The sequence below is a fragment of the Larimichthys crocea genome, chromosome XII (genome assembly GCF_000972845.2).
Source record: "Larimichthys crocea isolate SSNF chromosome XII, L_crocea_2.0, whole genome shotgun sequence".
Classification (NCBI taxonomy): domain Eukaryota; kingdom Metazoa; phylum Chordata; class Actinopteri; family Sciaenidae; genus Larimichthys; species Larimichthys crocea.
Window position 1 is genome coordinate 19,511,904 of NC_040022.1, and position 116,454 is coordinate 19,628,357.

The window sequence follows — 116,454 nt, forward strand, 5'->3', positions numbered from 1 at the left end:
GTGGATGTTAGTAGGTCCACTGGATGACTTGGCAGCCTGTCTACATTATCTGCCTGTCTGGAAATAAAAATGGGCAAAGAGAACAAGCAAAAGAACAAGCAATAAACTGACAGTATTGATCATGTTGTTTGCAGAGGGGAGGGCGGGGGAGAGGGTGGCGTCTGCGGGTGACGGCAAGATTTTCAGCCATGCTGATGGGCTCATGTTTTTCTGCCTGTGATAATGGATGAAGATTCATGGTGGCCATGGCTGCTCCATGTCTGCTGAGAATCCAGGAAGGATATTTATGTTGACAGCTCTCCTTCTTCCACCAAGCCCGGAAGGCGGATCACACAACCTGTCAGTCAGATTGATGCCTCCCCTGACGGCACAAGTTAAAAGGAAAGGAGGAGAAGGTAATGAAGAAAGGATAGAGGATGGAGACTGCACCCGGGGTTAGAGACGTATGAAGATGATCTGCTGCGTCATCTGCATTCAATTCATTACATTGACATTCACATACATACACGAGCCGCACTGTATGTACTGGGAGTTGCACCCAGAGCAGTGTTGTGTAGAGAAAAGCTGCTCTATTTCACAGTGGATTGTTGAAAATGTCTTTGATGAGTAGCCCATTCATGAGAAGGGCGGAAAAAACATGTATAGAATAGTTGGGTCATACAATATAGATCAAATGAAAAGGAAATAAAAAGATGCAATGGCAAAACGTGACTTCATTGTTGCAGTATTTATTATTTGAGATACAGTGAGATGGGCAGCAACATGGAGTGGCGGAACTGTTATCCAGCCCCATCATCTTCAAAATGGGATGTCGTTTGCTACTGCAGGTACGTTATTCAACCACAGCCAAGAATGAATTTTCTATCTCTGCGTGCTTTGATATCAGAAATGATTCGTTTTCATATTGTGGCCCCTGCATTGTGCAACAAGCAATTTTTGTGCATGGCGAGTGCCTCTACATAATGATGAGAGGAAACATAATCTAATTTCTATTTTCATTTACAGGACAGATTGGTCAAATGGAGTAATAACTATCTCCCCCTGCCCCTCACTGCCTCTCTCCTCGTCTCCTTCTCATCCTCGCCCTTCTTCTCTCACTCTCGCTGCCTATTTCGGCCCTATTCATTCCTTGAAGAATGCATTTGAAACCATGCAAATGAGAACAAGTGAACAAATGAATGTTTCATGAATGCTTTTATGATGAGAAAATGCAAATGAGGATGAGTGAATGAATGAATGTTTAATGAACGCTTGTTTAATGAAAAGGACTTATTAACTAGAGCGCTGACTTAGCACTGCGCCACAGCCCAGACCTACCACGCATGAAAGGATCACATTATATTTTGGCAAGGAGGTGACACAACACATTTAGATGAACAAGCACTGCTAATCAGTCGGACCTGATTGACAGGACAGAGACATATTGAATTAGAATTTAACTGTCACTTTTGTCCTTGCCTGCCTCTGTTTGTCTGGGATAATACCACACAAAAATACAATCTGACGGAGTAAAATTGGATGGGCTGTGCCAGCCGAGCCACAGTTTTGGCTTCTGTGGATGTAGCTGGGGATAGAGGCCCACACATGAGGGAGATATATCATTTTGCCTCATTAGCTGTTGTTGTCATACGCCCCCCCATCTCACACAGAGAGGTAGAGAAAAATAATATTTAATTTCACCTTGATGTCCTCTGGCATGAGTGAAGGTGAAGTTGTGTGTGTTCAAGTAGTGCTGCCGTGTCTGTGTCTTTGTGCAAAGGCTACCGACTTATGCGCGCATGCTTGTGCTTGATGAATGTGTGTGCACGCCTTAAAATGAGCACAACCCTGTGTTTGTATTTGAGTCACCTTGAAGGTACCCTTAATTGTAATGTTTAACACCAATGTGGTGCCACTTCTCTCTCTTTATGGGATCTTCCTACTGCCTCCATCACTCTCTTTAGACAGGTGGAATGATAGGCTGTTACACTGAAGATGAAGAGTCTAGTTACTTTTTCCCTCTTAAATCTTTCTCAGTATTTTTTTTTTCCCAAAATATGCCAGAGCTTCTGCAGTTAAAGCTGCATTAATGCATTTTTGTTTTGGCAACTCAAGGACACCAAAAAAAAAGCAGTACACACAACATTTACATTTTATCACCTTTTTAAGTTGTTATGGTGAAAAATGTCTATTTATACACTAAACACACATTGAGAATATTTCGTATTTTGTCTCCACCCAACCCCCACCATACTGAGATTGGTGAGAGCGAAGCAGAACGGTAAAGTTGTAAGCATGAAAATCAAAACAAATGACTGAAAGACGCTAAAAGAGAATTAGGGCTGAGTGCAACTGCAGAGTTGGGTGATAATATATATGCTATTCTTTTAAGGAGATAATAGTTAGTTTGATTGATTGGCAGGTGTCTAAGCCTACCACAGTTGAGCCCCATCAGAGACGGTTTAATAGGGAGCACTGAAGAGTCCATTCCTGTACATGTTACGAGGGTTTAGTCACTTGCACTCACCTATATAGTGACTTTTACCAATAGTAAAAGTTAACATAAGTACAGATTACGAACAGTTCTTTTGCTCAACAGTTACTAAAGTGAATATTGGACCAATTTTTCACATGCCACATACTTTTAAACATTCTCATTGAAAAATGACATTTTTCAGACAAATCAGGAGAATTTAGCTTTATTCGAGACGTGTCTCTGCGTCCGGAGCACAGATATCTCCTCTCTCTGTTAGTGCTGAATCTTTGTTGATCTACAACAACTTAACTAAAGGTTAAATAACTTTTTGAACCGTCTCTGGCATAACACAATCTGTTTCCATCTACTACAAAATGTTCATAACACTTCCAATCAAAGTAGGGCCATGTCGACTTAGGAGACAGGAAGTGTATACCATTTTATATCATAGGCACAGCTTGTAATGCGTCTTCAGTGCCATTGCTCATTAGAATTCATCTCCAGCGAGTGTTGCTCCCAAATTTTAGAAGTTATTCGTGGATATGGATAGATTTATGATAGCACAGTACTGTATGTCAGCAGTTTTTATGGTTCAACAGTACATTGTGTCCTTCGGGTCAGCCTGTGAATGAAAAAGTAAAGGATCATCTAGTGTGGCAGGGTGGCACTGTTTCATAATCCATGAATGAATTTAAACCCTTCAGCTCTAATCGGAACCGTATTATTCCAATAACTGTCATTATCCCAGATATTAGCTTAGCGGAGAGAACACGCCAAATGGCAAGGGCCACTCTGTCTCCTATTTGACCTTCCACACCCACACACTCACTGCATATGCTCTCTCTCTCCCCCTCTTTCCCCAGCCCTCCCTTCTATCTCCCCCCGTCTCTGTCTCTCTCTCTCTCCCCTGTTGCTACAGTTGCGTTAGGAGGAAATGGGGCTTAACAAAAATATTGTCAAACTGCCTGGAAAGCCGAGGGGAGGAAGCTGGGCGAGCATATCCAAATAGCCTCCATTTGAATTGCTAATTTGAGTTCCAAAAAAAAAAAAAAAAAAGTGTTGACAGAGCTGAGAGGAGAGCAGGTCCTTAATAAAGCAACAGTGTTAACTCTTGGGTGAGTGACTTCAGAGCGAGATCAAAGCATTTTAAAACAGGGCAGACTTAAGCTTCTTCGGGGGGACCCTCCTCACCTCTCTCCCTCTCTCTCTCTCGGTTTCCTACTAATTCTGTCCCTTCAGTCGCTAGCCTCCACAATCCCCTTTTCTCGCAGCTTGGGCTTTTGGATCAGAGCCGCTACTTCCTCAAAGAGCATGCAAATGTGTGAATGTATGTGCGACAGAGACAGAGAGGGAGGCAGAGAGGAGATGGAGGAAAAAGGCAAGCTTTGTTAGAGATGTCTAAATTGGGTTGCCTTTGTGCAAACCCACTGATCTCTTCCAAATGAAAGGGGATACATGTGCTTTTGTCCCACTAATAGGCTGTCCACACAGGAGCGTCACACACCCCATAGTTACTCATGTATAGGATAGTCAGGTGAAACTATGCATTGCCCTTTAAATAAAGAAGCCATAAGGTAAGATACCTGTACTATGGTCTCTAGAAAAATGAGCATTTTCTATGGCCATGATATAGAAACTTTTACTTAACAGCTCTGGTACTTTGGCATCTTGGGTATCAGCTTGTTTGTTGACTTGGGGAGGGCTAATATCAATTTGATCTGTGTGTGTTCTGTGCATGACTTAGCTACCAGTGATACACCTACAGTCATAAAACACCTGATTCAGATAGAGGGTGCGTGAACCTGCACCTCCACTAAGAGGATGACTGGAGAGCTACATGTAGTCACCAGGTTGAGCTGGCTGTTGTTGTTCAGTAAATACATCTTCACCATAGATGTAATGCCAGAGCGCGGTGAAACAGTTACCATGGCTGTAAGATGAGCTTGACCTCTGCATGCATTGCAACTTTTCCTCTGATTAAATGTTTTGAACGTGTGGACGTGGCACAAGAGTTCAAAATGATTTTATGTAATAATAAAGCTATACATTACAGTATATATTTCAGGATGAGAGCATTTGCACTCCCTTCCCTATTCAAAAAGTTTGGCTGTTGCCTCACAAATATCTTATCACCAGTAACATAAAGGAGGTGTCATTTAAGCGTATACATAAAGTCATCATGTAAAAGGTTTTCTTTAAAGATTTAAGAATATTAATATTTCATGTACATTTTGCTCTGCACATCCTGAAAACTTTGCCCCACGTATTTTGCCATTGTTATGACACTAAGTCTGTGAAAAGAGGTTTCTACATTTATTGATGTTATGTTTATGGATGATTTTACTTTACTGTATAAACTTTGTGTTTGTTATACAACAGAGGAATGAGATACAAGCCAACAAAAAACATTTTCATAAAGATGTGAATTTTACTTATTAAATTCAGAAGTCTAAAAACTGTCAATGACTGTAATTTTTAATATCTTTATTGAACTTTAGTCATTGATGTGCTCAATATGTATTTATTTATTTCTTATAATTTTGTGCACTAAATTAACTAAATGAAATAATTCAAAACACAAACTATGTATGTTCATTCACCTTTTGCTTTAAGGATCAGTGTGTAGGATTTAGTGGCATCTAGCAGTGTATGCAGTTGCTGACTGCAACTCTGTCGTCGTCTTGTCCTCTCTTTCGTAGCATAAAGGAGAAACTACAGTGGCAGAGAAACATGCAAAATCTAAAGCCAATGTTTATTTTGTCCATTCTGAGCTACTGTAGTAACATGGTGGTTCAACATGGCGGACTCCATGGAAGAGGACCTGCAGCATGTGTAGCTATAAAAAGCTCTTTCTGAGGTAACAAAAGCACAACAGTTCTTATTTTCGAGTGATTATACACTCACAGAAACATAGTTATGCATATTTAGACATATTCTATAACTATAGCCTCTGAAAAGCCTGTTCTTATTTTATGTGCACTGAAGGCTGGCTTCAAAACTCTTCTTTCTTCTAGGTGCACGTCTTTAAACTCTGATTTGAAGTAAGCAGAGAAACCTTCCCTCCAGCAGATGATGTAAAAACAGCATATTAGTATCAAACTCACTGCACATATCTCATTCTGCTCAGTGAAGGTCAAATATATGCAGGAGAAGTAACAATAAGCAAAACATGTCTTTGATTAGGTTTTTCTTTATTGTATAACGCTGTAACAGACAGTAAAAATGATACACATGCACCACATCTGCAAAGTAACCCCTACCAAAATGTAAGGTTAAATATTATAAGGATTAAAATATTACTGGCTTCCACTACAGCCACACATACACTCATCCTTCTCCAATCTAACATATCCCACTCTTCCCCTATGGGACTTGATATATTACAACCAAAGTAAATCTGTCTGCTATGTGATCAAACCGAATATTGTGTTCAACCACAGCATGACTTGAAACTACACTGAACTTTCCTCAGTGAATAAATAAATCTGCTCACATGTCATTCTGTGGTACTGCCACATTGATTCAATTTTGGTTCACAGTCCTGATGAGGACAAGAATGTTATATATTTAAAGAAGAAGTGGTGGAGGAAGGAAAAAAACAACTTTATCAATAAAATCAATTAGTTTTAACTTTAAACATTTAATACAATTATAATACAATTTGTTTTTTTTATCTATGTTGTTACTAGTATATATTTGTAAAATGTCATATATGAAACTGTGCAGTAAAGTAAATGAGACATAGAAATAATATTAAAATCAATTATTTTAAAGAGAGAGGAATGACTGCAAGGCACCAAACAAACGAAACAAGAAGCTTAAATAACATTTTCACCTAAGTAAAACACGAAACATAAGGAATATTATAAGTATTTCAATCTGTATAGAAGAAAAATGCATGAGGGAGTCGAGTAAACCTCACACACATCAGCGACTCTCTCAGTACTTCAGCTTATGTGCTGGTTTACAAACTGTCCAGAGACTACTGCACACTGGAGTGCAGCTCATCCAGGCTAAGGGAAGTGTAATGTAGGTCAGGTGTTTGTGCTGCAGCACCGGTTCAGAGCGCCGACCCAGTAACGAGCCCTGTCAGCCCACCTTACCTGGCACACAAAGTTAGGTTAGTCCCTTTGACTGTGTCATACAGCGGCCCCAGGAGCGACGAGGCATGAACGTCCAGCTGTCTGATCAGCTGCAGGATCAGCAGATCAAAACATCCAACATGTCAGCGTGTCGACAGCTGGTTCTCAGTGTATGGTCCAGGAATGACACAGTGGTCATTTAGGGATATAATTTAATATGTAATATCTAATGATAGACAAGATGTCAGGTTTTTGAGGGCTGTGTGTGTGGGGATGAGCTGAAAAACTTAATATAAATATATGCTTTTGTAAAGAAAATGTGATCACTGGTTATTTATTATTAAAATAAAACATCTAATCTTTGTCAGGAAAAGTAAAATATGCCAAGACAGTAACATGAAAAAAGAAAGCTTGGAGCAGGGTTCGAGTCCTGACAGCAAAGCCACGGTCACCTTCGTGACCTTGGAACACCCACGAAGAAAGCTTTTCATGTTGTTACCCCTAATCTTTAATCAATCAAAGAAAATACACAATCGATCGCATGAATTCTGCAAAGGTAAGTGACTGCACCTGTTATGATGAGGCTGTCTGCCTCTTAGTTCCCTGTGTTTTCCCTTTCCTTGTGTATTTTGCCGTCTTGTTTGTCTCACTGTTGCGTGTGTCGCTGGGCATGGCCTCCGGTTTCCCTACTGATCACCTCATCAACTGTTCTTCATCTTCTACTCGACCTCTGCAGTACAAAAGGCCGGGTCTACCTCCCAGATTGTTCAGTAACCATTGTGGTAACACAGTTGGGCCAAACTTAGATTTTTTTGGCTGCTTGTTACTATTTTTTCACTGCCTGTTCTCCAGGATATCCAACTGTCTTTCGCCTTTCACCACCTTTTCTTCACCAGCCACTGGTTTCTCTCCACCTGGATGTCCATCCACCCTTGCACATTCCACCTTTGTTCAAATAAACTCTTAAAATATCACTGGTCCGAGACCACGTTTGCCTTTTGGGTCTGCTAATTGTTGATATGAGCTTGTGTTTTCTTTCAGTGCAGGTACAAAGTTACAACTCTATCTGTTATCTGTCATGTTAGAGGAATCCATCTAGTAATTGTTGAAACATTTCACTAAACACAAAATCAATGATGGTGCTAGAGGAAAACCCTTGGACACCATAAATATATGTGCACAAATTCCATGCAGTAGTTGTGATGGGTTGACTGACAGACTGACATCTATAGAGTAAAAATATACTTTTGTATATTTGTATTTCCTCTCACTTCCATCTAATCTTGTTTTAATCTTAGAAAGACCATTTTCACTTTTCCTTTTTCTTCAGTTTATGCTGAGTTTCAGGGGGGGTGATGCAAACTTCCTCTCATCTTGTCAGTTTTGCTGCTCATTTTTGCTTCCATAAGAAAACTGAGCATCATCGCTTTCTATGAACCACACAGGGCAGACGAAAGTCGTCATGGAAACAAGTGGTTAAGTTACTAAATCTAAAGAAATAGTTTGACATTCTGTGAAATACACTTAATTGATCTCTTGCTGAGAATTAGATGAGATGATCAAGGCCACTCTCTATGTCTGCGCAGTATGCGGCTTGCAAAGCTTAGCTTAGCATAAGGACTGGAAACAAAGGGAAATAGCTAGCCTGGCTCTGTTCAAAGTTGAGCAACTATCACAGTGGAACTCTTGATCAAAGTATGTGATCAAATACTTTGATACTGGGTCTAGATCAAAGAACTGGAAGATCTAACACAAATATACGTCGCTTTCAGTTTAATCGCATGTCTCTTAAAGGGTATAAAATGTATACGTATGTATGCTATAGTTTCCTGGATATTATTCATATCTCACGAAGCTGGTGCCATAAAAGTTTTATTACAAAACTCTCTCTGTGTCGTGATATCAACTGCAAACATGGTCTGTACATGTTACACGGGGGACAAAAATACACTGCAGCAATAAAACCCAATGTCTAGTAAAAGGTCAACCTCACCGAACATCAACATCAAAAAGGTAAACGTGTGGGTTCATGTGTTTCACCATACCTGTTTTTTCTCCTGTGAAAAATTGAATTAGCAAGTGGTACATTAAGCAGCTTATGTTTAGTTTATGATGATCCCCCTCCCCCCTCGTTTTACCTCTGTTCCCTCGCTCCCACTTTTCTGACGGATGTCGTGTCGCTCCGCGAGCTGCTCCACCTTACTCCTGTACCTGCCTCGAAGCCTCCACGACGGCTCTGTGTGTTTGTCGACTTAAAGCTGGAGCACGGCTCTAATCTGCCATTAAGACAGGGGGGAGAGAGAGGCTTACTGGTGTTTCTCTTACAAATCCACTTCCAGAAAAACCCCGGCAGAGATGCTGCACTGCATCCCAACGGATTAGTGATGGGGTTACCACCGACGGGAAGGGTGTAGAGGAGAGGAGAGGAGAGGAGAGGAGAAAAAAAAGAGGTCAAAAAGAAATGGTGTGAAGAAGGAAAGGTGACAATAAAAGAGGATGAATACATGGAGGGCTGCAAGCGTGTGTGTGTGTGTGTTTAAACATTGCTTGTGTGTGAGCTTACGTGGGAATACAAAGAAAGAGAAGTGAAAAGGAAAATGACACAGAAAGGCAGGGGTGTAAGAGCAAGAAAACGAGGACAAAAGGGAGAACGGCGAGAGATGGTGGCGCTGTGTGGGTGTGCTGGTTGTAGAATAAGGGGTTGTGGGTTGTAACATTTTAATATCTGGTATCCACACAGTGTTTACTTAATGTTGTGTGCAAATATCAGTTACTGACAGATCCCCGCTCTGCGTCTCAACCCCTTTCAACCTGTTCAAATATACAAAAGATTCACGCCTGCGTTCCTCCTCTGTCGTCTTCTTTGCTCACATTTTGCTTTAATGATAGCCAGACTGTGCGGCCCTCTAAGTGTCGCTGTGATGCAGCCCAGGCATGACTAACACCTTTCTGAAGGCTGTCCATCTGTGGTGGGAACACCGGAGAGCCAGAGCAAGGGTCTGAAATGGAGCAATCCTGACAGGCAGATGGCTCAGCTCCTCCGTGCCAGGATTGTGCCCAGTTCCCTCCACCCCCGCATCTCATCCCCTCTTGGCTCAGCCCATCTGTGGAGTGGCCTTAAGGGGAATGAATGTGGCCCACCTGGGCTGACTTTGGGGGCCCCGGCTACAGTGTCCATTTTGTTCAGAGTCAGAGGTCCATCAGTGCCTAAAACACAGCCATAGCAAACGAGAAAACACCCACGCTCCAAGGAGCTGCCCTTCTAAAGGTAAGTGAAGGGTTTCTTTTTTTCCCTTCTTCTTCTCCATCAAACACTCTTGGTTTTCCGTGGGCAGTTGCCATGGCTACGGCAAAATAAGCGACCACCTGTGGGCTCGCTTCTGATGTAAAAGGGAAAAAGGCAAAAAAAGAGACAAATCAACAGACTGCAAACTGATTGACCGAGAGTACCCTGGATTAAATCCAACATTTCAGAGCCTCTGATGTTTCAGGATATTTACGCAGGCAGATAAAAAAAAAAGAAATCTTGATTCAGCAGACAGGGAAGTCTCTGGATCAGTCAGATGGAGACTCAGTCACAGTGGGTGTGGGCAGCAGATTTTAGTCCAGGTCAGGGCAGCCCGAACCAGCAAAAAAAAAAAAAAGCCTCACTCCACAGACTCATCTCCTGCTGGACATCAATCTTCAGAGCTGCTGCCTAGGCAAAGAGCAGATTTGATTTCTCCACTGAACAGAACTCACCCCTTGACCTCCGTCCCCTCGAAGCCCCGGTTGCCCCAAGTAGTTGCTATGGTTACTGTAAAGCGGATGGTAGTAGTGGTTGCAGCCCTGCAGGATGCAGAGCCGCTGTGAACATTATAAGAATAGATATAAATTTGTACAAGCTCCTTTACAAAGTGTAATTGAATGTTGTCAGGAAACCCACCCCTGTCAATAAATTACCTATTTATTTCTGGCCTTGAACAAGGTGACTGTGCGTAAAACAGTGTGATGCTCTGAGCTGTGCATCCTCTTAAGAAACGCAGTCATGTCTGAGCAGTGTGTGTGTGTGTGTGTGCGCACACTAGCGTGTACTCTGTGTGTACATACATGTGTCCAAGCGTGTGAGTATGTGTTGACTTGGTGCCAGTGGGTTTCCTCGTGCCAGCACCGCAGTCTGGTGAGGCAGAGCGGCATGTCGGCCGCACAGCTGCGCGCGGGCAGCTCCCATTGGTCGAGGTTAACGAGGGAGAGTGCACATCTGCATCGGAGCAGGATACGGATGAGTGAGGCCACAACCGAAGCTGTCATGCTCTCTCTCTTGCTCTGACTTTCATGACTGTAGGTTTATTTTTTCATGTCAGTGTGTCATTGAAAAGGGAATATCATTTTTTTTTTTCTAGTACAGAATTATTTGCAGCAGTCTTCCAACACATTTATGGCATGTGTGCATATGAATGCAACATGCAAGTAAGTCAATTTGGAGTTGCTACATCTGACAATAAATGCACATAACACACAACAGTTAACCTAAATAACATCTAAACCATCAATCAGTCACATGGTCTTCATCAGAGAATGGAGTGTGCTCAGTTGATTTGTTTATGTGAGCTAAGTAGCCCATCCTGAGTAGCTCATGCCAGCAAGTACTTTTAGGACTTGCTGGCATATTTAAGTTAAGCGTGCCATTTCATTCTTGACCATTGATAGTTTGACAAAGCAATGCCATCTCAAGGTCCAGAGCTTTGATCTATCTCACACGGTCTGCTGCAGCACAGCTCAGGAGCTGTTATGTTATTTCATCCTTTTAGGATGGCGAGACGTCTTTTGACCTGCAATACACCAAATCAATGCTAACGAGATGTGTCTCTGTGGTCATGGAGAGGGTGGCCAAAATTAACATAACACCCCATGAAAGAAATCTCAGGACTGTTAATCTGATTTAATTTAAAGCAACATTAGGTTTGAATTTGTACATGCGGTTCCACTGTCATAAATATGGACAGTTTTGTTATGATCATATTACTTTTGCAAATCAACTGCTATCAGCCAGACATCAAGCAAGGTCAACAACACAAGACATAGCAGCGAGCTAAGGTTACTTACTAGTCCAAGAGCAAGAAGCCCAGCTCGGCGTCTGTCTTTCAGACTTTTATTTCACCAAGTTCTCGCCAAAGACTAAAAGCCAGTCCCATCGGATTCTTGCTAGACCACTCTCTCTTTTTCTCTTCTTCGCTCTTCTTCAGTCTTTTCATCTCTGTCATTATGTCCATAGAGACTGTTGAGTCTGGTTTGTTTCTGAACCAGGCTTTGGTTCTGGCACGACATTGGCTCTGATCCATGTCAGCATTCCCCTGTGCTCTCTCTGTGCTCTAAGCTCACAGTCTGGGCAGCCTGGCTAACAAACTGCGCTAACTTTAGCTAACAGCAGCTATAGTTGACAGCAGTTTACTTTAGGAAACTCTGTAAATCACAGAGAGTTGATATGGAGCAGTCAGAGAACATCTCAGGGAAAACCAGAAATTTTTTTTTTCATAAAATATGATCTAGTTTGACTAAAATCAGTGAAACAGAAAAATAGAAATAGTTGCTGGTGTGTGACTTACTGGAAAGCAAAGCTATGTACTTTAAGGAGAAAGTCACATAGAACAGGTTTATGGGTTGCAGAGTGGGAATGACAGAGAGACACCATCCACCTGATCAGATTAGCATCAAAGTGATTTCAAATGTATTTATTTATTAAAGTTATTTTATGGTTACTCAATGGGGCTTATGTCCATGGTTACAAATAGAGCTGTATGGTCATGGTATAAAGAATTTTAATGTATACTAGTTATGATCTGGTTTTGAATAATCCATTAATTCACAGAAGACATTTTGACATGTGACAGTAGTAAAAAGCACAAGTGTAAATATTCAAATTAATGACTGTCGCAAATTCTGTCTCCAGGAGAAATCCAGCATTAATCTTGGATGGGAATCCTTCTGCTAACCTTGTAGTCACATTATTTAAAGAGCCTCAACTAGCTACTTTCTCTGTGTTACAATTTTATAAAAAATTTTTTTACAAGTGACCCCAGATACAAACATTGTATAGCTTCTTTCAGAGAAACCGTTTTGCGCTTGTGGTTGTGTCCTACAGGTTTGTTGACGCTTCTGTACGTCCTTTCATCCAGTGTGAGATATCACCGCTGCCAGAAATTCCTGATATTCTATCTCTGACTCTGAGCTGCAACTTGGATGTTGTTTTTTTCCCCACATAATTACAGCTTTAAAGATATGATGAATGTGGAATATGACAAGTCTGCTGTGAAAAAAGGTTGATATAGTAGCTGGAGTACTCCAAAGGAATCCTGGGGGATCTCTGGCATACATTCTCCAACATGTGTGCAGGTGTGTCCTCGGCTAAAGTTATGTGCGTCTGATGCAATGTTGGTCTACAGACTGAAACACACCTGAACTGATACAGATGATCAGAAAACCTGTTTAATATCAGAGTCATTTATGAATAACAAGGTTTCTCTGTGTTCAGCGTAAACGCCATGTTTTGATCAAAAACAGGATAAGGTTTAAAATAAGGACACTAGTGTGCATATGAATGCATCCTGTGTCATGTGTAAAGGAGAAAATCTCTTCTATTATGCATGGATTGTCAATGTAACATGAGCTGGCACACAAGGAGTCACCCCTGGAATTTACAGGTGCATCAAGTCTGAAAAACAAAAATCAGCAAACTTCTCACGGCAAGGGATGCAGTCATGCAACGGCAGTAAATTCTGGGAATAAACAAACTAACTGCCTTGGCAAAGAGGAGGAGGAAGTGATGATATGTTTCCATTCACTGCTCATCGGGTTTATATGGTTTCATAAATACCAGGATGTATTTACACACCTTCGGTGAACAATTTGGGGTTTTTGAGTCCTACATCCTCTTAGGCTTTTATTGTGAAAATTGTCCACTGTAAACGGTTCAGGACATGTCTCGCAGCATCAAAAGAGGACTGAATGACATACACAGCACAGGGGTCGTCCTCCTCATTGTGGATTTCACCTAAATGAGAGCTCATTCTTGTTTATGCATGTGCTGTCCTTGGCCTCACTACGGTCTACTGCTAAGCATGAATGTGAGTGTACTCAGTGATGCATAAATATGTCTTTGTGCTTAATTGTGTTGCAGTGCACAGTAGTATCTATCTAGGACAGTAGCATGTAGTGATTGTTGTTTACACCGCCTATTTACATTAGAAAGCCCTGCAACAATAGACAGTCTCACCATGTAGATCCGATAGCCCGGGGTTTTAACGTTGAAGCCCATCGTCCTTATTGTCTGTCTCACCCAGGGAATGTAGAATTAACAGATTAGCCAACTGGAGGGAATAGATGAAGAAAACGCCTGCATCTGCTGTTTGATTTAAAAAAGGAAAGACAGTGGTGATTGTTTGAGCAAGCATGCATGAATTCATATGTCTATTTGGGGATAATAACTGAAATCGTATGTACACAGGACCTGATGAATGCATGCAGGCCTTGATAATGCGCTGAAGTGTCTCCCTTTCCGTCTTTCCTCTTTTTTTCCTCTACGTTTGTGTGTATGTGTGTGTGTGTGTGTGTGTGTGTGTGGGGATGAGTCTACGAACCGAAGCGTGTATGGAGAGCGAGACGGAGAGAGATGTGAGGAGAAAGAGAGAGGGCAAACATATTCCTCTTTACCTTGGATTCACTGGCTGAGTCACTGCAGATGGAGGGCATTTTTCATGCTGCATTGCTACACAGTCCTCTTTACTGCGTTATTTTTTATGACACTCCTCCCCAAGGATGTTGGCGTCTTAAGAAGGCCCCTGACTGTGATTAATACAACAGGCTGCCCATTACCGACTGACATTTGAGTTCTTCTCCTATGCCATTACGCATCTGCCTCATTCTTCATCGGGCAGGTTACGGCGACAGCCGCGCGTCACGCTACAGTACATGTGGAGGGATAGCAGTTAGCGGAATATTCAAACCTCCATCTGGCTCTTTCTCTATCTATTTTTCATTTTACTCTCATTGTCTTCTACCTTTGCCTCTCCTTCTGTCACTCAATCATGTTTCCCTCAGATCCTATTTCTCTCCTCCTCCTTCAGAGACACTCACACGTGTAGGATCATGCTCAATCTGGCTGATTCCTCATATACCTTCAATTGTTTCCATTCCATGTAGGTTGCAAATGTCATACTTGGCTGGCCGGCTTAAATTAAATTCAGCTTTCCACCATCAAACCTCACTTGTTTGTGCTGGGGGAAGTTGCTGGTGTAATTATAGAGCAGATTCGCTGTTTATTAGGGTTTAGAGTTGTGTTCTGAATTGATATATCGCAGTAACGCCCACCGTGGAACAAATCAAAACTGGGTCAGAGCCTCAAAATATCAGAAGGGGATCCTTATTATCATTCCTGTGTATTGTCAAGATTCATATTCTGCCAGATAAAAACACTCCAAACAAAAGGTTGGCACATTTAGGATAAAAATGAGGATACGGTGGGAGGAGAGGGAAACCCAGAATCCAGATGTCAGAGAAGCAGTATCTGTAGCTGTGTGTGTTTGTCCAAATCAGCCTCCATCCTCTAAATAACTCATAGTCAACATCTTGGTGAACTGACTCCTGCAAGACGATCAAAGCCTCAAATTTGGGCCCTGCGCAAGTTAAACTCCCAAATCTCTGGTGGGTGTATGAGGACAGCCCTGCACAGGTGGAACAGTGAGTGGAAAGTCTATCTGTGTGTCAGTGTGCCTCAATTTGCATCTTCACGTGCGTGTGTGTGTCATGTAAAGTATGTGTGGGTGGTTAAATATATATGTCAGTTACACAGAGAGGTGTGCAGCAGCTGCACCCATCTGGCTGCATGTGCACAGGGGTGTGCTGATGCGAAGATGTGTATGTAGGTATGCCTGTCAGGGCTGTGAAGGGGAGGTCTGAAGGCATTTGAATGCGCTTGATGGAAAATCAAATGCTCCCTCAGCTCCCTCTTCCCTCGCCTCAACTCCCTGTGCGGAGCTCCACTTTTTCTGCCGTGTTCCTAAAAGACCGGTGTGGCATCTGGGTGCAAATTATACCCATCTCAGCATGTCATTTATCTAGGATTGAGTCCTAACATCTTATTTTCCATTCAAAGAAAATAAAAAATTAAGTGAACGGCTGGCTATAAATGAGAAAATATTTTACAAATGTTGTTCACCTGTTTCAAAAATGTCTAAAAATATGGCAGACTGCTGAATTAATATCAAGAAAATATTCCTAAACCATGGTGCATTGGAGGCAGGTGAACTGATCTCGACCCCGCTGGCTGTTTTTCTCACTTGCTTTAACAACAGTTAATATACTAGACTTATCTGGAAGCCTGAAAGTGTTGCATCAGATAAGTCATAAATGTAACAAATACATAAATAAATTGCCTGTTAGCTAAAGAATTCAAATGGAGTGTAAGAAACGCAACATTTATACTTTTCTGTTTACCGCCAGTCAGTTGATAGAATTCATTTAAACTTTTAAACTTTATTTGAAATGAATGCATGCATCTATATCCTGCATGCATTTAGTTTACTCTCCTATTTATCTTTCAATATCTACTTTTATTTACTTATTTTATGCGTGTGTGACATCAATGGAGTCAGTTAAGAGGACGCTAGCCTACCCAGAAACAGAAAACACACCCAACATCACACTTTCATCACAAGCAGCCAAGTGGGGAAAAAAATCTCCCCTCAGCCTCCGAGTTGTTAATTCCCAGTCAGTGATACCCGTAATTTCTGACAGCTGCAAAGCCACTATTTTACTATTTTCATGTGATAATACACTAAAGAAATCACGGTTTTGCATATTCTGTTCCATTTCTGCCATATTCTATAAATAGATCCTCTTTGATCTCACACACTGAACCTTTAACTAACACAGTGTGTCTAGAGTCCATCAGGGTGGTTTTTCTATACAAATTATGGAAACACCAACCCTTCAACTATCTTTACAACATTATCTTCATTTTTAAGTGCATGCCTGATAGCCTTTTTGTCAGTGCCGAGGCTCCATAGACTGAAGTCTTGTCAAGGACATTTCTGCTGTACAGCAGTGACAGACAAGACGTGCAATTTATGAGGCTTGTAGAGCTGTGGTTTCCTCCTGTACTGCACTTACTGTCTTCAGTTTGTCCCACTCTGATGCATTGCTTTAAGGAGCATCAGGGAAACCTATTTCTCTCTCTTTCTCTGGATCCATTTGACACTTGTGTATGTGTCTTGGGATTTTATGCATTGACATGTGCGACATACACCCACACTGGCACATACACACACACACACACAGGGTGAATTGACACAAACATACCCCTCTATACAGTAAATACAATGATTGTATTTTGGCTCTATTTTCTTCAGGGTGGTGACTAGTCTTTTTTTTCCCCACTCACATGGTTGAAATGAAATCCAATTATATCTGTAATGGCTCTCCAACTCTTCTTTTGCTTTGAAGGAGTCAGCTTGCTTGAGTCACCACTGTTGGACCCAAATGGGCTCAGTAAATCAGTGATGCGTTATGGCGCAAATGTGCATTGGAGACAGATGTAGTGTGCGAGTGTGTGTGTGTGTGTGTGTGTGTGTGTGTGTGTGCCTGTGTGTGGCTCTAGCCAAACCCTGTCAAACTTTCTTACTCTGTAAGTGTGTCGCATGTTACAACGATGGCTGACTATTTGCATATTTTAATTAAATAGCTGGAATTTAGAATTAATCACTTCCTAAATTTATGGGGTAATTATATGGTGTTTGTCCTTGACTTGGCAGCGTCACCCACCCATGAATAAATTCATCATAGTCTTGTGATGGCAGACAAAGTTACGCTGACACCTGCAAACTTAGTTTCCTCTACTTACCCCCCAATTACCCTCTTTTACTTTCTTTTCTGACACAATAAATCACATACTGTCACATTGTCTTTGTCATCGGGCCCCTGTGACAATTTGATCACAGCGATGTGTGGGTGGAAAGAGAGCGTACAATACGTACTCGTATATGTGTGTGTGTGTGTGTGTGTGTGTGTGTGTGTGATGGGATTTCTAAATACTTAGTGCACTCGCTGAAATAAAGGGCCTCTTTGACAAACCGGACATGACCGAAGTGTTGCGTGTTTCCATGGCAACCCGGAGAAGCTGATATGTGCTCAGAGTTACTGATGGGTCAGAGACAGTGCCGCCTCACTGTGTTAACCTCGTCACACCTGTAGTGGAGTGTTCAGAGGTGTGTGATTGGCCTACAGGCCAGATTACCAGATATGTGATATCTTTGGGTGAGATTATTTATCACAAAGAATTATTGTAACATAATACATATGTTGACATGATGACATCTACACTGTTTTTGGAAATGTGCATGCCTGCTCATATAATGACATAAAACATGAAGAACATGATGTGAATGATGAAGCAAAAGAGATTCAAATGGCCCATTGAGTTAAGATTTCTACAACAGACAATAATCAATATGTTCACAACCCAAATAACTGGCAGAAGATACACTATCCTGTATCCAAATGTACAGATGCAATGTCGCCACATTGTGTTAGCGCTTTTAATTAAGAATGCAAGTTCAGCAGATGGATATAAATCCATTGCCTTTTCCCCCCCAAAATGAAAACTGGCACCTGTCGGTGTCCATCTGCTTCACTTCCTGTTCCTGTGATTTAATATCAGCAGCTAATAAACCGTCACACCCTGAGCTCCATCTTCAACCATATGTATCCTTCATGTTGTGGTTAGGCTGAGTGCCTCCGTGCTGCACTTTGGAACAAAGTGTTCAAAGTTGGTTTTGTGTGTACATGTGGCTTTATAGGTATGATACATAAGGCATTGAGGCACATTCAAGAAATCCGCAATTAGCTCGAAGACACAGATAGTTATACTTTACTTCAATAAAAGTACAGTTCAAGCCCATTTTCACAAGTGTGTGTTTTTAAAGCCAGTCCAGTGGCTGTGTCTATATTTTCATGGTCTGATTATCTCAAGTTTTACGAGCAAGATTTTCTCCAGACCTTCGTGACCTTGCCAAGGCAGCTGGTCCGGCTACATGAGAATAATGAGCTTGTGTTGTGCCTTTCAGACGCAGACAAGACACAACAATGGCAGAGAGCACCAAGACAAAAAAGCACAACAAAGCTAAATGTGTGCCCAAAACACAAAATACTAGAGAGCATTGCCATTGACCTTTACAGCAGTTTGGCAGCATTAATTCCTCTACTATTCCTCACATCATGTCTGCTGTTTCATGGTGAACGTTTGATCAGGTGACAACTGAGTGGGGAAAAGAAGGGGCTACCAGTACACCTAGACAATCAACGGGGAGTGTTGTTTAAAGCCAAATTAATTGTTTGGTTTTTGGGTCATTTGAAAGCAGTGGAACAAGCAACACATCAGCGTTCAGCGTTCATTTGGAGTCATGTTTGCTGAAGAATCGAAGTCCAGTATTTAGTCTTCTACTACCTAGAGAAATATCTGGTTTGTTAGCTGTGAAATGGTCCACCATATTTATCAGCTAGTCGCACTACCTGCTCAACTGTTTGGTGTTGAGCAGGTAGTGTATTGGGTTTACATTTATGTAAAGAATATCTGCCCTGTGTAAAACAATGTGAAACCATCCAGAAATAACTTTTTATTTTGCTTATTGACCAGTTTTCGCAATACTGGCGCTCCCTCACTGTCATTCACTGTCTGTGTCTCTCAACCAATGCTTACTTTCTCCCCCTTCCTCTCTCTCACTCTCTCTCAAACTAGCAGACACAAACCAAAGGAAACTTCTTTGTGTCACTACTTGTTAGCAGCGTAAAATGCGAGCCAGACTCAGATTTGGAAGCTGGGTTAATGAAATAAACAAAGCCAGAACACAACAGGTAGAGTATCAGAGTTTAGTCCATGAATCCACCTGGATAGTCTCTGCTTCAAAGACATTTCAGGCTGACTGTGGAGGGATTGCCTGATATGAGTATCTGATTGTGTGACGTTGGGCTGCGTTTCTCCAAAAGTTGAATCTGGCTCAACTTCTCTACCACAGGTTGTTGCGTTTGCAGCCAAAATGATTCTGTCAGTCTAAATGTGTCTGAAGTTGGGTACTAATTCTTTGTGTTTGTCACCTTGAGCAACTCTTCTCATTGAACACAGCCATTTTACATACAGTCAGTATAAAACATTACTAATATTGCTTAGTGCAGCTTTAAAAGTGTTGTGCAGTATTAAGCTGCCGTGCTTATTATTCATGAAAGCTAAACATTAGCATGGCAATGATCCACACATGTCGGGAAGCTTCGACTTGCTTATCTCCCTCAATAAAAACGGGTGTATTACTTTACCACAGGTGCTCTGCTTTTTGTCCACTGTGGCCTTCAGGTCTGCTGGTGTCTCAGTACGTTATGATTAGCCACTCTGCAGGAAATGAAGAGGCCTGGGGTGAGACTGATAAAACGAGAGAAACTCTGCAGCCGCCGTAGCAGTCAGGGTCAAGGGTCACATGTCATTTATCGACGTCAGGCTTCTCCCCGCTCTTCCTTTCTTATCACTCACACACTGCTACAACAATACAATTAGACTAGATTAAAACATGCCATTAGCATAGGACTCAGTGGAGGCTGAGAAGACATCCTCCTCTCCTCGATGACATGCTTTTTCTGTTTCTGTACCTATTTTCATGTGTCAAGAAGCTGAATGACCTAGTCAGTGGTCAGGAAACACTGGAGCAAATCTGCATCGCCTGTGTGTCCAATAAGCATGTTTTCTGCCGTTGAAGTACAAGTTGTGTCGTGATCCCAAAGCTGCTACTCTGTCATTGTAACCAGGAACTAGTTATTGATCAGTTTTCACTCCAGGGTTTTGTGATGTGGAAGGGGGGGCGTAGCATCTCTCAAAACCATCTCTCCTCTGGGAGATGACTAATCATTTGCAAGGGAGCAGCAATGAGAATTTTTGACTGCGGTAATCTCTGGATTGAATGGAGATTAACCGCCATGTGGGGTGATGACTCTACTCTTTGTCTTTTTTTGTCTGTATTGGGATCTGCTCGCCTTATCTTATCGCTCTGCCTCGTTTCTCCAGGGCAGTTTCCCGCCGTTATCAACCCGGCTCCATCTACATGGAAATCAAAGCCTTTGCAGAAGTGGAATACGATTAGGGAAGGGGGCAGAAAAAAAGTCTAATCTCCCCCTTCTTGATTCACGCTAATAATGCGACGCAGCAACCTACGAAGAGCTGAGAGACTGAACGACAACACGCTCCCTGTTGTTGTGAAGGTGGATGGATGGATGGACCAGGTGGCACAGGAGCGATGTGTTCATGTGTAACTCATGAAACATTTCATCTGCATCTTCTTTATGTCTGTAGGCCTTGAGAATGAGGATTAACTCTCGCTTCGCAGAACCCAGCTGCCTGATACTGACCTCCTTTGTTTTTTTAATGACCAAAGAGTAGATGCCTGTGTGTGTGTGTGTGTGTGTGTGTGTGTGTGTGTGTGTGTGTGTGTGTGTGTGTGTTTGTGTGTGTGTGTGTGAGTGTGTGTGTGTGTGTGTGTGTGTGCACAGTAGCAGGGGTGGCCGCTAAAAGGAGGGCGGGTTACAGAGGGGGATTAGAACCCAGGCAGCCCCCTCCCTCCAGTATAAACAAAAGTACATGGTGCTGTACAGTGTGTTTGTGTGTGTACGTGTGTACGTGTGTGTGTGTGTGTGTGTGTGTGTGTGTGTGTGTGTTTAAATGTACAACATGCCACTGCCATTGCTGGTGACACCAGACAAAAAGAGGAAGACTGAGTCCATCTGTGAAAACAGCAGGATTAAGCTGTGCTCAAGCCAAGAGCTACACGTCAATCAACCGCTAAGTGTATGTGTGAGTGTACCCGTGTGTGTGTGTGTAATAAACACAACTGTACACCCATGTACACACAAACAGCCCTCGTCGTCCGGCAGTGGGGGATGGAGGACCCCAACACTGTTGTTTTCATTTGTAATCTGTGGGATGGAGTGAAGCCAGCGATACATCAATCACACTCCGTGGCTGCAACACATCGAAAAAATGAAAAGAAAAAGTTTTTCTGTTTTTTTTTTGTTTTTATCACGTGTGAACAATTTTCACACCTAAAGCATGAATCAGATATGACTGACACGTTAAAAGGAAAACATGTTGACATTGAAGATGAAACAGAAAAAATATCTCGTGTAGACTTTTATCTGCTGGAATGTCCCAGACAGTCTCGACCACACCTCCACAACCACCCACCCACCCTCCTCCTCCTCCTTCTTCTTCTGGGTGCTGTCTCTTTGAGAAGCTTGTTGTTGAGCTGTCAGGACCCCCCACTGTTCCCCCTATAATGCACCAGCACTTCTGTATGGCATCCTGTAGGGACCAGTCTGAAGCCACCAGTGTGTAGGCTGCAGCCATTCACAAAGGTCAAGGCATTCATACAGTAGGTGTGTATATGTGTGTGTGTGGAAGGGGGCTTGACCTGGATGTAGTAGCCCCCTCAGTAGCAGAGTATAAAGGTGGGGGGTCATTATGCTCCCACGTGTCGTGTAGCAGTGATTGAAGCTGGCTCGCTCCCCTACACCTTTCACCTTGGCTGGAGGGGGAAATTGAAATCAATACAGCCTATGATGAGGCGACTGGAGTGGGACAGGGGTGAGGGAGGAAGGATGCGGAGGGGGGGCTTCGCCTTGACGGATGGATGGTTAAAGGGGGGGCGATCAATTACCCTGATGGATTGCTTTTTGGGGATTTCAGAAATGAGACGGATCTCTGCTCCTTAAAGACCGATTGTCCACTGAAGGAGGAGGGTGGAGGGAGGCTGCTCCTCTGCAGTTTGCATGACATCCTGCAAAGGCTGGAATATCATTCACTTACATCTTTGTTGTTGTGAGAAGTGGCAACTGGTCCCTCCTCCTCTCCCCAATCCTTTATTTTTCGAAAATGTTTAATCCCCTTCGTCCCCTCCCCCTCCCTCTCTCCCTCTCTCTCTCTCTCCACCCCTCCACACATCCTCCCTCTAACGGATCCCCTCTCTCTCTCTCTCTCTCTCCCTCTCTCTCCCTCTAACTCTCCACATTATTCTCTGTGCATTTTAATTTTTTTCTTTCTGTCACCGGGGGCCAAGTTTCCCCGCCCACTCTCCTCATTTTCGCCTGAGTCTAGAATAGTAGAGCCAAGAAATAGTTAATCTCTCCGGCTGCTGCTATGATTGGCCGCTGTATGCAGCCTTCAGCCTCCTTGAATGAGAAACAGGGGTAACCAGGCAACTTCAGAGCTGGAGAGAAGGGGGGAGAAAGAAGAAGATATAGGGGCTTTACGGGATCATAGAATTGTAGAAGAAATTTTGAACATGTAAAAAGCGAGGCAATGTGATTTCACCTTGTGTCTCCGGCAAATGGAATTAACAAATGGATTTTCTTAAACACGCTCCCTCTCTCTTCCTTCCTCTCTCTCCCTCTCTCTCTCTCTCTCAATGGGGGAAAAAATAGAGCGCTCAAATGAAGGGGACACAGATGTGGATTAAAACGCATAAATGGGACACTCCGGAGAAGCATCCGCTGAGAAAAAGGTGAGTCTCACTCCTGAGCTTCTCTATCAACGAGAGTCTTTAAAAACTGTGAAACTGTAGAGCTGTTTAAGGATGCAAGGCGACATGTCAAGATTTATGGATAGGATGCGTTGGCCGCTGAATGAAAATGGGTTTGCGGGAAGAGTCCGCTATGGATGACTGAGAAATAGTCACACTGGGTGATTTGAAATGAGACAAATAAGATGAGAAATGAGCTCGGGGGTCACATCATCGATGGTTGCTTGGTGGATTTGAATGTGGAGTCCTTTAAAGCGCAAACGCCGGTCGCCTGTCAAATAACCTGCTGTCCCATATTGAATTGCGCACGAATTGGAAACGGACATTTCGTTTTGAAATGATCTCGATGTATGACTTACATGTAGGCTTTAGGTCATACATGTTCCCTAAAAGATACAAGTGTCGGCTTAAAGCTTTTTCCATCACGTCTGAACCCCCCCTCCCCTCCCCAAATATTCAAATGAAGAGATGTCCTGCTGCACCAGCACTAAGTCATCTTCAAACGACTGCGCGTTAACCCGCTCCGATGCCAAGTGAACGAGTGAATGATGGCGCATATGTTGACCAATGTATTGATTTGTGTGTGGAAACGGTTATAAAATGCTCAGCGGGCTGCATTGAAGGAGGGGGATGAGTACCTGTGGATGGACGGGAGCGCGCAGCGCAGCGCAACGGCACCGGTCTGACCGGCAGCGCTGAGCCAAAGGAGCCTCAAAGCAGTGCATAGGCCTGTAGAAGAGTGGGTCCTCTGGACTTCATTAACGTTCGAGGGTCATTGTGGGGATACAAACAATCCTGTCAATTGTGGAGGGTGTGTGGGGGGGAGGCCTCTGAACTGCGTCAGGGTGTGCAGTTTCGCCTGTATTTGAAAGAAGGAAGGATATCAGGGACAGTAATTCTCTTTTTTTGCATAGAAGGCTATACACTTGGATTCAACTTTTTATAGTCTATGTAACCATATTGATCCTATTATAGTATGGGAGCCAATCAGCACTGGCATAATATTCATATTAACTCACACTTTCTCTCATTTGAGTCTTGTTTTCTCAAAGTGACTTTGTTATATGACTAATCTTGAAATTTAATAATAATCTTCCTAATGGAGTGTTTAACCCCTTCCTAACATGATTTTAACCTCTCAAAACTTAAACCCCCTCCCTTGTTTGAAACTGAATAAGAGCCAACAAAGACCGGTTCAAATGCACAATGCAGTGCTGGACCATATGTCTATCATGATGCCCTGTGTTTTCTGCTTGAGTGCTAATGTAAGGGCAGGCCAAGATGGGGAATGGCCTTGACTATTGCAGTGGAAAAGCAGTAAGAAAACAGCTAGCAGCTTTGAAAAAGGCCACTGGCTAACCTACATCGTGTTGGCACAAATGACCACAAGGCATGTTTATGTTGCGGCTTGACAGGATATAAGCAAAGGTCGCCGTTAGCTTTTTGACATTGGTGCCAAAGTTCATTGGCGACTTCTGCCAATCGGCCAAACTGCCTTTAGTAATCTCCTTACAGGGGATGTTCTGCAACAGATCCTAAGCTTCACCCACTGGCTCAATTGTAGGACACATGTGTTAGTGCGCGCACACACACACACACACACATACACACATGCATACAGTACAATTTCCAGTTGTCATCCCAAGACAGTTCTTCGCAGCCCAGTGTGAGTTGTGGGGCTTAAGATGGAGCTGAACAAAACACTAGAGAGCATTAACTTCTCCAGCAAGGGCTTCTTTGTTGGGTCTCCCAGTGGAATCAAGATACTTAATTTAGCTCCTGACAGCAAAAGCAGCGAGTGGATATGGGAGCTATATCTTATCCGATTAAGAGCATAATGCCTTTTCCCCTTTTGCAATTATTGTAAAATGGTGAAAGTGGTTCAGTTATTTCCTTTTCATGTTATCTCAGCACAATTACAGCGACGCAGGGACAACATTTTTCGACTGATTGTTGTTTTGCACTCCTGAAATCCTTGGGGTTGTCTCACCCTTTTGCCGTAGTGTTGCGTCTTGCCTTTTGTCTCGCTGAAAGCCTGGTGTATTATCACATTTGTTGTTTCTCCTCATACTGCAGTAGCATTACCTCAATTTGAACCCCCTTAAGATTTTTTCAAAGTGCTCTGAGATAATGCATCTAACGAACAGGGGTTACACTGACATTAATGTAGTGTTTCAGCATTAGACACACGATTGCCGAGGTGACCTAAATCTTTTATAAAAGTAGTTTTAATGAGCTTGCAAGATTGTGTCTGAGTTCTGATTTTGCTGGTGGCCTTATCACATCTACTCTGTTCATTAATGAAGACGTGGCCCCTGGCAGAGGCAGGTCAGAGGTGAGCTCAGTTGCCTCAGTTGAAAAGGGGGAGATTGCTCAGACAGTGGTGCGATGTAGGATGCTGAATGGTGCACATGCTCCTTTGGGAGCGTAATCACCATGACAGGTGCATCTGAAGTTGGGGGTGCAATGGGAGGGGTGCGACGTCCAAATGTGTCAGAAGTAAACACTCATACTACAAGCTGCAAAAGTAGCTAAGTGAAAGGAACTCAGATCTCCCCTCCTTTATTGCGTTCTTGCAGAGAGTAAGATAAGAAGATTTTCACAAAAACCTCAGTGCAAAAACATAAGTTTGCTGTTTATATGGTGTTATATGCCGGATTACTTCTTGGCCAGAACCAGTGGCAAGGTGGAGACTCCAGGAAGTTACAGGTCCTGGCCAAGAAATAACTCTTTTTGTATGGAACCAAAATGGACACATTTTCAAATTTGGCTAGGTGGCTTAATAACACTTTCTTCTTTGGTCTGACAAACTCAACACAAATTTATTCTTACTTTAGACAGACTTTAAGCGGTACTGATAGGCAGATTTGTTACTTTTGGAGCAAGCCAGGCAACTGCTTCCCCCATTTTCCAGTCTTTATGCTAAGCTAATAGGCTGTTGGCTCCAGCCTCATATTTGGTGAAACATTGTAACAGAGTTATCAATCTTCTCCTATAATTCCCAGCAAGAAAGCAAAAAAAGAGTACTACTACTTAAACATCCTGCAGAGAATGAAATATTTAGCCTGGATACATCTCAGACCAGCCGTTATAATGGTCTCTCGCTGACACCAACATGTGTGTTATACAAAATATAAAAGCAAAATGTTTAAATGAACATTTCCTTTCACATAATGTTGGACCCGTTTCAGCAATGAAATTGGAAATAGGCCCACACTTAGAAAAACTGGATCCAGCCCCCACAGAACTAAAGATATTGTCTCGCGCATTAAACTAAGTTGTTTTTTTGTTTTTTTCACATTTTAATGAGGCTGTAAATCGCTCCATTTCCATTTATATCTTGTTACATATGAATTCATTCAATTCGTTCCAATATCCATTTAGACATTATGTGAGTAAAATGGAGCCATGCTGTTTACAGAAGCGTCAAACCATATTAAAGTGCACTTCAGTTATTGTTCTTGAATCACGTGTTGAAATGAGAAAAACAATGAGAAAAGTGTAAGTTATCTGAACAGCAGTCAAGGCTTATGTAATGTTTCCATTGATTTATATGTAATTTAGTCAGTTATTGATATGTGTGTGCATTCTGTGAAAACAGAAGCATTCAAGCACCATTGACTTGTCACAGTTATGTCCCTTATCGCACTGACCCTGTTGAGTTGACAGTGAGGCGGTGACCCCGCTATTATAGAAAGTGTTACTGGAATCAAATGGGGCAGTGAATTGCCAGCCCATCACACAATTATTTCCATTGTGTGGAGCTGGGTGGCTAGTAATCCTTGTGTCTTGGCCTGTAACATCTGGTGAGTGAGTGGAGTGTTCAGTGTGAAGGCGGCAGTGTCAACCCGCCTCCCATGTTCAGTCAGAACGGCCGTCACTGCCCGCTTCCCTTCCAGAGGACTGGGCATCTTCAATGCATCAATGACACCAGCCATCACAAGGGACATGTAGCATGCCAAACCAGTGATTCATTAGGACTCAATTAGCTGGGAGGCATGGGGCGTCCTGCCATATGCCTCGAGGTTCTACAGCAATCTGTACCCACTCCCTACTACTGTACTCTCAACGGTCTTTGGCAATGTACAGTCTGTGCATGTGTGTTGCATCAGTGCTGTACGGTACTAGCACAGGGCTACAGTCTGTTCCTTTTCACACAGCCGTCTTGTTGGTACTATTAAAACAAGTCAGTAGTAGAGATTTAGCGTCTCTGTCTCCAGCCGGCCAGGTTCTGTGATAGGAATAAGTCACAATGACCTTCAGCTCAACTCATGTTGCGCCAGTTGGCTCAGTATGAAATACACATCCATCTACTGAAGTATGAGGCTGTGGAGCTCCAGATACTGTAAATCTTAGGAGGTAAGAAAGGCCCCGCTCAATATCGACTTTGCCTCGCCTGCCAAGAGGCGGCGTGTGCTGCCGACAAGATCTATCCACCCTCAAATCTAGTTTGTCTTCTTATCTGTGCCAAGGTAAAGGACCCCCTTACCCCATTCCTCTGTGCCCCCACCATCCAATCCTGCTCCTCCAAAACCCCAAATGAATGGAATTACATTGAAGGAGAAAGACGCTTTAAAGAGAACAAGAGCAATGAACACACCAAGCTCCACATATGTGAAAATGTTGTGATGTGATGTGACGTGGCACATGAACATGCTGTCCATACATATAAGCTGGCATGTGATATGGACTAATGATACTTCCAAGATTTAATGGTCAATATGGCTCAACCGCCACTGCCATTTGTTACACAGATGTTCAGATATTAGGAATTATGTATATATTGAAGGAACAGTCAAAAATCAGTCTCAGCACCAGTTTTTTGTTTGTTTTTGGGTGAAATGGAACATGCTCCATGATCATGAGTCTCAGTGGAGGCTTTTGGCCCTTCACCTGCATTGTTAGAACATAAGGTCAGTTCAATTCAGGTTAACTGTCACATATAATCATACAGAGACAATTATAGGGAAATGTATTTCTCTAAGCTCCGACATTAAAATTAGTTTTAATAAGGATACAGAATAGAAAACATAATAAATAATAATGTTTATTAAGCAATGTGAGTAAATAAGTAAATAGTTGAAGGTAATTAAACTAAATAAGCTGTAATAATGATAATAGTAAAGTCAATTAAACCTCAACCACATACCTCACCCATGATATCACAAGCTTTTTTACAGTACATACTGAGAAGGCTGAGCTCATCATCCCAAATCCCATTTGATTTATTTATCTGCCACAGAGTCCAGGATGAGTCATCAAAAGCTCTGAACCGTTAAACAGGAAGCTAAAAGAGAGAAATTCTAACATGAAACGCTCAAACTTCTTCCTTAGTTATTTGGCATTCATAAAAATAATGTTCAGACAGGATAAAACCGTTCTCCTTTTAATAAATACTTTATATGTTTTTTATATGTATCTGTAACACAGGAGCAAACTATCTAACAAGCAATACAGATAAGAAGGCAAGGCAAGTTTATTTGTATAGCACAATTTGTACACAAGGCAATTCATAGTGCTTTACAGAGGCAAGGAAAAACATTTGACATTAAGACAAGCAATAGCAATAGAAATAAAAAATTAAAAAGAGAAGAAAATTTAATTAAATTTAAAGAATTTAAAGAAGTATTATAAAATTTCAGAAACATACTAATTGAATGAAATAGGAAATATTTTTATTATAGTAAAAAAAGAGGACAAAAGTCATAAAGCAAACAAACAATAAAGGCTGTTTTAATTGGGTCCATTTGGAATTTTATGCAACTTGCTTTGAGTGAAAAACGGCAAAAGCAAAGCATCTTTATGCAAATTAAAAGCGTAACTTTTCAATAGCGCCAGCAGCGTGAGAGGCGCCACAGAAAGGAAATCCAGTCAAGTTGGAGCAGCTCTGCCCCAGTTGTAGGCACGTGCAGCCACCCAACTGCACTCCTCCAGCGCTTTCACCGCATTACCCAGAAACGTTACGTACGTGTGACCCAATTTATCAGCCTCTCCTCCCCATTCATCTGCTCTCACAGATGCACTACAGGAGGCTCCATAAGCAGCAGAGCATTCATCACCTCTGAGTAGTGAGGTCCTCCGGTTTCATCCCGTTGGCCCTTTCTACAACCCTATTCCCCACAGGCGGGACAGCAACTCCATATGTGGTTGATGATTATAATAGTATAGCGGGCTGGCAGCAGCAGGCGCTACTGTAGCTCAGATGCATTTGTGCGTGCATTTGTGTTTGTGTTCTATAAAATATGTAATCAAATATAAGCTTAGCCCGGTTTTTCTTCCACTGACAGTCAATTTAAATATTGTATCTGCCACATCTCCTTACTGTAGTGCTTTTTCAACCCCCTGGAGGTAATTGCGATGTTTAGTTCAGCCGAGAGGAGCTATCAAACTCAATTCTCATGTGACTTCATATCTCCTGATTCATGTTTTTTTCTCATTGAGCACAGTGCGTTCCTTTTGTTTAGATCATTTACACTTTTGATTAATCAAACATTAAATGACAGCAAAAGTTTAGTCACTGGCAGACAAAGGGTGAAACTGTTTGAAGAATGTGTTGATGTAACTTTATGGTCATTTCGGAGGCTGTTTGTGGCTGTTCTGATATCTAATCTCCCAAAAGCAGCAGCCTTAAATCAACATGTCTCTAAAACGACAAAAACAGAACATTATAGCCTTCATGAAGGTTGGATTTATTGCAGAAGAGTTGTATTAGAGTGCATCACATTTGAGCTCTGTGCACCAAATAAACTTGCGTATAATGAAGCAGTAGGTTGTTGTTGTTTTTTATGTGGCCAACATGGAAAACAACAGAAAGGAAGCAGATATTTGATCATTTAAACACTGTTCAGTTACTACACTGTAAAGATAAAACATAAAACATGAATAGTATCAAAAATACTGTTTCCGATTGAATCCAAAAACATACTAACTAACTAACTAACTAACTAACTAACTAACTAACTAACTAACTAACTAACTTCATGCCACCCTGTTTCTTGAAAAAAATAAAGATATATTTTAAATAGTGAACACACCAAATCACAGAATGTTCATACAATGCAAAATATTACCTAACAACATGTTTTAGTATCTGCCTGAGCACCTAAAGCATGATGAGATACCAGCACTAGCACTAAATACTAACACTTCCTTTGAAAAAATGTTGCCACTAGACATAATGCGGGCATCCCTCATAACGTATTTGACAAAAACAAAAAAATAGCAGCACACGACGGTATTTTCTCGTATATAACGTCGCTTGCTCACTTATTTACTGACTCAGGCAGAGAGGAGACGAAGTGCTGAAGTGAAACAACTTTTGTATTTTTGTTAATTAGGCGTGCAGCTTCATCTGTTAAATTTAACGAAAGTAGGAAGTGACTCAAACAGAAGAAAAAATTAATCCCTGAGCAGGAATGGATTAACGTGCAAGGGAGGCCCAGGGCAAAAATGAGTAATATTCACCAAGTAAGCCTAAAATGAGCTGAAATAACGAAGTCCATTAAACTACATTTCCATCTCTCTACAAAATGGAGCCTTGGGATTAGCTAATAGTACAGGTGTCACCTTAACGCCCTTATTATTTCAGTGTACTGTTTATTGCCACACAGTGAACCTGGATCCTGGAGGTCCCATAAAGGTCTGGGGCCCCACTGCAGTTGGTCACTTTGACAGATTGATAATCCAGCCTCCAACTCTACAGGTAGTTCATGCTCTTATTGACCTTCATGGAGGAAATCATATATTTCTGGATTTGGTAATGCATCATTTTTTTTTTTTTTTATGTAGAATGGGTGTAACAGCTGATGACATATGATTTCCCTAAACGTCTGCCCAGGCTGAGTAATTGCAGATGCTCTAATTTGGAACTTTGTACCTTTTTAATTAATAGAAATCTCTCTTGTAGAGGCGCCCGCAGGGAACAGATTCTGTATTTGCAATGCGGAGTTGCACTGAGCAGCAAGCATCTGGCACAGCAACAGCGGTCAGCATGACGTCTTCTGACGAGACCCTTTAGATCACTTCTCATCAGAGCATCACAGTTGGAGACTACCCCGATGTTTCGCTCTAATCAGCCATCAAGTGTCATTTTCAGAAGCTTTCAGTCAGGCTTGTATCCGGCTTCTGCTTTGGGTTTATACAAAACAAGCACAAACGAGTGAAGAAGCAGCTCCTCGGCGAGACAACGGTAGCACTGCTTGTTTGCATTCGCGATCCGTTTGAGATCTTGACCTTGGTATGCCATTGTAACAAGAGACGGTTGAATATTTCACTTATCATTAGCGGCATGATTAGCTGCCAATGGGCTGTGCCTGGCGTGGTTTAATCCTCCCAGTCTCCAGAGTGCGATAACATATGAGATGACAACAGTTTCACACCCAGTTTCACACCTCCCGTGGTTCCATACGTCGCAGCAGCCTAATCACTCATGAGAGATTAATGAGAGACGTTGAGGTGTGGTGGGAGATTCACTAATTATACCCACACATACTATATTGTAGTCAGGGGAGTAGACGGGTTGTGTCTGAGTGTGTGGGGGGGCTTCTTTTAAAGTACAGTTTTACGAGACACCTGTTACTTCGCAGTGGGAGATATTGTGCTACAACAAAGGCGCCCCCAAGAGAAAAGAAGAAATGCTTGTGGAAATGATGATATAGTACAGCTGCAAAACCAAAATCACATCACTGCAAAATATCACTAATTGAGATGTTAACAAGAGATTGAGAAAATATTTTTTTTTCTGTGATTTGATTTGATTTTACAGCTACCTGCATAAAACTAGTAAACTCAAGAAAACAAACCAAATAAACATCCGTGTTATCGCAGCAAATAACATAGACATGCTAACTTTCCTTTGTATAAGACGTCAGTCATCCCTATATTTTCTCTCAGGCATATTTCTGCTAGATACAGCAGTCTGAAAGAAAATTCAGACTAACTGTGGAGTTTTCATTTCATAGTGGAAGAAAAGATGTTTTGTAGAATGAATTTCACCTAGATTATTACAACCGTGACAAATAAATTACCAAAGAAGATGATAATCACCCCTTTTCCTTCTATACACGAATGAGTTTGGCCCTGAGCGACCGTATGAAAGTTATTATGGTGGGGTGGTTCGCTGAAACGAAACCTCCCTATGACTCAGGAAAAAAATGCAACCCCTTATTCCATAAAATCATGTATGACTATTAAATTTGTTTAATCACAGTGGTTATAATCTATGTTTTTATAATACAATGTATCAAATGTGTGAAAACAATGTGAAAGGGGTCACTCATAGTGCAACTATCACCTGAATCTGCAGCTCCCCTCAGCTTTACAGAGTGAGTTTCAACTCAGTGTGTAGCTGTGCGGCCCGCAACTTTACTGTTTTTAATCCCTCTCAGCGCTCTCATAGCATCATTTTTGGCCATAGCAAGCAGCTGTTTTCAATGAAAAAGCTCTACAAACCCATTACTCACTACCTGCTCAGCACCACCAGACAGACAAAGTGATTAGATGGTGAACATAGTGGAGCATTTAGGATCCAGATAGTCCCATCAGGAGTCGGTATCAACCAAAAACAAAGCTATAGATCAGTGGCATGCAGCATTATGATGGGCCAAGAGATGATACAAGAGATGATGCAGAGCATTTTACACTAGCTGCCGTATCTGTCATCACGTGATCAAACAGAGACTTTACACTGAACATCAACATATTACCCAGCAATTATCACTGTATATCTGTATATGATAATAAAAAATACCAAAGAAAATGAGAATTTATTTATTCTGAATAGTTTTTTTTTATAGTTTATTTGTAGTTTAGTGGACCAAGAATATAATTTTGTTACAGATTAAAACCATGGTAAATGGCTCCATTTTTGCATATTTGCAATGGCCATTTCCCCATCCAACACATTGTCCCTACTACACTGCCTGCACTATCTACACCTCTGTAAAAGGGAGTGAATATAGGAGCGTGGACAGAAACATGACTTCAAATGAATGATACACTGAAGTGACCAAACTTACTAACAGAACAGTTATTACTGTCAGTGATTAAATGGCCGGGTACTATATTTTATTTCAGCTGCTTGGAGTGGCTGGGTACTGGTGGCAGCTCCAAGCAGCTGAAATAAAATATAGATAAAATATAAATCTGGGCAAAAAAAAAAAAACTCACACTGCTTTTTCATTTACATTAAATAAAACTCCTCAAAAACACTGTGTGCGCGTGGTGTGTCACATCATGACAACATCGATGAGACAGCGTGACAGTAAGGAGAAAAACAAAACGCTTCCTGTTTGAAAATGACTGTTCGGAGCTTCCCCTCGGCTTCATTAATCCTGTCTCGCAGACTGCAGGTAATATTTCTGTTTCAGGTAATGTTATTTGATCTTTTATCTCAGCTCACCACCACACTGGATTTCTGTTGTGTTTGATAGCCATATTGTCAGTGTACAATGCTGCTGAATGAAATGTGCATCTTTTAAAACATGAATAGAGTCAGAACAACAAACAGTGAAACAGTTATTCACAGTCGAGTTTCATAGAGAGGCTGCTTGCATATCTTAATTATATCCATGACCCATGTGCAATTAAAGAGGACACCTTTTGGCTATTTATTTAGTTCAAAGAGAACACAGAAGGAGAAAAAAAAAACCTAATTGTCTCATTAATTACTCGCTGCATGAAATAATGACCAAACCAAGGTATTCACAGTTCTTTTGTAACTCACAAAAGAAGGCAGGGGTGGGGGTGGCAGCAAAATAAAACATGTTTCAACCTCCTTTCACAAACAGACAATATGTTGGAAGAGAGGAAGACAGAAAAGGAGGGCAGAGGAGAACAGGGTTGGGATGGAAGGGAGGGAGGGAGGGGAAAAATGGGTAAAGATGGGATTGAAAGAGTGAAAGAAAAAGGCCGAAGAGATTAAAAAAGATAAATACGGAGCAAATCAAACAGAGAGTGAAGAGAGACAGAAGGAGAAAAGATTGGCTGTGAGGTAACATGGTGTTTGTCCAGGCCTTCTGGAACCTGCCCAGTTCTCTCTCCCACCGAATGTGGTAAATAGCCTGTTTTAACACACTGTTCAGATGCTGAGACGCAGCACAACAACAAACCAAATCAACAGTGAATTAAAGACTCCTCAGGGAGCCCGCAGAGTAACATTAGAAGAGGTGTTTTGGAGAGACAAATCCACCAATTAACTGTTCTGAGGGGTCCAGGAGTCTGACACCGGATATGCTTCCAGACTTTCTGTATGCAGTGGGTGGAATTAGATGAATAAGAGAGGAAATGTAGCCTATCTCGTTTCCATGCTATTGTTTACTGTCACCATAGGGAGCTAGTGACACTTTATTAGCCTGAATATGTCTGTTACAGAGACAGAAGCAGCCTGAGAAATGCATACTTTCAAAATAAAACCCCATTAATATTTGCATCTCGAGACATCATCAGCGCAAGCGTGAGTGTATTTGTTCATTTATGTCATGTCTCAGACTTGAAGAGACCACCCTCATCACACACACACACGCACACACACACACACACACACACACACACATCCTTTCCTTGCTCTTTTTCCATCTAATGGGCCCAGTTATCCTGCAGCTGAGCTAGTAAAAAAGGATAATGCAGGAGTACTTCAGAGGGCAGCTTCTCAGTGCCCTCTGTGTAGCTGTGCCCGGCCGTGCTGGAGCCACGCCTAAGCGAGTTCACAGCTCCAAGGCTTTTACTGACATAAATCCGCACAGCAAAGCAACTGTGTGGCAATGCTTATTTAGTTTACCAGCTGTAGCCGCTGAACCCGAAGCAATGAGGCCTCTCTTTCCCTCAGAAAGTAAATGAGAGCGCTTCAGACGCCTAAACTGAATTTTTTGTATGTATTTTCATCCCCTCCTCCTTCGTCCTTCCCTGCTCGCACACTTGGCTGTTCCATCGTCAGAGGCCCTCCATCTTGTCAGAATGAGGTGAACTAATGGGCCGTGGCTGAACAGCCTGAGCTCAGAGGCTATCAGTTCCCCCTGGAAGGCCAGGGAGGCAGAGGAGGAACAGAAGAAAGGAGAAGTCCTTCTCTTTCTTTGGCTACAATATTTCAGTTTTGTCACAGATAAATCCATGCACACATCACAAGGAACGCTTCAGTTTGTGGAGGATGTTAATGTAGAGCATTTGCCCCCATTTCCCCTCCTTACATTTGATATAAATGTTATTTGTGCCAAAGCTTAGCAGTTTCATCACTGACATTAGGCTGTCCTCGCTAGCTCTGATGCTCCTAACATCCTTTGGTTTTTATTCCAGTGTGACAATGTGAGTCTATTAGCCGGTTTATGGGTCCATCCCTTTAGTCCAGATTAAAAATCTCAGCAACTATTGGATGAATTGCCATAAAATCTTGTACAGACCTCCATAACAATGAATCCTCCTGATTCTTTGATCCCTGCCTTTTCCATAGCGCCACCATGAGGTTGATATTTATGGTTTTAGTACACATTTCATGTCCAACTCGGGGTGAGCCTCACAGAGACGCTAGAATAGTACCCTCATAGGCTTGTTACTGTACATTTGCATATTTTATTCAGGTTTCTGTGGTCTTTGGGCGTGCTATGACTGTGTAACGCGATTAACCCTCTGAATCTTGTGGTCAGAAGTGTTAATAGATTGCAGCGTTACCCCAAAGACCCATATGCCGTCAGTCAACCACTCGCTAGTCAGGAATCTAATTAGTCCAAAAAAGGCTAATTAACCTTATCTTACATTCCAGGGCTATCAGCTTATCTTGTAAGGCCACATGAGACGAGGCTGATCGCGAGGCTGCGATAAGAGCTGATGTAGAATCGAATAAGATGTCCAGCCCTGGAAAAAATAAAACATTTCACAACAGCACAGCTTAAAGTCTTTAGGTATATGGAGGAGTGGCTGGACGGCCTTTGTTGCCATAGGTGGCACAAGGTAACACAGCAAGGCTATTCAGAGGAGCTTTGCTAGGCCAGGTTGTGACAGTTGTGTCCCACTACATAAGCTGGGAGGCATTTTGTAACAAAGATGACCAGCGCGAGGTGCCAAAGCCGGTCTGTCGAGCAAACGTAGCACCAGCCCAAGGCCATGCCAGCCTTGGCCAAGAAGAGACAGAGAGGGTCCTGGGGACCGGGCCTCTCTGCTCCTCTGTAGTCACGTGCAAGCCGGAGAACACAGACTGCGCCTTCCATTGGGACCACACTGAATGGAGGTGTAATTGGCCATATCCAGTGATAGATGGCTGTTCAACCTTTGTTACTCATTGGTGGCAGGATGCACGGAGGCTTGTCTCACAATATGAGGTTGATTGTGCAGTCTATTAAACACCAGTCTCAGGAGGAAATGTTACTTACTGGAATGCTGCAGCTTGAGAAAAAAAAATCTCAAGAATGAGCTGGTTTAAAAATCACCTCATGTTCATTGATTGCCCATTATATTTCTGAGACAGTAAACATGACTGAAAACCTGATCGCACTGAATAAATCATTTTCATTCACTGAGGCGACTGGAAAGACAGAACTCAGTATAATTGCTTGAAATTACAACCTTTTGTCTCTAACATAAATCAAAAATCTAAATTATAGTCCAACAAATTATCATGTCAAGAAAATCCCCCATTGATTCACTTGTTCTTCAACTCACTAAAGGTTATAGTCATCTTTCTGACAAACACACTAACAAAGAAATAATTGTCTCTCTTCATGAAAAAGATTCTGATCACATCTCCTCCCAATACACAAGATATATGTTCCTGCATGTTGCCATCGGGGTCTAGTTTGCTGTGTGAAGGTATACACTCAGACTCTTCTCCTGAAAAAAAAAAAATCAATAGCTCGTATGACTGATGGGCTTAATGTTAAAGAAGAGAAAGTTGCCATACATCATGCTTTCACACAGCATGCCTGTTTTTGTTCAATAATCCCGTCATGGGGTAAAGATTCTGATGCAAGCAGGAAACAAACATCTCAAGAGATGATTTGTGAAATACAGACTGACAGAGACAAAGGCAGCGGTGGGTTGGTGGAAGGAAATAAAGAAATGCAAGCAGAGATGAAATTGACTTTCCTCAAGGAAGTTTTCCTTTGTATTTGAGAGAGGTAGTACTAAAATGAACAAATGAATAAATAAAAGGTGGCTTTTGTCAAGAGCTTTTGACATTCCCTAATACTTGAAAGTAGCTGGAGAAACGAGTGATGCTCGTTAACTGTGACCCAAATCATAGGAGACACTGGGAGCTGTTAAAACACAGAGCAGATTGGGGAGCCTGGGTGACCTAGATAGCATTGCTTTTGACAAGTAGCCGTACATCACATTAAATCGCTCTTCCATCTAATACAATGAGGCATAACTTCTTCGTTGATAATGAAAATTATACCCTGATAAGGTTCTTTGTGACATGGAAAATACCTCTTCCATCGCTGACACTCCAAGGCTCTTTCCGAGACATACTTATGTGGAGATTGCCCCTTTTCGCCCGGACCTGGGTGACATTATCTGCCTCATAAGCACACATGAGAGGTGACACATGGTCTAGACAGCCACGCACAAGGAGAACGGGTGGCGATGAAGCAATTCCAATGACCTGTTGTTCAAGGAGATGAAATGTGTCTTAACATCACAGTTCATTTTTGGAGTAATGTGAGGGTTGAAGGACTTGTCTGCAGGAGGAGAAAGAGGCACTGTAGAGAGACTATTTCAGAGATTCTTTTGTTTTATACAAATAGAAATGCACAAAATTGAGAAACCGTATGCTGTAAATGCTTCTGCTTAATTCAAACTGTAGAAAAAAAAAACATTTTCTCATTTACCTCCAGTGAATTAGTCATGTATCCCTATTTATGACCTTGGCCCTCCACATTACTCTGTGTCCAGTGCAGTATGTAAGTACATTATCCTGCTTATTATACAGCTACTTACCAGAGACATCAATAATTTGACATAAAATATAGATTTAAAATGTTTTTATCTGCTGTGTCTGACCACAACTAACAACAATGGTCTGTATCGTCTGCAGAATGCTGCAGCTGACCAATCACACTTTAACAAAACCATGTAATGACTGAAAATATAGTATTTAAATGTTTAAACGCTCAAACATGTTATCACTCTGGGCAGACAGTAGACACCTGTGGGATCACAATAAAGACACAGCCCAATTTTCATCTAACTAATGCACTGTGACCGAGCCACAGGAAATTTTGTAATGAGGTCGCAAATGTGGCTACTAGCCTTAGCAGGATTATTTCAGTTTTATGTTCCCAAGTTTTGAAATATCTGTCTCTGACATGATTTTGCCACCATCACAATACAGTGGAGGTGAAAGGAATGCCATTTGGGGCAACATCTTTATCCAGAGACAGTGCCCCATTCTCAGTTAGACACTTTCTGGAAAGATATCTGGTACAGTAAATGCCATATTTAAACAGTCTATGTTTTTCCTTCTGTCATGCAATGCCGGATGTTAGTATTAAACAAGGTCAAAGTGTCAAATAACAAGGTGAACATATGTAAAAGTAACCTTCTCTCACTTGTGGTCATAAGCCACGATTAATCAAATTCAGTTCTCCACATCGCTATTGTCCAGGCTAGTTTGCTGCCATGCTGTCGAGCACAATGGTAAGATTTTGAAGTGGCATTCAGGGTCAGTATATGATAGAGTAGTGGGAGTTTTTGAAGAGTGAATCATGCAAAGCTATTAATAAGAACATAGGGCTGGCATAATAGGTCCACTTTAAATTATATGAGCAGCACAAAATACAAAGTAATATAATTTAGCCCTATTGTGTTACTGGAGTGAACAAGGACACTGGAAGAAATGAACAGAAAGAACTTGAGCTTTGGTGAGATAAGTCATTGGTAATAGGTAATTGTGTAAGTTGTTACTTGATAGTTATAGCTAATCTGGGCAAAGAAAGAAGTGAAGATATGCGTTTTGTAATTTGAGTGTCTTTACATCTTATAACAATAAGTAAATATCAAAAGGAAGGAATTTTTATATTCATTTTTTTTAGTGACATTCAGATCACACTCATATTCTTACCCACTCGTACCACACACACTCACAATGTCACACAATGTCACACAGGATAATGTGTACCCGGGGCTCGATGTGCAGCAGCTCTTTTCAGGCCAGGGTAAGCTGAAGGCCTATTTCTCCAACAATGGCGTATCACCATGCCAACAGAAGCGGTGCCAGCCTTGGTGCCAGTTTGGCACAGCCCCCGTGTTAGCAGTGGATGATTCAAGGGCATTAAAGCACAATGTGGGGGTTCCAGTTTATAGACGGCTGTGCCAGGATTTCCACCAGAGTTTGCTTTGAAACAGCCTGTCATTCACGGCTCTCTGCTACTTCCCCTCCTCTCGTGCTGTTGGCCTGAGCTGGGAGCATTAACAATCCATCTTCTGAAAATTTGCTTTGCATGCACAGAAGCATCGGTCATGCTTTAATGTTCTATATTTACTCACAAGCAGTACATAAAACAAGAGCGTCAAATATTTCGCCACAGGTCTCCTTCAAGGGTGGGCACTGAACAGCACGCACTTGCTGCACTCTCATTAAGGATTGATGATCCAGAAGAGATAATAACATCTTTGTTGATTTGTTAAATTGGTGCCTGCCATTTTGTGCGTTAAATTAATGCTGTAATGAGTGATCAAGGGGCATGTGTTTGTCATTTTAATTTTTAACCACCTCTGGTTTAACATTAACTGTCATCTCTGTCTCCTTGCCTTGCAGTGCTAAGAGCAAGTGACTGTGATGGGCTGTTGGACTGCATCTGAAGTGCTCTGCCAAAGAATAATATCCACTCTTGACCTACTCTGAAGAACAATATTTCATTCAATCAATGTTGCAGTCTCCCTTGGGGGGAATTACTCCCGAGTAATAGGTGGACCCTCAGAAAAGAGCAACGGTGGACCATGTGATACTTGACCTTCACGGAGAGAACTCAGGTACACTCCAGAAAATGTCAAATCTGATCTGAAGCTGCTCTCGAGAGGATCACCCAGCCCATAATTCAATCATCTTTTTACGTGTTGTTTAACAATACTCAAACACCATGGGCCAACACTGACGTAGCATAGTTATCAATGCTGGATCTTCATTTACTGAGGAATGCCGGACATCTCATCATGGATTTGAACGAGATTTTCTCCGCCAAAGACCTACTGTGAGAAAGACTGGAGTGGATAGACTTGGACACTGGGAGTTGGGAGGATTAGCTAGTGTGCTGCTAACCCATGGTGGATCTGCTGTGAGCAGGACAAGGGACTCAGCAGTGGAGGATGTCAGCGGAGGCCGAGCTCCAGCCGGGTGTCAAAACCAGCCAGCGAAAGGAGTCCAGGAGGATCAAAGGTATGGTGAAATTATACTTCGCATATTATCATCTATGCCACAGTAATGCACTAGTACAGCAATTGTGTAATATAGATGCATGTAAAATACTGGGTACATATGGTGTGTATAATTTTTTGGATTGAGATAAAAGCCGGATGTATAATGTTGAGGGGAAAGCACTCAAAAGACAACCAGAAGCATGTACAAAGGGAAGTCATGACAATATGGAAAACTGGCAGCTTTCTCATGTTTGGCAGGCAGTGAACGTAACCTTAAGTCATGTTTGGATGGAGCTGGACTACATGGAGAGAAGCTTCACTCAGTCAAGCTTGCCGTGAGGCTCCCTCATCCCAGGGATCCAGATGTAGTAACAGCTATTCCATGTAGCCCCAGGGTTTGGTGGTGCCATGATTTAGGTGTCATGGACAGGGTAATTCACACCCTGTCGCTTTGATGAACAGCATAAGTGATGTAATAGGACGAGGCATTCTCCGAACGTTCACTGTGAGATTGAAATAGGATTGAATTGGCCCGAGAGGAGGAAAGAAGAGCCAGATAGAGAGGTAGAAAGAGTGAGATTCACAGGGAAGGGGAAGGAAGAGGAAGCTTTCTCATTTTTTCTCCTTCCTCACTTCTTCCTTTTTTCCCCCCCCCTCATTTTCTCCATCCATGAATAAAGCCAAGTAAATCTGGGTTCTGCAGGGCCGGCTGTAACGAGGCCGTGGGGCCAGGTCCTCTGTGGCTGTTTCACTGGCCCTGTCGGCTTGCTCAGATAAATGGCCAGGCTGGAGGAGGGCCCATTGATTTGAGTTAAGTGGAGGGGGGAGAACAGAGCGAGGGAGCTATTACACACGTGGCCATGCGGCTCATCAGAGGGGGCTATCAGCACAGGCTATCAGCCTCTGACTTTACTATGTTAATCACATGTGCTGCAGGGACCGTTGTCACAATCAGCAAAGATGCTATTTAGATCCATATAAATGGAAATAGGGCAACACTAATACATGCAGACTGTCGGGCAGGATAGCTCGTGGTGGCTGAGAGCAGTCTGGGCCAGGTGAAGGACACTGCTTAGGATCAGGTTGATGACATACATTGAGACAAAGCCCTGTTTATATTCATATGGTTGGAAGCATAAGAAGAAAATGGTGTGATTTAAAGGATAAGGATGTCATCATTTTATATTTTTCATCTTGTCAACAACCCCCATGGGAAGACAAAAACCGAGCATTGTAATTCTGTTTTTTGATACTTCCCCTGTTTCTTACACACAAGCCTCAGTCTTCATGAAGAAAAAGGGTTACCCAGATATAGTTGAATTTTTTTTCAAAGGTAGATAAGATAAATAATTTCTTGGCATTACTCAAACAGGAGTAAATAGTGCAGTGCAATTGCTGCAGTAGGATAGTTGTGTGTGGGACTGACTACTGTAATTTATTTAACAGTCTTGTGCAAGGAACTTGAAAAGCAGAGTGGAGTGAGCTGACGTTTTCTAACCATGAAGAGACACTGTGCTAGCCAAGAAATTCTTCCAGTATGTAACATCCAATTGTTGTTTTTACATTTTAGGTTTGTACACAAATAATAAAGATACAACATTTTAATGCATCATCTTTGGTGTTGAGCACGGCTCTGTGACGTTTTAGCTGTGATACTGTTTTAGTCCGTTCTTCACGCAGCTTCATATCCCACCGGGAGCATTCCAGAAGTTTTTTTTAGCGATTATGCCCACCAGACTTTGTTAATCTGCTCAGACTTGGTAGTTTATATGCTTCGTGTGGTTTATCCACAATCAACTCTGCGGCACAACCAGAAATCATCGAAGCAGTGTCTGGAGGGACTGAGCACTAAAACCAAATCTAAGATAACTTACTTCAGACTTTAGCTTCTCACTAACACTAGCAGAAAAAGAAAATAAACACATTTTCCAAAATGTCAAAGTATTTAACGTGTAAACATAGCTCAAGACATTGTCGTTTAACATGCAAACTTTACAGTTTTGGGGCCATCGATTGAATCATAATCATTTATCCAGGGTGAAGCCCTGGAATCCAGGTTGCACAATTCTCCAGCTAAGACAGAAGATACAACATGTAGAATAAATAAGACAACTCTAAAGTTACTGGAAACCATGATACTCTTCTTTTGGCAAAAGCTAGCCACATCGCCTGAGCCAAGCGAACACATACAAGACCTGTCTCTGCACATAAAATGTTAAAATAAAAATAAAATTACAAAAATAAACATTATTTATTATTTATTTATTTGTTATAGAAAAGAGAAACATGTTGTATGTTACTCAACATGTTACAATTCTGAGTCTTATTAGCAGGACAAATTCATTGTTGATCAGTGTTGTCTTTTTATGGGGTTTGTTGATAATAAGAAAAATCTAGAATATGAGAGGAAACTGAACTTTTAGGGTTGCACTGGAGACACTTTGTTGTGTTTAGTTTAGGGTCAGTTTAAGTTGTCCTCACACTCAAAAACCTTTTGGAAAAAATCAAACCTCACTGCAGCAAACTCTGACTGCCAAAGCTCCCTCTATCCATCAACAGAATTGCTTTACATGCGTGACTTTACTGTATCTCCATAGCAACTGTTGCTCTCCCACTGTAATCTGTGCACAAAATGATTCATTTGAAAAAGAGAGTCAAGGAATGGAGGACAGAGAGAGACACTAAGAGAGAGAGAGAGGGAGAGAGAGAGAAGGAGAGAGGGAGGAAGAGAACGGAGATGCAGCAAACAGACATCAAAAGAGGCAGAAAGGCAAACAGCAGATTAAATCACCAGTCACCTCTCATACTGAATGCCATTGGAAAGATTATAAGAGGCAGTACAAATACTCACTATTTCACCCTATTCAAACACTGTTTCCCACATTTGACCAAATCATTTGCCGCTATGCTTATCCAGCCTTTCATCACACTGCTTCACCATGATAACAGCATTGCAGAGCCCCTACCTAACGAATGATCTCACCCATCACCAGCCAGCACACGTCAATACCTGCATGTAACTCTGCAGTGATTCAATAGTCTATCCCCTGCATTGACGATGTGCACAATACCCCTCATTAACTCTGTAACTGCTTTAACGATCAGTCATTAAAACGAAACCTCCATCTTCTGTTTAATGGCAAAGTTGGTCGTAGAGGAATTTTGACATCAGCGTGAGCTGGGCGAGCGAACACGTGCTGCGGTAAATGTTTGTAAATGTGTATCTGCGTGTTTGCTGAGGCTTATGAAAGTTATTTTGTGCAAATGGGGGAGGCAGATGGCGGGGACAGATTTGCCTTCCTCAGATATCCATTCTCTTTACTGCTGCTTAAAGTCATCAGCCCCCTGCGCTGATAGACCATACCTAGGGTTTTCATTTCAAATTTCAAACATTGCACACACATTGCATGTAGGTGCAGATGACATGAGTACGCATCGCCTCTTATTATAGCTCAATGGAAGATGTGTGTGGCCTACTAGCAGACACTGACAGGAAGAGACACGCAGACACAGATACACACTCAGAAAGGTTCAAAGGTTAAGTTGCCTCGATGCCCAGATCCCCAACAAAAAGTTTCCTAGTGCCAAGTCCTTATATCTGGAGGGGCTCTTCTGACTCTCCATCTGTTGCCATCTGTCCCTTCACTGTCCCCATTCTAGTGTGGCAAGGAGGAGGCTGCATCACTGTGATCAGAGACAAGCCCTGAAACAGTATGGAGCAGGGCGAACTGTAATTGTTCTCTCCATGGTCTTGGTGCAGGGCCTGCGTGTCAGGTGGATGATAGTAGCATTTTGATTTGAAGCCCTCTGATGTCCAGGCTGTTAAATCTCAGCTCCATTTTTGGAAGATTTGGCAATTTTATGGCATTTAGGTTTTTATTAGATCTTTGGAAAATGAGGCCAACGGGAAATATTGAGGGCAGAGAGATGTGACGAACAGTCCCAGACTGAAGTCTAGTCCTGGATGAATGTATCTCAGACCACTAGGACTCCCAAATGACAGACATGTTGTCCCATGTGTTGGATACACTTAGACACAGTAAGCAATGCTTTAAGGAGCCCTCTGTCAGGCAAATTATGAGCATTGGACTTCTGGGCCAGAAATATTGTGAGGACCATTCAACCTTGGGTAATTGTAAATCCGGAAAGTCAGAGGAATATGTGTCAACCCCCCCCCCACACACACACACACACACACCTTCTCCTGCTCTCTTCTCCTTTTATACAATGTGTAACAACATGAAACAGCATGCCCCACAGCTCTTTAGTTTTCAAATACAGCACACTCCCTCGTGTGGATCTGAACCCAGAACACGTATCGTACGAGTTATGCCACTGTGTCAAGACTCTCATTCGGTATGCAAGGCCTACTTTTTTTTTTTTTTTTGAGGATCTGTGCATAAACCTCTAAATCTCTCCTGAAGTGTTATTAGGGGAAATGGCACACGGTATGTAAAGAAACAAATGGCACAGAACATCTGGTTAAATCTCATCTGAGAGCGCTGCACTGAATTGGACCGATCGTGTTTAAAATGCAAGTGGAGCAGCATGCATTTTACATTACATTACTGAGTGTATGAGTCAGTAAAATCAGGGTGGAATACATAATAATGTATGTAAAGGCTGCAGTCAGTATGTATGAGGGGTGGCTTGAATCAGGCACAACAATAATTATCGTAGGAGTCTCTGCATCTGTCCTGCAGGGTTTAACGAACAGCACGTACACAGCAACGTCTACAGTTTGTCTCTTCAGTGAGTTTGTCATCAAAGTGGGAATGTTAATTTCTCTACATGGTTGCTGTGCGCACGCCACGCTGCGTCTGCTTGATGTTCAGAGGTACACGGTGGCTGTATATAAGACTCATTATCCTCTGGCAGAGAAACAAGTCTGAATTAGACCCAGATTTGACATTCACTTGCTTAGAGACTTTAATGACTTTAGCTTCGTCAAGCCCTCCCCCCCTTTAGAGAATTGTGCCCTCATGAATTAGTGAAAAGGTGTGCATAGCCAAGACAAGAGCTCGCATTTGAACTTAGAATTTTTTTCTCCATTCGCACAAGCCATTTCCTCTTTTTCAACAGTTTGTAGCATTTCTTTTAGGTGTTTTGCAGGTATGGAAGAAGAAATTCCATTTGTATTATGGTAGATGTATTATTGACAGAAATTATATGTGTTTCTAGGAGGAATAAGGTCATTTTGGTGTAAGTGCAGACTGGTAGTCTTTGTTAAGGATGTTCAACCTTGTTCTCCTCTCCCACAGCTTAGCCAGACACTTAAATGTGCCATTAACTAATGTACTGTATGCTCGTGACCTAGAATTGAGTGAGCAAGGGGCCTGAAATCTGTTAAATTCTCCAAGGTGCCGGTGACCCTGATTGTGAAATCCTGCTATCTCTTTGTGTAAATGTGGTGGGAGTCGGTGTTTTGCGGCTGACGGGATGGTTTATAGACACTGTAGACAGCGCTCGAGGCTCGCGTCCTCGTAATCAAAACAGTACGAGGTGCAGACAGCGCGGTGACGAAATGAGAAAGGTGTCAGTGTCAAGGTGGTGTCAGGGCAGCTGCAGAGATTGACAGACAGAATAATCAGCAACAGGAAGGGGAGGGAGAAGGGAGGTAAAGCCCGAGGCCATCCAGACACACATTTAGAAATGCCCCCCTGTCTCACACACCACCATCCCACCACCCAACATCCATCACCCATGGAGGGCCTGGTGGATTGTGGGTGAGCACTGGACCGAGATGATTCCCCTCAATAGCAGCCATTCAAGCTGGTTTGTCACCACCAATAGCACCCATGGGAACTATGGGCGTGGGTGAGGCTTAGGAGTAAGCACCCCCACTCAGCCTCGCCGTAACCTTCCACCCGAGCTGTCTGTGTGGGTGACCTACAATGCCCTGCAGTAGGTGATGACAGAGTGTTCTCAATGTTCCGGTTGTTTTCTCATTTGGTCCGCTGGTTTAATCCAACTTCATTTCCAATTTGAAGTTCAGTGTTCTTTCAGTCTCTCTCGCTGCTGCTAATTTGCTATTCATTCTGCATTTCCTATTCTATAAATATTTATACGGGAGCCAACTCTCTCTCACACACACACACACACACACACACACACACACACACACACACACACACACACACACAGTAGCCTCTATACCTCCAGCAGGGCATGATACCAAAGTTGCAGGATTCAGTTGAGCTCACACATCCTTGTTTCCTGTAATCACTCTTTCATTTTCTTCTCTTTATGTCCTGTCTTCTCTATTTCTTTTCTCTCTCTCCGTCTCTCCCGCCGCAGGTCAGGACCGCAGTGAGGCGGGGCTTATTAAGCGTTTCCGTGGAGATGGCGTGCGCTACAAGGCCAAACTGATCGGGATTGATGAGGTGACAGCGGCGCGTGGGGACAAGCTGTGCCAGGACTCCATGATGAAGCTGAAGGTGCAGACTTCTGGGCATTTGCAAATGTGTGTGTGTGTGTGTGTCTGTGGGGACATCATTGAGCCTCTTCACTCATCTCATTCATATTTGGAAAAGACATGCTCGGCTATGTCTGTATTGTCTGTTGAATGAGTCATGGGAGCTGTGTTGTCCTCTATATGACTCACTGAAGCTCTGTAAAGAACTGACCAGACGGAACAAATGAAAGTCCGACCTTATTATTCTGCAGCTCTTTGTCATGTAGAAATGTACTACTGTAAGGTTGGTTTTATATCTTGTGCAGAATGATAGCAGCTTTCTACTTTATTTTCCCTCTGCTGTATTTTTAGCGTTGCTCAAAGCTCTGCATTTATTCATACAGCTTTTTTGACCTTGGAGGCAAACCGTCTTCCTATTTGCAGAAGCTTAAAGCAGAATGTCACTTAAGTAGGAAGTTTTTACTTTTTAGTGGCAAGAGCAATTCATCTGCCACTTGTACGTCTTCTGGTGTCAGTCAAAGCCTCCTGTTTTTACAACAAAGTCTACGTTGGCATACTTGTAGCACATGTGCAAACTGTGATAATGTGACCCAGATAATATTTTAGCCAGTGTTCTTGAACAGTATGCTGTAAAAGTAAATTAGGTCAAATTCAGCCCTACAGAAAGTAACAGCCAGCAAACAGTCTGAATACTGGTGATTGTGGATGAAAGGGTTGAGCGTTCTTGAACTTATTGTGAAGTACTAAAATGGTCTGTGAATTCACTGCTCCCTAAACCTCTCTCACTTTATTAATGTTGGTATGCCGAGCACAATGATTGATGGTAGTTTTGCGTCTTCACCTGAAATCTTTGGTCCTTGACATCAGACAGAGGTAGACAAAAACTTCTCATCATTTATGTCCACCGCAATAATGACTAGCAGACTTTAATTAAGCTAACATTAGACCCATGAATTGGTTGAAAAAGTCATTTTTTAATGCCTCATTTTAAAATGAGAATCTTATAAAGGGAGACTTAAATGTGCTCTTGATGACTACACATATTATATCAAATCAGAATAAAGCAAAAGCTGCATGTCCCAGGTTAGCAAGGTTATCTTAAGGTTAGCATCCTCACCAGGTGATGATCAATGTCAAGACATAGAAAAAGCACGAGGTTATAGACATGCAAATGTGGAAAGATGGTGGAGTAATGGACAGCCATGTATGGGCACCCTGGGAGCAGTTAGGGAAGGGGTGCATTGCTCAAGGGCCCTCTGGTTCCCAAAGCCAAGTCATTATGGACTGAGTTACCGTTACCCTACATGCATGCAAGATTTATGCTTGATTGTTCGTATTTTTCACATAAGCTTGGGCTATGAACAAATGTGTTTGGCATACATACATCTATTTCAGACAATAAGTTTGGGTTGTTTGAGTGTAAAAACTGAGACTAGGACAGAGACATTAGACTGTGTAAATGTAGTACCATTTTTAATCTTGAGTTTTCAGAATCATTCAATCAATTCTCCATTTTAAAGCCGCCTGCTAGCCACTGGTTCTGCTAGCCACTGGTTCTGCTAGCCACTGGTTCTGCTTTGGCTTCACTGCACAGACTTAGAACGGGTAAATATTAAACAGCTCATATGCTATTCATAAATGGGACTTTTCTCAATGGAATTTGTAATCCCACAAAATAATGTAATAATAATGTGTGTATTAAGGTTGATAGGCAAACATGCTAAAGTCTGCAGCTTACATTCACACACAAATAAACACACTGTAAGTAATTCCTTATACCTTTGGGTAAAAAAACATAAACCATCCTAAACATAAAATAAATATGTTTTAAATCCTGTTAACAGAGCCTCATGCTTTGTTTCAGAGAAAGCCAAGGTCATGTGACATGATGTCAGGGAGCTACTACGCTACTAAAGCTGTTTTAACACATACATATCTTTCTTTCACAGTCACAATGTTTGCATGCCGTGCACAACTCAGAGAAAACAGTGAAACACCTTTCATCATGCCGATGTTGGAGCATATTTCAGCACCATGGACAGAGAGTGTTCAAAACAGCAAATCCAAATGCAAATTTGGTTCAAAAATAGGCAAATTGATTTCAGGCAGGCAGATTTCAGAAACATGTTTGTTACCAAACAAAAAAACATTTACTATCACAAAAATCATTTGTACAGGCTTGTTGGGCCCTTAACTAAAGCAGCTGGGAAAAATGTTTCCATATCACACCGACACTTCACTCACTGACACTCATATTCACTGACCCGCATATTATGGACCTGTCGGAGGTCTATTTTCTTCTCTGCCTGAATGAGGGCATATTGTGCATAGTTGCTGTAATAATACATGCATACTATGACCACACGGTGCGATACTTTCAGTTTCAATAAGCGCTGCCTCTCTTCTTTTTTATAGTGTGCTGCACCCGCACGGGCCTCAGGTCTAACAGCACACACATAATGAAACAGGCAGTGCTAAGCCTCAGATAATGTAACAAATTAAATCACAGCTGATCATTTGCTTGCTTCTAATGTAACGTCAATACGCTTTGACAAAGCCAACAATGACTATAGTCATCAAATAGGATAAGGCCGCTGTAGGCGATTATTTGCTCTTTGCACAGCACAAATGTTAGTCAGCAGATTAGAGGAGGAAGACAATTCTGTCTTTTTACCTTCTGCTGCTGTAGGCTGCCTTTGAGTTTTTCTTCCTGTCCTGAATATTGTTAAGCATAGCTACATAATACATAATGTGGTCACAGATAGATAGGCTTCAACCTGTGGAGGAATCCAAAGCTGGACAGACCTGCTAAGCCTGGTTACAAATGAAGTTATGATTAAACAATTGCTATTCAGGGGAGAGGTTTAGCAAATGGTCATTTGTCAGAATAAATTGAATATTACTTGCGTGCTTCGTCTTCTCAAAAATGTATTTTCTATCTTCTTAAATGGTGTCTGTGTTTACTGGCTCCAAAGTAAAAGGCTGAAATACTTATTGCTCTCTTTGTTGGGGAAGAAAGCAGCACATAAGCATCTTTGCAGTACTGTAGGTGGCTATGGGATAAATCCTTCTCCAAAAATGGGGACGTATATTCATGGCTTTTTAAGTATCTTTGCACAGACTTTGCTAGAGCTTAAATGTGTGGGAAGCCCCACAAGAAGAGCAGTATACCCAGAAGGCAAAGCCTCTCATCACCCATATCCAATCCAAGAGATATGTCCAATAAAACAACTTTTTCCCCTGCCTCGATCAAACATTTCAGAAGTGCCCTCCATATGACTCCGGTAGTTACCAGCCACCAGCCAGTTACAGTCAATGGAGCAGTCAATACAGACCTGCTATTATCTGGACAGGGGATAGAGGAGGGGACGGGGTCTCTATTGAACTGCCTCTTGCTGCCTTGAGGACTAATCCACCAAATGGAGAAGCCGATGGCTGATTGACAACATCAATCGACTCACCCGCTCGTCCGCCTCTCTCCCACTTACTTCATCTCTTCTTTATCCCTGTTGCTTGTTCCGTTCTTTATCCTTCCCTCTTTATACTCCTTTGATCCCTCCCGCTCCTCCTTTTCTCATATGAATATGCATTTATGTATGTGAAGCAGAATTTTTTTTTTTCTTGAACACCTCCCTGCAGAAGCAGAGTTTGATGGTGATTAATGCAAGAGCAGTAATTGGGTTTTAAAAGAAAAGAATCTGAGGTGCAGGGTAGCTGATGTACAGAAGAGGTCGACCACTCGTCAACGTTACTCGGCCTGCAGTTTTGTCAGACGTGTTCAGCACAGCAGGCAGGTCTTTCTTCTCCTTATCTCCTCTCCCCTTTTTACCTTGTTCTTTTTTTTCCTTCCCTCGCAGGCTTTGTTCTCTGAAAGACATGTCAAGCACACAGGTCGCGTCAAATGGAACACGGTGGAAATGTTAATTGTTTTCTTTATTAGAGCTGAGAATATTTTAAAAAAAAAGGAGCTGCTGAGATCCATGGGAAAAAACGCACTTCAAAGGCTGGATTGGTTGTTCAGTCAGCACTATGCGAAGTTGTCGGAGCGAGCTGGTCGGTCAGCAGCGCGATCCATTCTGTCAGCAAATCTCACCTTATTGTTGTTGGCTAGCACTTGTGTATGTCACGTTGAAGTGCAGCAGACCTACTTTAAGAAAAGGGAGAGGGAAAAAAAGGTGGTTGGAAAAAAAAAAGGCAGCAATAATAATAAGACGTGCTGCACAAAGCGATGTGTGAATTCCTCTGAGAGTGAAGCTTCAAGAAAAGGCACATGAAAGTACATTCTGTCCTATCACACCTTATGTAACTCCTGTCACCCTACTCCACAATCACACCCGCCCAATCTCCCCCTCAATCTTTCAACCCATCTTCCACTGTCACACTCACCTGAGTCGGGAGAGAAGAACGCTCGCTGTCCTTCATGCCGAGCTCATATCCTTTCATCTCCTCATGTCGCTTTTCTTTAATCTCCTGCAGGGAATGGCTTCCTCGGCACGTTCCAAAGGGGAGCACAAGCAGAGAGTCTTCTTGACGGTCTCTTTCGGCGGGATCAAGATTTACTGTGAAAGATCAGGGGTGAGTAGCATGTCAGCGAGCGAGCCCGTGGCAGAGCTGCAGCGCGAGGCCTCTGCCAGCTGCTGTACTGTGAACCTAAAGTATAGGACATCCAGAGGGCAGACGCTCGCACGGTTCAGTTCACAACGGCTGCCAGGGCCGCCATCTTGTAAGCCTGGCTGGCACGGTTGACATTATTAGTACAACTGCAACACCTGCACAGAGGGAAGATGATTCACAAGGTTATGCTGGAATAAAATGTCGTTTTCATCAGTGAAATTGCAAAAGTCTTAAAATACTTCTCAATATAGGAGGCAAAAAAAAAAAAGTAATAATAAGCTCTCCGCCAAACAGTTTGCCCCTTAGCTGATAAAAATTGAACTTGACAACATTAAATTACAGGTCTTGCATTTGATATTTGACCCTGAGTAAACTGGTTTAACACATACCCTGTTTAGAGTAGGGGTATGCTGCAGGACCTACTTAAGATCACTCAGGCCCTGTCTGCCTGCTAATGATAGAGCAGTGAGCAATGCTATGGTTATTAGGAGACGGGCTGTTTCCACCTCCATCCTGGCTTCCATCCCCCTGGCGGACTCAAAGGCCTGCTGTTCCATTACAGGATGATCGAGGGGTTCGGCTCTTCCCCGTCCTGGGGCGTAGTCTTGGCTAGATAGGCCCACTCTGCTCATCAGCGCTAACCGATAATTAGCACTCAGTTCCACCCCTTAATGATCATTGCCACTAATGCTAATTACACCATGGCTCCACCTCAGCTGTCATTAGCGCTAAACTGATAATTACGCAATAGCGTTTGTCCCGTGGCTGCCGACCCCCACCCCACCACCAACCGTCTATTCCCAAAAAAACACCCATCTTTGATAATACCCCTCTCTAATATGACTGGTGGTGATAGTGGCATGTCTGTAATGAAAAAGACCATTAAGCCTCCCGCCACCAACCAGCACACCAGCTTTTGACAAGCTCATTTGTTGTTTTGGAAATCATGCCCCTAATGCTCTTCATTTTATTTAATGATTACCAGAAGTAAATAACCCTCCACGCTTAATATCCCTCTTGAGTTATTATGGTAGAAATGGGGATCACTCTAGCGCAGGCAGCATCAGCAAGCTGACATGATTCTCTGCTGAACTGAGTAGACTAGTCATATTAGTTTTGTATTTTACATTAATCTGAGACGTTACCAGCGACGCTCCCCTCCGCATATCGGCTAATATTCTAATGAAAGCTCCTCCCCGGTGCCTGAGCTTATCTCTGCTAATAGCGGAGCGGCAGGTGGGTGTGCCTGAGTGACAGCTGAAATGCTCTCAGTGTGTAGATGTGGGTGTGCATCTATGTTTTGTGAGCTTTTTTTTTTTGGGGGGGGGGGGGGTGTTTATTGTCTACTTAATGTTTCAGAGCTGCCCATTAGAAATATTGTGAATACATGATACAGTAGACTTTGAAAATGGCACTGTCTTCTGATTTTGGCGCTTCTTAACCACCAAATCCAGCTCATATCAAAGCTGAACATGTCTAAAACAACAGCACAAATCAAACTTGATTACAAATTCTATAGTTACCATAGCATCTATAAAGTACTGTGTAATAAAGATTTGAATGGCCTTGAATCTCTCCTCCCTAGAGACGTTGAGGCTCACTGTGGTTGGTTGCATTTGGCTCAACAATATGCAGAGATGTTTGAAGTAGGTTTGCCCTACTTCTCCTGCCAACACATTGTACAGTAATTGAACTTGTACATTATCATAAAAAAAGGCTTTTTTGCATATTTCTAGAGGAGCAAAACATACAGAAGACTCAAGATTTGACCTTACATGTCTGCCTTGTATTGTAGGTGCTCCTGCATCATCACTCAGTCCATGAGATCAGCTACATCGCCAAGGACACCAGGGACCATCGGGCCTTTGGCTATGTCTGCGGGAAAGAGGGCCACCACAGGTTTGTGGCCATCAAGACTGCACAGTCAGTAAGTGTTTTTCCTCTCTGCTAGAGCTGTTTTTAAGTCCAATTCAAGTCTCAAGTCCTTGAATGCAGTTTCAAACCGAATCAGAAGACTGTATAAGAAAAGTGATGGTCAGGATGCTACATACATTTTTAAAGGCTGGTCGTTAACATCTTCCTTTTGAAGGTGGGGTACCTTCACTCCAACAAACCACCAGTTTAACTTAACCAGGTTAATGTATTGTTCTCATCAACCATTTGTATTGTAATAGATTAATTCTAGTATTGATATATTTTTGGGCTTTAAAACATGCCTTTTCCCAATTTGTATGTCTTCCTGAATATCCAGTCTCCATTCATCTAGCCTGCCGGACTCCTTATCATATGGCCATGTTGGTCCATTGCTCGATAGCGCCCTAAAGTTGTATTTTTATGTAGACTACAATACATAGGCCTGACAATTCTATAGTCAAGCTGTGTGACTATGCAAGGTTGCCCTGGCACTGTAAAAAAAAACAAAAAAACACTTAGTTTGATTCAAATTTGAGACTTCAGTTGATGGAGAGTCATGTCCTCACTTTTGTCTTAAGTTTGATTCAAGGACAAATCTCAAGTGTCAAGTCTACAGATGTGCATCAATCTTCAGCTACAGCTCCAGCTCTCCAGTGGAGGAGTTGGAGTTTTTGATGATGCTTAAAATATTATCATCACTCTACCACCATGATCTGCTGTGCTGATCCTCATGGGGTCGGAGCCAGACACCAAACATGTGCATGTTCTGCATTCACATAATATATTCTATGTAAACTAAAAAAACTATGTATATGCTCTATATACATACATTCAAGTAATTACAAAAATCAAATAAAAATACATGAATAAAATACATAAATTACCCACACATAGACTGTTATAAAAATTAGGATTGTACTGGGCTGCAGATGTTTTAACTCCTAGAGGGAGTGTGTGTGTTTTGTCTTTTTGCATATCTTGTGTACTTCCCTTATCTAGCATGTGTTTGTTGAAGCTGCCAGGGAAAAAAATGTTCAAGGACAAGAGAGACAGATTAAGGGAAGTGTCATTTTGGACAAGAAACATAATGTTCATTACTAAGGGGAAAACCAAAAAAGGGAATTGTTAGTGGGAAGATGTCCGAGACAGCCCATTCTGAGAATGAATTGTATAAGAACCACCTGATAATGCTCCTCAGTGAGCCTTTTTCTCTGTAACCCTCTTGTGTGTTGCACTGTTAAATGCTCCTTCTTGTACAAGAATATTAAATTCAACTTCTTAAAGAATTCTCATAACATAGACCACTTAAGTCTTAAATTAAGCCTTAATCATGCCAGAATTCGATATAGGATCAAATTAAATCTTATATTGAATTCTGGCGTGATTAAGGTTAATGTTTAAGAGTTTAAGATCATTTATCAAAATATTAACATAATCTTCCTGCCATGTTTTTCTTCTCTTTTTGTTTGCCATGCCTCTGTTTTGGCGGGCTTGCATACATGTGTTCATCTCCCCAAACTCTACTCTTCATTTCTATTTCCACCTCTTCCCCCTCCTTCACACCATTCCCTTAATTTCCATCCAGGCGGAGCCTCTCATCATTGACCTGCGTGACCTCTTTACGCTCATCTACGACATTAAACAGCGGGAGGAAATGGAGAAGAAGGCCCAGAAGGACAAGCAGTGTGAGCAGGCGGTCTACCAGGTAGGAACTTTTTTTTTCATTAATTTCCATTTCCCACTCGGGGGTGAGATCGCACACTATAACTCAGCCAGTAATTCATTCACACAAAAGAAATCTGAACACTTTTAAGCTTCTTCTGAAGTGCGTCATTGACACTGTTTGTCTGCACCAGTGATTTCTATGTTCAATACCTAAATATAATGGAAATGCAACAGGTTTAATGCGTTTCTCTTACTGGAGTCAGGTTGGTATGACTGGAAATGTATGCGTTGGCATGTCTGTGATATACCAAACCACTGTTTCATTGTTTCAACACATTGTCAGTCTGTGATTATACACACTGAGTTGTTTTCCATGCATCCTTCTTTTATTTTCTAATGAAACTGTAAATTGGGCTGCACTCTCATCTGCCTTCTGTCCCACCACTGCACAGACCATCCTGGAGGATGAAGTGGACGATCCAGTTTACCAGGTAGGTCTGTAGGCACACAGAGCAGGAAACTTGATGCTTTTCTAGCTTCACTGGTGCTGTTTTCACTCCTAAAGCTTGGAATTAAAAAAACAAAACAAAAAAAAACAATTAATCTTTAATTGAAATATCTCCTCCAGTCACTGATCTGCTTGAATTAATGATTCATGATATTCCACCATTCCAGTAATACACAGTAGACCATCTTAGTGGACAGTTTTGTTCAACCATTCAACTCCCATTTGCCAGTGCAGTGTTGTAAAATCATATTTTTTAAGTTGATCTGTGTCAATGTTCTGATTTCTTCCAAAGACATGCCCCCACCTCCCACCCCTGACTGGTTGTTACCCCCACCCTTTTTGCCCTGTGCATTTATTTGGCTGAACATGATTTTTTTTTTTCTCTGTGTTTGCTCACACTGAATACAGACAACACTAACTCTTACCCTGAATGCTATGTTCAGTGGTACGTCCAAACCACCTCCCAGATCACTTCTGTTCTTTGCCTCTCTTGAAGTGTGTTTTGCATAAAGTCATTCCATTTGCAGCTTTCGATTATGTTGATGTTGGTTGACAAAACTCCAAACTGTGGCCAGAGAGTACTTTGACATATTGGGAAATACACTTAGTCTTCACACCTTCATGCTGAGAAGATCAATGCCACTCTCATGTCTGTGCAGCAACTATGCGGCTGGAGCTAGCAGCCAGTTAACATAAAGACTGTAAACTGGCAGAAACAGCTCTGTCCACCCACTAGAACTCACTGACGGATATGTTATATTGTTTGTTTAATTAGATTTACTTTTATTTTTAGTCTTTTGACAAAAGTGTAATTTAGTTTTAGTCAAATTAGTGTCATTTGAATCCTGTCGATGTGGCTCTGCTATGCAGTAATACATCTGACTGACTCTGCTAAGGCACACCATTTTCAAATTCTGCTCACCTACAGCAGCATTACTGCAGCCATGCACCTGTGTTCTCCACTGCAGAGCTAAAATACTGCTTGTTGTCTGGGAGTAGCTTGAGAGCAGAGGCTAAAATGTTGGATAACATGGTGATATTTCTTTAGCGAACATCTGCAGGAATATTTAGATGGTTGATCATTTACCTTAATCCTCCAATTTACTCATTCCTTTCAACATTTAACTTTAACCTTACATCCACAGCACTCGATAATGTTACATTAACTTATCTTTTTATGAACATGGTGTGCTGCTTGCATGTTTTTGTTATTTTTGAAGGTTCACTGGCACTCTGTCTCTTAATTCTCAGTGGATAGTAGAGGAATTTAGTCCATAATGCAAGATGCTTCTTATTAGTGGTAGTGCAACAAGTTTTGTGTTGTGGAGGTTACCGTTTTTTTAATCAGGAGATTGGCTACATTGTGTCCCTCCATAGATGATTGCATGTTGTTGAATAAGATTTTGCATTAAGGCAGTAACTAATTTATTTTTCCATTTGTACATCTTTGGCATTACCATTTAGTTTTTATCAACTGACAAAAAATGTAGTTAATTTGTTCTCATTTTGTCTCATTCAAATGGTTCATTTTGTTTAGTTTTTGTCATGGAAAATAGGTCATCCAAGAATATTTTTCATTATTGTTTTGAACTCATTGCCAAGTAGGTAGACAAACTTTGTTACAATTGAGTCATGCTTGCTCCCATTTTTGGGCTTAATGCTAAGCTAAGCTAACCAGCTGCTGGCTCCAGCTACATATTTACCAAACACATATGAGAAAGGTATCAATCTTCTCGTCTTACTCTCATCAAGAAAGTAACATTTACCAATATGTGAAACTATTCCTTTAATTTGAGATCCACAAAGGCATTTTTTTAAAGTCAACCTTAAGAGAACATACAGACCGATTTAAGGACTTCACTCATGGATCTCAAGCGAATATTCTGACCTCCAGGTCTATCTTCTCTCAAAGAGATGGAGCATCATCAAGACCTACACATTGCCTTGAACTACTGCCTGACCTATTATACTTGTGCTCTTTCCTCTTCCCACCTCACTCTTTTTTCTTTCTCTCTTCATCTCCCCACTCCTCTTTCCCATGCTCCATTTTTTACACCCCTCATATTCTTGATTCCATTTCACTCCCAACTTGACGCCATCCTTGTTCCCCCATGCTTTCATTTATTCTCATCATGTATCGCTCCCTCATATCTCTCTATTTTATATGCCAACCTTTCTCTTTGTCTTCCCATTTCATTATTCTCTGCACCTCTACGCCTTGCCCACTACTTCTGTTCTATAGTACATAGTGTTTGAGGCTGGACACGAACCCCTCCGTGGCCCACAGTCAGAGGAGAGCGTTTATCAGGTACAAAGACAAGCATTGCCCCCTTTTTTTTCTCCCTCTTCATATCCTGTGATAGATGATAATAGTAACAGTACTAACAACATGACTTTGTAGCAGCTTGTAAAAGTCACAAAGTGCAGATTGTTTTTGTAAAAAAGGATTTTCTGGGGATTCAGAAGTAGATCAAGCTATGGTTTCTGTTTCTTTAATGTAGCTGAAGATGAAAAGCCAACGAAGAAAGAACCAACTGAAGCTGTTCATGTTAAAGTTATAATCCGTAAGATTTTAGATCTGGTTGATTCGGCAAAACCTGTGGTTAGGATAGAGTTTGTTTTTACACCGGAACACCTGAAAAATGCAAGCGAAACTGGTGTATCTGTTTACAGTACAACCAAACAAACACCTTTTGACATGTCACCTTTTGTGGATGCATTTTTGATTAACCAACAACCATAGTCAGTACAACTGTGGTGACAAAAATTGACTCCCATGTCCTTTCACAATAAAAGTCACGTTTTGCCAGTTGAATGTTTCAGTGTGAAGCAGCAGCAGTAGGATGTTCCGTATCCTATTACCTCTGATATCATTTAAAGAGAGAGAACACTAAACAGTGAGGCTGATATAAATATATCATTATATCGAATTACACTGGATTACATTCATGCATCGTTTCCTGTGGCTCCCTCGTGCATGCAATTTTAATCCAGCATGGGAATGGCAGACTCTGCCACCACCGATGAAAACCAATATTTAGTGAGGTAATTGCATTAATACACTGAATGGCTATTGTGGGAAAATGAAGACCATTTGATTTCATGAAATCTTAAGGATTATAACTTTAAAGATGCTAAAAATTAAAAACATTTATGTTTAAAATGATGCCTCATAGAGCGTCTAAAACAACTACAGAACAGTCAAGGTCAGTTGTTTAGGAGTATCAGACTCTTTTATATATCGAACACTTTGACCTTTTGGCTTTAGACCATTTGAAGGACCAACTATGACTCCGGGGACCTGTAGTATGGTTTAATCCTATCCCCCTCCCTCCCTTCCTCTCCCTGTCCTCCTCCTCTTTTTGCCTCTCTGTATCTTGCGTTCCTCTGAAGATGAAAGATTCAGAGAGAGATTAATCACTTGCCATGCCATTTGATCTCAGAATGAAACAAGATCAATAGACTTGGGGAAAACGTAACGGAAAGTTAACCAGTCGAGGGAGCAAGAGGAGAGAAACGTAGCAAGGTTAAGAGCAACATATAGTTTGAATAAATGTAAGGGAAGTATACAAAAGAGGCCAAAGCTGAGGCATTTTTGTATTGTCACATAAACCAGTTGAGACATACTGTTACAGAATAATAATAGGCTTTCTTAATACTTACATAACGAACAAGCACTGTCCTCAATCATTGTTTGGAATCAATAGTGATTTAAGTAGAATTGATTCAACAAAATAGCTATAGAATTTACATAATCCTAATGCTCTAAAATATAGAAATGACAATCAAATCGAATTGATGTAGAGAAAGGTTTTCTTTTTCCGTAGACATGTTTCAGTTCTTGTTTCTTAATAACCCAGCCTAAACATAAAAAGGTGTTGCTCTGTTACTTACATTTGAATCGACCTCCAATCCAATGCAGGTCCCAACCAGTCAGCAGAAGGAAGGGATCTATGATGTCCCAAAACGCCATTTCATGACTGTAGGTGTTTTTATTTTTTATTATTTGTTTCTTTATTCTTCTACTTGCAAACCTCTCTTTAAGATCCTCTTGAAGGAAGTGCCTTAAGCCCCCTTTGACAGTGTCTGTTTGTAATATGCTGCACTGTATACAGCCGACTGGCTCTAAAAATGTATTTCCCCAGCCAACAACGAGTCACACAGGAGTCTGTGTGCATCCGCTTTCTGTGAGGATGACAAAACTAAGCTACATTGGTCATGCCTAGCCTGCTTGAAGTGATAAGACTAATTGATTGGTCAACTAAAGTCAAACATGTCAGCAATTTCACAGGACATTAGAGAGGCAGGCTTCGTATCCAAAATCTAATCCTGAGCAAAATCTGACGCATGTCGGGGCCAGATGGGCGAGACAAAATCAGTTTGATCAGAGTCTGTTTGCCGGTCCCGTCTGACTGGTACATTGGACTGACTAGATAAATAAAGGGGTTGCTGTTCTGTCTTCCTCAAAGGATGACAACGAGAGGTTTGTAGGTGGGGTGGGTGTTGGGTTGAGCTGCATGCAGTGTAGTCACGGCTACATACGATCAAGGCCACCAAACACTCATAAAAAGCTGTACATTTATGAATAGCAATATATATTTTCTGCAGTGAATTGATTTGATTGGAAAACAGCACAAAAAAAAGCATTTGTTTATTCCCCTCCCCACCCCTCTTTCATCAAACTGAAAATTTCATCTCATCCTGGTAGGTTTTATGAGTTCTTCACCACCATGCAGTGACCACACTATTACATCTCTCAAATCGCTTATAAAAACATTCATTCAAGCCTATTTCGTCCAACATTCGCCCAGAGAGAATTTCCACGCAACTTTTGAAAACAGCCCTAGCAAAGTGCTTCTCTGCTCTTCACTGTTTGTGTGCTTGTTGCTCAGCATATCAAACAGATAAACTGTCCCGGTCCCCTCGCTATCTCACCCAAACAGCCCATGCCAGTATAAGTAGCAGCGCTTCCATATCTCTAAGTGTTACTGCTTGTCTGTTCATTCAGTTGGAGCTTTTTGAGAGCCTCGAGCTCCCCTGATGTGTGTCAGTGCCTGCAGGGAGAGACCTTTGTGTACAAATGTTTACCTTTTTTCCAAATTCTGACTCATTCTGTGCCCCCTCAATGGTCCCCAAAGTGCCGTGCACACTGTGCAATCCGCTATGTCCCGGCTTATTCAAGGAGGACATAAACACCCTCTCAGCAGCAACACTAATTGCTGTGATTCCTCCCTTTTCTTTCTTTTCTTTAAATGTTTGTGTGTGTTTGTTCGTGTAGTATCTGTTTATTTCTAGCATGAAAATCCTGTGTGCTCTGTGTGTTTTTGTGCTTTTTACGGTGACTCATTGTCTGCTTGTGCATGGCCCCAAAGACATTTCATGCAACTTAGCCATTCCATAGTCTCTTCCATAGGCGCGTCCCCTCTCCTTTAAGTACTCGAGTGGAAGATAGAGGGGACTAGTGCAGGGGTCACGTCTGCCTATAGGTTGAGGTGGCCTCATTGTCTCGGTTGGGTGGTTTCAGGAGCTTCTCCTTTCATTCATTTGATGAAATAAACACACTCTGTGTATGTGTCTGCTCACAGAGTAGAATCAGCATGATAAAGCGGCCCAGGCTCTCACAGGGGCCCCTCTTGATTGGCAGACATAAGAATATCTAATCAGAGTCTGTTTTATAGGACTGAATAGCCTTTTACCCACTCAATTATAGCAAGCCATGAAAGATTCATTTTAGATCCATTTTCTGATAATGAAACGAGGGGATAGTTGTTTCTTGCCATCCACAGCACAAACTGCCTTTGTGAATAGATTTCACTCCCCACACCTAACCCACCCATGCAACCACCATACCCTATCTGGAGATGAATTCAAGGTTTCATGACTGTGCAAATCTCATTGTCGTGATGTATCACTGGACTTTGTCTCTCTCTCTCTCTCATCTGTTGGTTCGACTTGCAGAATATCAACCACTTTGATCTTTTCGGCGACATGTCCACTCCTCCCTCGGTGAGTGCTACTGCCACACCAATCCAAACCCTGATTAACTTTGTCTAATTATAATAAGTATATAGAAATGCGGAGAAATTATGATATATTTTATCTGTCATGTTGGGTCAATTCATTTGGACAGTCTGCGTTTCTAGACTATCAGTAGTAACAGTAGTGGAGATAAATGTGGAGTGCAGTGACTTTTAGGTGACTTTGATAGTGGTGACATCTGTGTGTGTGTGTGTGTGTGCATGTGTGCTTTGCCTCCCAGATGCCCCCATCACCTGCCAACACACTGGACCCTAGCAGGAGCAGTCGCCAGCAGCAACACAATCCTGCTGAGATGTACGCCCCCTTCAGCCCCACCTCAGTGCCGTCAGGTAGCTAGATCTATTCCACAATACAAAACATAAAAGATAGTGCTGGTGAGGATGTGTTTCTTTGATGTGTTTTGTGAAAAAGCCATGTCAATATTTGGCAGGATATATCTCAGTTTTTATAAAGACCACATATTGAGCAGCAGTGTATGCTGCAACGCCATGGAGATAGTGTAAAGTGATGTTTTTTTAAAGAACCCTACTAGTGGTTTTGCATATTTTAGCAAAACTACTGACATCATGGGTTTTTTTTTCCAAGAGCATTCAAAAAGATTCAAACATCAGTCAGGCTACTTAAGAGCAATCTTTTTACTGCAAGGAGCAACTTAGTTCACATTATTCTTTTGACAATGTTCCTCTCAAATCTCGGATGTGAAGCACATATAAGTCAGTAATATAAACTGACAAAGAGAGTACAGTTACAACATTTTGGGGGGCAAGTAAAGCATTTTTGCACCCTTTTGATTGAGCTTTGTTTTATGGTTATCAAATCTGATGTGCACATCTTCATGTAATAGATGGGCTTGACCTGGGTGCCATATCTGGATTAAATCAGGTGAAATCCATACATGGACCTTCTTACTGCATGTTTGGAAGACAGGCAATCAATAAAAACTCGTGTGTTGTGCTTTGTAAACTGCAATATTAACAAAGGAACATGCTGTAATTTTAAAAATTGATGCGCTGAATTTATCATCACAGGCGACAAAATGTATTCTGTGCTCATAATAATAATACTCTCCTTAATATCTTTTAAATGTTTCTTTTTTTCTCCCTCCTCCTCCTGTTTCTACTTCAGGTTATATGACCATGGGTCCGGTGCAGGCAGCCCAGTGGGCACAGCAGCCATTTCCTGCCCAGGCTCAGACTCTGGCCTTCCCCGTGCAGGGGCCGCTCCAGGTGGCTCAGGTCCTCCCCAGTGGTCAGCCGGTCATCTGGAGCCAGGCCAACATTTTCCCTGCGACTCAACAGCAGTGGGCGGCCATGGCAGCCTACATGCCGGCCCAGACAGTGGGCGTTGGGGGGCACGCCATACCAGCTGCCATGCTCCAAGGCCTGGTGCCCATTACTACCATGTGCCCCCAAGCTTGTGACCTATCAGCACCCTCTTCCGCCATCACCAGCCCCCAGCACACGGCCGACCCCACCTTGTTGCAGAGGCAGCTGAGCCTGGGGAAAGAAGGCCTTGGCATGGACTCAGATGCAGGCGAGGGCCCCTCTACATCAGGAGTCGGAGCAGCAGGTGTTGGACCTGGTGTTGTGTCAGCAACAGTGAGCAGGTGTGGGACCCCAGGCCTCATGAGTGTACCAGACACATTGGCCTGCAGTCAGCTGCTGCCACCTTCAGCTGGGGTGACCCAGGAAGAGGAAGGGAGCTGTAGTGACCTTGATCTCTCTAGGATGACCTTAAGCCCAGGTACATCCACATCACCGTCTACTGAATCTCGTAAGTGTTTTTTATTATCTTCCTACATCATGCATGCATCTTAAGAAACCGTTATCTGAATCAGTTTTTTTTTGTTTGTTTTTAATATCATACCTCAGTTGAACTATTTTTTATTAATATCGTCCACCACTTTGGTCCAAATTATTTTAACATCTATTAGATTAAATGCCATAAAATGTTGTATAGCCATTCATGGTCCCAGAGGATAATCATAACAATGTTGGTTCATCCTCTGATGTTTCATTCAGTTCTGTATGTCATGAAACACATTTGTGGTTTTGAATCAAACATCTCCACAACTATTGGGTGGAATGCTGCAAAATGAAATTCAAACATTCGTGTTCCCCTCAGGATGAACTATAAAAACTTTCACTGTTGTATGCCGCTAGCATGGCTTTAGACTGTAATTCTGCAGCACTGTGTCTCAAAAAAGAAAAAAGAGAAACAGTTTGTGTGTGACCAAAAACTCAATTGACCTTTGCCAAGACAAAGCGTCAACTCAATTTTTTTATATACTGTAACCCAATATCACAAATCGCCTCAAGGCTTTACAGTCTGTAGAGCCTCTATCCTTGGACCCTCGATTCAGATAAGGAAAAAGCTCTTTAACACGAGAAAATAGATGGAACCTCCTGAAGAGCAACAGAGCAGGGATCCCTCTCTGAAGATGGACAGACATGCAATAGATGGGGTGTGTACATAATAGAGCAGAATGGACAATCATGATAACAAAATTATAGACATATTGCAGACATGAATGTATAATATGGATCCAAACAGATAGGACCGGAGCCACACAACATCCTTTTCCACCCTGGATAACTGGATATATGGATAATCTTATAGGAGAAAAGAAACAAACAGCATTCACACTAAGGAGGTAGAGAGACAGCAGGAGAGGCTGAATCTCTTGGTGAATGAAGCTCCACAGAGAGAACGGTCCACTGTATAGGCAAGAGTGAGAGTGAAATAAGAGGACAAGGAGGAAACTAAAGAGAAACTAGAGAGAGATTGAGAGGCTCATAGTAGTGGTTTTCTTTTGGGAAAAAAAACAAACAGAAGGATAGAGAAATGCAGTAATTTTTGGAGAATTCACAGAAACACAGCTGTGGGTACTAGGTTTAATAGATTTGTTGAGACCAACCCTGGACGGATAGCAGTAACAGCTACAAGCCTGAAGTATTCAAAGAATAGGCAACTTAACTGAAAGTTAAGGAGAAAAGGAGAGTTCTAAGTTTGGATATAAAGGCTTCAACGGTATTATACTGTCAGCAGAGAGGTTATTGCAGAGGAAGGCTGCATGATAGGAGAAGACCTGCAGTCTGCTGGCTTCTTTTTAACTCTGAGAACAGACAGGAGCCCTGTATTCTCAGAGCAGAGAGCAGGGGGTGGAATATAAAGTCTGAGGAGATTAGACAGGTATGGGAGGGCGTTAGAACATTGTGCTTTATTTGATAGTATTCGGAAGACAGAATGTCGGATATAATTGAAAAGAAAGTTGAGGAGATGACATGCTATAAAGGTCATGCTCTAGATTTGAATCCAATACTCCTCAGTATAGATTATGCAATGTTATGAGGCTTGTTGCTAAAATATATTTGTAGAGTACATTACATAAAACAGTGAACACTTCACATTTTGAAGGGTGCAAAATAAAGTTTTAAATGTCCTTTTACTGTTTTTTCATTCATGGATTTACTGAATGTTTCTTAATCCCTCTTTTCGTAGCATCCACTCCAGCTCCACAGCAGAGCTCGTCCTCAGATTGCCCCCCTTCCCAGGCCAGTGACCCCCCCACAGATCACTCCCCTGTAGACCCTGAGGGCATCTCCAGCAACACGAGGGAGGAGGAACAATCGGTGAGCTCTGTCCCCCCCTGGGTCACATCCCAATCAATAAGATACATGGATTTGATTTAACAACTGACTGGCATGATGCTTTAATCTATTATCGTCATATGGATGATCTGTTCTCATGTAAATCACATGTAATCACACACGGTGTCATTAGTACTGCCAAGTGAGATAGATTTTTACTGATTTTTATAGAAAAATGTCAAGTCAATTAAAAGCAAAAGGTCATAGATGATTTAAGAGTCTTGATTAGATCATATATAATAAGGTAAAATTATGTTTCATGGTAATCACAGTTGTCGTCATCCTAAATGTTTGCCTGATGTTTTTCTGGGTAATGTCAAGAAAAAGATGCACTTTTTGCAGCTCCTCACATACTGGAGAATAGTTGATTTTGCCTGCAAGATATAAATTTTACAGCGTCCTCTCTCTCTCTCTCTCTCTCTCTCTCTCTCTCTCTCTCTCAGGGCTCTGTTGTTGCAAGGTCGATCTCTCCTGTGCCCAGTGAAGCTCCTGATCCTCCGCAGGATCAGACTTGTCCACAGGAAGACAGCTAGAGAACAACAGACACTGAGTGGGTATCTTATGGTCCCCTCCTTTTTCATTTGCCCTTGTTACCTATCACCCTTCTTCACATTGTGGCATTTCATGTATTTTCTCTTCTGTTCTTTTCATCTCCAATACCTTCTACGACGACTCCCCCTCTGTCATTTTTCCATAACCCTGCTCTGTGTTTCTTTATTGGCTTCATATTTTCATTTGTGCGTCTCCCTTTCCCTTGCGGATGAGTGGTTTGTCTGCCAATTGGAGAAAAGCCTTGGTTTACTTCAATGTTTCTGTTCATTATGCTCCTCTGCATCGCCCAAACGCAAGAAGAAAAGCACAATGTTGTCACCTAGTGGTCAGAGTTGCAACCGCACAATTACAGCTTTATGATATGCTCTATTGCTTGTCTTTTAGGGGATGGAAGCTCTCAAGGCCAAAACTGAAGCTCATGAAATAGACAAACAGAGAGATGATTGACTGTGATCAGCAGCATCTCTCACAGCTGGATTACACAAACTGTTTTTTCAACCTTGAAAGGATATTTTGGCAGTTCTGTAAAAAGCTGGCTGTCCTAGGATCTGCTTTCCTCCAGATGCCACATACTGTACTGTACTCCTCAGCATGACAACCAGACTTTGGCTCTATCATCCAATCAAATAACCTTTCAACCAGGAAGTGACCTTTAATCCTGACAGTACCCTCCTGTAACGGATTCATGAGTTTATATCTGTGAGGATGCGTTACACGGCCGTGGTGACACTGATGATGCAAATTTATTTTTTGGAACCTTTCATGAGGAGCAGCATCCTACTGTACGTGGTTGACCTTGAAGTTTGTCAACTGCCACCAGCAAAGACTGTACACAGCAGATGGATTTGCCAAATGTTCTCATAGTGTTGCACCACCGATTTGCATGAACAGACTCAATGTGGATTCAGCGGACTCAGCTGTGAGCAAAACTGTTGTCTGCAGCTTCCTTTAAGATCTGAAACAAATCGAAAACATATGATTTCTTTTTCTCATTTTATAAGCTGTGAATTCTGTGTTGATGACACCGAGTCATTAGAGATATCGAAATGACTTAGAGGCATCAATGACGAAATCAAAATTTGCCAAACATCTATTTTGTAAATAAGAATCTTCCCAATCCCCCACACCTGAGCCTCTGTGCCATAAGATAGCTCTCTGCCTCTTTGGATGCCAACTACCTGTGTTTCTCTCTAACAATGCCCTACCAGCACCTCCATTTTTTTGACGTCTGGATGTTTGTTTCGCTTTTGCTGCCATTTATCTTTGATTTCAGGAAATGTCTTTGTTTCTGTTTGGTTGGTGAGATATGAACTGTGAATTTGTGTTACATGGTCACTCAAAGTAAAGCCTGCTGTACCTGTCTCACTCATCTTGAGCTCGACAGAAGAAAGAATTGAACGGGTCTACAAACAGGAAAAATAGCGACAAAAATCAGACAACTTAAAGATTACAGACTTCTTTTTTTTTTTTCAATAAATAGGAGGCAGATTTTCCTGCATCTCGTTGTTTTTAGATATTCTACATTTCCAGCTGAGGTCGCATAGTTTACAACGTAGAATCATATCTCTGTTTGGTCTCTTGAATAAATAAGCAGAACAAACCTGTACTGATGAGACCCAGCTTAACAACCACAAGCTCAGAGACAGTAGAGTGCATTTCTATGCCTTATCAGGTTTATTTTTGTTGTCCAGTCACTGTTCTTCTTGTCAGGTCATTTGTATACAGTCAACAGGTCATTGTTGTAAGAAAGCACTTGGGCATATTGTAGGTCTGCTCCACTGAATCGAAATGGTCAAAAAGAAAGGCAACGTTATATAATATGAACAATAGAGATATCACTATTAACTGCTAGACTTACAATAACAAATGGTAACTGTACCCCTGCTCGTGTAAGAAAAATGAGAAATAGTCCAAAATATTTTGTAAATTTTATTTATGGAATTAAGAATTGTCATGAAAAAGAGATAAAAAAAGGACTTTTGTACGTCTATGACTTCCCCATACACTGTACCCATGCCACTGTTCAGTCACAAATAAAATATCATGTGATTCCCACGTTTCTGCTGCTGCTTTTCTTCTCTTTCTTTAACCTCGTCTTTCTAATGATCTCCTGTAAAGAGCACTAACTAAAGAGCAGCCAACAGAGGTTGCTCTCCTCACACAAATACATGAGAAATCCTCTATGCAGTCTGTTCTTGTCATGTGGCTACATATGTGACATGATAGTTCAATCATCACTTGTTCATGTTGAATAGATTACTTAATCACACGAGAAGTAGAACAGATACAGAAAAAAACATCCCTGTTATTAATTTAAAACTATATTTTACATCAGTATTTAAGCAGTGTTTTTTAGGTGTCTTATTTCAGTGTTTCCCAACCTATGTTTTTCACCCTCCTCCAAAGGCTAACAAAGTAAATCTGGGGGTCATGAGATGATTAATGATTAGTGCAGTTCTGTTACATGTACTCACTTTTTTTCTCTAATCTTTGTTTATCTTGTGAAATCTTGGGAAATTTGACCTCTTCGAGCCTCAACAGTTATTTGGATGAAATCATCTGAGAGGTTTAGAGGGGAAATCACTTAAAGTGGAAATGCTAACAACTCCTAAACATCTGCTTTTTATAAAAGTTCCCAAGCTCAAACTGAGCTGAGAACTACTGGTTTAGCAATGATTTGTGTTTTATAAGTTTATTAAGTAACTCCAGCTGTCGGCTAAAAGCAGATGAGTAAAAATTTTCCTCTCAATTGTAGTAGGAATACAAACATGATATCAAGTGAAAATATTAATGTCTGAAGCAAGTCATGGGGTTGTGTCATTCTGTAAAATCCAAACTCAGTGAAGGTAAACAAGGTATAAAGGTCATAAGCAGACAGACATGACTCAAATGATTTGAACACAGGCGTTTGTAACAGGAATTTACCACCGTTGTGTATTATCTAAAGCATGTTTTCAGGTTATATATAATAAAGTTTATGGTAACTGAAAAGACATCCACATCTCCTGGTTGCCTCTTTAAATTCCCTGCAGATTTTATTATCAACCTGAGGTCTGTTTCATGCCTGTGTTAAATACACACTGACACAACACCTTTGTGGCTCTGAGGCTGAGGCAGTATTGAGCATTCAGTTACATGCTTGACTCTACTGGCAGGGTGAGTTTTTACCCAGGCCAGTATTGATCAGTGAGTGTTTACATAGAAAGCTGAACAGTGTCGCCTGCTCGATCACAGTCAGTCATAACACACAACCATGGTCTCTGTGGAGTTACGGATGCGTGCATGGAGTTTGCAGTGCTGTCTACTCCATGTTACTTTGAGCTTGGTGCTGCTAAGGTAGAAGTTTTGTTTAATAATAGATTGTTGTTTTTAATTTTCTGGTTACGTTTAATTTCCATTGAGGTTAACCAATGTAACTGGCTTGCTCTCAAAGACCTGCTTAATCCTAATAATGCTCTGTTTTCAAAATGTTTCTAATGTGAGAATAAATGTAATTAATTTCACTTTAAACTCTGCTAAATCAGCTGTCTTTAAGGTGCAGTAGTAGTCTGTAGTTCTGTAGTTCCAATGATATAAATTTCTGTTAATGTCCATTCACTTTGCTTTGCTCATGTTCATTTACATGTCACAGTGAAAGTGGCATCACGACAGCAAGCAATGAAGAGCCCAGTGTTCGTGAAGCTCGGTCAGTGGGCAATCAGGTGGTAGTTCAACCAGTGGACTGTGCTTTATCAGACTGGACTGCGTGGTCACGCTGTGATATATGTCAGAAAAAAAAGGTAAGTATGATGATAGTGGGCCAGTACGGTGAGCATTACAGCCACAATACATGGCATCTTACATTTGCTGTCTGATACCTGTCAGTCTTTTTGAAGAAATAAAATCACCCATAGCTGGTATTGTTGTGCTTCTGTTTAACATGTTTAAATTGTGCAGTGCAGTCAGAGGCACATAAGGCACACACTGTCTATTCATAGCAAACTGTGTTACAGTTAAATATGGCAGAATGGGTTTAGCCCTGCCCTTAACACATACATGAACATTAAATCTAAAAATATCACAAAAGGACAAGGTTAGGGTGGTTGAAGGAATCAGCCTGTAGACCTACACATGACACCAAAAGTCATGTCTGATATCATCTCATCTGATGTTAGCAGCTTCTTGTGTTTCTCACCTTTATTTAGAAATGCATTATATGTATTTTAGTGTTGAATGCATTTAATAAAAACCCCACCTAATGAAACATGTTTGAAACTATGCTTTCTTGCTATAAGAGAGCTATGATAGGTATAGTAAGTATGAAGGTACAACCAGCAGCCAGCTAACTTATCTGAGCACAAAGACTGGAAACAAAGGGAATCAATTAGCCTACAAAGGTAACTAAATAGATCAACCAGCACCTTATTAAAGCTCATGAATGACCATAATGTATTTTGTTTGTTTCATCCATACAAAGGGGGAAAAACGAAACACTGTTTATTTTTTTCAAGTAACATGGAGTCACCGCTGGTTACAGCTGGTTCTGACTATAAAAGTAGGTGGTGGGTGGTTTACCTTTGGCCTGAGCTAAACTACCCATTTCCACCATTTTTGTGCTAAGCTAAGTTAGCCAACTACTGACTGACTGTGGCTTTATTGAACAAGAGTATTATCAATCTTCTCATCTAACGCTCAACTAGTGTGTAGGCTCTAACGAGCAGTTGGTTATTGCAGCCACCATGCCTCAACGCCCTCTCTTTCCTAGCATGAAGGAGAAACTATGGTGGCTGCGTAACATGCAAAAAACTTGAAAGGCCCTACGTAGAGCCAGTGTTTAGTTTGTCCATTCTGGGCTTCTGTTGAAACATGGCAGACTCTGTGGAGGAGGACCCACAGTGTCTGTAGGCTCATTCTAAGGTAACAAAAACATAACAATTCTTTCAATGCTTCCATTCAATAAATAAAATGTGCAAAAACAATTTTTACGGTCTGCAAAAGGCTAAATATTTTACCATTATGTTAAACTAATCACTAGCCAAAATGAGAAATAAACCAGTTGCAGGGTTATTATAAATGAATAAATGAAATAAAATAAATAATTACTTCAGTGCTAGGATTGAGACAGTCAACATTTTGACCCTTGTGGGCTGTTTTTTCTGTGAGGTAAAGAGTTCCACTGCTGGCAAGAGTCTCAGCTGATGTACTTCAGTGCTCTATCTCATCCACTTTACAAGGAGGGGGATTAATAACCTTGACATGACAAAGTGAAAACAGCCCGCTAATGGGATTACGGCTGTTATAGCTCCCTGGGGCAGTTTCTGAGCTCCTCCACCACCTTTATTGCGTAGTGGGAAGCCTTCCCCTGTATTTCTTTGACCGTTTATGTGTTTGTCTCCCTCAACCATCCAGTATCGCTATGCTAAACTGGAGCAGCCATCTCAGTTTGGAGGACAGCCGTGCAATTTTTATGGCAGGGAGGAGGTGGCCTGTCCTGTTTCAGCCCGCTACACCTGTAACAATGTTCCCTTGTGTGAGGGATTCGCCTGCACCCACACAGGTATCTCCTACACCCATGCCATTTGTGGAAAATCATATACTGTAGCATTATTAAATCTTATATTATAAAACCACAGAGAGGTAACACTGGGTGATTGGATGTTTAAATATTCAAGTCCCAAGAAGAAGAAGAAGAAGAACATTAATATTCTGTGTTAGACGTTAGTGAGTGATGACTTCATGGATTTTTAAAGCTTTGCCTTAAAGGAATCGTTTGACATTTTGGGAAATGTGCTTATTCACTTTTGTTGCAGAGAGTGACATCAGAAGATAAATACCATTATCAGTACACTAAATATGAACCGACAGCCAATTAGCATAGCTTAGCATAAAGAACTGAAACAGAGGGAAACAACTAACCTGGTTCTAAGGTAAAACAAATTAATTTACCAACACATTTAAAGGTCAATGAAATCGTACAGCAATGACAGCAACTGCTCTGAAACCCATTCATTTCAATGCACACCACCGGGTTGCTTGCTTCAACCAAGTTGAACTTCGACCATGTAGTATGAGTACACTAAAAATCGCATTGTGTCTGAAAGGGCCTTTAAGCTTTTGATAGAGCTTGGCTAGCTGTTTGCCACTGTCTTCAGTCTTTATGCTAAGCTAAGCTAATCAGCTGCTTGCTGTAGCTTCACATTTAGTGTACAAACGTGGTTTCAATCCTCTCATTTAACTTTCAGCAAGACAGCAATTAAGCATTTTTCCAAAATGCTATACTAATAATTGTATGTTGTTTTGGAAATGAACCAATAGTAAACGCCACCCACGTCTTTCCTCCCCTTCAGGTCGCTGTATTCCCAGAACTCTGCAGTGTAGTGGAGAGGATGACTGTGGGGACTTGTCTGATGAAGTCGGCTGTAAGAAGGTTTCCAAGCCCTGCAGGGAGGAGGTTGAAGAGTACTGGGGAATCGAAAACCTTGCCAAAGGGTGAGTTATATTCCCATTAGACTGCAATGTGAGTGCCACATATTTTCGAGAAATTGGACATGTAAACATGTTGCTATCCTCAAGTCAATCTGTTCGACTTAAATACTTTAATATCTTTCAGAATCAACATCTTGAACAGTAAACTGGAGGGAGTGGTGCTTGATAACAGATACTACGCTGGCAGCTGCTTGCCGCACTACATCCAGGATGTCAGATTCAGGAAGCCTTACAACTTGCAACAGTACACTCTACAGGTTATTAATGGTTAATAAATCACTTGTAATTTTTTTACAACTAGCAATATTTAAGCTGCCAAATTGTGGAAAATCCCGTTGACTAATTGGATTATATTTCCACTTACATTCCTTGAAGGGTTCTTCATTATTACTAGATAAAAAGGAGCTAACAACCCGGTATACAATTTGGTCTTGTTAACTGTTACTACTGTATAAAGCATTAGAAGAGGATTTATTAACATCAGCTTATTAGAACGTGGTACCATGTTTTTCTTTGTGTGTGTTGCTGTGTGTTGTTTATCTTATTTCTTCTTGATTTTCATCATTAAATTGATTGTTTAATGAATATGGTGCTTCTCCCACACTAAAAAGTACCTTTTGCTTTCCATGTATTTACAGACAAGAGGCTCGTATGATTTCACCCTGAAATCTTTTGAGTCATACTCTGAATACATGGAGCACACCATGAAGGAACGTTCCACCAAAACCAAAGTTTCCATTGGCTTTGCTATTCCAGGCATATTTGAATTTGGCTTCAACTTGAGTAAAGACAAATATACCAAGTCAGTTAAGAAGCTTCGAAGTGCTTCTGGCACGGTGAGATATCGATTATGTTCTTTTCTCCTGACCACCGCAGTGATGGTCCTAAATAAACAAAATAAAGCAAAACAAGTTCTCTATATATCCACCATATCCAACACCTGTCTCCCGCTGATTCTCTCCTCAGACTAAGAGTTTTGTGAGGGCCAAAGCAGAACTGGAGTTGGCCCAATACATGTTGAAGTCAGATGGTTTGATGCTTCACCCTGAGTTCCTGCAGCGCCTACGCTCCTTGCCACAGTCCTATGTTTATGGTGAATACAGGCAAATCTACAGAGATTATGGCACCCACTATATCACAGAGGCTGCCCTCGGCGGAGACTTTGAGCACACTATCATCCTGAACAAGGAGCGCCTCGAGAAGTCAGGTAATAGATGTTAGAAGGGGGATGTAATAGACAACATGGTGGGGTTCCTCCTCAGTCACATCAAGTTTGGTTTAAAAAATAGTTGATTGAATGAATAGTTAATTTCATAAAGTTGTTGATATTTTTATTCATTCAAATATGTCTGGGTGGTTTATAGGGATGGGCGATATGGACTAAAAAATGTATCCCAATAATTTGTAGTATTTATCATGGTAACGATAAAAATTACGATAAATAAACACCAATTCAGCCTAAACTTTTTGACCATAAATCTATCACCAAACAATAATAAAGGAGCTGGTGGTGTGTTACTGTGGGAGTTTCTATACCTGCTATATGTAACCGCTGTGAAACAATCAGGAAATAACTTTTTATTTCTCTGATTGATAACAGCTTTATCGAGGCCAGCGCTCGCTCTCTGTTATTGTTGTCTCTCTCTCTCTCTCTCTCTCTCTCTCTCTCTCTCTCTCTCTCTCGCTCGCTGTCTAATCATCGGACACAAATCAAATTAAACTTCGTCTTGTCATTATTTTGCGGCGTAAATTGCAAGTTGGACACAGATTTAGAAGCTGGTACATGAAATAAACAAAGTGAGAACACACACAGGTAGATTATCAGAGTTTAGTCCATGAATCCACCTGGATAGTCTCTGCTTCACGGACATTTCAGGCTGTCTCTGGAGGTTCGAACGAGTGTCTGATTGGCGGCTGGAGCGTGAGGAAAGAGCTCCTCGCTGTGAGGAAAGAGCTCCTCGCTGTGAGGAAAGAGCTCCTCGCTATGAGGAAAGAGCTCCTTGCTGACCGGCGTATCTGCTCTGCCTTCCGCCATGTTTGTCAATATGGCGCACACATACATACGTCATCAATTGGAATTTATCGTTTTTTTCGTGGAATGACATTTTCTTACCGTGCGGAATGTTTATGACGATATATTGTAAACGATGATATATCGCACATCCCTAGTGGTTAATAACACTTTCTTCTCAGAGCACATATTTATTCTTACTTTACGTGTTTGCATTTACTATACACACACAAATGCATAAAGATAATTATCTTGATCAGTTACTGGAGTTTGACAATAGCTCTGACATTGAGTGTGATCAACTGTTCTAGACTATTCTTTGGAAGACTACAAGCGCTGTATACAGTTAGGCCTTAAGGTTGGTGTCAACATAAAGGGTGTCTACGTGTCGGTGGCGGGTCAGGGTGGCTCCTGTGATGGCCTGCTGAATGAGATGGGAGGTAAGGTTCCATGTTTTATCAGACATCCTGCAGAATGTCCTCTGATCAGCCTCTTTACAATAGATGCTAAAACTATGTCTATCTCTTTCTCCCCAGCGGACACAAAGCATGGCAGCATGGTAGAAGACTTTGTTGTTGTTGTGAGGGGTGGAAATAGTGAATCCATTAGTGCTTTGCTGTCTAGAAAGCTTCCCACCCCGCAGCTGATGGGGTTGTGGGGTGAAGGCGTACGTTTTAACCCTGACTTCATTCGCAGAACAGTAAGTCATTCATTTAATCATGAGTTTTGCTTACTTTTTCTCATTTACCTTGTCTTTCTCTCTCTTTTTTAAACATTTGTAACCCCTTATCCACATGTTTCTTGTCTCCCATAATCTCTTGTGATATAAGCACAATTAACACCCCTTTTTGTTCTTACTTTATTTTCACCCTCTCAATGTGCAGCCATAATAAAACCGTCTACAGGGAATTTGACCTGTCTATTTGATGCAAAAACATTTACAAAAGAGTTGGTCAATGGTGGTAACAGGGCTGGCCAAATTACAAAGAGGCAAAGTGCAGCTAGGCTAATCAATAGTTGTAAAATAAATAGCAATAGCAACTGTGCCAAATGTGAATAGGATTTCCAGTCAGCTGAATCTAAAGAAACTCAATTCAAGAGAATGTGAACAGTAAAAAGATCCTTGTTTAATAGCAACATTTCTTTCTCATTAGACTCGGCCGCTGTATGAACTGGTGACGTCCAGAGACTTCTCCCAAGATGCCACCCTGAAAAGAAACCTGAAGAAAGCCCTGTCAGAGTACCTGGCAGAGGCTAGTCCATGTCGATGTGCTCCTTGCCACAATAACGGAGTGGCTGTTTTGAGAGGTATTTCAGAGGATATTGTTTGGTGTTTATGTCAAAGTTTAAGATTCCACATCAATTAGTTACTGATTAGAAATTTTACTTTAGTTAAGTTTAGTTTGACTTAGAGGAACAATAAGTGATTTTTATCCCCCTTAAAGGATGACTAACAAAACCAGTAAAACCAACATTTTTAGAGTTTTTGTTCCCAAAAACAAAACAATAGTACATAAAGTGACTCTGATGATGATTACAGTGATGGTAATGAGGTTGGTTATAATTAATCTCTCTTAACAGGCACCAGGTGTGACTGTGTGTGTCCTGTCGGCTATAGCGGAGCGGGCTGTGAAATCACTACTCGGAGAAAAGGTTAGCATTCAAGATCCACAATACAAAACATTGCAAACAGCATGAACTTATGTTTCTTTCTTTGCTCTAAACCTACTGATATATTGACATGATGATATGACATATGATACAACCCCTTCCTGACAGATATAGCCATTGATGGCAGCTGGAGCTGCTGGGGCGCGTGGTCATCCTGCAGTGGAAGAACAATGACGAGGAGTCGACAATGTAACAACCCAGCGCCCAGCAATGGAGGAATGGCATGCAGCGGACTGCAGCAAGAGTCTACTGAATGTTCTGCCAAAAGTCAGCTGTGACATAACGATTTATAAAAAACTATTGTGAATATAGAAGTGAAGTCTGTGGTGTGTTTGTCTTTTTATTTGGATAAATAATGACTGACATATAGTATGGAATAACGTCAATGAATATTTTATTAACAATGTTAAATCATGTGTAGCATCATAGCATGTATGTCTGACCTGAAATCATCAGCATCTCAAATGGACAGACTGTGCTTGAAGTTCAGACACAAAAACATTAACACACACAGCCACATCTGCACAGCATACACTTATTCTTACTTTGAAATACAGTATGTCATACAGAGTGTCCTGATAAGTAACATAGATTTTATTTAATGTTTTAGACATTAACAAAACTGTTGTGAACAAGCAGTTTTACTCACTGAAAAAGACTATTCTGAATTATTCTGAATTAGCAATAATCTGAGTCTGAAGAAGATGTAAATTAACAGCGGTGAGTCTGTGAGGAGGAGCCCAGGCAGGGTGCTCCGCCCCCGTCAGGTGCTGGATTATTACAGGTTCTTGTCCGAGTCTTCCTCCCTGATGTACAGGATGACCAGGCCCCCCAGCACGACCAAGACCCATCTGTCTTGGCATCTGTGGAGTAAAATTAAGACAATTTTAAGATGGTGTTAATAGAAGGATGTAGAATTTTAAAAAAGCATACGTCTTCATGCTGCCATTACTACATTATATTCTTTGATATTTCACAAGAGGTTTACATTTGTATTCAGGCAGTCAAATGGCAAAAAAGTCGGAACAGATCCAGGTTAAAGGAATTACCAAACACGTCAGTTAATTATTACACTGAAAATATTAATGATAATGACTATGTGTTTAACAGCTAATACCAGCGCCGGTTCTGGCCACATTTGCGCCCTGGGCGAACCCATGTTTGCACAAACATGGGAAGCAGGAGGAAACAACTAGCTAGCCTCAATATAACAAATACATGATAGTTTTTTTTGTTTAATTTGTACAAAAATCACAGTGTAAAAACAATAAACAGTTTTTTTTATGTGCTGATCTTGGGCATTGTGACTTTCTGGTGTCTGAAGGCTGGTTGCCTGGCAACTTCACACTCAATACTCATTGCACCCAGCGACGAAGCTTGTTGATTTAACACTTTTGGTGGATTAAACAAACAAGGCATAAAATCTTAATTACTAATCTTTAGGGGCGCTGGTAATCTTATGATAAAGACAGGCCCAATCTTTCCTCCCGCTTTGAGTCTTTACGCTAAGCTAAGCTAAGCTAAGCTAAGCTAAGCTAAGCTAAGCTAATTATCTCCTGTTCTTAGCTTCAAATTCCCAACATATATAAGATAACTCCCAGCAAGAAAGAGAAAAAGCATATACTCCTAAATGTCAAACTATTCATATTCAAGAAATTATTTAAATGTATTTACTGCAATCACCACTACTAAAGACAAATGTCTTACCTCTTCTAAGAGTCTCTTCACAGGCATCTCCATGGTAGGATAATTTACAGATGCATTTACAGGAGTTTCCCGTCAGGACTGGGATCCCGTTGTGTCTGCAGGGTCTGCAGCGACAGGTGTTGAACTGCTGCAGATACTCATCCCAGGCCCTCTGCATGTTGGCCAATCGAGCACCTACATGGTCAGCAGCTGTGCTGAGTCGCACAAGCTCATAAATTGGCATGATCTGGGTCAGAGGGCAAGGAAGGACAAAGACAAGAAGAGAAGGTGACCACATCAGCAAAGGCACAAATTCAGTGTGAGGTTGTAACTTGGACCTCGTTTTGTTTTTCTTCTGTTTAAGAACCAGTAAATTACCTCATATTCGATGAGTACTGGGTTGTATTTGAGGGACGCTCCCCAGTTTCTGTAGGTCTCAGGGTTCCTAATAGCCAACAGGCCACTGCTGCTGTATGTGACCCCTCCTTTCACCAGAGTAACAACATCCTCAATCAAAGCTGAATGGGTGCCTTTGCCTACATTAAAAAAAACACATTTGTAATACAAGCTGATAACACAATGCTGCAACAAATCATCTTATTGTCAACTGATTGGAAATTAGACACACTGTAATCACAAATAAATCAAAACTGATTAGGGATTAGACTTAAGGTTGGGTTAGCCACAGCAACAGAATTCTGATGTCTCACCTTGATCAAAGCTTCCTTCTTTCTCGCATGGATTCACACCCACTTTGAGATCTACTGACGCAACGTTGTCGAGGGGAAAGGTTAGACCAACAGCGGCACCAATGCACTTCTCAACTTGTTTAGCTTCAAGCTCTGTGAGAGTCAGGGAAGAGAATTAAACAACGATTACTTCACATTACATATCCTATTGTATGATACTGACTAACGAACTGGAAAGTCCACAGTACTTGATTCTGACATAGATGTTTTGTTGATAACTACAACATATTCGAGGGTTCCTCCCATTGTCCCCTCTGTGACATAGTGGGTGCCAAATGTTTTGAAGAAGTGTGAGTACATCCCAAAGTTGTACTGCTCAGGGAGCTCCATGAGTGAAAGGTAGAAATCTTCATGAAGCATCAAGTTATTACTTCTCATCTTGAAGTGGGCCGTTTGAACTTTGGACCAAAGCCTAACGAACCCTAAATCCTGGGGACAGAAACACAGTTCTTATAGAGTGAAGGGATTTTTCAGAGATAGAAATGTTACAATAATAATTTTAAAAAAGAAAATCTGAAAAATGTAACCAAATAATGTTATGTAATAATAATTTTATACCAAATAATGTTCTTTCTTTTGGCCACAGACACTCTTTAGGTAAGAGTGTGATGAGAAAGTTTGGAGATCGTTAGCTTAGCTTAGCTTTGCATAAAGACTGAAAAGAGGGGGCGACAGCTAGCCTTGTTTTTGTCCAAATGTAACAAAATCCGCCTCACTTATAAACACATTCAAGTTTTTTAATGTGTACAAAAAGTAGCTTATGTTACATTTAGAGCCAGGCTAGCTGTTTCCTGTTTCAAGTTTTTATGTTAAGCTAAGCTAACTGGCTGCTAGTGCTTCAATGGACAGACAAAGTGGCATCAATATTTTCACTGACTGTGGCAAAATCTCATTCTATAATCATGCATTTAATGCGTTAAATAAAATTGCACTTGCTACCACGTGAAACATGTTCACCTGTGGGTCAAGAGATCATACCTGGTTGTTATACTTCGTTATGTTGCTCAAAAACTCCGATTTCTTACTTCCACTCATTCCCGCTGCATAAACATAGACCCCAACTGTGATGCCAGCATTGACAGAACTCATTTCTTTCCTCGCTTCCAGCATGCTCGTCATATCTTCATAGTATTCCTGAGAGCCATGTGACGTAGCCTCGGCCTGTAACAGGTTAACCTTTAAATGTTAAACCTTCAAAATGTCTTAGTTCAAGCAGCCCATTTGTTAAGTGACAGAAAATGTAATGAATCACAACATTACAATACCACAAAATGGTAGGTATGGTAGTTGTAAGGTTTCCTATAGTTCTTGTATTCTTCAGTGTAGTGCAGGTTCTCACAGAATGAGTCATAGGCGAATTTCCTCCAGTCACCATTATAGACATATTCACACATTCCTCCATAGTACTTTGGGTCAACTACATGATCCACAAATTCTCCAGTCAAGATGTTGTAGCTGGGCAAAGTGGAATAATTCAGATTAGTTATTAAGTATGAACATAGAATATGTCTTTGCATTGCCTTTAAAACCTTTCAAGTGATAATGTGACATAAATCAAGCGGAAAAAGGTGAATAATAGCAGTAACAGCAATCGGAGCTATGCAGTATTTACCCCTGAGTGCCACGATCAGCACCAGGGATTGGCAGCAGGGTGGAACACTTGTCTTCTCTCTGGTTAACGCTTTCACAGTTGTCTTCATCAGAAAAATCATCACAGTCTGGCTCTCCATTACAGCGAAGGGACTGGCTGATGCATCGCCCTGGACAGACAGAGTGACAGTCTCACTCACATAGATTTACATGCACTGTAGATCGCACCTACAGACTGAGAATGTGTCGCCTGAGTGGTCGTTGATGAGACTTGCCAGTTTCTACACAGGTGAAGCCGTCTCCACAGTAATCTGGCACCATGCACTGTGTGGTTGCTGTCGGACATGCCAGATTCTCCCACAGCATTTCAAGGCACTCTGTGCCACCAAACTGTGAGGGCCTCTCCAAGTTTCGGAAACGGAACTGAGCCAGAGAATAAATAAAAAATAGCACTTAAAATGCAGACACACTCATATCATCACTGAGATATAAAAATACAGAAAAACTAGGCCACTGCATTGCATTTTGTTTATAGTGGTGAAGTTAAAATCATATAAATTCACCCAATTCCATATAAGTAGCTACGTAACATTTGATATGCATTTCACTAAGCTTAAAATGTCACTACATTATAAAACCAAAGCCCACTTTTATTGACCTTATTGGAGCAGGACTGCTGAGTCCGTATAATCATTGTTCCCTTTGGACCTATTGATCATCTCATCTATAATGAACTGCTCTGAGCTACCTCGCAAAAAAGCTGCCCAGTGGTTTTGGAGATATTGGAGAAACCCATAATAAAAACTGAAATCACAAGTTTCATTCAACATCTTTAAGTGAGCGGTTTATTGCAATTTATAGAGAAAAAAAACAAACACAATTACCTGTTTGTCTGTGCACGAGGTACAAGGAGTCCAAGATGACCAACTCCCCAGAATACAGTTGACGGGTGTAGGTCTGTTTACAGCTCTGGCCCTCCTCATCCCAGCCCAACTGCCACCCAAAGAACAACCATTATCATCTGAAATCTTCTTCTCTATATTAAATCACTGCTATCAAGCGAATGTGAGATTTAGTAAAGCAAAGAATACTGCACCTGTTACCAGCAGTTGTCCATGGTCTCCTAGATGCATTCACAAGAAGGCCAGAACTGATAAACAGATACAGTGTGCATAAAGCCAGGGGTAAATTAATAAATATCTCCATACTGAAAATGAGTAGCTCGTCCTTAAAAATTAAAATGAAACATCACAAAACAGCTGTTGTAATCCTGTGGGGAGATCAGCCCCTGCAGTCTTGACCAACCACAGTGAATGATTAATCAAGAGTAAACACATGCTCTTACCACAGTCCGGAATTTTTGTTTTTAATGGTCTATGACCCCAGATTTCCCATCATCACCCCCGCAAACACAGCAATCCAGCCCAAACTGATTTGTTCCACCTCTCACTCTTTTGATTTGTCAATCAAGCAGCGTGAACGCGCACGGCGTTAGGTCACGCGCAGCACGCAGGTGCGCCTCACGTCTCACGGGGCGGCGCGTTCAAATTGTTTGATTTAGCATAAAGCGTCTGCAGGATACAACTCGCTTAATGTATCGACGTAGCCTGCAGCGTCGTTTCAGTTCGAACTGTTTTCCCAATTTTCAAACCTGAACAGTGATGAACAAACAGAGCTACGATGGAAGAGGTAACTTTTAAAGGTTATTTTCAGAGTGCGTTTAGCTTCAGGCATGGTAGAGGATAGCTGTATGCAGGTAGCCCTGTGCTAGCTGTTACCCCATAATAAATACAGTTTGACTTACCAATGCTGGTTTATATCATAATGTTTTATGGCTTTACTGAATTATTCATTCATTTTAAATACTGTTCTTGGTTATTAGGTTAGTTGTTTGTGTAATTAATTATGAAAAAAACAACCTTTAAATTATGTTGTGTCAGCTTTGGGGTTTTGCTCTATAGATGAACCATTTCAAGTATATTTTCTGTGAAAGTAATAAATATTTCTGTTAATCTAATGATTTATGATTTTCTTTCTCTCTGGAGGGACAGATGAACTTCAAAGCTCTGAGGGCCAAGTTTCAGGAAGATGCCCTCCTGGCTCAGTCCAAAACTGGTCGACCAGCTGTTGCAGAAAAACCCAAACACCTTCCTCCTCCTGGAGGTCACTGCAGCTCCGTGGTAAGCAGTATTAATATCGCTGTAGAAAACAGGACACCAGTGCTTCCTCGGGTCATCTTCAGAGACAGGCTGCAGGCATCTGGAGGCAAGCGACCAATTTCCTTTCCACCACAGCCTCAGCACACCTCCCCCTCATCCTGGCTCGCTAATGGAGATGACACAACAAAGCAGTCCCTCAAAGAACGACACATGCCGCTGGTACTTCCTGTCCTGCCTGTGAAAGACCAAAAGACAGAGCTGCCAGCCAAAAAGGAGCACAAACTGGAACCAGAGCAGGGGAAAGAAGTCCACCCGCAAACTAAAATCAAGAAGAAAGGTTTGCTGCTTCCTTTCAAGTCAGCCAAAGCATCAAAAGTCAGTGCAGTAAACGGAGAGGAGCCCACGTATGCTGATTTGACCACCAGACCCTCCAGTGCTCCTGGCGAGTTGCCCTCTGTGGAAACACAAACCGCAGATGATGGGGTTTCGCTCCAAAGTGACCAATCAACTGCCGAGTTCCCCCTCTCCAGCCCAGACATACCAATCACACCTCCTTCTGCAGAGTCCGACAACAAAATTATTAGCACCTTGGAGAGGGCCAAGAAGAAGTTTTCACGCAAGCAGATGTTGATCTCTGCTAAACCTAAGAGCTTGCGTTCCCCTGACTACATATCAAAAGACAAGGTGTTCCGTTCATCGCCGAAAAACACTACAAGTGTTGAGCCTGAGCTGCCCGCGCCCCCACCGGTTTGTCTCCCACACCTGGCTTGTATTTCAGCCCGGCCTTTCTTCAAAGCCAACACCTCTGCACGTAGTAAGTTATACTCTCTGATCAACATGTTTTTGTCTACATCAGACTCCTTTCTAATGCGTTCATGTATTTCCCAATGGCTAGAGTTTGCGTTGGATAAGCAGTTTGGCAGGGATAAAGCTGAACTTCCTGCTGTCAAGACTGATGAACCTCATCCACCCTCTGCTCCTCCAAAGAAGCCTCTGCCTGACTTGAGGTCACTGGGGCCATTACCACCGAAGCCCACCAGACCTCCGTTAGTAGACCTCAGCTGTTACCACCTACCCACAGTCAACGGTATGTTAACTTTGTTTTCCATTTCCGTAGTTGCGTTGTTTTTTTTTGACGTATGTTTCCCCCCTTAGCGGCCATAGACTTAAGAATATGACGACACAAAGTTGTGTTTTACTTGGACATCAGCGACTGTGTATTAGCCGTACTGCAGTTCCCATTATACTTATTTGTGGTAAGGTTGAGCATCTGCTCATGTGCTGATTTTGGTTTCTTATTATAGAGGTGTCACCAGGTCTTAACCGAGCACCGAGTGAAGAGCCAGAGACTGAGCACCCATCATCTGTGCTAGACGCTCCAGAATTTCCGGACTTTGAGAATTCCGAGATTGAAACAGCAGAGGGTGAAGCTGTTGACATTGGTGCACTAGAACTGGAGGCCTTAAACTTGGTCAACACTGACCTTCCTGTACCATATGACTGCGGGGGCACTGATTTTGAGGATCCACTACCTGACTTGCCAGTGTGGAATTCTGAGGAGCCCCTTATGAGCACGGGCATCCAAGATCTGGACCTTGGCAGTCAAAACATAATACCGCTCGATCCAGAGAGCTTCCCAGAACCCGTAAACATTTCGGAGTTCTCAGAGTGTGCCATGCCAGAGCAGTGGTCTCAGAGCGAGGAGCTGAGCATAGACCCTCAGTCTAACTCTCAAGCTGATGAGACTGATTTGGGTGCTGCTGAGTCTCACTCATCTGTACAGGAAATGGAAAATGGTAACCACGTAGCATCGGATGATGGGATTCAAGCACATTCAAGGTGAGTTCTCAAATACACGCGATTCCACTTTGATCCAATGTTTCCTGTTTGTACAGTGTTGATTGTTTTTCTCCCGTCTAGTGTCTATCAACAGGACAGTTACTATGAGGCATGCGATAATATATATGAGGACGTGGAGAACATCAACAAATCCATCTTGGGCCACAACTTGCGCAAACGTAAAGGTGGTCTGAAGAGTAAGAAAATTGACTTCATACAGGGGGTTTTCCAATATAAGAGACACTTATTTCTCAATTTTATTTAACTTCCTTTAACTTTTTTTTTTTTTTTTACAGATCCATATGCTGACCACCACCCTACGGTAACTGATGTTTTAATCATACTTTTAGGTTATTTTGAAGAAATGCTCTGTTTCACAATCTGTATTTCCGTTGGAACAATCTGTGGTAAATTAAAAATCATCTGTGCTTATCTCAAGAAGGAAGAGGCGGGATATAACACATGGCCACGGCATCCATGGTATGTCTTTTTTTTTTTTTTTTTTTTTTTTTTTTTCAAACACATTTCCTGTGTTTTCATTGACACTTGTTTATCGGCATGTTGATGATTTTTCTCTTATGTTATTTAAACTGCAGGGGCAGCATATCAGGAGAACATGCTCATGCAGCCCATAATCATGTCTTCAGGTATGTTACACATCTCCCTTCTTTCATTGGTGTGTAAATATGCAGGTTTGTTTTCACATAGAAAAGTGCTTTTGTTGTTTTGGTTATTTATTTTTAATCACATATGGTTCTCTTTATATTCTAGTTAGTACATTTCATCTGTGTGATAAATAAGCTAGTTTTTTGCCACTGTTGTTGTTGTCTGATTTGTTTTTCAGTAAAGAACGCCACAGCCCCAACACTGCAGAGCATAAAGAACAGAAGAAGAGGGAGAAGCAGCGTCTGGAGAGGGAGAAAAAAGAGCAAAAAGAAAGGGAGAAGAAAGAAAATGAAATGAAAAAGAAGTTCAAAGTAAGCCAGGCAATCAAATTATCGAAAGGCTTTCTTCCCTCTAGTGAAGCGGCTTTTTCTGTCTTGAGTATTTTTAAACATTACATCCTACATGTCAATAAGAATCTTTGTCAATGATAAAAGCGTGGTTCTCTAGGTGACTGGGGATGAGGAGCCCATGTACCACGCCAGAGTGATTGTGGCTAGCAAGGTTCGCAAGAACGACCTGCCAGTGAAGAGCGGGGACACAGTCAGCATCATTCGCACCACCAGCTGCCCCAAAGGCAAATGGTTGGCTCGAGACGCCAACCACAAGTGTGAGTTTAGATGTTTGTGATTATGAACCGGAGAGCAGTTTAAATCTTCAGAAAATGTTATTTTGAAGAAAAAAAAAAAAGTTTTACATTTACACCCCATAGTCATTAGTTGCTAACCGCTCTGTCCTGGGTATTGCAGATGGTTATATTTCGGTCATGAATGTGGAACTAAACATCAAGGAGATGCTGGAGCTTGGCAAGAAGGCGCAAGCAGCAGGACGAGGAGGCAACCTGGAAGGAGACACCATCAGCATTGGGAGCAGGTACAGAGTAGCTGATTTAAAAATTCTGGTTTCTCAATTAAACAAATCAAAAAAAAAAGACTTGTGACCTTTGCTTTCCAGTCTATCAGTAATTAATGATTAATAATTATTTTCTTTATTTTGCAGATCCTCTAGCCAACCTGTGCTAACAAGCAGCTGTAGGTATCAATAGCCTCTGCGCAAACACAATGAGCTCTATGGCTTCCTCTAACCCAGACTTTGCTTTTGCTACTTCATCATCACAGAAAGCACTGCAGCCTAATAAAGAAAGCACATACAGCGTTAACTGGTTGATATAATGTATGGACTTGTTAACTGACAGAGAACAGTTGCGCAGTTTGGCAACCAGCCCGCGGCATTACACAACGTAAACCCTGGCTCAAATAACTTCGCTAGTCGTCATTTGCTCGACAGCCGTGTGTTATTTTATGATTGTAAAGGAATTCCATGTAAGCTGAGGCCTTTCTGTTTCTACCCTGCCAAACATCTATCGGCAGCGTGCGCTTTGTGCTTAATCGAGCTAATTTGTATTTCCACAGTTACAGATGACAGTGAGGAGTGGGCCTGTGAAGATGAGACCCTCTCACCCTCCAATGAAAGCCAGTAAGACTGACAAGTTTACTGTCCTTTACTGTGGTTTCAAGAAGAATGACAGAAACCATTGACCACATAAGAGTACATTTGAGTCATTTCCTTTTGAAAGATTTTAATTGAATATATGTGGCTCACACTATATTTAATTATTTTCTTTCTCTTCATTCTGTACAGTTGCTTTCCCCGGCAGACTGCCTCAGTGCCCGACATGTGTGAGTACATTTTATACTCTGTCCTTTTTTGAAGTTAAAACATGAGAACAGAAGATGTTCCTCCACGCCCCCTCAGCCTTCTGGTTTAGTGGTTGTTTTATGTTATGCATTGACGTATAGCAGAATGTAACTATCCTTTGATGTACACTTATACCATGCTGTTTCCTTACTCCCTCCCTCCTCTGTCTTACTGTCTTTACATAACTTGGCCCCATGCCTCCTTCACCTGACCACCCACCGGCCTCTCTGCCCTTCATGTGTTCGCTTTAACAGCATGTGGCTATGTCAGCGCCCAGCACACTCTGAGCGATGCCAACCTGGAGGACCTACACACACAGTAAGTCTCAAACACACACAGGTGTCAAAGCAGATACCTTGGCATGTGTATCCTGCTTACCCATATGGGCATAAATCTTCCATCATCTCTTCTTGAGACGGTGTGTGTGTATATATACTATATGATGTAAGTGCAAACCTATAAATTTCTTCATGGAACTAACTATAAACATTGCAAAGAAAAACATTACGTGGAGTGGTTTTATAAGTGGAAACATTATACATTGGTCTTGGAGGGTGGTACTTACTTATTTTGTTAGACTGTAACATCTTTCTGGAGTCGTCCACTATATTATTGGATGACACTTCACTACACCAAACAAGGGTGCAATTAAGAGTTTTCATTTTTAATAAATGTACAGATTATTTTGTTGATTAATCTACTAAATGTTTCTTCCATAAAATCTAAAAAGTAGTGACAAACAGCAACTATAATCTCTCAGACATTAAAGTGTTGTTTGATCAGCAGTCTCAATCCCAAATATCTTCAGTTTACTATTGTACGACAAAAGAAAGCAGCATTTGCCACATTATTGCTAAACAATTAATCGTTTCAGTTATTTTTCAAGCAGTATAGTAACCATTTCACTTGGTCCATCATCTAATTTTATTAATTGACTTATTTCAGTTCTACACAAACAAACAAGTTTTCTTTCCCCATTTTCCAAGGGAATTCGTCCAATTCTCTTAAATACCATTACACCAAACAGTCTCATCAGAAGTCTTCCTCTCTCACTTATATGAACAGATCAAAGCCTATCAGCAGTGCCCACCTACACGTATGTTAAGTTCTGGCCAACTTGACACACTGACAGCATTCCTGTCAATCTCTCTACTAAAAAGAGGGACTGATACATTGGGATGCATGCAGCCTATACATTTTTATAGAGTGAACCTGAAATTATTACAAACGCCTCAAATAAGACAAAGGCCAGTTCTGGTCCAAGTACCTTCAGTAAATCAGTAATTGTGAGGCAGTTTTTCTTCCACATTACACTTACCCTGTGTTAACCTCCCCTTTGACCTCTGGATTCCTTCCTGGACATGAATTATATTCATCACAAGCTTATAATTATAATAATTAAAAACTATTTTCGGGGTACTGTATTGGATTATGACATTGTATAGGTGCTCTCCGCCCCCTGTAGGCCATTCATGAGTATGAAAAGAAATGGTTATAGCAGCAAAACAACTCCTAACGGTTTTCTTATCGTCGGCCTTTAGGACCAGACATGAGGCGCTGCAGAAACTGGCTATCTTCTTTCAACACAGCAAAGATGAATTTGACGACATCCTTGACGGTGGAGGACCAACCCCAACAAAGTACATTACTCTCTCTCATCCATTACCTCAGCTATTAAAGTTTGAAGTCCACTGATGTCATATTCCTAATCTGTTAAAGATATAAAATGTTTTTTCAAATTAAAAACCTTTTTTTTTTTTCCATTTTATCTATCCTAAAAAAAAAAAAAAGTGCTGAGCCGCCAAGTAAGTTTACAAATTTAATTTTTTCCATGACTCCACTGTTGTCACCACTTAGTCACTCTCACTGATAATGGTGGAGCTAAGAGGAGAGGGTACTTACAAATCTTTCTAAAGACGCTACAGTCTCAACACTGGCGTCTTCACTGTAATGGAAAATAACCAGTGGCGCACATTTATCTGATCCCTGTAACTTGGAGACATTGTGCAGGACATATTGCAGAGACACTTCAAAGTTGATGTGAAACTTGTATCTGCTTATCTTTATCCAGACTTCTTGTGTGCTGTTGAGGAGCCTCCATATCCGTAAGTGTCGACAGTTTCCTTCTAATCACCTGCTCTGTTTTGATCTTTATTTATATCCACAGAGAGTTCGTAGCCAAAGAAGCAGTACTTCAGGTTCTTTGGCATTCTGCTCATAAGCTGTGATGTCCCACTGTGTTTTGTATGACAGTGAACAGGAGGTTGACTTCACAGAGCTGGAGCTCCTTCCTCCCCCACCTCTGTATGCTGACACCTTCTGATCGACATCGTGTAAAACGGGGGAATGACGGGATGAGACGCTTAAACCGTACAGCTCACTTTGGGGATTTGAGGCCGTTGTTTGTAGAGGAAAACAAAAAATGAATGGAGCTGCTGATGTGACTGTACTATAATTCTGATTTCACCTTTTGTTTAATTTCTTGTGCATGTTGATGCATTTTCACATTGAGTTCGACACCTTTTATTCTTTTTTCTAATGTTACTGTTAGTGGAGCACACATTGAATCATTGCACTATCAAAAATAAATGATATAAAGTAGCCAGCTGTTCACATTTCTGCATTTGTTTGTGCATGTGTTTGCATTTGGGTTTTTTTGTTTGTGTTACCTCTAATAAATATTTGTCATTGATTTATGCTCCTAATTGCCTGCGTAACGTTTAGTAATCCACTAAAGTGATGGAATCTGTCCTGTTATTCTTTTTTTCACCGCTTTACTCTTAGAATATACTTGTCAACGTGTATGTATGAACCTTTTTTTGTCTTTTCAGGGTTTTCATTGTCAGATGGAGATTCTGTATCACATCTTGGCATTTTGTAGTTTAGCTTATAACTTCTGTAAAAGCGGAAAAACAACAGGACTCAAGAAAAACAGACCTTGAACCACATAGATCTGCAGCTTGTAGGTCTAACCCTGGATGTTTTTGTTTTTTCCCATTGTTACTGGGCTGACTGTGCTTTGTGAAATCCCCCTTGTTACTTGCTGTTTTGCGGTGAGCATCCCCCCAGCTGCACCGGGAGGTGAGTGTGGGAATGAGCCCTGTGTGAAGGAGCTGCCATATGGCATTAATTGAGAGGGGAGGGGCTGGAAGAGGAGTGGCTTTCTTGGAGGGATGTCACAGGACTCTCACTACCCTGAAGGAAAGGAGTAAAGGATGGTTAGAAGTTAGAAGAAAGGACACAGTGGTCACACTTTGAAAGAGAAGAGCACTTTCTCAATAGACTAATAGATTAGTGAAGATTTTTAAGACGACTACTCCTCCTTAGGAGTTAGGAAAAGGAAAAGTTAGGAAAAGTTAACGGGGCACTACGATAGCTAGTAACACTTTTATTCCCTGTTTTATTTGAGCCACATTACACTTTTTAAATGCAACGCTGTTTGATATATGAGAAAACCATGGCAGCCGAGACGAGGAACGGCGGGACTTCACTGAACAACAATAACTGCAAAGACCACAGCAGGAGAAAGTTGCTGGTCGGAGTGGACCTCTTCTGCCTGTTTCTAGGTATGTTAATTACCGCCATTTGTAACATGTATCACTTAAACTGCGTAGGCTTGTTTCTATCTTCCTAATGTCAGACTAATACTCTGAACTTTACAGGACTTGTTCTCCATTTAAAAAAAAGTGTATTTATGACATTTAACTTGTGTTTTATGTGACCATATGACGTGTATGTTATAATGACTGTTCTGTTATTACCGTCCTGGTCGGTTCAGCTAGTTAAATGTCGGTTCACTGACAAAATGAATAAAATGCAGCGTTAAATTTATTGTAATTGTGTCAGCTAACGTAATGTGATGCAAGTTAATTGAAACAGTTCGTTTAATTAATGAAAAATGTGAGTTAATTGACACTATTTAACGCTAACAATCATATTTAAACACTTTAGCTTGAGCGTTTTTAGCCAGCAAGCTACACCGGTCTGTCAATCTGTGTTACCTTAGCAACAACAACCCCATCAGCAGTTACCTAGCTGTAACAGAGCTGTTAAGCTACATATTTTACAAAACAAATGACTGTAGATTTAGTTTGTGGAAGTCTGTTTCCCCCCCTTTCACCACCCAAAAGAAAAATTAACGCTTGCAGAGGGGAAACTAAACTGCTCCAGAAGGGATATATTTCTTTGGTCTCCACCTCCACCTGTACTGGACGTCTGTCTGCTTTGACTCATTATATTTTCCAGAATGGCTCACATACCACACCAGCAGGAATTCTCTTGATCTCAACATCTGGCAAATGTGTGTGTGTGTGTGTGGAGTAATTAAGGGAAGTGGTGAAAAGGTCAGACCTGAGAGAGTGAGAGAGTGTGTGTGTGTGTGTGTGATCAACACAACACTGCAGACACGGGGTTAAGGTTGTTATTCTGTGTGAAACTTGTTTTGTTGAACCCCAAAGTCTTTGCCAATCCTTTGAGCAGTCGCTCATTTCACTCATTCATTTTCTCCTCTGATATAACAACATGTTTCCACTGTGTTGTTCTGTGGGACATTATTGTAAGGACATGAACTACAAAGTAAAGTTGTTGCAACTGCATGGGAAAAACACCAGTCCCACTATTGTTAAAACAATCCCATGAAGGATTTACAGTATAAACAGTCTTTTTCTGACAAGCTATATTTGGTTTTGGTCTAGTTTTTTGTCTCTGTGGAGGGTAAATCCCCATCATTTACTCTCTATGTACATAACTTCCCACAGAGACGCTTGTCAACAAACCAGCAGTGCTCTTCTGAGTAAAGATGTGGTGTAAAGAAAGCAGCCACAAGGAGGAAATGGTGGGTCAGTACCGGTAATCACCACTCCTCCAGTCTGATTGCAGTTCTAATCTTACTACATCCAGGGAATATACAGTATCTCTGCTTGTCTGTCACAGCCATCAACTACCTCCAGTCCAGTGGAAACTCAGCCTGATTAAGTGGGATTATAGCTGAACCTTGACAAATAGTGCAATAAATGCTGGTGAGTGTGAGTTGATCAGGTTCAGTTTACATTAATCCATAGCAGGTGGCGTTCATGTTTTCCAGTTAATCATCTTATAACGTTTCTGTGTGCTTTTGCTCAACAGTAGGTAGAAGGTGGCTGATCGGCTACAATTGCACCTATAATTTCAAGTTTTAACTCTTGTGTTTTTATGTTTGTTTTTTGTTCATTGCGTCTGCAACAGTTTACTCAAATTGAATTGACCCTTTTAAAATGAACAAAATAAAAGCTTCATCTCAGTTAAAAATGCTGAAAATTGAAACTTTGGAAGACTGTTTAAGAAGCTGACGTGAAAGTTTCAATTGAAATTGCAAATACTTAAAATAATAGTTAAAGTGGTCAATTCAGCTGAAAGGCTCCGTTTTAGTTGTAAGTTGTACAGCCTAAAAAGAAACTGTGTGCTGCTCCAGTTATAACAGCCAATTAAAAATGCTGCTGGGTCACAATTTAAAGAATGGTTTAAACATAGATGTGTAGACATTTTCATTTGTCACACTTTACAACCAATCAAACACCAACATAAGACGTCAGAGTCATTTATATATCAAATGTCTCATTTGATTGCGTGATATTAGAGGAGAGAGGAACACAGTATCTGCTGGTCAGATGCTTAAATTATGTAATTTAGTTGTATACATATAAAGCACATGCATGTATGTGCATTCATGGTCATATATATGTGTATAAATGTATGCATATATTTTGTTTTACATTGTTTTTGTTTTTTTTGGATATTTCTGTACATGTAGTTAGTGCCGGTGTATTGTATATTGTATAGCGGCTGTGGCGATAGAAGATGTATAGAAATGTAAATAATGAATGAAGCAGCACTTATAGCCACGAGCAGTTCCATGCAAATGCACTTTTATTTCACCCGAGCAGGCAGACCTGGTTTCCCTTCCACAGTGGAACTATGAGCTAAGTTTTGCAGCAGACCAGCCTGACGGACGGACGGACAGACAGACGGACAGGGGGCAGGTTGTGTGGGGGCTGCTAAAAGTAAAAACAACTGCATCTGTGTATACACCATAACTACCTCAGACGTGTATACATTTCTACGCCAGACAGTGAGAGATCCCTGCAAGTGGAAAAAGTGCGTCTGTTTATTTTAATAGTCACACTCAGTGTTTTGGCGAATGCCTCCAAAACATGGTGGGGATTTAATTCAGCGTGAGGGTTATACATTGATTCGAGTTTCCACAAACTGCAGCTCCAAGCTCCTGCCAGCGCTGAACTAGGGGAAAGGCGAATGGGCAAGCGTAGGAAATTCTAACAAGTGAGTCTTAATAATAACTTTCTCCCATATTTTGATGTGAGACAGCGCTCAGTTATGTGCTGAAAAAAAGACATCGTCGGTCTTGCAGTGTTTGCTTCTTTTCAGGTAGGGCTGCTTCAGGGTAAAACTGAACAGAAGACACATGATGTTGACATTAGAAACTGAAATCTCAGGAGAGAAAAAAAAAATCTTCCCCCCCACCAGCTTCGATTCTGTTTGTTTCTGTTGTCTTTGGGTTGATGTTGAGCTAATGCAAAAGACATACCCGTGCCTGCTGACTGGTGTTGTTGTTGGCAGGACGAGGACGCCCTCCCCCTCCCTCTCTCCTCCCACGGCTGTTAGAAGTGGGAAAGGAGGAAGAGGGTACGAGGGGAAAATCCTAACACGCTGTACTCGATGCTGATGCTGCACTATGTAGATGGACAGAAGGAAGAAGAAAACCCGGCTGAACGTCTAGTAACCGGACCTGACAGTGTCTCGTTTGTGGTCGTGTTTTTCAGCTGTTTGAAGCACTTGACCTGTGCAGGTCCCCTAAAAAGATGTGGACACTTTGTTTCATCAATCCATTTGCCAGCTCTTTGTCTCTCTGTCGCCTGCCTCTGGTTTTGTCGTGTGTGTCAGGTCTGTGAGTGTGTTTAGAGACGTTTGCACAGGTCAGGACTCTGGGGTTAACGTGTTACACGTGTGTCTCTGTTCACGGCCAAGCTGAGAAAACTAAAGGGGTCAGACATTGAAGACTTAACGTGCTTTAAAGTACTGTATATTTTCACAGCCACAGATCTCTAAGACCACCACCGATGCCACCCCACTCTCTCTCTCTTTCCACCAGACTTGCTTTGGTGCTGATCGTAGCTTCGTCCAGGTATTTGTTTGAAGAGCAAGAACGAAAATGAGAAAGTTAATAATGTGAATCCTGCTGAATGAGGAGGGAAGGCCAGCATTCTGGTGTTCCCATCAGGCATCAGAGCGCTGTCTGTAACCTGAGCTCAACCCAGCTGGACCTTCAAAGGCCAAAGTCAGCTGTGTGTGTGTGTGTGTGTGTGGATATAAGGGGTTGAGGGGCTCAGCAACTGAAGCATGTGTTGACATTTGGTTTGAGAAATCATGCCCCCCCTCCCTCCTTCTCTGCCACCACTACCACCGCAACTATCCTGCCTTCAGCAACTCTCAGCGCTGACCGTTCCACCTCTGTGATTTTTTTTATTTATTTTTTAGCTTTTTGAGACGAAGAGTGTGTGTGTGTGTGTGAGAGAGAGAGAGAGAGCTGATGTTTGTTTTCCTTTGTATCGGCAGATCGCAGAATTATTCAAAGAGCGACTTGAAAGCTCCGCCATCAGTTAATTGCCCCTTTGAAGTCATTTTGAAAGTGTGTTTCCTAAATTCTGTCAAAGATTTGAGGCCTCTCCTGGGTACCACGTCCACGCTCAAATTTCAGAGTCCTCTATTGAAGCCTTTGGTTCTTGGGGAAAATAAGCTGTCCTTTTTGGCTTACATTTTAGTTCCTCCCACTGTGTGTTTGCTGTTAGGAGATAAATACGATCTTTTTTGCCACTTTAAGTGGTGAAAGACACTAAATTGATCTGACGCAGATACCCCAGGGGCATCTTGAAGTGGGTCTTTTTAAGTGCACTTGAAAGCCTCGGCAGGAAAAGAAAGAAGACTGATAGTATTTGTGTTAGATAGCAGCAATGGTCTCTCTGACACGTCCAACCCTCTTAGTTTTATCTTAGCCTGTTTGATATCAGATGGTGTTGATTCACAGCATGAATTGTACACTTAATGAGGTAGATTTTTTTTTTTACTGTTTACTTGGCTCATTTTCTCAGACAGTATCTGTGTCCATTTGGAAAACAGGAACAGAAACCTGAATACATGTCTGCTCTGAGTTTCTAACTGTCTGAGATTTTCTGTCATTGTGTGCTTTTCGATGTGTCTCCCTGTTGATGATGTCTATTGATGTTCAAAGAGCTGTCTGACTTCTGCTCGTGTGTGTCCAAACCATACAGTGTTGCTCGTTGCCGTGTTTTTGCACAAATCTCCCTTCCCGCCTTACCAGAGAGGATTCTTCTGCAATGACAACAGCATCAAGCTCGCCTATAAGAGCAGCACGGTGTCCACCACCGTGCTCACAGTCGTGGGCGTCACTGTGCCCGTGGTCTCAGTAAGTCCTGCTGCGGTACTGCAAGAGAACTAGAGAGCATATGTTGGGACACACTCAATTCATCCACTGGTTGGCTTGTGACACCTCAAAAAGACACGATAGGTTTGACAGATGCTGACTCACAGTCTGTGGTTTTGCGCGTTGTACCTCATTAGCTTTAAATCGCGTATGCTGTACATTACTGCCAACCCTTTTCCAAAGCTACTGTATATTATCATAAGCTTTCAAATTGATTTCTCACCCTTGAGCCGAGGTAGCTGTTGCTTTCCATTTTTTTAGCCTCTGTATGAAAATGTATTAACTGTTAGAGTGATTTATCAAGTAAAAATACCAAAGATTTGTTGAGCTTGAAGGCTCACTAATGGCCTGAGAAATAGTCATTTGTAATGATGCAACTACCAATTATTTTCTGAAATAACTGAATAATCGTTTATTCTATAAAATGTCAGAAAATTGTAGAAAATGCCTTTGAGTTAAACTCGTAGGTTACTTTTCACAACTCAAATTACTGTCATGTTACTTTAAACAGTTTTGTGTTAATTAACTAATTGTCTAACTGAACCATTTCCATGACAGTTATTTAATCCCCATCCGCTGGTGAAGGTATAAAGATGCTGCTGAAAGCTCTGAAAGAACTTTATGGATTTATTTAACACAACACAACAAAACTCACCAGTGACAAGACAAATGGGCAAGACTTTTAAGTTGGGCTCTTGTATCCAGTTTAGTTAAATATATAAGCCGACTTTACCTCCAAATGTCTTATGCTTAATTGTCGGTGTGTAAGGAAATGAATGGAAGCCAAAGACAGCCTTGAGAGATAGAAGTCTGTCTGAAATGCTCAGTGTGCTTTGGAAAATGGCCAGCAGTAAATTAAAGCATACATGATTTGTAGGCTAAGATATTTAAAAAAAAACTACAGGTTGGTCCACTAAAAAGTTCTACTCAGAATGCCTCTCTAATCCTGAATATTGGACAAAGCTGGAGTCATTTTTCTGCATTCGTCACAGATACCAACCTCACAATGAATTGATCAGTCCCAGATGTTCACTTGTTGCCTTCTTGCTCGTACCTGCAACCTCTGTAATTTGCATATAATTAACCTAGCACCTCCATTTTCTCCCTCTTTCTCTCTCCCTCACCCATCCCCACACCCCCCTCTTTCTCTCTGTGCCACTCACTGCTTCTTCACACTAGCTGGCCTGCCTTTCTTGGTCATTGAGACCAGCGCTGTTCAGCCTTACCGTAGAGGGTTTTACTGCGATGATGAGTCCATCAAGTACCCGGCCAAAAATGGAGACACCATTAGCGACGGTGTGCTTAGCGCTGCTGGCATTCTTATCACCATCCTCTCTGTAAGTCACCTCACCCTGAGCACTAATATCATCATCACTTCTTATGTTTCAGCAGACTTCACTGTTACTAGCAGCACCCATTGACACCTCATACTATGTGATACTTTAACTTGTTGTGTTAAATCATATGATTTCTCATCCTCAGGGCATTTTAATATCTCACAAAGAGTCTAGATGGGGTTTTAATGTGTTAATGATAACAGTCACATTTACAGCAATATCTAATAACATGCTAATCATATAACCTTGAAATTTTAAACTGTTGAGTCGATTACATGTTTTTGTTTTTCTGCAACCAAATAATGTCATGTTCCCACTGAACTTGTTTCTGAGAAACGCACATTTAATTCATCAGAGGGTTTATCTGTCTGTTGACTCACTGAGGGTTCAAACTGAGATTATCCTAATGTTTACTCAATCAACAGCTCTCCCATAAATGTGCTATCAGTCCTTCTAAATGGCTTAATCAGAATTTAGATAAAAACCAGTCAACGGGATTTGTTCAAAGCTTTCCTCTCTGGGCTTAATATGACTCCGTTGATTGAGGCACTTGAGCAAGTAGAGTGTTGAGTAGTTTGTTGCACTCTCCTGGGAGTAAATGGCGAGGATGTATCAAAAATCTGCACAATAAACTGTCGTAACATCCTGTAATTACATTTAGATTTTAAGAGATTGAAACATCCCGTCTGCTCTTGATGTTTTTTTTCTGTTTGTTTGTTTTGCCAACGATTTTCAGACATTTTTAGTGATGCGTCTGTCTACTCTCTGCAAAGTGTGTTTTTCGGCCATCATTTCTCCCCAAATTGTGCCTCTAAGTACATAATTGTGTACTGGCCTTTGAGTTCTCTCGAAACATTCACAGCAGTACTGTGGCCAAAGAAATACAGTGCGGATACTGACACACATCGTCTGTTGTGCAGCTGTGGACATTATAGACAAGGTGTAAGCTTGTAAGTAGCCTTTTTTTGGAAGTCCACCCTGGATTTGTACTAAAATGAGTGTAGAAAAACATAACACAACTATATATCCTGACATCCATATCCACGCATCTGAAAGAACAACTGATACACAATACACAGAGAAACAAAACAAAGAAAAAAAACATGACTGCAACAGTTTTAGGTGGTAAAATATTCTCTCTATCTCATTGCTTTCCATCACTCATGGGCCCAGTCAGATGTCTGTGGTGCAGTATAGCACTGTGTTCCAAATTATTTTAATTGTAGATGATTATGGTACCATTAAAATGTCCAGATCTGCCTTGACAGACTCAAAGCATTTACTAAAACTCCTAAAATCACCCCCAAAAGCCATAGCGACCAACTCGCCACCACAAAGTGAACACTATTAACAACCTTAGCAACTATTCAGCCAGCAACTAGCTGCCACATATGAAAATGCCAAGTGACAGGTAATATGTTATTAATGGGCTAGCTAAAACAGCCTCCGGGAACATGTACTAAGCAGCAGACACTTGAAAATTCTTCATGAACTGTCTCGTTGCTCTGTGGTGTTACTCAGTCCTGGCATAGCATGTACAGTTGGCACCTGGCAGACCCACTTTGGGAAGGTGCCCTGCCTCATGGCATGAATTCCATCTCTCCGTGTAGCCAGTAGTGCCCTCCTCCTGGAGCGCAGACTACTCCACGGGCTCGGGGCCACAGGGGTTTTAATGGTGAGAAGGAGTGCTGGCTCTGTGTAATTATGGTTGACGCAATGGTTGTTCGGTGAAATACTGTAATTGGTGGGGTGGAATTGTGGTAAAGGCCCCAAACAAGAAGACTTTGCCAGATATCTCATTTTCCCCTCGCAAAACGTGACTTTACAATCCATCTGCCCCCCCTGGAGCGTTGTGGCCAGCCTTTGTGTTTTCTGAACCAGAAAACACCAACATTAGATCATTTAGTGCTTCATTTCCCACTGGGAAGAGCTGAGAAACACAAGAGGCCAAATCCTTTATAATTTATGTAGATCTTTTTTTTTGTTGTTGTTTTTAGAAGGAATGAAAACACCATGGTGTAATTTTGGAAGTACAAGACATTTGACATAAGCCACAAATCAACATCTCGCCCCTCATGATTATCTCTTGAGGTTTCACTGTAACAGCTACATATTCTACAGCGCCAATTCATTTATTCATTCACATAGTTAAATCTCTCACACAAGGGGAACCAGATGTGTTTTCTCCACCCCTTCCCTCTTTCCCATGAAAGCAGCTGGGCTTTATCGAGCCTGGCTCTAAAGGCCTGGATGGTGGAAACAACGCACTCTATCAGCTTGTTAAATCTCCGTAAAGGCTATCCTTCTGCTGCAGAGAGAAGTGTTTCCCAGAATGAGACTCATTTCTGCGCCCCTCGAAAGAATGTCTGATGAAACCAAGATACTAACATGAAAACAGCCAGACATCCCTTGTGAAATCGGAGCTGGTTCAGAGAGACAGCTATAAGCGCTGAAAAACAAACATGCCCCCAACGTGTGCCTGGTGGAGTCTGGCCACCAAAATCAGACACGTCGCCTAGCTCAGCGTTTCTTTTGATTAGAAACAGCGGTGCCTCCCCCGCCCCCTTCCTTTACACTCCCTCCCACTCCAATCCTCCTTTCACCTTCCTCTTTCTTCCCCGTTCTCCTCCTCTCCTTGTTTTCACTCTTCTTGTCTTATATCTCCTTCTCTTTTCCACATTCTCTTTTTGCTTTCTCTCCTCCCCTCCTGTCACTTTGCCCTCCGCTTTTTTCTTTGAACTCACCCACACTCTCATTTTCACTCCTCTTCCACACTTTCGTTGCTGGAAGACAACGGGTTAAGGGGGCTGGGGTGTTTTGTTTTTTTAGCTTAACAGCTGTTATGAATTAAGGCTATATCCACCTCCCCCCTCAGCGTGCCTTCCACGTCAATCGTCGGTTTTAGACACTTTCGGTTTATTTACACACTTACAGAAAACTATACATGGTGGACAGCTTGAGTTGCCTCCCACGTCGCCTTGCTGTTTTGTCTCAGAGGTAGAATGGCACAGGTAAACACATTCAGCTATAAAGTAGCCCTTTTCAAACCACTGCTGCTCATAATAACATCTTGATCTGGAAAAAAAGTTATTTCAGTCACACACATAACTTAAATTCTCCACTCAGAGTTCTCTAAAGCCCGATCCCTCACCGAATCCCACTGTCCTGTGACATTTGGACTCGAGGGCCCACTCATGAACATTTAATTTTTTATAAAAACCGTAGGTTGTTCTCTGATGCTGCACACTTCAAATGTTCTTCTAATATTAAAAATATTATCTAAAATGATTTATTAGGCTAAAAAAGGCTTATGTCATATTAAACACTTAAACACTCACAATAAATTACATGTGAAATATGAGTAATATGCCACTGGCCAAATAAATTCCTCTGTCATAGTCATTTGATTTCAAAGCGCTGTCCCATTCCTCATAAGATATTTTGGGTATCACAGTTTCACTGAGCACTCAGGAGACGTGAGTTAAGTGCAGAGGAATGAGGGTGGACACCGTGTTCAAATCATGATACTCACTGACGTTACCGTCTCTTTTGCCCCTTTAGATCATCATCGGGGAGAGCTACAGGATCTACTTTCTGAACGAGGGTTCCAAGTCTTTTGTAGGGAACCCCTACATCTCTGCTCTCTACAAGCAGGTGGGCGTGTTCATCTTCGGCTGCGCCATCAGCCAGTCCTTCACTGACATCGCCAAAGTGTCAGTGGGCCGTATGCGCCCTCACTTCCTCGATGTGTGCAAACCCGACTTCTCCACCATCAACTGCTCCCTGGGATACATCACTGACTATCAGTGTCAGGGGCCGGAGAGCAAAGTTCAGGAGGCCAGGTCAGTGTCGGATATAGAAAAATATTTCAATAAAATATTTCAAAACAAAGTTTACATACTGTATGTGTTTCTACTCATGTTGACTAGTGGTAGCTTTTACATTATAAGCTTTGGTACAATGTTGATTGTCCTTTATTCTTCTCAGGAAGTCCTTCTTCTCTGGACATGCATCATTCTCCATGTACACCATGCTTTACCTGGTGGTGAGTTACTGACGTGTTTTTAACATTTACACGTGTTCTGTTGTAGTGTGTACCATATTAAAAATATATATTAAGTATATTAACTTATTCTGTCCCTTTCAGTTTTACCTGCAGTCTCGTTTCACTTGGCACGGAGCTCGTCTGCTGCGCCCTTTGACCCAGTTCACCCTCATCATGATGTCTTTCTACACCGGCCTGTCCCGGGTCTCTGATCACAAGCACCACCCCACTGACGTCCTGGCGGGTTTTGTACAGGGAGCTCTTGTGGCCTACTGCATAGTGAGTGCTTTTATTATGTTCTCTATATTAAATCATTAAGGATTTAAGTGGCTTTATCTATAAATGAATTTCATAATGTGTCATGTCTAACTTTCCAGTTAATAATATGGATCATTATAACTTCATTTAGTTCTTCACGGACAAAAAAAAAGAGCAGAGAGAAGCACTCACACTTTTTAATTAATCAGCTCAGCAGCATCTTTAATTTAATACTAAAATGCAACAGGAGCCTGTACAGTACATAGATCCAAAATTGGGGTATATATGGTCAATGCTTCAGCATTACAACTAAAGCATGAAAACAAAAAGTTAGTGATCAATATGTGAAGAAAGAAAGGCATGAATCATATTGATGCAAATACGTTTTAGTTTCCAAAAAACAGGTTTGACCCCATTCATCGTCATCCACCTACAAGCCTCAAAATAAGGTCAAAGGTTACTTGAAGCAGGCAGGATTACCAGGATGTAGTGTAGATTTGTCTTCATTCAACTGACAGTGATATTAAAAAACATGTTTGCCTGAACTTTTTGAATTAAAGAGGTCAACATGTATATGCAGTTGTTTGTTGTTAGCATTACAAAGGAAGGAGCGAAAGCATTTACAAATTATACTGTCAAGATGGTGCATGTAAACAGAACCCCGTACTGTATCTGTAAATGAAAGGGAGAGACATTACTGTGAACAACTGCAGGGAAGAGGACACAAGCACTCACATGAATTGATATATGTGTAGTCTATTGTCCATCATGTTGTGTATCACACATTTTCTCTGCACATTTGCCATGATTTGTTTAATTTGTAACAGAAACACAAATTTCTGCTCCTGTTCTTGGCAGCTACGTTATTTGTGAATGAATTAATGATTAAAATGTTTTTTTCTCTTGTGTTCCCTCTTTAGGTGTTCTACGTGTCTGATCTGTTCAAGCCCAAAGGTAGACGTTCCACCTTATTGCCGACCACAGTAAAGAAAGATCTTGTTCCTCCAGCAGACATCAGAGAGCGGAGCAACCATCTCATCATGGCGTAGAGAAGACTGCAAAGTGACTGCCCTGACCTGTGCCATTTAAATTACTACTACAGCCACTGGCCTATACTGGATAGAATAGACTCCAACAATCTGGATAATGCAGATAAATATGGAACCGTGAACACTCGGAGGATAAGAGGAGAAGAAGCAGCGGAAAACAGCCCAACAAGTTTTGCTTCCTCAACGGAAAGTTTCATGTTTTCCCTCAGTCTCACCAGACATTTTAATGTGGAAAAGAGAGAGGACCAGGGATATTTGTTCCTCTTCTGTTATGAAGATTATTTGAGATTCTCCTCTGTCGAGGCCTTTCCATGGACAAAAGTCAGAAATCAAAACAGAGCAGAGAAGTGGCAGCTGTAAACAAAGCCGTGTGTGGCTTTATGGCTCCCCTCAGCTGCATCCAGCAATGGGAGCTATACTAATATTCCTGCCACTCGCTCAGCGTGGTCAAAACAAAACACGACAAAAAAACAGATTCCTTAATTTCACAAAGGATGTTGTTTTTGTTTTATTACAAACATATTTTATGTGTGATTTATAGCACTATTTTAGCTCAACACAGTACTGTTTGTCACCACTTGAATGACCTGAAGTGAAGCTTTTGGAAAGCTTTGTAAGACTTTTAGCTTTTGTTATGTTCATAATGTAGTGTTTCTTAGAAGGTGCACATAAGTTACAGTAGGTGGAAGGTACAGTGAGAGCATACGTGTTGGATGTGGGCCTCTTTCTGCTGGGTAGGACGAGCCCCCACTGAGCCATTTAATGAAATGACTGTCTGTTATATGTACCAGACGGGTGCTCACAAGTGTGTGTGAGTGTGTATGTGTGTCTCATGTGTATGCATGTGTGTGTGTGTGTGTGTGGGTGAGGCCTTTCAGTGAGCGTGCCAGTGTGTCTTACTGTCATGTCTATATATTTTAGTGTTTATAGCCTACAAGTGTGCCTCTCTTCAGCCAATAGGCACCTGCTCCAACAGACACGTGTAACTCGAGACGGGAACACTGTGGAAATAAAGCATCATATACAGTACATGTACTTTACTGTTACTAATCATAGTGATGGTTCACATCACTGAGAAATCCTGTGATATACTGTATGCTACACAGGCATATATATATATATATATATAATTATATATATATATAAAGACAGGGACTTTCTTAGAGCAGTAGTTACTTCCAGTAACTTTTCACCAAAGCACAATTTAGCAAAACAGAAAAGAAAAAAATAATTGTAACTGCTTAATATCTCAGAAATCTTGTAAAGTAATACAGTAGGCCTGGCAATACGGTTCTGCATTTTAATAGAAAAAATAATAATTAAAAAAAAAAATAATAATGATGCTATGTTTGCATGACGTTAATGTAATCAAGTTTTTAGCAAAAAAAAAAAAGAAAAATACTTTTAAACCACTGACTGAAAGCATCATCCTAATTCAGTTTTAAGTCACTGAGACAAACTTTGATCTGACGCCTATAGGAGAACTAGTTTTTATATTCAGCATCGCATGATTCTGCGTGCTGCCATAAATTGTACAATACTGTATCATGTTGTGTATATGCAGTATATCTCTCTGAAGAAACGCCCACTATGACTTTGTGTCGAGACCTGTGTAAATGTAAAACATGCTGCTTTAAAGAGGCAAAGCTTGGCAAATACATGTCATCCAGTAAAGTTGACAACGTGAATATTAAGTTTTATAAAAAAAAAAAAAAAAAAACAAAGCTCTCAGTACAGACAGCTTGAGTACATTTTTATAAAAAAAAAAAAGCCTTTCAATATTTTTGTAATGCCTTGTGTTTGTATAATGAAAATGTAAGACGTATGAAAGATGAAATGTCTTTAATAAAACACAAAAGATCAAAACGTTCACTCTGTGTGTCACACATGACTTGTGTTGTACTGAATTTCTGACTTTTCTACTATAATTCAGTAGCCGGCCAACTGTGCGTGCGATGGAGAGATCTGGGCGTGGGGCGATGGTAGACGTCCATGCTTGGCTTCCTGTGGGGAAATAGTGTGCATTCCAGGCTTTAACCCCTCTCCCCAATGGCGCTCTGGAATAATATAGACTCCACACAGAAAGTATGCCAGAGTGGCAAAGTACATTCACATATGAGAATGCTTAAGAGCAATATAATATAGGACTCTTATGTTTTCCTTGTATACCCATTTATCCACGCAAAACCTGAATAAACCATATAAATATATGTATATATATATATACTATATTCAGGGGTTGTTCCATGCAACTCACAGTTACTGTATGTGCTTGCATATCATGAGCTGGGTTTCGGGTCATTGTGTTCACATGGTATCCTAAGCTGACTGATTTCACTGTGGATCAGTCACATTGCCCAGAAGGAGATTAGAGTTGATTAGTCTAATAAGCTGCAAAATGTGTTTTGTTTTTATGACCACACTAGGGGTGATACTATTGTGTAGCAGCTGTGTTGTGTTATGACTGCCACTAAATGACTGTTTCCGGAGTCTTAATAGAGCACAAGACTACATCCAACAGAATGTTGTTTTTTATCAACACTATCTACACGGCTCTAGGGATAATGTTGCATGGTCAGTTCACCAATTTGGTTCAAACTGAAACTGAAAGTATTGAATGGACTGCATGAAACAGTCAATGGGGAATAAACCCTAAAGAGTTTAATGATCCTCTGATTTCTCATCTAGCACCACCAGTAAGCCAAACATTCATTTGTCCATTGAAATATTTCAACACCTACTAGACGCACAGATTTTGTATATTCATTACCATGCTATTAGAGACTGCCATGAACTTATATGGACATGTCATCCTGAAGGTAATCTAAGAAGATGATCTATCAACTTATGTAGCACCATTCAATCAGTCTATCAGCTTTAGTCTTACATCATGTTAAGTGTTAATGTTAATATACTAGCAGTTTAAACTAAGATGGTGAACATGCTAAGCATGTCTTGATGTTGGCATTCAGCTCAAAGCGATGCTTCACATAGCCACTAGTGTGTCATGTTATGTCCAGAGTTACACCATTGGACATCATCTCCATGACATCACCTACAGGTTTCTGAAGAGCTGTTGTGAAACTCAGTGTGGTGACCACCATCTTGTCAGTCCTGCCTCTTCTACGTCCCAGCTAATCTAAAAATAGGTGATATATAAATTCAGCCCCAGTTCTGCTGGGAAGTTCCGTTCAGGTTTGAGGAACTGCAATTTTTGCCATATCCACATTGGCTTCTCTTCACAGCCACAAAGCTTGAGTGACACACCGTTGTGTAGCTGTTTCCTTGTTATGACTACTACTAATTACTTTTTCCCCTGTCCTAATTGGGTATAAGACTACACCCTACATGGTGTGTGTTCCTTTTGGTTATTAGGTCTTTTTATCCGTATGCTAACTTGTTGCCATCCTCTAAGTAGGCTACATCATTTCCATCTCTCTCTCTCTCTGCCTCTTTCTCTCTCTAAAACAAACATGGAGCATGTTGGATCTAAGGTGTAACACTTCCTGGCCTACCAAACATGGCAGTGCCTTTAATTCCACTCTCTGCATCCAGTGCCAAATGCTTGACATAATGTTTATCTTTGTGAACCAGCCCTGACCCAATCCATTAAACCATCAGCGGTGTAAGATTTTCTCAAAGATATCTATAGTCGTAATTGAAAGTGATGGAGGCAGCATGCTAAAAAATATTTTTAGTTTTCACCAGACCAACAAATGGCACCATTTTTTTTTTTTACGTTTTCAGACGGATGCATTTTTCTGCTTGAAGTTCAAAGATGTGTTCTTGATTGGCTGCGCTTAACATTCTGGTAATGGCATCCTTTTCATGTGGTTTGGGGGGGGGGGGGCTGTTGTGTTTTCCCACTGCTGTTTAACCTCTTTTATTTGTGAACTAATCTCTCTGTAAGATGTACAAATACTTCTCATGAACTCTGCAGCTCTGTTGTGGTTGCTCTTGAGTAATGACTTCTTTTCTTTCTTGTTTCCCCCCTACACACACACACATACAATTAAACCATGTAAACCCATGTGTGTTTAAAGTGGATGTTTGTAGTTGTCTTCTCACAATGTGAGAGTTGTGTTTGGCTGTTCCTGTGGCTGGTTTTGGTCTAGCTATTAAAGAAACCCCAGCAATAATCCATTTGTAGTTTTTCTAAAAACTCACTTGAGTTAAAAAGATTTAGAAGAAGGAAAGAGGAGAAAAATCTGACCTTGTTAATTCCTTTAGAAAGGCGGTACTTCACAAAGTTTGGCATGTCTGCTCCTTTAGTCAACTTGAAGCCTGTCATGGAGTCTGACGCCACATGACATGATTATTGGCAGAAGTTGCTGAGGTCATTTGTCCTCTCCCTGACAGATGGAGGGATGCTGAGAGGAAGCGAGGCACACCCTCCAAATGCCCTGGCTGATAAGTGACCTCATTACAGTTCCACTGGGCATGTTTTTCTTATTCACAGAACACCATGATGATGGCTGGCTCCCCAGGAGACCTCGGCTCTTGAGCCGTGCCAAGCTCTCAGACTTTCTAAGAGTTTTTCTTTACTTGGCTCATGGTACACAATTCGTTTCCAAGACTGAAAACACATATACACAGAAATCCACCACCATCCTTAATCCCTCTTCACTAGCTGTTTATAAGAACATTCGCCACTTGTAAATATCCTGTTTGAGTGGACCGAAACAAAGGCCAGGCGAAGACAGCAGGCCCTCAAACATGTTACATAAGTCTCCTTCATCTGCCCCTCACTCATCCACTCATAATACACACAAACGCCCCTCATAAAAACTACTCTGAACCCTAATGTTAGCCATAATATGTTGTGTCCATGCCCAGAAGTCTTAGAGGACTTTGGTTTGAAGCACTACAGCTGTAAGTAATTCTCTCTCTCTCTCTCTCTCTCTCTATCTCTCTCTCTCTCTCTCTCTCTCTCTTCATCCTCCCTTGTGTCTGGAGAATGTAAACATCAAGAGGGAGGCCAAATCTCTGCCATCACAACCTTTCTTACAGTTGATATGGAGACACGGCTACACTGACCGGGAGTCTCAGCCTGAAACAGTCTAATGTACACAGAGGGTAAAATGTGATTAGAGTTTGGATTGTAATGCATTGCAACATTTTGTTGACAGCCTAACCCATTCCTGTAACGTTTTCCTGCTCAATATCAACATGTCAGCCATCCATCTGATGTGGGAGGGCCATGAAAGTCACACCATGGATGCAGAGAAAACATTCAAAAGCATTCCTTCTTTATAGTGTCTCTTCTTTTATAGCTGGCGATGTGGTTCTAAGGATGATGACGTCGGTCAGTCTATTGGTCATTCGCAAATTCTTTGTCCCAAAGCACAATAATATCTTAACAACTTCTAGGAGACAATTACTACTGTAAACTTTGGTCTAGATATTCATGATCCTTAAAGCATCATTCCTAATGACTGCAATAACTTTTTTTCCCCAAAGAAAATGCTGCTAAGGTTAAACCCTAGAATATAAAGAATGAATAAGATTACTGGATAAGAATAAGATACTGGATTGCCAATAAAATATCTTGACACATTCATGTCCTGCAGAGGATGAACTCTCCCCAAAAGTAAGTCAAATTTCCATTTTATTTTTTTGTGGTTATTTGTGGGTCTCAAGAGACAAGCTCTTTTGAGTTAGTTGATCGTGTGGCCTTTCCTTTGGGAGAGTCTAACATCACAGTTTCCTTTGATATACAAGATACTGTATGACATGCAAATTCAGGATTTTTGTCATATTTGTTGAGTATAATCATGCTCCCCAGAGGAAAATTAAGGAAGATTTCATTACATATATTAAGACCTTTTTCCCCATGACTTGTTGGAAAGCAAAGTCAATTTTTCTGTCATGCTCTCAAAACGTTAAAAAAATCAAAATTTAAGATGATTATCCAAAATGTAATATCCCATAATGCAACACTTAACTTTCTTTTCTTTTTTTAAAAAGGTATTTTGTGATCAAAAACATTTTTTTATTTTTTTTTTATGCATGTTACACCATAGGACAGAATCTTTAAGAAACAGGAATTCATAAGGACTTACAGGCACAACATCCACAGTGCTCAGAGAATCTGACTGCACCCATACTTGGCTAATTCAACGGCCAGTGTTATTGACATCTCTGTGGTAAAACTACAATGTTCTGAAGATGGACTACAAAAGCACATCTTACATACCCATGCACTCTGACCTTGTTTCTTCATGCAGGATATATAAAAATGGACAACCCAGTGAAAAATATGACTTCATTATCAATGTCAATGAAGTGGTTGTCACAATGAGAATGGTTGCTCACAGTCACCCTCCTGTCCATATATATAAACATACCAGCAAGTTATGGCAAAATATTGATGCTCAATAAGTAACAGTAAATTACCTGATGATGTGCAGGAACAATGGACATCAGACTAAATGGTGTGTGTGATATTCATGGTTTATAAATGAATTTAAATGTCTAGGATAACTTACAGTATCTCAATCAAACAATTTATCTGTATAGCACTTTTCATACAAACAAAATGTAACACAAAGTTCTTCACACAATTAAACAAGAAAAGACTTTCATTAAGATATGGATGAAAGCAATGATTTCTATTTATTAAAATAAAAATGCCTGATGTGCCTGTCAACATTTAAATGGTTTTCTTTTGTTTTGATTGTATTATGTTTGAGACAGTCACATCATAGGACAATTTTAAAGTTTGTCTCTAAACTTTAAAAATTTAAACAATAAATCAGCTTTTATTTATTTATTTTTAAAAGGTCTGTGTAAAATGGTTTAATCATGTCCTGCATTTTAAAAGACGAAAACGGTAATTATTTTCTTGTGTGGAAGCAAAAATGCCATGAAAATGTCACAGCAAATTTAAAAACCACCTCCTGTGGATTTGGGAAATTTCCTCTTGCACACAAGACACTGTGTTGCATATCGCAAAAAGCTTACATCACGATCACGTTTGGTGATCACAGTGACGCTCACTAATAACACAACTAACCTTTTTTTCTTGTGACATCCGAGATCAAACTTTACAGTGTTAACCCCCCCCCAAACTGCAAAAAGCCTAGCAGCTTCCATAAAATCCCACACTGTAATGTTACCTGATGCTCTTTAAAAGCCATTTCTCACGGAGAACCCCAATTCCCTGTACCCCCTAAGACATATGTCCCCACCCAGTCCCGACCATTTCAAACTGATTTCCAACCCCAAAAATCCCAAGGCTACCCCCCACCCGCCCTGTTACTTATTTCTCTGCTGAAGAATTTGAACAAATTACCTCCATATGTGTCTGAAGGAGCCCCATGGGAAAGAGGCCAAGAAGAATATACTGCTGACGGAACACAAACATTGACTTCATCAAACATTGCGAGCAGCGTGCTCCGATGCTCTCCATATGCTCACCTGGCACTGGCAGCCTTTTGCTGACAGCACAGCAACATCTCACCAGTGAAGCTCTTTATCTTCTTATGCCACATGTTGTTTAGTATCTGCGATGAGGAGGGCTGGATGGAGTTCGGTCATGCTCTTTGCTATCACCAATGAGGTAACATGTCAGCGTATAGAGCAGGGTTTGTGTTTTCCCAGGCCTTCAAATGATAAGATATAAAATATTTCAACGTGTCAATCAAATGTAAATGTTTCGTGTGCGTTGGAGTGATGGGAGAGAATGAAATCCCAGGACTCCCTCTATAGGGCCTCATGTGCTTTCAGCCAGTAACCAGAGAAACGGCAGAGGGAGAGGCATTAGACAGGAGAGAAATATGGGGAGAGGAGAAAAAAAAGCAGCAGAGAGGAAGAGGACGGGGTATAACTTTCCCTGTGTGATTAACTTCGATCTCAGGTGCCACTCTCGTTCTCACTGGAACCTGTATTTTCTTTGGCACCTGGCCACCGGCTTTTGACCTTATTCACTTTCTTTCTCATGTCACTCGCCAGGCGTTCGGTTGTGACCTTTAAGGCAATGAATACACGTCTCTGGAGAAAGATCACTTACAGAAATCCTTCATGGGCCTTAAAGAAAAAGAAAAAAATCACCCAATCAAGTACAGCTATTTTTCAGGCAATCATCAATGTGTCCGGAGCTATAGTCCTCCTTCAATACTGACCTCCAGCATTAGGAATGTATGATTCACCGGGGGAGGAAAAGGGTGCACTCTGCTCCTATCAAGCTGACTCCAAGCTGCACTAGAGCAACAGAGCTACAGGTTGAGCCAGACGAATCCTGTCACCGGGCTCTGCCTCCTCCCCAGGCATCTCTAACACCACAACATGCTCAGAGAATGAGAAGGGGAGAGATCATCAGGGATTTGGCAATAACAGCCTCTCTGAGTAGAAGTGGAGCTATTAAACTGCAGGGGGGGGGTTCATTGTGTAGCATTCCATCTGGATCTACTAGTCAGCTGTTCGACAAGTCGTTTAGCGCTGATTAGAGGGCAGAATTAGAAATCCAAGCCAACATAAGACTGAAGGATTGCAGTACAGTGTGATTTCTTAACACTAATGTTGGTTCACAACTAACTGAGATCATACAAACTTTCATTTTTTATGACGCGTCTACTCTAAATGATGACTCATGGTAAAAGCATTGGCTGTTGATAATATTTGAGTCATAGAGTGCTGACTAAGCTGACGTAAGTGCTGACATCAAGAAAAACATAGATGTGATAACCTCTTTGTTCTATTATTCTGTGTATTTAATGCTGCACTAAACAATCAGTACTTCTGTTAAAAATTGTTCAAAAGATTATGTGCAATGCGCAGTGAAAAAAAACCCGAACTTGCATTTTCCCTCATTTCTACAGACCATGTTAGTGTCTTTCAGCTGGTTGTTTCAGTTTTGCATCCAGCAGCTTCACTGTTTTGGTTCGCTCTCACCGCTCCCATCAATCTTGTTTACGGCCTCAGCAGGCAGACATGTTTAGTGAAGAAATCTTCACTAAACCAACACTACTTACTCAACACCAAACAGCAGACGGACAAAGTTAGCGACGATAGCTGTTAAACATGGCAGAGCGAGATATTTTCCTCAGGAGAGACCAAAACAGAGCTAAAAGCTAGAGAGAATGTTGGACTTTATATTCATCCTGTGAACTCTAATTAAATGCTGATGTTGCTCTGCAAGACCTGTAAATAGGTCATTGTGTGCTAACATGTTCACCATTGCAACTTCTATATTGTGTTTACAGATTGTGCCATCCCCAAGGGGCCAAAAAAAATCTATTTACACCTCTTTAAACAGTTCAAACAATAATTGAACATGAAAAGCACAATGACTGCAGACAGGGGGAAACAGTTGGCCTGGCTCCATCCAGAGGCAACAAAATCCATGGTAACACTTTATAAGACAGCCCGTAATTTACAGTGTAATTTTGTTGTATAATAAGGTGCCAATCAAATACTTATGTGCGCCTGCTGGTATTTAAATATACAGTGGAAGAAAACAAGACTATGGGGACATTTTAAAGAAAAGGGGGAAAAAATGATCTTCTAAATATTATTGTAAATACTAGGAACCTACAGGGTGCAGAAACAGAGTGACTGTGAAAATGTTACAGTAATTATGTTATAATGTTTCTCACAGTTATACAGTATGCTACTAGCATAGGTATAATACTAAGCATAGTGAAACATCGGTCAAATATATGGTAAAAATGAACTGTGGATCATTTTCTGTTTTGTCTTTTTAAAAATTTAATTTTTAAAATTATGTAGAATTAGGACAGGAAAGTGTCCTTGAGCAAGATACTGAACTCTAATGGGGTTTACTGTGTGAATGTGTATGGGTGATTGTGCCCTGATGTATGTTTTTGAAGATGTTTGATTGTATTAATTCAGGGAAATTCTGCAAAATATTAGCTTTTCTCTAAAAAAAAAAAACCTTGAATGAAAGTTTTAGTATTTGAATTATGACATTTCACTTGATTCATTTGACAACATCACTTTTATGATCTTGTTTTTTTGTTTTTTTTGCAGTGTACTCTTGGATTTAAATCCTTTCATGATTTTTGGGTGCTAAAATGGGGCGAGATAGGTGAATGTATTGTATGTAGTAAATATGCACAATTTGTGTAATGTAATAGGTAAATCTGCATGTCACAACTTTCAGGCTGTCATGGAGCAGCAACACGGCAATCTTTGTTGTAAAGGTTGGATTTATTGTAGGGCTTGCTAGACTGCATTAGTTTTAGTTAGGTGTACCTAATAAGCTAGAAACTGAGTGTATACTGTACTATAAGAAGCATTAAACTGAAGACTAATATTAGCACAATGTACCGTCATACTCATTTATAGAGTTTCCAGCATGTGTAATATGCCATGAAAGAATGGAGAGGTCTGATGAGGCAGGCAGTGACATATCCAAAATGTCACAATGTGAACAGAGCAAACGTGAGTAAGAAAATTGCCTGGAAACACTCGCTCTTTAAAGAATTCAATTAAACACGAGATGTTAAATGTAGTATAGTGAAAACGGGGAAATGTCAGGTGCTTTTTGTAAGTCTCTCACTATGCTTAACCTCTCCACCCCCCATTGGTCTTTCTGGAAGTCCATTATTGCAAACACATGTTGCATTAAAAAACAACGTGAAACACATAGTGTCATCAAGATAGCAGAATTAGGGAAGAAAATAGGCAGTGCTGGGTATAAAAATGCTATAAAAATCGAGCTTAAAAGACTTAAGATGAACAATATATAGCAAGAAGAGGATGTACTGGGAAGGACATTAAAACAGATTCACAAGAATTCTTTCATGTGGTGCAATTTGCTGCAATTCTGAGAGACGGAAGGATATAAGGGTTTTAAAAAAGCTACTCTTTTTGGCAGAGGGTTCCTTAGATACTCCTGTCCCGGGGGGATAGAGACGTCAGAGTGATGGCTGGCCGTTCTCCTGGGCTCTGGGAGGAAAATCCTGTTTAATGTCTCCACAATAACACTCCCTGGGGTTATTTATTCAGGAATGTTAATGTGCTTAGAATCTACTGGCCCCTGTGGCCTCTGACACGGGCTCCGCTGGGCTTTCCTATCAAGCATTCGATCAGGCATAGCACAAGCTCTTCGGTGCCGCTGCCATCTGTTTAAACAACAAAGATTGATGCAGCAGGACCCTGATCTGTTTGTGCAAAAAGCCTGCCTCAGTGCATTCACACATAGTGCGCATCTCTGTTTGTGTTTGGCCCTAATTTGACGTCGCAACATGCACTTTAGGAGTAGATGTATTTTAATATTTGCAAGCCTTTCAGTAGAAATTTGTGGACTTCTTGGTATGCATCTCACGCACTGTAAACACTATCTATGTGTCTTCCCAGCTCCAGGATCTGCGCTTTATGTCATGGTCTGAATAAGCACAACACAATTACAGGATGTAAATGGACCTCTCCAGACATATGAGAACCATTACTTCTCCACACTCATTTAATCTCTCTGTAGGTTCCTAAATGGAAACAGATGCACAGAGCAGCATGATCATCTAACTAAAAATTCATGAGCAGCGGGAGTTATTGACTAACTGTTTCTCTTTAAATCTTAGCCTTTTTTGCATTAAATAAAGTATGTCAGTTAGATCTTTAAAGCAACACTGCTTAGAAATGGCTGTTTTCATAGTGATAAATATGGACCATTTGACACATGTAATAGTTATGATAGCATTACTTATGATCAAAATCATCAAGCAAGTGGAACAACCCAAAGACATAGCAGCCAGCTAATACTACTTTCTAGTCCAACAACAGTTTAGACACGGGCTCTGCTCCACATCAGCATTCCCCCGGGCCCTGGGTCTGTAAACCTGCTCTTCCCGGTGGTCCAAAACACCTGTGGTACAAACACTAACATTTACCCACTAGCTCACAGTTCTGGCAGCCTGACTACCAAACTGAGTCAATATTAGCTAACAGCAGCTAAAGTTTGTAGCAGTTTACTTTACTGTCCATCAGGAAACTCTGTAAACCAAAGAGCTGAGGATATCAGAGGGAAAACTGGGAAACATTTTCTCCGTAAAATATGATCCAGTTTCATCAAAATCTGTGAAATAGTTGGTGATGTGTGACTTAAAGCGTTACAAACAGCTGGAGATCATAACCGGAGCATGCATTCATACAGGGTACAAAGTCAGATACCTTTCAACTGATTACACGTCAGTGTGGCATCAAAATGCTACACTGATGTGTTGTTGTGCAGTACACAAGGGTATTTGGCAGAAATGGAAAATAGTATTCATGAGCATGTTTTCATTTGAGTATAATAAGAATTGTTGTGGTTTTGTAACATTAGAATGAGCCTTTTATATCTTCAGAGGGAGTGGAGTCCACCATGTTGAACCATCATGTTTCTACAGCAGCCTGGAACTAGTTCGAGACAGGGCCTTTTGTGTTTTTCGTGAGTTTCATGGCCACTGTAATTTCTCTTACACAGGGAAGGGTGAGGCGAGCAGTATTCAGTTGGTCACTGCAAGAAGCCACTCAATCCGACACGCTGGACGTTTATTTACCTCCTTGCTGAGTTAGCAGAGCAGAGATTGATAACACTTATCTTGAGGTTGAGACATAAACTTGGTTCAGACCAAGAAGTAGTTTAACACATTTACAATTAATCATTTGTTTCAACTATAATAATACAACATTATTGTCCACCAGAGGTACTGATAAGTGGATTTTGTTACCGTTAGACAGAGCCAGGCTAGCTGTTTCCCTTTGTTTCCAGTCATTGTGTTTAGCTATTCAACTTAGCTGGTATTTAGCACAGGTTTGAGGCTGGAATTTTCCTTTAATATGGTCTCTGAGGGCCAGTATAACCAGCTCAGAAATGAAAAATATCTTGCATATCATACGTTTGACAAGTTGATTGATTTCCACTCCTCAGAGCTTATTTTTCTTGGGAAACTTGAACTTGAACCATTGACTGTTTTCTGGCCTAATTGTGCTGTAAAGGTTGTGGAGTACACACCCTCCCTGATTGACTTTGTTTGCATGTGAGGTTGCTTTCCACTGACCATGTGAAGCCGGAGGATTTCCTGGCCCAGTGTCCTCAGTTGTTATACTGTTTTTCTGACCCTTGGCTCAGTGCATGCAAATGCACACACGCCATGCTTCAGGCTTACTCACTGGGGAATTAGGCTACACCATGAGGAAGTTAAAAGTCTTCTTTTCCCATTCACATGTGCGTGAGTGTGTGTAAGACACTTTGGGATAAATTCAGTCCACGTCCGTGAATGTAGTTTCGTCCTCATTCCTCTGCTCTTCACGTTTCAGGTGGTTTGGCCAAAAAAACTTACCACTTGCCACTCCCACTAATAAACCCCACATCCTCTTTATGAATCATGGTAAATCAGACTTAATTGCAACGACAGATGCTGTAAAATCTTATCTGCTCATAATGCTGGCCTTTCAATGACATCCATACTTTAACTATTTTTAATGTTTTTGTAAGTTTATGATTTCCCTAAAACTGGAAGTTAGAGGCCCCCAGTCGTAAAATACATAATTCTTTCTGTGTGTAACATTTTTATGATTAGTCTATACCTCATGTACCACTGACCTCAGGGTCATTCTGAGCTGCCCTGGAAACACTTGCTTATACGTGGGTAATATTTTACAGCCTTTCCCCTGGGGTTGCAGCGACCTGATTTTTTATCCACCCGTCATTTCAACTTCCCGACTTGTTTTTCACTCTGCAGAATTACAAGTGTGACAAATTTGCTTTCAGTGTTGCTCTCCTCTCTGATGAAATCATGGAACTTGTTCGCAGCAGGCAAGCGTACTTGTCATTTGGACAATTAATGGCCGAGACTCTCCTATAAAATTACAGAAAACATATTTTTTTATGATTCCTAAGTAGATGAGATGACCTCAGAGTGTTGACTTAGGCTCAGTTTTCAGGGTTGCTGTGGCTCTGACAGCCTCATCGGTGAAACTTGATCCGTACTCTTAAGAAAACAGACCTAATTAATGTATTCCTAGAGGTTCAGGAATCAGGCTTGATTGTTCTTCCTCTGAGAATGTCATGAAATATCACAGCGCTTAGTAATGTTGAATGTCTGCTGCCATCTACAGGCCTTTTATTCTATTTGAGCTATTTCACTCTCGCTGGCTGATTCACCCAGACACATCAATTCCCAGATCACGTCAAAAGAAGCTGCATTTTATGACCAAAAGTAAGCGAACACGGCAGGCTGAGCAGATGTCCCCTCTCTCTCACAAAGACTTTCATGCTGCAGCAGACAGCTAATGTGGAGGGAATATTAATGCTTCATATTGTGTCCATTAGAAGCAAAGAGAAATCCATTTAAAGCTTTTAAATCATGAACATTATTGGCTCTTGTAACAACACAGCGACAAACTGGTTCAGATCTATTCATGTGTATTATCTTTAACCACATTTATCTAATCTCTGCATGTCTTTGGCTCTGTTACACACGCTTGTGCGTATGTTTATGCTTCCAGATTTGAGGGGATGATACATAATCATTTCTGGTTTTATATAAATCCTGTCAAAAATAACAGCTTCTACCGGAGTGTTGACATCAGTTCAAAATGTGACCAACAAAGAATGTTATCATTAAGGATGCTGTAGTTTTAGCAAATACCAATGTGGTCGAGATCTTTATTGAAAATGTTTCAAACTGTCTGACTCCTAATTGTGCATTTTTGCATGTAAAAAATCAAATCTTTTCAGCCTGCATGTATGAGACATACTTAAAGTGCATAAAATGTCATGAGCAATCTGCAAACTGCATTAGATAAAGATGAATTATTATATTCATTATAAGTGACATTGCTGTATACATTACCAACATGTTGCTGGCACGTTCATGAAAATGACAGCTACACTATTTCTGTCCACAAAGTACAACATTTCCAGCTTTCAGTTTCCCTCTGCATGTGTGCAATAATCCACAACAGTGACTAA

The 116,454-nt window shown here is 41.3% G+C and overlaps 5 protein-coding genes across 13 annotated transcripts; 4 read left to right on the top strand and 1 right to left on the bottom strand.

The window, feature by feature from the left end:
* The first annotated feature begins 22,632 nt into the window (after positions 1-22,632).
* Positions 22,633-67,870, top strand: LOC104932763 (disabled homolog 1). 2 transcript variants are annotated; one of them, XM_027285920.1, is made up of 15 exons: positions 22,633-23,105; positions 39,865-40,482; positions 46,761-46,900; positions 51,355-51,453; positions 53,288-53,419; positions 54,992-55,111; positions 55,524-55,562; positions 57,822-57,887; positions 59,502-59,561; positions 61,538-61,585; positions 61,839-61,947; positions 62,744-63,391; positions 65,120-65,250; positions 65,712-65,818; positions 66,205-67,870. In XM_027285920.1, exons 2-14 carry the CDS (start codon positions 40,413-40,415, stop codon positions 65,799-65,801), a joined length of 1,752 nt encoding a protein of 583 aa, XP_027141721.1. In that variant the 5' UTR covers positions 22,633-23,105; positions 39,865-40,412; the 3' UTR covers positions 65,802-65,818; positions 66,205-67,870. The 2 variants fall into 2 exon arrangements, with proteins under 2 accessions (XP_027141721.1, XP_027141723.1); XM_027285922.1 differs by lacking the exons at positions 57,822-57,887; positions 59,502-59,561.
* Positions 67,871-68,750: 880 nt separating this feature from the next.
* On the top strand, positions 68,751-76,281 carry c8b (complement component 8, beta polypeptide). The gene is made up of 12 exons (XM_010748067.3): positions 68,751-69,156; positions 69,452-69,599; positions 71,209-71,356; positions 72,147-72,288; positions 72,410-72,542; positions 72,924-73,121; positions 73,252-73,492; positions 74,608-74,736; positions 74,833-74,996; positions 75,451-75,604; positions 75,878-75,949; positions 76,076-76,281. Exons 1-12 carry the CDS (start codon positions 69,074-69,076, stop codon positions 76,243-76,245), a joined length of 1,782 nt encoding a protein of 593 aa, XP_010746369.2. The 5' UTR covers positions 68,751-69,073; the 3' UTR covers positions 76,246-76,281.
* A 63-nt stretch (positions 76,282-76,344) lies between these two features.
* c8a (complement component 8, alpha polypeptide) lies at positions 76,345-81,304 on the bottom strand. The gene is made up of 11 exons (XM_010748068.3): positions 81,089-81,304; positions 80,877-80,985; positions 80,268-80,415; positions 80,015-80,162; positions 79,668-79,857; positions 79,381-79,563; positions 78,591-78,831; positions 78,364-78,495; positions 78,032-78,189; positions 77,675-77,900; positions 76,345-76,830 (listed from the first exon to the last, which is right to left on the bottom strand). The coding sequence occupies exons 1-11, from the start codon at positions 81,196-81,198 to the stop codon at positions 76,679-76,681; spliced, it is 1,797 nt and encodes a 598-aa protein (XP_010746370.3). The 5' UTR covers positions 81,199-81,304; the 3' UTR covers positions 76,345-76,678.
* Positions 81,305-81,470: 166 nt separating this feature from the next.
* si:ch211-188c16.1 (FYN binding protein 2) lies at positions 81,471-88,952 on the top strand. 6 transcript variants are annotated; one of them, XM_027284911.1, is made up of 19 exons: positions 81,471-81,681; positions 82,035-82,965; positions 83,047-83,238; positions 83,456-83,990; positions 84,072-84,187; positions 84,287-84,312; positions 84,430-84,470; positions 84,587-84,637; positions 84,835-84,967; positions 85,104-85,263; positions 85,403-85,526; positions 85,653-85,684; positions 86,072-86,129; positions 86,295-86,332; positions 86,606-86,669; positions 87,893-87,991; positions 88,143-88,156; positions 88,423-88,456; positions 88,605-88,952. In XM_027284911.1, exons 1-19 carry the CDS (start codon positions 81,673-81,675, stop codon positions 88,672-88,674), a joined length of 2,727 nt encoding a protein of 908 aa, XP_027140712.1. In that variant the 5' UTR covers positions 81,471-81,672; the 3' UTR covers positions 88,675-88,952. The 6 variants fall into 6 exon arrangements, with proteins under 6 accessions (XP_027140712.1, XP_019128847.1, XP_019128845.1 ...); XM_019273302.2 differs by having other exon boundaries at positions 84,433-84,470; positions 86,066-86,129; XM_019273300.2 differs by having other exon boundaries at positions 81,472-81,681; positions 86,066-86,129.
* Positions 88,953-89,454: 502 nt separating this feature from the next.
* LOC104932767 (phospholipid phosphatase 3) lies at positions 89,455-103,406 on the top strand. 3 transcript variants are annotated; one of them, XM_010748071.3, is made up of 6 exons: positions 89,455-89,917; positions 94,673-94,827; positions 99,744-100,024; positions 100,170-100,227; positions 100,330-100,506; positions 101,406-103,406. In XM_010748071.3, the coding sequence occupies exons 1-6, from the start codon at positions 89,779-89,781 to the stop codon at positions 101,532-101,534; spliced, it is 939 nt and encodes a 312-aa protein (XP_010746373.1). In that variant the 5' UTR covers positions 89,455-89,778; the 3' UTR covers positions 101,535-103,406. The 3 variants fall into 3 exon arrangements, with proteins under 3 accessions (XP_010746373.1, XP_010746372.1, XP_027140714.1); XM_010748070.3 differs by lacking the exon at positions 94,673-94,827 and adding an exon at positions 96,025-96,182 and having other exon boundaries at positions 89,459-89,917; XM_027284913.1 differs by lacking the exon at positions 89,455-89,917 and adding an exon at positions 91,416-92,666.
* The last annotated feature ends 13,048 nt before the right edge of the window (positions 103,407-116,454 follow it).

What these genes read in the sequence shown, in the direction of transcription:
- LOC104932763 (XM_027285920.1), top strand. Translation starts at nt 40,413, where the DNA reads ATGTCAGCGGAGGCCGAGCTCCAGCCGGGTGTCAAAACCAGCCAGCGA. An exon ending in TGGACGATCCAGTTTACCAG is followed by an intron (nt 55,563 to 57,821) that starts GTAGGTCTGTAG and finishes TCTGTTCTATAG; the next exon opens with TACATAGTGTTTGAGGCTGG. An exon ending in ACATGTCCACTCCTCCCTCG is followed by an intron (nt 61,586 to 61,838) that starts GTGAGTGCTACT and finishes TTTGCCTCCCAG; the next exon opens with ATGCCCCCATCACCTGCCAA.
- c8b (XM_010748067.3), top strand. Translation starts at nt 69,074, where the DNA reads ATGGTCTCTGTGGAGTTACGGATGCGTGCATGGAGTTTGCAGTGCTGT. An exon ending in ATTCGCCTGCACCCACACAG is followed by an intron (nt 71,357 to 72,146) that starts GTATCTCCTACA and finishes CCTCCCCTTCAG; the next exon opens with GTCGCTGTATTCCCAGAACT. An exon ending in CCTGCTGAATGAGATGGGAG is followed by an intron (nt 74,737 to 74,832) that starts GTAAGGTTCCAT and finishes CTTTCTCCCCAG; the next exon opens with CGGACACAAAGCATGGCAGC.
- c8a (XM_010748068.3), bottom strand. Translation starts at nt 81,198, where the DNA reads ATGGAGATATTTATTAATTTACCCCTGGCTTTATGCACACTGTATCTG. An exon ending in ACCATACCTACCATTTTGTG is followed by an intron (nt 79,564 to 79,667) that starts GTATTGTAATGT and finishes AACCTGTTACAG; the next exon opens with GCCGAGGCTACGTCACATGG. An exon ending in AGAAGGAAGCTTTGATCAAG is followed by an intron (nt 78,190 to 78,363) that starts GTGAGACATCAG and finishes TTTTTAATGTAG; the next exon opens with GCAAAGGCACCCATTCAGCT.
- si:ch211-188c16.1 (XM_019273300.2), top strand. An exon ending in CCACCTACCCACAGTCAACG is followed by an intron (nt 83,239 to 83,455) that starts GTATGTTAACTT and finishes TTCTTATTATAG; the next exon opens with AGGTGTCACCAGGTCTTAAC. An exon ending in ACGTAAAGGTGGTCTGAAGA is followed by an intron (nt 84,188 to 84,286) that starts GTAAGAAAATTG and finishes TTTTTTTTACAG; the next exon opens with ATCCATATGCTGACCACCAC.
- LOC104932767 (XM_010748070.3), top strand. Translation starts at nt 89,779, where the DNA reads ATGCAACGCTGTTTGATATATGAGAAAACCATGGCAGCCGAGACGAGG. An exon ending in CCTCTTCTGCCTGTTTCTAG is followed by an intron (nt 89,918 to 96,024) that starts GTATGTTAATTA and finishes TCTTCACACTAG; the next exon opens with CTGGCCTGCCTTTCTTGGTC. An exon ending in AGCAAAGTTCAGGAGGCCAG is followed by an intron (nt 100,025 to 100,169) that starts GTCAGTGTCGGA and finishes TATTCTTCTCAG; the next exon opens with GAAGTCCTTCTTCTCTGGAC.